The sequence below is a fragment of the Schistocerca serialis genome, chromosome 1 (assembly GCF_023864345.2).
Source record: "Schistocerca serialis cubense isolate TAMUIC-IGC-003099 chromosome 1, iqSchSeri2.2, whole genome shotgun sequence".
NCBI classification, from domain to species: domain Eukaryota; kingdom Metazoa; phylum Arthropoda; class Insecta; order Orthoptera; family Acrididae; genus Schistocerca; species Schistocerca serialis.
The window spans coordinates 429039578-429183756 of NC_064638.1; the positions used below are offsets into that span (position 1 = coordinate 429039578).

The window sequence follows — 144179 nt, forward strand, 5'->3', positions numbered from 1 at the left end:
TTCATCTGGATAATTACACAATTTATTTATAAATAATCGTCCATAAATGAATGGAATATGTTCCTGACATCATAACAACACAAAAAATCCACAAGACTTTGTGTCCGAAAATCTTTCTTAGGGAATGACACCGTTTTACTACATTGTCACATCAGATACATTTAACGATATACGTTTAGAAAAATTGCTGAAAGTGACCTACTCTATCTTCGATGCACACCCTGAGTCTACATTCCATACTTTGCCGTTCTTTGTTTAAAATTCCTGGAGAGTGTCATATTTGGTCAGATTCAGTATGGATGCACTCCCTCAGAACATCGATATTAGGTACAGAAGTCAAATACACCAAGGATTTTTAAATGTGACCACAGGCAAAAATCCATTGTATTCAAGTCTAAAATGAGAAGGGCATGCTATGCAATGGATCCCTTATACCAACCTATCGATTTGGAAATCGGTTGATACCAGAAAATGATTAAAATGAGGTAGACCACAAATGTACGTAAACCACATCCGTAATATGACGTCTAGACGTACATTATCAACTACTTGAAGAACTTCATTTCCGAGTAAGATGTATGTTAATCCAGAATGAGATTGTGGGAAGAAATTTGGACCAGAAATGTGATCATTACAGATTCGAACTCAAACCTTGATTCTGAACAAAATGCAACCAGTCGAATTTAAAGTAAAGGAAAAGGCCATCTGTAAAGGAGAATATAAGTAAACATACACGTTTGGGGTGTATTGTGCTACCAGAGTTCACTGGAGTGAAAGCGAATTCCTTCCATAATGCAATATTGAAGGAGTTTTGAACGATTGTTCATACTAACTTTGATTAATCTTTTACTATCAGTAACATACGGATACATTCGCTGACACCAATTAATAAACACGATGTACATTAATTATAATGAGGCTCACTAGCAGCAGTGGCCACAATGTTTTGTAATCGTTTTACAGTAAGGCGTGGGATACATATCATTCCCAGATTCATAGATTCATAGATTCGAGTTTCATGCACATTCCGTATTCCAATAACAACCGAAATTTTCTTTCCTATGTACCATACGCGACTGGAACAGGAAAGGGAGGTAATGACAGTGGCACGTAAAGTGCCCTCCGCCACACACCGTTGGGTGGCTTGCGGAGTATCAATGTAGATGTAGATGTAGATGTAGATGTAGATTCACCAATTTGCATTCTCATTAAGCAAATTGAGAAAACGGCCGTCATGTTTTCGTTTGGTATAGGGAAGGTCCTACTAACGATGTTTTAAGTACTCTGTCTGACGTTCAAAGCTCCGGCACATTTATAGAGGAAGACACACCAGTTTTACTTGGAAAGAAGAGAACTACAGGATGACGAAGTGAGAAAGACTGTCGGATCGGTTTCCTTGCATTCTATACAATACTACGAGACAGAATAAATATGTTACTTGCTGGAGAAGCTTTCTGGCTTACGGGCTGCGTAATATTACTCTGGGAAAGTGACGTATCGCTTAACGGGACATTCTATGCAATCTGCAATAAAAATATTGAGATAGAACAATGAGACTGCTGAATTCATAGATATCACGCATGAGACAGGAAGGTGCAACGTACCTCAGGTGTGACTTCTGTCACCATGAAGGAAACATGACGCAACTGTTCGCTGCACGTCTGACATCGCAGCAGTTTAATTTACACCAGAAAATGAACAGAACGTTCCTTTTCAGAACATATTTCTTTTATTACACATCTAAGATTGTGTTTACATTTCTTGGAACCACGGAGGATTTTGCTGCACTAGGACAACGTGGAAGTTCCTCTTTGCGTCTTATTTGTACTTTTCAGAATCTGTTTCTGAGTCGTGCAACAGGTATTTCGATCGATGCTTTTCACAGACTCTTTTAGTGTCGGTGACTTCCGGGATGACAGTCAAGATGTCTGTCACAACTTGTAGTAAAATATCTCTCAGTATTTTCTTCTTAACGATTACGCTCTAGGACAAAGATAATGACGAGACACAAAGGAATCAGACGGAACTTAGTACATATGATGTACATGTAGAGAAAAACAAATTGTTGCAATTTCAGAAAAACAGGATGATTTATTCAAAAGAAGATCTTCAGAAATTGAGCAAGTTAACAACGCGTTGGTCCACCTCTGGCCCTTAGGCAATCAGTTATTGGGCTGGGCATTAATTGACAGAGTTGTTAGATGTCCTCCTGAGTGATATCATGCCAAATTTCAGTCCAAATGGCGCGTTGAATCGTCAAAATTCCGAGCTGGTTGGAGGTCATGTCCATAATGCTCCAAACGTTCTTAATTGGGGAGAGATCCGGATATCTTGCAGGCAGACGTGGGGCTTAGCAAGCATGAAGTCAAACGGTACAAACTCTCGCTTGTTGTGGTTGAACATTATTTTGCTGAAATGTAAGGCAAGGATGGATTGCCATTAATGGCAGTGAAACAGGGCGTATAATATAGTCGATGTAGTTGTCCTGTAAATGTGTCGCGGATGACAAATAAAGGGGTTCTGCTATGAAATGAAAGGGCACCCCAGACCATCACTCCTGCTTGTTGGGCTGTATGGCGGGCGACAGTCAGGATGAAATCCCACTGCTGTTCGGGAGCCTCCAGACACGTCTTTCCTGGTTAATGGTGCTCTGTTCGACGCGGGGCCCTTCACTGAAGACAGTTCTACTGCAGCCAATGACATTCCAGGCAGAAGGCATGTCTGGAGACTCCCAGACAGCGGTGGAATACCAACCTGACTGGCGCTTGCTACACGCCCGAAAGTCAGGACTGATGGTCTGGGGTACCATTTCTTTTATGGCAGGACACTTTTGGTTGTGATCCGCGGCACTCTTACAGCACAGCGGCTCGTCGACGGTATTCTATGCATCATTTTGTTGTCTCTTTTGGCAAACCATCCTGGGTTTACATTTCAGCAAGGTAATGGCATGTACACGGCGAGAGCTACTACTGCTTGTCTTCATGGTTGCGAAAACCCTACCTTGACCAGCGCGATAACTGAGAACATTTAGAGCTTTATGGGCAGGCCCCGCCAACCAGCTCGGGATTTTCGCGATTTAATGCGCCAAATTAATAGAATTTGTCACAATATCCAATAACTGTATGAATCAATGCCAAGCCAAATAACTGCTTGCATAAGGGCCAGAAGTGGACCAACGCATTATTGACTTGCTCAGTTTGTGAAGCTCTTTCTCTTGAATAACTCATCCAATGTTTCTGAAATGATGTACATCACTATGTGGGCAAACGTGAACAAAAGTACGCCAGAAGTGGACTAAGAGTCTGGTATAACCACTCTCTTTAGTAGACCAGCTGCATTTTCTAAATGTTCTGCCAATAAACCGCAGTCTTTCATTCGCTTTCTCCATAAAATTATCTATGTGATCGTTCAAGTTTAACATGGTCGTAATAGCAATCCCTAAGTATTTAGCTGAATTTACAGCCTTCAGATTTGTGTGATTTATCGTCTAACTGAAATCTTTTGAAACTCATGTTGATGACTTGACACGTTTTATTATTTAGAGTCAATTCCCACTTTTTGCACACATAATTTGCCATTGGTTTTGAACGTCTGATGACTTTACAAGACACTATACAACAGCATCATCTGCAAGCAGTCTAATATTATTGTGACAAAGCAGGTTTGCTCCCGTCAGCCTACTTTGTCTCTTACATTCCTAATCACAATAGCTAGGATCTACACTACTTTTTTATCCTTTCTTATTGTTACTCTTCCCATAACTTCTGATGAAAGAATTCGCCATCTCAGCACATATTACACGAATTTACAAACTAATGTAAATCATTTTCCCATACGAAACCTATTTATCCAGATTACGCAATTCACAGCTCTGAACGTTTTGTATTAATTAGTTTTGCTGGAAATGATGTATTTCCAAAGTTATTGTTATTTTATTTCAAAGTTATGGATCTAGAAGCCATCCACAAAAATATAGTGAGTTAAAAACTAGTGTCAGAAAAATAGATTATCTCTAAACTGAAGACCTACTTTTGCTCATTCCCAAGACATGTTTATTTTAGTTCAAATAGAATTAATTCAGAAGCTACAATTAATTAAAGATTTCAATCAGCCATTACCTTCAGCTTATATAGTGACCAAACCACTACACATTTCTGGAACATATTAACATACTATTGATGGAGTATACCTTTTCTGAAGCCAACGACACGAGTAATATACAGGGTGTTACTAAAAGGTACGGCCAAACTTTCAGGAAACATTCCTCACACACAAAGAAAGAAAATATGTTATGTGGACATGTGTCCGGAAACGCTTACTTTCCATGTTAGAGCTCATTTTATTACTTCTCTTCAAATCACATTAATCATGGAATGGAAATACACAGCAACAGAACGTACCAGCGTGACTTCAAACACTTTGTTACAGGAAATGTTCAAAATGTTATCCGTTAGCGAGGATACATGCATCAACCCTCCGTCGCATGGAATCCCTGATGCGCTGATGCAGCCCTGGAGAATGGCGTATTCTATCACAGCCGTCCACAATACGAGCACGAAGAGTCTCTACGTTTGGTACCGGGGTTGCGTAGACAAGAGCTTTCAAATGCCCCCATAAATGAAAGTCAAGAGGGTTGAGGTGAGGAGAGCGTGGAGGCCATGGAATTGGTCCGCTGCGGCTGGTCCCGGCGGAGGTTCGAGTCCTCCCTCGGGCATGGGTGTGTGTATTTGTCCTTAGGATAATTTAGGTTAAGAAGTGTGTAAGCTTAGGGACTGATGACCTTAGCAGTTAAGTCCCATAAGATTTCACACAGACAATTGGTCCGCCTATACCAATCAATCGGTCACCGAATCTGTTGTTGAGAAGAAGCGTACGAACACTTCGACTGAAATGTGCAGGAGCTCCATCTTGCATGAACCACATGTTGTGTCGTACTTGTAAAGGCACATGTTCTAGCAGCACAGGTAGAGTATCACGTATGAAATCATGGCGGTGAATCGAGGAAGTACAGTACATACTGACGAAACTAAAATGAGCTCTAACATGGAAATTAAGCGTTTCCGGACACATGTCCACATAACATCTTTTCTTTATTTGTGTGTGAGGAATGTTTCCAGATAATTTGGGCGTACCTTTTTGTAACACCCTGTCTATGTAATTGCCATAAGTAAGAACTGCTTAATTTTTATATCCAAATTTTAATAATCAATATGGATGCCATACTTAAAAGTCAGACTGCGAGTTTTCTGTATTTTCTACACTTTGTCCACTAGTTCTGTTGTCTGATCTATCTTCGGGATTATTCGAGGATATAAGCAGTAACTGTTTGAATCAATGATAGATTTAACAAGTAACATTTGTCAGCATCCCACTGTGCCATTTTTTTTTCAGTTATCACTCTTCTGAGTGGTTTGATGTGGCCCGCCACGAATTCCTCTTCTATGCCAACTATTCACGACAGAGTAGCACTTGCAAACTACGTCCTCAATTATCTGCTGGATGTATTGCAGTCTCTGTCTTCCTCTACAGTTCTTGCCCTCTACAGCTCCCTCTTGTGAGGTAGCAGGCGAGTCATGGCGCCTTGTAAATATTCTAAGTTCGGAGTCGGCGTGGTCGAGCTGTGGCCTCTCGGCAGGTCGCGGCCCGGCGGCAACCACGTGGTGCCGAACGTTAGCTCAGCATCCGCGTGATGCACCACAATGGCCAGTCCAGCTGCGTGGCTGGGAATCCCATGGTGACGCTGTGTTGATGAAGGAGACAAGCCGGGAGTGCCAAAGATGGTGGTCTTTGTGAAACCTTAAGGCAGACATTTCACAGTTTGTATAGAAATTGATAGTAGCCAGGTGAATCATGATACCTCAAAAAGAAACATGTACATTACTATTATTTGCACGACGATTCTGATGGTGTAATCAGATTTTCAATATCTTTATTAGTTTAAAGTTTAGTATCTGACAGTAAAATATGCAAGCAACGAATTTCTAAAATCTAAGCGCTTCTTCCGATTTCGTCAATCCACATGTCTTTAGAGAGCTATTAGTGTAAACCTAAATTGGTATAAATTACAGGCATGTAATTTGAATAGTACTTGAGTTATCGGAGTTCAAGCTACACGAAAAAACGGTAGTGTCATGCTTATAAATATATTTATTCATCTATGTCTTTGTTTATATCCGATATATACTATTCATGAAGAAATTGGTTAAATATTTACTGTGTTTTCGAAAGCACAGAGACATTAGGCTACTGGCCTACCCTTTCTTCTATTCCTTTGATATATGTTTATTTAATTTGTTTATGTATCTAATAATGTGTGTTAGAGCCTGTTTATGGTCCAGTAGTAGGAACATTTAATTAATTTCAAGTTATTTAAATGTAAATCCAGTACTTCGAATGTGTTTCATTATGTTTGTGTGGGTGCGGTGGTTTGAAGACAAGGCGCGGGTGCTCTAGCCAATCACAGCACTCGTGAATGGGGAGACTGGATGGAAGTGAAGACAGAGGAGTACGCCATAGGGGACGGCAAGTGCTGGACGGTACGGCGCGACGGACGCAAGGTCGGTGGAAAGACTTGGATAGTGGAGCAGTTTGCGCGTGGTCGCGGTAGATAGAAATATTTCGGAGTGCCGACCTGTGCACTTGTGTGATTTCCGTAGCTTCTGCAGTGAAGACGTAGAATGCGTTCAGAAGTGAATATCTTGCGAGCTAAGTTGTTGCTCATAACTAATTATGTGAAGTAGGTATCTATTGTTTCCCTGTTATTCAACATATATTTTATTTAATTGCTGGACCATCGACACCAATAAGTGTTTTGCAGAAATATAACGCATTCTCAAAAGTACTTCTACTATCGTACTCATCATTTAAAGTCGTTAATATAGCACCTGCAGATTTTATTTATTTAAATCTTTCATTTATGAATCTATATGTTACATTCATAATTTTCAAATGCCGACCATTCGATTCATGTGTGTATTCTTATCGTATACCGTAGACTCAACAGTATATGGCCTGTAATGCGGCAACTACGTATCCCAGCCCCTAGACAACGAAACCAGCCAAAACTTTTAATATTTCAACGTTGGGTCAGTGGGTACGTAGTTTAGGGTCACCTCATTTCATCACACCACATCTATTTGAAATCCCGCACTCTTGTACCATGGAAGTCATTTCCTGATATCTTAACAGATGTCCTACCATCTTGTCCCTCCTCCTTGTCAGTGTTTTCCACATATTCCTTTCCTCTCGGATTCTGCGCTGAACCTCCTCATTCTTTAGCTTATCGATTCACCTAATTTTCTGCATTCGTCTGTATCACCACATCTCAAATGCTTCGATTCTCTTCTGTTTCGGTTTTCCCACAGTTCACGTTTCACCACGTTTAATCCGAGTACTTTGCTCTTGATCGTCCACTGTTATGATTCCCTCTTGGCTCTTGTACATGTTGTATATTAACCGTCTGTCCCTATAGCTTAACCCTGTTTTTCTCAGAATTTCGGTCATCTTGCACTATTTTCAGATGGACAAATCCTACGAACGTGTCTTGGCTTTTATTTTGCTTTCATGACCAAGCGGAAAGTCAGAATTACCTCTTCAGTGCCTTTACCTTTCCTAAAGCCAAACTGATCGCCATCTAACTCATCCTCAATTTTGTTTCTCATTCTTCTGTATGTTAGTCTTGTAAGCAACTTGCACTCTTTCCACCTATCCGCTCTCTTCTCTCCATTTATCAGTGGAATTTAGGTTGCACTCTTAATGTTATCACCCTTGCTTTTAATTTCACCAGAGGATGTTTTGACTTTTCTATATGCTGAGTCAGTCTTTCCGACAATCATTTCTTTATCGATTTCTTCACATTTTTGATGCACCCATTTCATTTCAGTTCTCTACACTTCCTGTTTATTTCAATCCTCAGTGACTTGTATTTCTACATTCCAGAATTTCACAACATTTTTTAACATCCTTCTTTCATAGATTAATTGAAGTATTTCTTCCATTACCCACTGCTTCTACCCAGTTAACTTCTTTGTACCTATGTTTTTCTGTCCAACTTCTATGATTGCCCGTTTTAGAGATGTCCATTCCTCTTCAACTATACTGCCTACTCAGCTATTCCTTATTGCTGTATCTATGGCCTTAGAGAACTTCAATCGTATCTCACCATTCCTTAATACTTCCATGTTAGCGAGCTACTGTCGTCATTTTGTGTGCCTTTTAGACAGTTTGTTGATCAGCTGTACTTTATTTTGTGTGACAATTAATTCATGATTGTCATCCTTTTGGCGGAATGTAACTGAAAGTTATCCGCCAAGTGTGAGTACAAGCAGACCTGCATAAACATTTTTGATCTGTAATGATGCGTGAAGGTTACACCTGTGGTGCAGGGGTAGCGTCTTTGATTAGTAATCGGAAGGTCCGCCCCTGGTAGCTGAGTGGTCAGCGCGACGGATTGTCATACCTAACGGCCCGAGTTCGATTCCCGGCTGGGTCGGAAAATTTCTCCGCGCAGGGACTGGGTGTTGTGTTGTCCTTATCATCATTTCATCCCCATCGAAACGCAAGTCACCGAAGAACTCGGAAGACTTGCACCAGGCGAACGGTGTACCCGACGGGAGGCCCTAGCCACACGGCATTTACATTTTAGTAATCAAAACGTCCTATGTCCCAGGTTCGAAACCAGCAATTGCTTAAATTGTGATTAGTAATCGGCACTGGCGGCTGAAGACTTCCTGCATAAGAAGTCACCCTAATTCTGCCAACGGCCTTATCAAGGAGGGTGGAGGAGCGGACAGAGGTTCACGACACACTCTTGTCCTTAGGATGGGTAACTGCGCCTAAAGACGGAAGAATCAGCAATGATCAACGGCATGAAGATACAGAAGGCAGTAGAAACCACCGCATTAAAGACACATAACGTGTATCCACAGAACATGTAACATGTAACTGAAAAGATGTCATGATGATCCCTCCGTTGGCAAAAGATTCCGGAATTGTCCTGCATTTGGATCTCGTGGAGAGGACCGTGAAGAAAGAGGTAACTACGAGAAAAAACTCAATAGTCAACGAAAGGAGTCGGAGCGTGGGATGTCAGAAGTTTGAACGTGGTAGGGAAGCTATAAAATCTGAGAAAGCAAATTCTGAGGCTCAGTCTAGATATAGTAGGCGTCAGTGAAGTGAAATGGAAAGAAGACAAAGATTTCTGGTCAGATGAATATACGGTAATATCAACAGGTGCAGAAAATGGTGTTACGGGAGTGCCGTTCGATACCGTCAAATAGGAAAGATTTTCGAAATTCTGAGAAAAATAGGGACGAGCTGTAAGGACAGACCGTTAATACACAGTATGTACAAGAGCCAAGAGGGAATCATGAGAGTGGACAACCAAGAACGAAGTGCCAGGTTAAAAGGGATGTAAGACAGGGATATAGTCTTTCACCCTTACTGTTCAATCTGTACATCGAAGAAGGAATGGTAGAAAAGATCAGGAATGGAATTAAAATTCAAGGTGAAAGGACATCAATGACACAATTCGCTGATGACATTGCTATCCTGAGCAAAAATGAAGACGAATTACATGATCTGCTGAATGGAAAGAACAGTCTAATGAGTTCAGAGTATGGATTGAGAGAAAAAGGAAGAAAGACGAAAGCAATGAGAAGTAGCAGAAATAAGAGCAGCGAGTAGCTTAACATCAGTCACGAAATAAATAGGCAGTACAATAACGAATGGCGGACGAAGCAAGGAGGACATCAAAAGCAGAGTAGAACTGGCAAAATGGGCATTCCTGTTCAAGAGAAGTCTACTAGTGTCAAACATAAGCCTTAATTTGAGGAAGAAATTTCTGAGGATATACGTTTAGAGCATAGAACTGTGTGGTAGTTAAACATGGACAGTGGGAAAACCGGAACAGAATAGAATCGAAGCACTTGAGATATGGTGCTCCAGAAGAATGTTGAAAATTTGGTGGACTGGTAAGCTAAGGAATGATGAGGTTTCTGCGCAGAATCCAAGAGGAAAAGAATATGTGCAAGACACTGGCAAGAAATGGCGACAGGATGATAATACATCTGTTAAGACATGATGGAATGACTTCCTTAGTACTAAAGGGAGCTATAGAGGGCAAAAACTGAAGAGGAAGACCGAGATTGGAATACATCCAACAAATAATTGAGGATGCTGTTGCGTGTGCTACTCTGAGATGACGAGTTTGGTACAGGAGGGGAATTCGTGGCGCTCCGCATCAAAACAGTTAGAAGACTAATAATTAAAAAAAAAAAAGAAGAAGGGGCTTGGCCTTTAGCGATAAGACTTAAATTCCGTAAATAAACATGTGAAGTGATTTCATGTGAACATTTGAAAAAAAAAACCACTGCACTTCATTTTTTATTTATTAATAGATACAATCCTGCCACGGAAATTTTCAGTTTAAGGACCACCGGCGCACCCACCGAGAGGCAACAAGAACCCACAGGCTGCCCAGACTGTCGCCTACGTCCCTTATGCAGATCAGGAACGGCAGAGGGCCTATAACATAACACTTCCTTTGGGAACGCCAGATATTATTTCTTTTTTATTCGATGAGTTCCCGTTAAGTATTACGAACTGGGATCTTTCTGGCATGAAATCATTAATTCAGTATAACAACTAAGGCAATACTACATAGCCACGCAACCTGATTAGAAGTCGCTTGTGAGGAACGGTCTCAAAAGCCATCTGGCAATCTAAAAATATGAAATCCATTTGGCGTCCCCTGTCGATAGCACTCATTACTTCGAGAGAAGAAAGAGCTATTTGTGTTTCACAAGAATGATATTTTGTTATTCTATGTTGTCTATTTGTCAGTAAATCTTTTTCTTCAGATAATTCATAATATTCGAACACAGTATACGTCCCAAAATTCTACTGCTAATCGGCTTTAGCGATATGGGTCTGTAATTTAGTGGATTACTCCTATTTCCGTCCTTAGGGTTTGTGTGCCTTGTTCAGTCTTTATGAATGTATTTTTGACGAGCGAGCGCTTGTACATAATTACTAGATGTAGAGCTACTGTACCAACATACTCTGAAACGAAACTGACTGGTATCCAATCTGACCCGGCAGACTTGCTATTATTAAGTGGTTTACGAAGGCTCACTACTTCGAGAACATCTACTTCTAAGTTGCTCATATTGTCAGTTCTTCTGTATTCGAGTTCTGGACTATTTACTTCCTCTTATTTGGTGAAGGAATTTCGGGGGGGGGGGGCTGTTTAATAACTACGATGATGACAGTGTCATCAATGACATGAACATTGTTATCTAGCAGTGGCCGCTTGCGTAATTGCGTCTTGCCGCTTGCGTAGTATACATTGGACCAGAATCTCTTATGGTTTTCTATCACATTTAGAGGCAAGGTTTCATTGTGAGAACCATTAAAAGCATCTCGCATTGAAGTTCGCGCTAAATTTCGAGCGTCTTTAAAATTTTGCCAATTTTGGGGATTTTGCGTCATTTTAAATTTGGAATGCTATTTTCGTTGATTCTGCAACAGTATTCTGAACTGCTTAGTGTGGTATGGGGGATCAGTGCCGTCTCTTATTAATTTGTTTCGTATATATTTCTCAGTTGCCGTCGATACTGTTTCTCTGAAATTAGACCGCATGTGTTCTACGCTTACATAGATTGGAAGGAGTGGAGACTTTCCCTTAGAAAGACATCAACCTATTTTTTATCTTCTTTTTTAAACAGATATACTTTTCGTTTATTTTTGGTGGGTTTGAATGTTGCAGTTTTCAGCCTCGCTACGGCAACCGCGTGGTTGGTGATCCCTGTAACCGTTATGATGCTCCCCATCTGTTCACGATTGTTTGTTATATTGGTCTGTTAACGACTATTTGTTGGTAAGAGCTCAAGTTTGTTTTTGCAGCCAATTACACTTAGAGTGAGCTACTGAACTAACTGTTGAAAATAATTTTCTATGAAAGCATGAATAATATTTTAGCCTGTGTGCCTATCGGAGCAGTAGCCTACCGTGTCTGCGGCGTCTGCAGTGCGTCGCGTGAGATTAACCCTTATGGCCGCTGTCTGGGGGAGTCCGGGGAGCTATTTATTGGTTTGGTGTCGGAATCGCGGGCGACGATGCGTGCGGTGCGTGTCAGCGGGCTGCGATCGTCGCTCATTTATAACGGAGCTCTGCGCCGCGGGCCGCCAGTGCGTGTGCAGAGCCCACAGCGCAGCCATGGCCAGACGAGGAGACCGCCTCGCCTACCGCGCGTGCGCCGTCGCCGTCTTGGCAGCTTTCGCGGCAGCAGCAGCAGTTGGCGCCCGTGAGTACACTGCCGCCGCCTTACTAAGGGTGGCGTGGTCTTCGTATTTCAGCTCGAAACTACGCCACTCTTGACCGATGCCCAGTGTGTTCCATCTGCTGTTTGTAAAGGCTATCTGTAGCTGTAATTTGATGTTAGCAAACCGTAGAAAAGCGCACGGGAACTGCCCAAGTTTCGTATCTAGTGTCCATGCCGTAAGAACGCAAACAAAAGCGTCTGTTATGCCTATGACTACGACGCATATACGATGTTTCAACTTTACCCTCTACAACAATGTGGCTATGGGGACTGAACCATTCGAATAATTGTTTTTTAATATCGTGAAACTGTTCTTTCTAGTTCAAATGCTCTGAGCACTATGGGACTTCACATCTGAGGTCATCAGTCCCCTAGAACTCAGAACTACTTAAACCTAACTAACCTAAGGACATCACACACATCCATGCCCTAGGCAGGATTCGAACCTGCGACCGTAGCGGTCGCGCGGTTCCAGACTGAAGCGCCTAGAACCGCTCAGTCACACAGGCCGGCGTTCTTTTTAGTTACTGCGGTTAATATTTTTGAGTCTTGTATTACCACTTGTAAACCTACGAATAATGATTTTAATTATTCCTTCCCACTCTTCTGCAAAACTGTTTCTTATTTACTTCAAATTCGTCGAGGCATGTTCCGTCTTTGCAGCTGAATGAAAGGCAGTTTGTCCTTTGACGTACGCGTTTCGCTTCTTTTATTTATTTAGCATATTCAGTGGCCTGTAATACATGTTTCTTTTAATATACGTAATAAACGTAGTATATAATAGTTACTATCTTAGATTTGTCATATTTTTCTCTTGTTTTTCAAATTGAAAACAACTTTTGTAGCACAAATTTCTTGAGGTTCAACTATCGTTCGGTGTAAAGATTTCCCAGTGTCGTTAGTCCTTGTATGTGGTCCTGGAGATGTGTTCATACGGTTCCCATGTTCCACCTGGCCCATTTCCCCCACATTTATCACAACACATCACTTGAACTTACCATTTTGTGATCAACATGTGTGTGTTTACAATGTTTAGTGTTACCAACAGCCACTATGTGTTTATCTTTCGCCTTTTTTGGAAAATTTGTGGAAATTTATGAGACCAAACTGCCGAGGTCATCGGTCCCTGAGCTTACACACTAGTTAATCTAACTTAAACTTACGCTAAGGAAAACACACACACACACGCACACACACACACACACACACACACACACACACACACGCATTCCAGAGAGGACTGACTACTCGAATCTCCGACGGGGGCAGCCGCACGACCCGTGACCCGTCTTTCATCTTTTGTTTGTGCTATGTGTGATCCGATCTTTTCCATTTGTTTGTGTGTGTGTGTGTGTGTGTGTGTGTGTGTGTGACAGAGAGAGAGAGAGAGAGAGAGAGAGAGAGAGAGAGAGAGAGAGAGACAAAGAAAGAGGGAGAGAGAGAGAGAGAGAGAGAGAGAGAGACAGACAGAGAAAGAGGGAGAGAGAGATAGAGAGAGTGGGGGAGGGGGGAGGGGGACAGGGAGAGAAGGGTAGGAAGATTCCTTAATTATTTACTCTGGTTATGTTTCAGATTTCCGAACATGATCAGTGAGTTATTTCTTTTATTAATTTGGCCACTGATTACTTTCGATTTCATTGGAAGGGTTCTTTGTAAGTGAAAGTATTCTTGTAATGTCAGGAGTCTTTTGTTGTGATCCTTCACTCTAATAATTTTCATGTCCCTGTTTCATCGGGTGTTCGGCAAACGTAGAATGCTTATTTTCATACTTCGAGCTTCTTATGTGTTCTTTATATCTACTTTAAAAGTTCTCTCTGTCATCCCAAGATATATTGATTCACATTCTTGGCATTCTAACTGGTATATACGTCCTCCTTGGTACTTATCTAGTTTCTCTGTTGTTTGTGTTTGTAAATTTGACTGGTGTGTGTTTCTTGTTCTGTAAGCAATGTGTAATCCCTGTTTCATTAATATACATCCTACAGTATGTGTTGATTTGTGTTTGTATAGGAACGTGCACCATTTCTTTCGGTTTGTGTTACTGTTTTATGTTTCCGTATGTGCTATAGCGTCTGTTGTTTTCTTTTCATTTTTTTTTTTTTTGTATTTGCGTCATCTGCTTGTTTTGGTTGAGTCTTTGTAATACATGGGTGTTGTAAGCATTGTTTGTGGCTATGACTTGTCTTGTTTGTTAAGCTTTGGGAGGGGGGGGGGGGGGTTTGATTGGACCTGAAGGTCCTGGTCCAAAGTGCAGCTCACTCGCAATGAATTTTATCTTTTAATAATATTGTTGGCGAAAGTCTAGATCAGGGCCAGTGGTATTCACGGCGGTACTCATCTACTGCTCATAAATTGGCAATGCGTCAGTTTCGCTTATGTAATGGGATAATACTTTCAAATAACAAGTGAGAGGCGAGGATAAAGCAATGTATTTCTAGCACCTAAATTGAAACCATTGTCCTGTTCGCTGTTTTTCTGTGCGTTAACGAGTTTAGAGTCGTATTCCGTGATTGTCAGCGAATGGTAAGAAGTGGAGTGGTTTAACAGATTTAATTATACATGGAGACGACGTTCGTTGGTGTATGGGTCACGGATTAATTGCAGAGACATGGAAGTGTATTAAATGTGGGAGTGAAATGATTCTTGAGGAGTGTAAGTTTTGTACTGATGGAGTCTGAAGTGTACCAAAAGCAGCCACTTGTCGAAGTGTTGTATTAGAAAGAATTCTGGCTTTTCATTTAGTGAGCTACAAATTGGCATGATTTTGCCATTCACGTACTTATGGGTTTATGAAAGCCAATATAAATTTATAACTGGAGAATTAGATTTAGCGAAGCAAACTCTGGTCGACTGGCGACAATTCTTTTGAGAAGTTTGCGTGCAGATTTGTCACAGACAAAATGACAAACTAGGTGGCGAAGGAGATATTGTCGAGATCGACGAATCACATTTCGGAAAGAAGTTTGACGGAGGAAACAAGAAAACACGTCGATGGATGTCTGGAGCTATACAGCGAAGTATGTACGAGGTTTTTTTTTTTCTCGAGTTGTGCCAAGACACTGAAAAGCAGTTATTTCGAAACTTATTAAAGAAAATATTTTGCCAGGACAGTAGTTACTTCCGACTGTTTTTCAAAGAACAGATGCTTGAAAAATGAAGGTTTCCTACACCTTCAGATAAATCATAAACTGTTTCAAGGATCCCGGGACAAGTGCCCATATAAATACGATAGAAGGTACATGGGTCTCCACTGAAGGGGCCCTCCATGGCGCGAGGTAGTGCAAAACTTTCTTTGACAGCTACTTCTTTGGGTATGTGTGGAGGAAGCAGAATCAACAAGATCCACAGTTGGTTTATGTCCTTGCGGGCTGATACATTAGTCTGCAATCCATACGAATAAAATTTGTTGCACTTACAGTTTTTTCTGTCTACTTATTCGCAGCATTCAAACAACATGCAATTACATTTCTTGATCGATTTCATGGCAATCCTCCCATGATTTTCTGAAAAAGTATTGATCCACATATCTCCTCCCATTATTTAATTCAAAACCATTGATCCACTTACTCAGTGCGCTTGCGCAGATCAATTGCGTAGCAGCAGAGGGCAGAGAAATATTTCAGTGTTTTTTGAACACATCATGGATTGCGACGCTGTCTCTCCATCGCATTGGTAATCACGTTTACACCAATATTTAAATTTCTCTTCCGAATGTATTCAAAATACATCGTCTGTTTGCTGCTCTTTCGTTTTCTGCGTAACACAAACAGCTTACACATTTTACTTTGTTCCCTCATACCGCACGGCACGCGGTGGCAACAGTCCTGAGCGGAACACGTAAGTACCCACTGGCCCTATTCTAGTCACTTACCAATACTGTTTTCAGTTTTTCATGCTTCAGGAGACATATCCGGGGATGGGGGGAGGGGTCATCTAAAGTTATCCCCCAAATTTAATAGTAGAATCTGCACATTACCTTGATCACTGTGCGTGAAGTATCTTATTCACAAGCCGTTGTAATGGTCACGAGAAACGCTGTACATACTAGGCACATAGCGATCTGCGCCCCAGCAAGGTCCAAACAGTCTTTGTGTATATCCATTTCGAATGGTGCGGACTAGCCATCGAAAGGATGAAATATCAGAAAAGAAGTTGCTCCAGGTAAGTTTCCTGAAAGAGCAAAAAAGAAAGGAAACGATAAATTTATCCGCAGCAGTCTTTACATTCATGTCGTTCAAAGCTAGAAGATGAAACTCTCTGCCACGTAGAATTATATTACAGGGAGCAATACGATACAGACACAGATTCTTTCAGCATCGTAAACGAAGAAAGAGATTCAGTTCATCCTACATGCACGTCTTGCCTCCAGTGAGTGAGCGCAGTTTCCTAGGTTAAATATCGTCGGAACACGCCAGGAATCCTTTACCTTTCACCTTTCAGGAGGTTGCTACTAAAATAAAATTGGTGGACAAGTTCGTATATGCTATCTAATGAAAGCCGAAAGATGATGAATTTGGCAAATCAACCAACGCGCACAAATAATTTCGGAACTGTTTCGTAAATGATGCTGCAGAGAAAACCCTTGTGGAAAACCTAGGAATTGGTAATCTTAAAATACTGAAATTAGTTCTCGTCTAATTGCATGATGTCTCTGTGTGGCAGCATCTCACAAAATGTTGTTTGACATCCACAAAATCTTTCCAGTCGTTCACGAATAGTGGAAAAATGCCGTCGCCACGTTTGTTAGTGTTAATATCAGAATTTTTTATACAGGGTGTATCATAATCAATGGCGTAAACGCATACAGTTGAAAGGACACGATACTAGAACCAAAAAAGTCTCAGTAAACGTAGGGTCGAAAATGCATATCTTGCGAGCTACGAGCAATTTTTCGTCTTCGATACTGTGATACAAATCTCTTCTACTGCAATTTCTTTGCTTTCCGTATTTTGGGAACTGGTAGCATGGACCAAAACAATAAAAGAAGTCCAGAAAACATGTGCTCTAAAATGCATTCCTTAGGAGCTATGAGCACTTGTTCATCTTTGCTACTTTGAAACACAACTCTTCTAATGATCAAGTGCTCGTAACTTTTAAGTTATGCGTTTTAGAGCACATGTTTCCTGGACATTTTTTCCTTATTTCGGTCAATACTACTACTTGCCAAAATATAGAAAGCAAAGTACTTGCAGTAGAAGAGATTTGTTTCACAGCATCGAAGATGAAAAATTGCTAGTAGCTCTTAAGGTATGCATTTTCGACCCTATGTTTACTGAGACTTTTTTGCTTCTAGTGTCGTGTACTTTCAACTGTATGCGTTTACGCCATTTATTATGATACACCCAGTATAAATGACGCTGCCACGGAGGCACCAGCAGTTTCCGTTTCCCGAAACAGCCAGGTACATGCTTGATGAGTTTTTAGAGCAACGTATTTATTCCTAGTGTTACCTTTTCAATATAGGGTGTCATGTGATAGCCCTCGACTGTTCATAAACGCTCTGCAAAGTTTTAAGTTATAATGAAGCAGATTATCCAACAACTGGAAACTGTCACAGGCGGATAATTCACTCTACAGGGTTAGGTAAGCGCATGTGAACTTTAAGTGGATCAGTGAGTTTTCCAGTCTGCTTTTCAAAACTGTATGTGAACCTAATATAACACGCACATTTTCTGGGCAACACACTCGAAATTGGCGACCTGCTATTTCCCCCTAAGTATCCTTGTCATGGCGGACTTACAAGCCTTTGAAAGAAGTGAAAGTAGCCACATATTACATAGATACACAAATTCATTGTATAAGTGCGTTAGCGACAATGATTAAAGCAGCAAGTACTTGTAAACTGGAGAACAGTGTGTTGGGACAGAAGATTTGTACGTAACTGAAAAGGCATAGGTTTCCAGATAACGGTAGACGTCACTGCAAGTGTAACGGTTTTCCCGCGGGAGATACGAAGACATCCACCTCGAAAACTAGCAGCAGTAAACCGTTACGGTACAGGGTGGCACAAGCGTCGTGCATTTCTCAAGAACTCTAAAGGACAGCCTGTGAGCGCACAGTGTTCATCCTATCTCTATGAATATTTTGCTAAATCGATGAGAACTTAATCTCTAGATGTAGCTATAGTATTTAATGTCATTAGTCAGGAGTTAAAAAAGCTCTTGTCGACATAAGTAAAGACTAGGAGACATTCCCTGCAATAATTTCGTATGTTTATCATGTCGGTGTAGTTCCTCCTGTCCTTACATCACTATAATATAAATAATAGATAAAAGTAATATGTTTTTGTATACATTTCAGGATGACAGAAGAAACCGGGCAAATTGGCAGTGAAAACATGCCGGTAGTGTCACTTTTACAGCGCCTTGTGCACGTAGCCTGCAACGGCACGTGTCATCAGTATGTTCCTTCACGTCAAGTTAAGACCACGCTGGGATTTTGGCGGCTCACCAGGACGATGTATTTACAGTTTTACCATATGAATTATTATTATTATTATTATTATTATTATTTATTAATTGCAGAGTGACCGTCCAAAAATGGCTCTGAGCACTATGGCACTTAACTTCTGAGGTCATCAGTCCCCTAGAACTCAGAACGACTTAAACCTAACTAACCTAAGGACATCATACACATCCATGCCCGAGGTAGGATTCGAACCTGCGACCGTAGCGGTCGCTCGGTTCCAGACTGTAGCGCCTAGAACCGCACGGCCACTCCGGCCGGGCGTACACGAATCTGGTGATATTGGAGTTTCATGTCATCTGTGTCTATACTTTCAATTGTTACCATACCAGTGTTTGGCTATCTGTTGTCCCACGCATCATGTTGCGGTGTAGGGTGTGTTTCGGGTAGTGATCTTGTATATGGTTGTTGCTGCCTATAAGTCGTGTGTAGCGCTTTCGGTATTTCATCAGTGATGCGGTTAAGCATGCTCTGGATCTCTTAAAGCTTGTCCTGTGTCTTCGATTTCTGAGGTCGGCAGCCTTATATGTGAGTGACACATTTCAGTTTTGTGTGTTCGGGGGATCCACGTTGCTCACATTCACACGTATCACTTTGACTAAGGCCACAGCGGTGCAGGTGTGTAGGGTAGAGGCCATGGCCATGGCCCGCCCGCGACTTGGGTCAACGTGTCTGAGCGTCAACCATTCCTGGATATTCAGGAAGGAGGAGAAAACCCGACGGTCCTTGTCAGATGATTCCCAGTCCTTTCGCCATGTTTCAGCCTTCCAAACATTTAATTGGCGTTTTTCTATAATATGCTTCCCTGGTATCTCACATACCTCATCCAGTCTTGGCTCTGAGCACTATGGGACTCAACTGCTGAGGTCATTAGTCCCCTAGAACTTAGAACTAGTTAAACCTAACTAACCTAAGGACATCACAAACATCCATGCCCGAGGCAGGATTCGAACCTGCGACCGTAGCGGTCTTGCGGTTCCAGACTGCAGCGCCTTTAACCGCACGGCCACTTCGGCCGGCTCCCTCCAGTCTTCCCCTTCAAGCCAGTATGCTGGTGCTCTGTGGCTAATGGTTATTCAGTAGGGTATGTTGCAAGTACAATGCGTAGGGCTTCCACAGACGTGGTGCCAAATGCCCCTGACATTCTGGCAATACACATCTTTGTCCTCGCCTCACAATGGTTTCTCAGGTCGTGAGTGACTGTCGATGTGTCCAGGAATTCGCTGCGAAACACATTATAGATTCAAAGACGGCTGTATGATACATTTGCAGTGTCAGCAATAGCAATCTGTAATGAGTTCAGTTTAGTCTGGCGAGTTTGTGCATTAGTCTTGTCACTTTCTCTTGCAAGTCTTACGTGCTCGTTGAATGTCAGTCGTCCGTCGAGGTGTATGCCTAGGTATCTTGTTATTTTCCTATGTGTGCTAATGTTGTTCAATCTAATGGTGGGGTTTCTATGCAGAGCACCTTTGATCAGTAAATATACTGTCGTGTTTGCCGCAGTTGTGAGCTTTTTATGGCTGAACCAGTCACTTATTTTTATAAGGAGTGCAGCCTTGCTTTAGAGTTTCGTTCTCGAGTTTGCAGTTACTACTACCAGCAAGTCATCAGCATAGGCTACTATACCCTTCACCCTATCAACTTCGTGCAGGTTGTTCAGGAGGGGTTAAATGGCAATATCCCAGAAAACTGACGCACAGATTGAGCCTTGTCGGCATTCTTTTGTTATTTTTTTGCCAACCTTTTGTGTTCCTGCTAGCCACACACCACCCTATCTTTGAAGAATCGAGTAATCTCTTGCACAAGACTGTTGGTGTCTGCATCTCTTGTAGCGGTACGAACAAGACAGGCCACAATAGATTGTCGAAGGCGCCTGCTATATCTATTGCTTTTACTACTGCGATTTTTTCTTATGTGTCCTGTATTATTTCCAGAATGCTGTTAACGGCATAGTCTACTGAGCCTTCTGGCCTAAAACTATTCTGATTGGACTAAGGCAGAAGAACGTCCTGTGTAACGGTCGTCGATTGCACAGGAGCCTCTACTGCTCCTTAGCCAAAGTGTTCAAGAGGCAGATAGACCTGTTAGTTTTTGGGTCGTTTGGGTCGCGATCTTCTGATATTTTGAGGAGATGGCAAGGACTCTACCTTGTAGCGGTGCTTCATTCAATAACTCTGTTAGAAAGAGGGTGACATGGCAACGGTATTTTTTAGTGTTTCTGAGTGTACGCCACGTCGGTCGGGATTTCTATTCTTTAATTGTTTTATTGCTAACGCTACCTCTTCTTGGGGGAATGGGACAGTAATGGGGCCATTTGTGTAGGTGTCCTTCATTTGTCTTCGTAAGTCTGTGTGATGTTGCTGGTCATTCGCCTTTTCGTCATCAGGGAGAAGCTTGTTCAGCAGGTACTGCGTTGGACATTTCCAGCCCCTTATAGTAGAGCCGTCTGTGGGCCTAAGAGTTGCCGGCGTCTTTACCTAATCTGTTAAAAGTTTAAATGGTTCCCCCATGTATTGTTTTGTAGCGGAGTTTTGTCAAAATTGTACCAGTGATCCTGTCAGGTCTTGTCTCATTTCTTTTTATGGTTTTGCTTTGCATCACGATATAGTTCCAATCTTACCACCCTCTTTCGTGCTGTTTTTGGTTTTTGGTAATGTTTCTTTTTGTCTCCAGCGTCATTCCTTAGATTTTATCTTAGTTGACCAGTGGAGTTTCGGTTTCGGTGCACAGTCGTTCATTGGGATAACTAATCGTTATGCTTTTTGAAGCAGGTCCGTCAGGATGTGACCCTTATAGTCCAAACAACCATTGACTGGATGGAGGGAAAATTCTTCAAATACGTCCCTTAATTTTTACCAGTCAGCCTTGTTTAGAAGAAGTCGTTGCTTTTGTTCTTGTGAAGATTGTGTCTCCATGTATGTGTTTGTGTGGGTGAGTATGGCGTTGCGGTCACTGCATGTGGCATTTTCTAGTCTTCCCATTTGTTACGTATTTTATGGACTTCGCATTTACTAGTGACATGTCAACATTGCTGGATCCTCCTCCATTAAGTAAGTAGGTGTTTGTCCTGCTATGTTTAAAACAAAGATGCTGCGTTCATTTATTGTATCAACTACTATTTGTCCCCTACTGTCTGTTCTACCTGCGTCCCATAGAGTCGACCGTACATTGATGTCAGTAAGTATGAGTAATATTTTGTTCGTAGAAATCTTGTTTATTGGAGCATAAATTCCTTTTGCAATTGGTAACTGTTTTTTATTGCACTCTGTCTTGAAATGCGAGCGAATGATGCATTCTACTCCTCACATCTGCATGTTTCCATATGATCTTAGATGTTGAAAACCATTTTAAAAGCAACTGGATCATTTTGCGGGAGAATGCGAAGTACCGAAGAGACATATCAGAGTAGGCTAGGTCCGCAGCTCGTGGTCGTGCGGTAGCGTTCTCGCTTCCCGCGCCAGGATTCCCGAGTTCGATTCCCGGGATGGTCAGGGATTTTCCCTGCCTCGTCATGACTGTGTGTTGTGTGCTGTCCTGAGGTTAGTTAGGTTTAAGTAGTTCTAAGTTCTAGGGGACTGATGACCATAGATGTTAAGTCCCATAGTGCTCAGAGCCATTTGAGCCATTTTTTACAGTAGGCTAGCTTACGTTTATCCGATAAGCAATAATAGGCCCAGAAGAGAAACCGTGTTAAGAATGTTAATTTTTAGAGCAGGACAGACTGTCTGCCATTTCATCTATGTTCATCAATATCAATAAAATTCTATTAAGCTTTTTAATATTTTTTTCGGTACACATGGTTTCCACGACTTCAAGTAATTGGTTCAACTGGGCGTTAACGTTGCCATAATTGTCCCGATCCCTAGTACAGATGAGTCACTTTGTCTGCCCATCTTATGTCTGCACTGTATACAAGAAATCTGTCCAGATAATTTATGCTGTTTACGTTTGTGTTCGAAGCGGCTACGCCAGATACCGAGAAGAAGATCAGCGTTGCTAAATCTCTGCACGCAACGTGATGATTGCTGTCTACTTATTCATTTTTTTTCGCTTGATACTAGTTTGCAGATGTAACTAAGTGTAAAATATGAGCAAGTTGTTGTTCGGCCAGTGATGCAGCGAGACCTAAATTACTATATCGTTGACTTCGGTAGGAATATAGTCGAAAGTAAAGCAGGCATTATAATATACGAATACATGGTTTTGCGTCCACAAGTACTGATAAAAATCTCTCGAACTTTCAGCCGCTTCAAGTGGTTTAAAATCCAGTGGATTTTAAACCGCTTAACGCGTCTGGAAGCTCGACAAAATTTTATAAGGCATACATCCTTTGTTAACAATTAACATCTTCGGGATGAGTTCACTACAGACAGGGAAATGAAATAACAAACAGAATAGGAAGAATTTATACTACATAAAAACAGGACTGCAACCAACTCCTTTATATGGCTTATGTTTCAGATTTTTTTAGGAAAAATCAACCGTTTTGAACGTAATCGCTTGAATCAAATTCCAACACTCGGTGTACAGACGTGAAAGACATAAAATCAATATTCGAATTTAACGGATATGCCTTAACATGTGCCTGTAGCCTAAGTGCACTTCCTTTCACTAGTAGTCAAAATGCTCTGGGTCCCGGGTTCGAAACTTCTGGCATAAGAACTCACCGTCGTTCTGCCAAAGGTCGTGTTAAAGAGGGCGGAGGAGCGGGCACAGGTTCTGCAGGTCTCTTCCCTTCGGGATGAGAAACTGCCACTAAAAGACGGAAGAACCGACGATAAGCAACGGTATTAGGATGCAGAAGGCAATGGAAACCACTGCATTAAAGACACATAATGTGTATCCATTGGGCATGTGACCTGTCACTGAAAAAGTGTTACGATGGTCTTTCCATTGGTAAGAGAATCCATTCGGATCTCCGGGAGGGCCTGCCAAGGAGAAGGTAACCATGACAAAAAGATTCAATAACGAACAGGAGTATAACGTTCTACGAGTTTGGGCGTCGAATGTCAGAAATTTGAAAGTGGTAGGGAAGCCAGAAAATCTAGGCTCAATCTAGATATATTGCGGGTCAATGAAGTTAAATGGAACGAATACAAGGACATCTGGTCAGATTATAGGGTAAAACAACAGCAGCATAAAATTACATAACGGGAGTAGGGTTCGTTATGAATTGGAAGGCAGGGCAGAGTGTCAGTTACTGTGAAGAGTTGAGTGATAGCGTTGTTCTCATCACAATCGAAACGAAACAGTATCGACAATAATAGTCCATATAATCCTCCCGACGTCGCAAACAGAAAATAGAGATGGGGAATGTATGTGAAGACATTGAACGGATAATTCAGTGCTTAAAGGGAAATGAAAACCTAACAGGCATGGCACAGTGGTTTGCGATTGTAGGATAAGGAATGGAAGAAAGAATTACGGGAGAATAAGGCTTGGTATTAGGAACGGGAGAGGAGAAAGACTAAATGACATCGGCAATAAATTTCAGCTAGTAACAACGAATATTCTGTTCAGGAATCACAAGATGAGGTGGTGTACTTAGAAAACGCCGATAGATATGGAAGGATTTCCGTCAGGTTACATCATGAGATCCCGAAATCAGATACTGGACTGTAAGGCGTATCTAATAATGATGAAGAGTATGGTGAATTTTAAGTGATTAGTCAGGAAGAATCAGTGCGCAAAGAAGTAGGACGCAGAAGTACTACGGAGGGAGGAGGTATACTTGAAGTTCTCTCAGGCTATAGATATTGTGATAATGAACAGATTGGTAGCAGTTCACTTGAACAGGAATGGACATCTCTAAAATGGACCACCATAGGATTTGGAAAGAAAACCATAGGTACAAGGAAAGTAACTGCAAAGAAACCATTAGCTACTGAAAAAAATGCTTCAGTTGATCGACGAAAGAAGAAGGAGACAAAATGTTCATCGAAACTACCACTGCTCGCCTAACACCGGTCGGCACCATCACTGCCCGGGAGCTGAGGCGAAATGCCTGCATGAAAAACGTGAAGAAATCGAAAAAGAAATGGTTGCTGGAAGGACGGACTCAGCGTACAGAAAAATCCAAACAACATTCGATGAAATTGAAATCAAAGGCAAGTTCAATGGGAATCCACTACTAAATGTAGACGTGAGAGCAGATAGTTGGAAGGAATACAGTGAAGGCATTTATAAGGGCGATGACTTGTCTGATGGCATGATAAAAGAAGAAATAGGAGTCAACAGAGAAGAGATATGGGATCCAGTATTAGAAGCATAATTTGAACAGCTCTGGAAGATTTAAAATCTAATAAGGCTAGAAGGATGTATACCGTTCCATCGGTGTTTCTAACATCACTGGGGGTAGCAACAAAAAGATTATTCACGATGGCGTGTAGAATGTATGAGACTGTGAGAATGGCGACATACCATCAGACTTTCGGAGGAACATCACCTACACAATTCCGAGGAGAGCAAGAGGCGACAAGTCGAGAACTATCACACAGTCAGCGTAACAGCTTATGCAACTAAATCGCTGTCAAGAGCAATATACAGAATAATAGAATAGAAAAGAAAATTGCGAAATGGTTAGACGATGATGAGTTTGACTTCAGGAAAGGTAAAGGCACAAGAGATGCAGTTTTGACATTGCGGTTGATAATGGAAGCAAGGCCTAAGAATAATCAGGACACGTTCATAGAAGTTGTCGGTCGGGAAAAAGCGGTTGACAATGTAAAATAGTACAAGATGTTCGAAATTGAGAGAAAAAAAAGGACCAAAGTACAGGGGAAAACGGTTAATACACAATGTGTACAAGGACCAAGACGGAACAATAAGACTGGAAGACCGAGAACGAAGTGCTCGGATTGAATCGAAGAAGTAACAACGGAATTAAAAGAAACGTTCAAGAGTGGGATTGAAATTCAAGATGAAAGGATAACAAAAATACAGTTCTCATCTGAAACTTGTATCCTCGGTGTATTTCGTTGCGTGGAATGAACAATATAATGAATACGGGGTATGGACTCAGAGTAAACCGGAAAAAGACATAGGTAATGAGAAGAAGCAGAAATGGGAATAGCGAGAAACTTAACATCAGAATTGGGAATTACGAAGTGGGCGAAATTAAGAAATTCTAGATAGCAGAATAAAACATGACGATCGGAAGCAGGCTAGTACGTGCAAATAGAACATTCCTGGACGAGAGAGCTATACTAGTACCATAGGCCTTAATGTGAGGACGACATTTCTGAGAATGTACGTTTGGAGCACACTATTTTGCGGTAGTGAAACATGGACTGTCGGAAAAACGGAACAGAAGAGAACCGAGGCACTTGAGATGTGGTGCTATAGAAGAATGTTGAAAATTAGATGGAATGATAAGATAAGGAGTGAGGAGGTTCTGCGCAGAATCGGCGAGGAAAGGAATGTATGGAAAACACTGACAAAAAGAAGAGATAGGATGATAGGACATGTGTTAAGGCGTAAGGGAATAACTTCCATGGTACTAGACGGAACTGTATAGGATAAAAACTGCACAGGTAGTTAGAGGTTTGAATATATCTAGCAAATAATTTAACTGAGGATGTAGAGAGGAACTCGTGGCGGGCCGCGTCAAAGCGGTCAGAATACTGAAGACGGAAAAATAAAATGATTTTTTGGCACGATGTGTGCATGCACAAAAAATTGTCGCCTAGTTCACCTTACAAAATAGTAGCCCAGTTAACAAATACTAAAAAAGTGGAGTCATCATGTAATTGCAAATTTTTGTACAGTGGTAGAAGAACATAGCATGAACCATATACTAAAAATCCTGCCCGGTGGAGTGTGAGCGATGGATTTGGGGGCGGGACGACGAGGACGGGGGGTGGGGGGGATAGGAGGGGATGTTTAAAGGCCACCTGTTACGTTTTTGTTGAACAAACCGATATCCGCAGCTTCTAGCAAAAACATTTTCCAATAAAAATTAAATTCTCCACTGCCGATTTTTTCCTCTAGCACTAATAGTTTTCATGTTTCAGAGGATGCAGAATCGCGTGTTGTCAAAAACAGTATTTTAATCGTATAAAATTGATGGTTATTGTTAAATCAAGTGGGTTAATAACATATTAAATGTGTGGATCACAAGTAAGTACACCAGAACCTTGTTAACGGCAGTGTGGAGGGGGCTCTACGGTAGATGTGCGAGGGAAGGTAGGTCGCGGGCCGGAGTGGCCGAGCGATTCTAGGCGCTACAGTCTGGAACTACGCGACCGCTACGGTCGCTGGTTCGAATCCTGCCTCGGGCATGGATGCGTGTGATGTCCTTAGGTTAGTTAGGTATAAGTAGTTCTAAGTTCTAGGGGACCGATGACCTCAGATGTTAAGTCCCATAGTGCTCAGAGCCATTTGAACCATTTTTTTTTTTTTTACTGTGTCACATTTTCACTAGAATGCGCTGCCTTCCAGTTATCAAGAAAAACACAGAAAGGTGCCATTCAAAAAACACCACGCATCCCACTCCCCACATGTCCCAAAGCTTACATCCCGCCGCTCAGGACTTTTTCATAGGTTCCTCATGGCACTCCTTTCTACCTTTGTAGAAGAATGTGTGACTACACGAATTTTTTACCCTCGTTGACTGGAATATAAAGGCACATCGGAAACTCTCAGCAGTGCACAAGGCGGGACTCGATATCAGTACCACAGCTTTAGCAGGCTGTTCGTTTCGTTATCAGCGACAGTTTGCTTCTCAGTTCCCGTTTGCAGCTGTCACATGTTTACAATCTGTAGCTTGTTCCAAGGTGGGTTTGGTATTTTTTTTCCATTATACAGAGCATTTCACAAAATGATTCAAAACTTTAGTGACCAAACAGTGAAACTCGAATCTGGAGATGAGCGTCTGTAAAGTGGCAGGTTTTAAGTGTAAATGAACAAGAGAGCCGTCAATAAATAAGCTGCTTGTTCTCGTGGATCAGCAGTTAGTACTTCTTCTAAGATACAGGATTTTGTTGTGGCGCCAGTAGTATCACTGATGGTGGCCACATGAACTCAAAACGACATTTTCAAGAATAACATGATGCTCGCCATTTTATCCATTCGTCAATATGTTACGTGCCTTGTATGAAATGTTTTTATATTACAATATTAGAAAGTATTTAGTGAGACATTAGCACTTCTTATGTCCATAGGGGCTTCCGGACTTAACCATGCTATCACCCCCACTGTAAAGTGCGCGTGGGGCACATGATACTCATTAAAGCCTGTACTATAGTAAGTGAGTGGGGTTCACCTTACAAGACAGGATTTTTGTATATATATTGACCGCGTGTACCTGAATGGTGGCAAATCAGACTTACACCCACTCTGTAATAACAATGATACGTCAAATAAGTCCGAAATGCAACTACACGTCAGGACGGACAAAAAGCAACACAGCAGATGCTATCAGTTGTTAATAATACGGTCGCCAGCCTAATTAGGCATTAACTGAGTTTCTTTCCTTTACTAGTTGGCAGATATTCGTGCAAAGCAACAAGTAGTAATACTGCATAATATAGTAGAATTTTAGAACCAGAAAATCTACTGAACTGATAGTTTCACGTTCTGTATTAATATGGAAAAACCATAAATACATAACACTACACTATAATGTATACTACAAAACTACGAACTGTCTATTGATCTGATTAAAATCGGGCATAGGTTACCCTAGAAATAGCACTTTCGAATCACACACACAATGTCAATTTTGATAAAGGTAAAACACTGACAAATTTTGACTTTTACATTGACTTTAACTTTTGCTGGTCAAATCAATTTAGAGCACTTCAGAATTCAAATGAATAAAAAAGGGGGGAGGGGGGCTTGAAACTGTTATGATCACTGTATTAAAAAAAATTAATTACTGACACCATTATGCGCTCAAGATTTCCAATATATGAGTTACTACTCTCTTTATCTTATTTCCTACTCATTTAAATACCTTTATATCTGTCTCGAAATAATTAAACTTCATTACTAAATCAATATTAAAGTTATCTTCCAACTTTATCAGACCTTCGTTATTCATTTACTGGTTCATTAACAAAACAGTTCTTTAAATACCATTCTAACATAGTTAGGTCTGCAAGTAATTATTATTAACACAAAATTAAATTTCTCATTTCGGGACACTCGGATTGCACAACATTTGGAAAGGACCCTATCTAGGTTAGTTGTGAGGATAATTAAATGATGGGAAAGTTCTGGTAAAATTTAAGTTGTTATTGAACAGTATGGAACAAAAGTAACACTGGCCCATACGAATACAGTACTAAAAGATTCAACCTTTTTGAATCGATGCGGCGGTTGGCAGGCGGCGAGATGGCGAGGCACAGAGCACACATACAAGCACAGCTATGGCTCTTGACGTACCGGCACTTTATTTCTTCATAGCGTAGCAATACTTTTCCGTTTAGTGCCTATGGAATTTTGCCATGCTGTATGGGCGTTGGAACGGCATACCCGAGGCTCAATAAAACTACGTCTTCCAGGAGAGCCTCCTCGATCCAGAACGTGTTGCTCAGACCAATGCCAAACTCCAACTACCACTGCTGAGCCCGTTGTGCCGTACAGCGCCCGCGTGCATTTTCCCGCGCTCGCCTGCCATCCACCTTTTACCGCTCCCTTACAGACAGGGTATTCACCCGAGGTTTTGCATTCTACATATCCTAATACACTGCCCACGTATGGACCAGACGCACAGTTACAATTTTAAACATCTTATAATAGTTTCAACATTTGTTACATTTCAATTCTATTACAATATTGCTTGACATTTGACATAAACATTAATATTCACATTGATATTTGTTTACAGTTTTCTTAACACAATGACATGAAACAAAAATGAAATGAAATCAGAACATCAATTACACTAATTTATCGAAAAATCAGATGGAAAAAAAATTTACTTGTATGTACTATAGTACAGCGTCGTTGTTGTTACATCACTACTTCTACTATCATCCTCAGACTGAAGCACTCTTGGAAAGATCAAAGTTTTTAAGTAGGAGATGCAGTGCACGGTGTTGTGCTTTCAGTGACAGACTATTCTTGCTTTACGTATCTTCTACTGTATTTATCTTTTAGAAATTAGTTTTAATGGTAGCCTACATATCTTTATCTTTGGTACTTCAGTGTTACCTTGAGCTACCTAAGTTACATAAATAGCCAATAACACTCACAGTTAATTTTACGTTTTCTGGTACGAAAGTGTCCTATCATCAGAAAAATCCATTTATGCGTAGGGATGCTTAAACTGTTGGAGATACCGGAGATTCTTTGCCGAGAAAATGGTTCTACTTTTCCAGTTTCACACTCATACAGAGTGTGGGTCATAGGCTGGATGCACCGTGATACTATAGTTCACTTTCGCTATTTACATCCGCTAACAGCTTGTATCCAAATTGTATGTGCCATCACATTTTGCTAAATTTGTTGACAATATGGCAATATTTTGTGAACTATTGGTATGAAAACTCGAAGCTTCCATGATTGTTGTTTTTGTAAGTAACATTTTAAGTTCTTTGTTCAACTCTGTTGACCTGCGCCGAAAAGCCATACTAGTTCTGCGGAAGGAACACAAGAGTCGATCTTTATCATACCTCACAATGTACAAGAGAAGATTGGTGGAATTGTTGAACTGGATGATTCAAATGGCTCTGAGCACTATGGGACTTAACATCTGAGGTAATCGGTCCCCTAGACTTAGAACTACTTAAACCTAACTAACCTAACGTCATCACACACATCCATGCCCGAGGCAGGATTTGAACCTGCGACCGTAGCAGCAGCGCGGTTTCGGACTGAAGCGCCTAGAACCCCTCGGCCACACCGGCCGGCTGGTTGTACTGGAGAGCTAGACGTATCTCTCCTCTCTCTCGCTCCCTCGTTTCTCTCCGCAACTAGATGTCCACTGAGTGGCGACAGATGGTATTTTAGGGTGGATCACGTTATATCTTCCATCAGACAGATGGCCGTTGATGAGTACGACGTGAAAATTCTGAAAGTAAACAACCTCAAACAATGGTCGCAAGGATCCAGGCTGGAGGTAGGAGCGCTAAGGTCTGGGGGATGTTTTCTCGCCATTCCTAGGAGCTATCTTTATTGTGGAAAGGACAAGGGTTTAACACATGTACGCATGTATCGTTGGGGATCGGGTCCACCCCTACATGCATTTAGTTTCTGCTCACCACATTGGCATCTACCAGCAGAACAATGCAATGTGTTACACAGCTCGCAGTGTACGTGAGTGGTTCAAAGTTCACCAGGATGAGTTTACAATACTTCCCTGGCCACTAAATGCCCCGGAGTTAGACCCAATCGAGGATCTGTCGGACCACTTCGATCGGGCTGTTCGCGCCATGGATCCTCAGCCGAGAAACAAAGTGCATCTGGCCACGGGATTGGAATTCACATCCCTCTACATCAACTCAGTACCTTCCAAAACCTCATGGGCTATCTTCCTGCACGTCCCGCAAGCAGTCAGCGCTGCAAGAGATGTTAGCCTTGTTTCTGACGGGTGGTCACATTAATGTGAATGGACAATGTAGAGTCTCTGTGTATTAGTTACCAGATGATTGTGTGCTCCCGTAGCAATGACAGTAACAGACCGTGACATACACAGGACACAGACAGGCGCTGCAAGAGTGTAAAGAGCGATGACAATTCGTGGAAAGTAAACAAGTGAATAAAGGATGCGAAATAGGAGTGCTCAAATGGCAACACTTAGTATCCCATTCTAGAAAACGTACGTTACAAGTAAGCAATAAACAGTACGCATGAATTCTACCACTGACCTCTCCTCGACACTGATGAAATCGATATTGGCGTAGTGTGAGAACAAATCACGTTACAACGGTAGACAACGAATTTCGGCGTCCATCGGTGTCAGTGCTGGAAAAATGCAAATATTCCACATGAAGATGCAGAAATTCATCAAAACACCAAACATTTTCAAAGCACAACACAAGAGACCAAAGGCTAACGAATAAATTATTTCTCAACGTTGTTTCTCAACTGTATGAAATTTGTTTATTGGAAAAGCGCTAACATGTCAATCACTGTGAGAAATTAAAGAAGCGATAAGTTGCAGAAACAGCCGCAGGACTCACTAAAGATTGAACCATATACCACCGAATTTCTAGTCAGAAACTTACACACTCGTTCACGGAAACGTACATAGGCATTATTACAGTTCCAAAATTCAGAAGAAAAATCGTCTTAATCTGAGTTCTCACAGCTACTTTCGTCTATTTTATTTGGACTGTTAACCGTGATGATGTATCTACGTTTCGTCTTCGCAAAATGTTCAACCTTAGATTATACGCCGGCCGGTGTGGCCGTGCGGTTAAAGGCGCTTCAGTCTGGAACCGCGTGACCGCTACGGTCGCAGGTTCGAATCCTGGCTCGGGCATGGATGTGTGTGCTGTCCTTAGGTTAGTTAGGTTTAATTAGTTCTAAGTTCTAGGCGACTGATGACCTCAGAAGTTAAGTCGCATAGTGCTCAGAGCCATTTGAACCATTTTTTAGATTATACCTCCATACTGTTTTGTAAATAATTAGTAAATGAGTCACAGTTGGCTTAAGAATCAGTCATTGTATAAAATGAAACGACAGGTAAGACCGAAATGCTGTCTTCATTGAGCCACAGTTGTTGATTTGTGTAAATTGGTTTTGCAATGTATCAGTAAATGTATATTTGGATACGATATTCAGTGGTGCAATGGGGAGAAAAATAACCAAAAGTGAGTTTTAGACAACGTTTTATTATTCACTGAGTATCCGTGTGCCAATACCGGGCAAGTGACTTTCAAGCGCAGCGTCTGATCTGTACGGGAGTATACATAATGGATGCACGAGTACAGGCCGCAGACGCATGGTTGACGACGTATGGAAATCTGGTCGTGAGTCGTGCACAGGTAGCCAAATGGTAAGGCGACCGCAAGCGATAAGTGGGAAATCCGGATTCGAGTCCCAGTACGGCACAAATTTTCATTCAACAGCTGATGGTTGTCCCCTTACGCAGATGCGAATTCATGTAGAGTATTATAAATGTCACATTACTTTCGTCGCTGTTTATTCGTACCATCACAACATTACTAGTAAAGTTAGCGCCGCTTAAATGCTGTTTCCTAAGCAAGTTAATAGATTTTAAACTCGTGCACATTCCATATACTGGGAATGGCAAATGACTCTATTGACATTAATCCTGGGCTCCATACACTATGCATATTCATTATTCATCTACGGAACAGTTAAGAAATATCGTACATGTCATTGGGAAAGTTAATTTAAAAAAAATTGTTTCCAAATTCACCATACAAAAGTATTACCTAACGTAGGTGTAGATTAACATCTTTTGTTGTTGATTTTGATACATTGCGTGCAGTGTTTTTATATACTGGGCGTTCCAAAAAGAATTATCTAATTTCAAAACTCGATATTTATAGATGAAACATACTACAAACATGGGATGAATTGCAAAGTACTCATAAAGTCTTAACGTTTTAGACGTACTATTTCAAATGCTCTGTGTGTCCACAAGAAACTGAACGACATCTAGACGATAGCTAAATAGGTCATAGACTTTACACAATTTATTTGCTTTTACAGACGTTATGGCGCTCTTATTCTGTTCTTCACTTCTTCTGGGTCACGACCTAGCGGGGAGATGAACAACCTTTCCTTCACATATACCCACAAAAAAATTCACATGGAGTCACACCTGGCGATCTTGGCGGCCAAGAATGCAGAGCGTGTCTCGGGTCCCGTGCACCATACCCGGCGTTGAGGCAGAGTGTATTTGAGAAACTGATGTGCGTTTTTATGCCAGTGTGACGGAACTCCATCCTGTCTGAAAATTAAGTCATCGGAGTCCTCTTGAAACCGTGGAATAAGCTCGTTCAGCAGCACTTCAAAATAGCTCATTCCCGAAAAAAGGACCAAACACCTTTTCACGACAAATGGCACTAAAACGTTCACTTTAGGTGTGTTTCTTTGGTGCTCAATAGTGTCATGAGAGTTCTGTAGCCTCCATATACTCCCGTTATGTCTGTTTACTTAACCGCGAACTTGAAATGTTGCTTCATCTCTGAAAATTAAGCATGGTAAACGTGTATCATCTTCCGTTTACTTTTACTACCAACCCGAATAGATTGCGCTAACTGTAGTCTCTATGGTTGACAGACCAAACGACGCCTTAACACTCAGCAGAGAATCGTGTGAGGAAATGCCAGTTCTGTGCTTACGCGGCGGGCAGCCTTCCGCGGACTCCGCTCAAGCGTTTGCCGAATACTTTCCACCATGTCATTGGAAGTGCGAGGTCGATCGGGCCTCTTACTTTTCCACAAACATCCTGTCACTCCAAACTGGCGATGCCAACGACGAATGTTTTTGGGTGCAGGCGATCAAAGCCAAAACGCCGACGAAAAGCACGCCGGACCGAGAGCACTGACTCACGCTATGCAAACTGTAAAATACTGTCGAACGTGCGCCATCTAATTGACTGACATCTAACGGCGATTTTCTGAAACTCTAGGTCACACCAATTCAAACAACACACATTTCCTTTCCAACATGTCCTATGGATCGTAATTATTACCATCCAAGCTCAGATCATTCATTTTGACAAACACTGTAGATTTGCAGAGACGTTTTGAACCTTGCTCGTGGGTACATCATTATATTGAATTCATGTTGTCTCATTGTTCCACCTGGAAAAGCTGAATCCGCATCTCAAGAAAATCGAAGAGATGTGCTCAATGCACGAAAAGACGTTAAAAGCGTCCATGACAAATTCTATGCAGAGAATTTTTACAATAATGTTATAGTACGACAGTTCACTGTAAGATGTTTATTATTAAATTTGTCTCTTCCTGCGCTACTCTTTGCAGAGCCGCATCCGCAACCAGAGGGTCCCATCTGGTCGCAGAGCCCGCTGCAGCACCCCAACCTGCGGCTCCTACCCACGTGAGTGGCGCCGTCTCTTTCCCATGTCTGCTTTATAGCATCACGTCTTCAACACCTGCACTATTTTTCTTTGTTCTTTAATTTCAAAAGTTGTGAAAGTTTTTGCTACGCGGAATGGCCGCGTGGTTAGAGGCACCATGTCACGGACTGCGCGGCCCCTCCCGCCGGAGGTTCGAGTCCTCCCTCGGGCATGGGTGTGTGTGTTGTTCTTACCAGAAAGTTTAAGTAGTGTGAAAGTCTAGAAACCGATGACCTTAGCAGAACATTTTTAACATTTTTAACTTAAACATTTTTAACTTGAAAATATTTAACTTGAACATTTTGTGAAATGTCATAGGTAGTTATTTGTCAATTTTTAAATTCATGAAAGGAAATAACATCATTACGCTATTCAGATATGGAAGAATGTGTGTTGCCAGTGCAAGCCTCGTTACTTGCCTCTAAGGAGAAGGCAAAGTTTTGTTCCTTAGGTGGTGTTCTCATTTTGCAGAGCCCCGCGGTGGGTGTATGTGAAGCCGTACCGGAACGATGGAATTTTCAAGACTGTCACAGATTCCTTAAGACTATATGTTGCACTTTAATTGTCCAACAGAATCGCCGTCCCAAAAATGCCGCTAACAAGGAATCTTAATGAGGGGAACTGCTACAAAATCCTACTGAACGATTATGTTTACGCACTCGAGTAATAGTGGTGGTGGTGGTGGTGGTGGTGGTGGTGGTGGTGAGTAGTGACACTGCATGAGACTCAGTGACTTGACTCTTAAAAGTGTTTCCAATCAAGGTATGAACCAACTGGGAAGGGCTGACTAGTACAAATGCAACCCACCAAACATTTTAATTACTCCGGTGGTTGATTGAATAATAAGTAAAAACGGTACTCTCACTGGAACCGGGATTAACGATACTGTGGCAACGGTACGTCCCATTTTCGAACATCAACGCCCTTCTGTTGCGGGTGGTGATGCATACTCTCAACAGTCTACTGTGGCGGCAAGTCGGCACTATGTGTTCGCATGTGAAAAACCACAATCTCGCTCGTCAGAACACGGATACCGTGAAGTCCCGTCCACCATCCGAACTCTGTCCTCGACGTCTGAAGCCAGCGACCTTTCACCTTCCACATACAAACTAAGAGTGTCTATCTTCACGTGTTCTGTGCCAACTGAGCGGTTCTCACGATTCCCTAAAATGGAACTACAAGCCTCGACCGACAACCACTGCAGGTTTATAAAATACATTCCCCAGCATTAAATAACGTTACAGGAGTTTAGCATGATGAAACTCAAGCGTCCTATCTACAGCTAGTCGTGACAATGGGCGCCGGCCGGGGTGGCCGAGCGGTTCTAGGCGCTACAGTCTGGAACCGCGCGACCGCTACGGTCGCAGGTTCGAATCCTGCCGCGGGCATGGATGTGTGTGTTGTCTTTAGGTTAGTTAGGTTTAAGTAGTTCTAAGTTCTAGGGGACTGATAACCTCAGATGTTAAGTCCCATAGTGCTCAGAGCCATTTGAACCATTTTTGACTATGGGCAGATGAATGTAGCGTATAAATGGAAGGAGGCTAGCCGGGTGGCTTGTGACGTTTCAGTCTTTTGCAGGGACAAATGTGGACAGGACTACTCTGATCGCATCACCGCCGGCGTGGCTCCCATCAACAAGTACCCGTGGACGGCGCTGCTCATCTACTCCTCAGGTAAGCTCTACGCCTCACTCTTACTCGCCACACATTTCTTGTTGACGACAATTGCCAGTACTTTTCTGCTTACCACTGAAAAGGTGAACGGATTCTGAGGTCCTGGAAACGTAGTTCATGTCGATGACATACGGGAGCAAAAATTCTCTCTGGTCAGTATTAAATAACAACGAAAGCTTCTGACAACGTCCTTCGTTCTTATCGTCAGGAGGTGGTTGACACTGGCAGCATGTATAAATTTATTTACACTCCACATAGGGTCATCACGACGTATTCGGTCAACTGTTGCACACTAAATACCTCAACAGCATCACTTAAAACAGCCAAGTCCTGCGATGACATCGGGGGAAATAGTCAGATGCTTCAGTTCAATCTTTAAGTGATCAAAAGCCTCTTGTTTTAAACTTGCAGATATCGCAAGGAATCGATGAGCTGACAGCAGCTGTTTGCTAGGACATCTTATTTACAGTCTAGTTTGGACTGGAAAATAGACCTTTCCCCTAAGACAGTGCTTTTCAACCTTTTTGTATAAGCGAATCTTTTCCACATAAAAACCTTACGGCGACCCTCCAGAACCGTAATGAAACTGCGCCAGTAATTGCAAAGACAACGAATTGAATTTTCTTTCTATTGATATTATAACGATCTAGAAATAAAGTGTACTGCACAAGGTAGCCGCAGAGCACTGCAGGTAATGGTATACGAAGGCCATTCGCAAAGTAAGGTCCGACAGATCGCGAAATGGAAACGACAGTGAAAATGCGATGACGCTTTGCACATGTGTGTTAGCCACTGTCCATAGTATGCCCGTCAATGGCGTCGCGTCGTTCTTTCCAGTCATGAGCACACTATATGGCGTAAATATGACTTGTCATGGGTGACTGGAATTCGAGAATAGGAAAAGGGAGAGAAGGAAACATAGTGGGTGAATATGGATTGGGGGAGAGAGATGAAAGAGGAAGCCGTCTGGTAGAATTTTGCACAGAGCATAACTTAATCATAGCTAACACTTGGTTCAAGAATCATAAAAGAAGGTTGTATACATGGAAGAATCCTGGAGATACTAGAAGGTATCAGATAGATTATATAATGGTAAGACAGAGATTTAGGAACCAGGTTTTAAATTGTAAGACATTTCCAGGGGCAGATGTGGACTCTGACCACAATCTATTGGTTATGAACTGTAGATTAAAACTGAAGAAACTGCAAAAAGGTGGGAATTTAAGGAGATGGCACCTGGATAAACTGACTAAACCAGAGGTTGTACAGAGTTTCAGGGAGAGCATAAGGGAACAATTGACAGAAATGGGGGAAACAAATACAGTAGAAGGAGAATGGGTAGCTCTGAGGGATGAAGTAGTGAAGGCAGCAGAGGATCAAGTAGGTAAAAAGACGAGGGCTAGTAGAAATCCTTGGGTAACAGAAGAAATATTGAATTTAATTGATGAAAGAGAAAATATACAAACGCTGTAAATGAAGCAGGCAAAAGGGAATACAAACGTCTCAAGAATGAGATCGACAGGAGGTGCAAAATTGCTAAGCAGGGATGGCTAGAGGACAAATGTAAGGATGTAGAGGCTTATCTCACTAGGAGTAAGATAGATACTACCTACAGGAAAATTAAAGAGACCTTTGTATGAATATCAAGAGCTCAGATGGAAACCCAGTTCTAAGCAAAGAAGGGAAAGCAGAAAGGTGGAAGGAGCATATAGAGGGTCTACACAAGGCCGATGTACTTGAGGACAATATTATGGAAATGGAAGAGGATGTAGATGAAGATGAAATGGGAGATAAGATACTGCGTGAAGAGTTTGACAGAGCACTGAAAGACCTAAGTCGAAACCAGGCCCCGGGAGTAGACAACATTCCATTTGAACTACTGACAGCCTCGGGAGAGCCAATCCTGACAAAACTGTACCATCTGGTGAGCAAGATGTATGAAACAGGCGAAATACCCTCAGACTTCAAGAAGAATATAATAATTCCAATCCCAAAGAAATCAGGTGTTGGCAGATGTGAAAATTAGCGAACAATCAGTTTAATAAGCCACAGATGCAAAATAATAACACGAATTCTTTACAGACGAATGGAAAATCTGGTTGAAGCCGACCTCGGGGAAGATCAGTTTGGATTTCGTAGAAATACTGGAACACGTGAGGCAATACTGACCTTACGACTTATCTTAGAAGAAAGATTAAGGAAAGGCAAACCTACGTTTCTAGCATTTGTAGACTTAGAGAAAGCTTTTGACAATGTTGACTGGAATACTCTCTTTCAAATTCTAAAGGTGGCAGGGGTAAAATACAGGGAGCGAAAGGCTATTTACAATTTGTACGGAAACCATATGGCAGTTATAAGAGTCGAGGGACATGAAAGGGAAGCAGTGGTTGGGAAGGGAGTAAGACAGGTTTGTAGCCTCTCCCCGATGTTATTCAATCTGTATATTGAGCAAGCAGTAAAGGAAACAAAAGAAAAATTCGCAGTGGGAATTAAAATCCATGGAGAAGAAATAAAAACTTAGAGGTTCGCTGATTACATTGTAATTCTGTCAGAGACAGCAAAGGACTTGGAAGAGCAGTTGAACGGAATGGACAGTGTCTTGAAGGGAGGATATAAGATGAACATCAACAAAAGCAAAACGAGGATAATGGAATGTAGTCGCATTAAGTCGGGTGATGCTGAGGGAATTAGATTAGGAAATGAGACACTTAAAGTAGTAAAGGAGTTTTGCTATTTGGGGAGCAAAATAACTGATGATGGTCGAAGTAGAGAGGATATAAAATGTAGACTGGCAATGGCAAGCAAAGCGTTTCTGAAGAAGAGAAATTTGTTAACATCGAGTATAGATTTAAGTGTCAGGAAGTCGTTTCTGAAAGCATTTGTATGGACTGTAGCCATGTATGGAAGTGAAACATGGACGATAAATAGTTTGGACAAGAAGAGAATAGAAGCTTTCGAAATGTGGTACTACAGAAGAATGCTGAAGATTAGATGGGTAGATCACATAACTAATGAGGAGGTATTGAATAGAATTGGGGAGAAGAGGAGTTTGTGGCACAATTTGACAAGAAGAAGGAACCAGTTGGTAGGACATGTTCTAAGGCATCAAGGGATCCCAAATTTAGCATTGGAGGGCAGCGTGGAGGGTAAAAATCGTAGAGGGAGACCAAGAGATGAATACACTAAGCAGATTCAGATGGATGTAGGTTGCAGTTGGTACTGGGCGATGAAGAAGCTTGCACAGGATAGAGTAGCATGGAGAGCTGCATCAAACCAGTCTCAGGACTGAAGACAACAACAACAACAACAACAACATGGCTAGAGCATGGTGTCTCCGCCAACTACGGGTGTCCGCTGCGAAGTTTGACCTGTCATTCATTTTCTATCTTCATGACAATTCTCGGCCGCACACTGCAGGGGTAATGAGACGCTCCTGCAGCGTTTGCGGTGGCAAGTATTTGAGCACCCACCATATAGCTCTCTCTGATACTCATCTCTGCTCACATGAATCACTGCCTTCTAGAAGAGTATATTGGAAAGTTGGTACAATGCTACGGCAGATGTCTAATGATAGGCACAAATTGAGACGTGTATAGCGCATACGATGCGCGCAGGACAGCGCGCATTTCTGTGACTTTACAGGTTCAAATGTGACGGGGTAAAATGGGACACGACACGATCGGGAACGCGGCGTTCTGGTTGTGACACAGTTTCTCGCTCCGCGCTAGCACTACGGGAGGGGTGAGGCAAAGCAGTCCTGCCATATGCTCACATCGGCATGGCGCCTGTGGACAGTGATAGTACTGGGCGTCCGAAAAATACTGCTTTACTGTATACTGAAATTTATTGACATTGAATAGTGTTTCGTTTTTCACCAATTAAGCGCTCCATCTTTTTTGTTAGTACATTGTACTTTTCAGTTATTTATATCTATTCAGTTTTTTTGTTTTGTTTTTTCTTTTCTTTTGTCACGCACAGTTAAATAACGACTGAGCCATTAGCGACTAGGATTATATCTTCTGCCGCCACAATGTTTTCAGACGGCAAGAAGGGGCAGCCGATTCACTACAGTGTGCACTCGCTACTGGTGTTCTGTCCTACATACATTTTCAGCCTCATGACTGATTGAAAACACCGGAGAAGTGACCATTAAAAAGCTGGCCGCGGCTGTGAAATTCCTGCACCAGAGGGCAAGCCTAAGTGCAACACAACCACCTCAAAAATACTGCCAGTTTTTGTTCAATTGCAAACGGATCCTTTCCACTGCATCCTATTTCAGCCAATTGTGTACTGTATGCTTCCATGTACTGCTTTCTAGTCATTCTGAACTAATTCGTAAAATCAGGACCACTCATGTTAGTCTTAGTTTGAAATTGTCGACCTCTTTTTGTTTCAAACAAAATATATTTATTTTATTTGAATTTTTATTCGTTAACGAATAAAGCAACACTTCGTCTTCAGCGTTAGTATTTGAATCTGCTTCGGAACTCAAGTCCAACAATAATAACTCTTTTAGTCGCGAATCACGCACTGTTAGTTTGGAAAGCAGTGGGTCAGTAACTGGCATCCGGCAAGTGCGCATCACCACGCCTGTGGCGTACTCGCCATGCGCGTCTCAATATGCGCAGGTCCGCATGTCGCGTATTGAAAGTGCGCGTCGCGCCGTGTCTCGTCACACGGACTATACGCGTTTCAATTTGCGCTGAGCCTAAATCGGAGCGGCGATTATGCAGACAAGTATCTAGAAAATGTAGGAAACTGTTGCAAATAAAAGATATTTTATTTTCTCTAGGGTCTCCATTTCGCGACCGATCGGACATTACTTTCCTAATGGTTCTGGTACTGTGTCGTCGAAGTCTTTCGCGAATGCGGCAGTATCTGTATAGGCCAGACAATTCGCTCAGTTGTAGAGTGTTGCACCGAGCACAAGCGATATATAAAACAAAGGGAGCTTGACAAGTCGCCCATAGCTGAGCATTACCTGAAAAACGGACACAAAACACAGTTTGAAAATGCGAGAATCTTGGGATACTGAAAGGTAGCAAAGGCTTGTAGGGAGGCGGGAGCGGCAGTTTCAAACGAGGCGCCGGCCCCTCGCGCCACCTGACGTCATTTGGACCCGTGCAGGGCCACCGAGATGTACGGAAACCGCAACGAACTTGTGACGTCACACTAGTCGGCTCGTCGGCAACACTTTGCGAATGGTCGGCTCCGTGCAGGGCCTACGGGAAATCAATGTTTCATTGAAAAGATACCTACAAAAGATCTTAATTTTGTTGTGTGCTATCGAGAAATAGCATGCATTTAAACACGCAGTCAGGTATTATTAAGCTCGTGTGCAATAGTTACTTGCTCCCCGCTGGAGACAGCTCTGGCCCTCGCAAGACCAGAAGTGCCACGCGCCATGGCCTGTCTTTCTCATGGGCCTCCGTCCCACGGCGGGCCGGAGCTGCTACGAGCTGCCCAACTCACCCCGCGTTTATACTTTAATTGTAATTTTAAATTCAAGAAATTTGAGTAGATACATAAATTTCTATCATCCCTATAGTTTTTCTACTTTGAAACTGATCTGTTTTGGTTACCTAATTTCTATTAAATGATGATGGATATGTATTGAAGTTGAGGAATCCTTCATTTGACCTTATCCTCCCTTATATATATATTTTTTTTCATATCAATTATAATTTATGCATGGAGAGCTGCATCAAACCAGTCTCAGGACTGAAGACCACAACAACAACAACAGTTTAACTTCTTGCAGTAAAACTTTATGATATATAACTCAACCAGTCCTATGACTTCACAGCCACAATCCTATATATCAACATATTTATATTCCCCAAAAATCTTAACTCTGTGCATTATAACTTTACAAAATTTTTCAGATTTGACTTTCACTTACTTATTACATTTCGAATCCTACTAATTACTTTACAGTATTTAAACTGACATCATGGAATAGCTAATCCCTTCATATTTATCTATCCTATATTTTAATGAATCTTAACCCTCCAAAAATGTTAATATTAGATTTTCTTAACTTAAACATGTTGAAAAATAGAAAATTCAAGGAAATATTATTGATATGTCAAGATAAAAAAACATTGTTAATAAAATCTGGTGCTAAATGACAAAAGCTTTCTAATTCAAATCATTTTTAAACAAAAATTTTAATTGTTTCCTTTTGTTCAGATAGTAGCCTGTCACAGACAGTTCTTTTCCTACATCTTCACCGTGGTTCATTACAACAGTCATTTTTTTCTTCATGTGTTTCGATGTGTCTCCGTCGCACGTGGAGTGATGGTCGGCTGTGTGCCACGTCGGGTCTATGTTGAGCATGGAACGACGCTTGATATGCGTCTCGCCGCGTTTCCGTTCTGTATCGAATGACGGTCGCAAGAGAGAAAGTTGCTGAAGGTCTGAGCATGTCGTGAGTGAGTGGTTGCCTTTGTTTCATGTTGGATATGCCCATATTGACGTTGTTTTGGAGATCCCTTTTTTGGGATCATCTTTTGTCGAGTTTTTATTCCGGTTCACCGTTGGTCACTTCGTCTCTAGGTTTCCATACGATTTGTTATCTCCCATTTTCCGGTATGACATCTGAAGGTGTTGCAATTTGCCATAAAGAATATCGGATGTTTATATCGCTAGAACAGTTAAATTGGATTCTCGGTGGTAGTTAAATGCAATAATGGTCTTGTATGGGGAGGGGTTTGAAAAGGTGTCTTAATATCTTTTGGTCCAGGCTCTTCCTTCTTCCAAATCTTCTGCGTTGCATCTTCTGTTCTTGGTGCATCTTGCTGTCTTCTCACTTGTATCTTCGCTCTTCTCTGGACTGGGAATTAGGATTGAAGACCTGTTTAACCTCGTTCTAGTTTAATCCGTTCTTCTGGCGTCTTCTTTGCAATTGTTGTGTATTTTTCATTGTAATCCGTTGTTCATCTAGATAAGTTGAACAGCCTTCCATCCGTTTCTTGTTCCGTCCCATGAGTGTTCAGGGATTGTTTCGCAGTTGTCGAATTTCGTATGATCTGATGACAGTTTCCGCTATTCGGCACATTGAGTTACAGAAATGCGTTTCTTCTTCTTCTTGTGGTGAGTCTAAGCCTCCGCTCGTCCCGCCATAATATGTCCGCCTCCGTTCCGATTCTGTGGATATCCATTATCTCTTCATATGCTGCTTTCAATAGTTCGCGATAAAAATGCCATGTATCGAACACTTCCGCAAAACCATTGTTATAACACTTGTGTGTGGCTTTCATATGAATAAATCTCATGTCATGGTACATGTTGATTGTATTCAAGATGCGTTATAGCTCTCCAAACTTTTCCGTAGAGGAGTTATCATCTAGGAACATTCTTCCACCAAGGCCTCTTCTTTCATCATCTCTTAGCTGACGCACCAGGCAGTCACACTCAGTGTCCCTTCCTCTCACGCCTAACTGCTCTCCTCAGTCTTGTCGTCGATCTGGCCGCAATGATGAACCACCTTATTCGATGACTTCATATCTAAAACAGAGTTTGTCGCTGATGTTATAATCTTACTTTCCTTACTTCCTTACGTACGTTCTGTTTCCTCAGTTATTTATCTTATATTATTCTAACCCTCACTCCCTTAGATTACGCTATCAACTTTACGACTTTACATCTAATAGAATGTTTCTCTCTTAAATTACGCTAAAACTTTACAAACATTAACCTTCTTTTCATGACTTTACGAAAAGTATTATAAAGAAAATGTATTTCTTATCACTGTCTTCCTCCTTTTTGCCCATTTACTTAATTCTTCCTTAAGATAAAAGTCATGGTTTCCTCATCTTCATCACGATGGATAGTAGGAGTGAGATTGAAGGTAATGACGGTTAATAAGTTAGTGACTGCCCATTACCTCTTATTTTTAGTTTTCTAACTACAAGTATAATATGTTATTTTGAAAACTTCGCACCTTGACTCCGACTCCAGCGTCTTTTTCTCTGCAAGCCCTTCTTTTTGTCCTTAGCTGTAACAGAACTTCAAAATACACTTTCTGTGCTATTTTTCTTTGGCCTTTCAAAAATCTTCTTTATACATCTATCGCATTATTTTAAGGCTTAAAATTTCTTTTCTCAGTTCTACTTATCCCTTTCTCCTTTTTTATCGATAGTAAACTTTTATATTCCTTTCTTCTCTCATCATACTCTTCCATATAGAAAATATTTTCTGGGTCAATCTTATTTCCCACTGTTTACCTTCTTCCACGAAATAACATGTTTTTTGCTTAACTGCATACTTCAATTCTCTTTCCTAATTATTACCTCCTAACGACTTCTAATATTTATTTCCTTCATGTCTCTCATTCAATATCAGATTTTGGTACTTTCCAAAAATCATGTAAGCTTCTCACATTCCCCCAAAATATCTCCTCAATTATTGGTTCCCCGTCCTCAAAGGAACAAATTAAAAATGCCTATTTCGTTCCTACTTCTTCACTGCCTTTCATCTACAAAAATCAACTTCCTCCTCCTTCACACTACGTCTTTAAGAGAGAATCTACTACTATTCCGTCAAACTATGCTGATGTTTATTTTCCTCCTTACTTTTTACTGCTTCCCAGGACACATTTCGTTTGTAGAAGAGTTACTTTCGTTCTTATTTTCCTGTCATTTTTTCATCAGTCTCCCTTTACTTTCCTAACAACCTTTATTTTATTTATTTAACTGATATGAGTACAAGTTAAAAGTTTTATATGTGTTCATTTTGCTATCTTTCATGCTCTTTGATTTCTGGACTTTAATACAACTAAATTCTTGTGTGGAGTTACTCTTTTTTTCTTTTGTCTAACCTTTATATACTCTTAAATGACTCACATGGTGCAAACCTAATGAGTTTCCTGTGTTTTGCTTCATCAATTCGACTACATTATTATGGACTACTTTACTTACTTCCATGGGGCCTTTGTATATCGAAAAGAATTTGTTTTCAACGCTGTAACCTTCCTATTGCTTCGTGCTAATTTTATAAAATGACGATGTTTTACTTCAGGTACTGGAAGGACTTCACTTCTAACTTGGGTATTCCTATTCGTCTTCCTACCCTTCATATCGTCAATTCTGTCTTTTATCTGGGTTTGGTACCCTCAACTCGACATCTTCTACCGGCTCATTTCGCGTGTTTTGTCCCACTGAAGCTTGATTTTCCCAACCTTTCTGCGTTCTGGCCATTTCATTATCACCTGAATAACCTTGATATTTGCTGCTGAAAACCTCTAAACCTTCCGCTTCGTTCGCACGGGGATTGTATCTCGGGTCATAGTTACCACCATAGTTTCTAGGACCAAATCCACCACTGTAATTCCGCGGCCCATCAAAACCATAATTGTTATTTGCCCTCTGTGCGTTTCCAAAACCATAATTATTATAGTAATCCCATGGGCGATTACCACTCCTTCCAAAACCATTACATATTCCTGCGTTATTATTGCCATTGGAATTATTATTATTAAAACCTGACAGGTTGCTGTTATTTCGCCTATTATTGTTTTCTCTCGCCGTTCGTTGTTTCTTCGCGTCTTCTTCACTGAAAATGAATTCAAGTTCCCTTAGCATCCCTTTAAATTCCTGTATATTGTCTCCTGTCCTACCAACCAATGACTGCTGATAACGTAACGGTAACTTCATTGTGCACATCCGTATCAGTTCCCCATTACTGTATGGATTATCTAAACACTGATTCTCTTTTGTCTTTCCTCGAAAAATCTAACGTTTATCATTTCTCCTGAATTTTCTAACAACTCTTTCTGTAATAACTGATACTTTATTCTATTTGGTGTTTCTATGGACCAGTATCGCTCCAAGAATGAGGATTTAAATTGCTCATACGATTGACAGTTTACAGCTACTCTTTGCATGGTTTCCGCAATTGCGCCGTCCATACGTCCACAAATGAAGTCAAGTTTATGGCTAAGTGACCAGGGCTCAAGTGAAACGATCTGAAATTGATTTATAAATGTGCGTGTATGTAAGCCTTTCCCGCTTTCTTTGTAATGTTGGAATTTTCTGACTCAACAAGTGATCATTGTCAAATTTTTCTCTTTCGCCATACGACGTTTGTGGTTTCATAACATTACTCGTTCCCTTCGTCTGTGTCATGTTCTCTTGTACTTGTTCTACCACATTTGGGTCTTGATATGACGTATTTATGTCCCATCTAGCATCGTATCTACGCAGTAGTGTGCATTTATTTCCGCCGTACCGTTCCTCGTGTATCGGACTGAAAGATTCGTTTACATTTCCCGTTAATGGAGCAGTGTTTTGCCTTTCTATTATATTCATATTGTCTTGGGGTATATAACCTGCTGTACTGTAACTTGGAAATCGCGAAATTGGTACATGTGTCGCCGCAACTTGCTCTGTTCTCGCTTTACTCACGCGCGTTCGGAGGGCTGGCTGCCGCTCTGTTGGAATGCGAGCTTTTACCGTTTCACGCTCTCTTGTCTGCTGTGACCGATCATCACCTGCTTCGCTCAGCTGTGTTAACTGCTCTCTTCCTGTTTACTTTTGTTTCGCTTCCTTTATTATGGACGCAACCTCTTGTGGATATACGACTGGAATTTCAGGACGTTTTTGTGTTTCCGCTGCTGCTATGAAAGATTGCACAACTGACTTTTTTATTTCTGGATTTCTATCCATCACTATGTTGGATGATACTACCGATTCCGTTGCTTCGCTACTGCTTTCTGTACGATTCCCAATACGCTGTTTCAATTCTGTATGAAGGTCTTCATACTGTTTCTGATTTTTCGACACTATGTTTTCAATTCGTGTATCGAATCGTTTTAATGCGGCTCGCTTGACAGGTTTTCTGACATTGAGCTCTTCCACGATTTACTGCGCCTTACCAGACGTCTTACGTGCTAACTTATCCATTCTTTGATTAACGTTAGACACTGCATCCTGCACTTGATCAACGTCAGAATGCATCTTTTTCTGGTCAGCCATTAACGATTGTATAGGCTCCCGCGAGTCTCTCGCCTCCCTCCGGATTTCAGTAAACTGTTCATTAACCTCCGTTCGTAATTTTTGCTGATCTACGCGGACTTTTTCGAACCCAGCGTAAGTTTCAAATTGGAAACTACTTAAGGTAGCATTGGATGCCACTAACACTGCATCTGTTGCTGTTTTCAAATTCGTTAACCCTGCATTTGTTTCGGTTTTAAAGTCTTCTAACCTTGCATTTGTTTCGGTTTTTAAATTTGCTGTTTCAGTTTTTAGTTCTGCTAACCCTGCATTTATCTGCTTTACGACCGTAGTGAGTTGCTTCAGTATTGCAAACACACTGTCTGACTCTTTGCCATCGTCACCTGTCACCATTTGATGAAATTTTTGCTGTTCGCGTCTTTCGCGTGGCGTCTCACCGACTTCCGTGCAAAGTGCGGATACAGTTAAACACATTATTTCTGTTAGAAACTGTCCTGTTTGGTTCAAAATTACTATATTCGGTTCAACGTACCGAAGTTTTTCATCCTCTGATTCTATTTCTGACCCACTACATCCATCATTATTTCGTTTTTGTGCATTCTCCAACTGTGATACAACTCGTGAAACTGCTGTCATTCCCTCTGCACTGTCACAACGTACCGTTCCGTGACTCGCACTCGATACTGTTTGTTCTACGTCTGTCTCTATGTTGCCAAGATCTTCAGTTTATCTGCGATACTCTCCATTCTTCCGCCATGCCTGATCGTCTCGCTAACCTCTGTCTTTGTCGACTTGCGCGAGCTTGAGCTCTCGTTAACATCAAGTTATATGATCTTACACGTTTCCAAAATATCATGGAAAGTTTCTTAGATTATGTACACGTCATGAGCAACATTGTTCACTGTTTGTGTATTTTCAAACCCAACCCAACAACGTCGTGAATAACTTCGCGCGCGCCATCATGGTCATGCACTAGCTACTTCTATACAATGACAAATGTTCTTCTACTTGCTAACATAACTTTTCTAAACTTTGGATCGCACATTTACAGTATTCAGTCCACTATACATTTACATACATTGGTTAACCTCGTCAGAAAACAAAACCAAAGCTATTTTTTTCTTTCAAAATTCAAAATCTTTTTATTTTTCTTACTAATTTGACTAATACCCATCCAGGTGGACCAATCGACTTCCAGGCAGACCACTTGCCATCCAGGCAGGGTCGCCATTTGTAAGGTGCAATATTTTGTGGTTTACTTATTCTGCGATTGAAGACAACTGCGTAAGTTGAAATGACATGTTTAATGTTGCAATATTAGCACAAAAATACACGCTTTTACACACTTTTCATTGTGACAACAAAAAATGTCTTATCAACATTAGCAAGTGAAATAATCCTAAACACAACAATATTAAATATTAACTCTCAGAAGGTTAAATTTTCCTAAACACGACAATATTAAAGTTTAACTACAAGTTTCTTTACAAAATTATTCCTACGTTTACATTATATTGTTGGTCGGTACTACAAAAATCGTCCGATTCCGTTTCAAAGTTCGTTACTATTCAGCCCATCATGTATTTCTTTTTCACTTTCACTGCGGATAGCAATTTCATCAACGAATCATTTCGTTGATATTCTTTCACCTTGAATTTTAATTCCACTCCTGAATCTTTTATTTCTATCGTTGCGTTTTCAACGTACAGATTGAATAGTAGGGGTTAAAGACTGCATCCGTGTTTTAAATCCTTTTTAATCTCGGCACTTCGTTCTTCGTTGGCCACTCTTATTATTCCATCTTGGCTCTTGTACATATTGTATACTACCTGTCTTGCCCTATAGCTTACCCATATTTTTCTCAGAATTTCGAATATCTTGCACTGTTTTACATTGTCAAACGCTTTCCCCAGGTCGTTACCCTTGCTTGCATTATCAACTGAACCGTTAGAATTGCCTCTCTGGTGCCTTTACCTTTCCTAAAGCCAAACTCATCGTCACCTAGCACATCCTCAATTTTCTTTTCCATTCTTCTGTATATTATTCTTGTAAGCATCTTGGATCAATGATCTCTTAAGTAGATTGTGCGATAATTTTCACACTTGTCAGCTCTTGCTGTCTTCGGAACTGTGGGGATGATGCTTTTCCTAAAGTATCTGGTATGTCGCCATACTCATAGTGAATAGTCGTTTCGTTGCCACTTCCCCAATGATTTTAGAAATTCTGATGGAATGTTATCAATCCCTTCTGCCTTATATGAACTTAAGTTCTTCAAAGCTCTTTTAAATTCTGATTCTAATAATGGATCCCTTATCTCTTCTAAATCGACTCTTGTTTCTTGTTCTATCACATCAGACAAATCTTTCCCCTCATAGAGGCTTTCTGTGTATTCTTTCCACCTATCCGCTCTCTCCTCTGCATTTAACAGTGGAATTCCCGCTGCATTTTCACTGTTATCACCCTTGCTTTTAATGTCACCTAAGGCTGTTTTGACTTTCCTGCGTATTGAGTCTGTCCTTCCGACAATCATATCCTTTCTTATAAGCTGCACGTTATTCACAAGTACTAAAATCCCGAATATTCTAGCTGTATAGAGATGTATATTTAATTTGGCACTATCGTCATATAGATACTGTACTATATTAATCGTAAAGGATGAAAGCATTTTTAAGGTTTATGCAGTTTTTTAAATGTTTGTGTTTAAAATCTATTTATAACAAAACAGTCCATCTTTTAATGTTGGGAAGAACGAACAATGCATTATGTCTAGGGAAAACACAACTACATTGCTCAACAATAAATTCTTACTTGTTGAAAATATATTGACGTTTATCTGCTTAATGTCATAGTCACGTCAATGTTTTTAACTTGTACTGTGTGTGGGTACTGAAACAAAAATATCTATGTTGTGCCAAACATAATGTCAGTTTGTGAAATATCGATATTTGTGTGTCGAAGTTTTTGACTCATTTTGGAAACTAATAGAAAAATCGAAGTGTACATTCTAGTTGTTTCAGCAAATGTTGAAAGATTTTCTAACTAGAAGCACGTATTGTCCGACAACACACTTTCTCTCACTTAGGAGAATCTCTACGTGCCGTCATATAGTGTAATAGCTCTAAGGTGGTTATACAACGGTTTTCGTATATCTTCAAGTAATGAAATTTTGAATTAATTATCGTCTTTATTTTTTCAGTTCCAACCTCCTAGTGCACTTGTAATAAGGAGATGTAATTCTAGCTTGAGCGAACAATTTTTCTTGTTTCACTACCCATACATATTGTGAAGAAGTTTCCCCAAATTCAGTGGGTTTTATTTATTACTTTATTATTACATACTGGTGTTCACAAGTCTGTTTGGTATCTGCAGCACAATTACAATTATTGCCTTCCAGTATGTCATTATTCTGTAGATCTCTCGTTTTCGTGCTTCTACAGGACATCGGCGTGGAACTGTTTCAATGTTTGTGTGATGTTCACTTCTTTGATGTATTTATCGATGTTAAAACAAGAACAACTATTTTCTCAAAGCAGAACCACATTTCCTTATTATGTATCAGGAGGCAAACGTGTCCAATGGTAGAGTTCGACCACAAAATGATTATCTCCTTGCTCATTTCACACAGAAGTGACCAAAGTCATGGGATAGCGTTAATTTTTTAAAAATGTTTTAATTTACTATTTTCAGAAAATTGATAATTTTAATGCTGACAGAGTTTACACAGACTTTTAATTATTCCACCATGTCCACATTCAGTAAACACGTTTCTGTCCACTACAGAGATACGAATATGACTCTGAGTGTATCCATACACAAATCTGGCAAAATCCCTTCAGTACACAAGCAACCAACAACTACATGCAACGGAAAGGCAAAGTATCATAGATGCTCAATTAGTATTATAATCTCCTCTGACGCTACTAGCACGATCACAGCAGGCTGCGACCTCTCATGTTGCATGGCTTCTCTCCACCACACCCTGCATCCAATAACTTCCGACTCCCCTCGACAACTGCTCACTTGCTACTACTCACGATAGTAATATCTCAGACTCAGAGTTTTTGTATGTACACAGCAGAATCATAGACGCCCAACTTGAAACATATCATTTTAGTTTCAGGAAAATAACATGCACTCACTTCAGGAGACTGAAAGAGCTGACAAGTGCGAGAATTATCGCACAATTAGCTTAACAGCTCATGCATACAAGTTGTTGACAAGAATAAAATGCAAAAGAATGGAAAAGAAAGTTAAGGATGCGCTAGATACCAATCAGATTGGCTTTAGGAAAGGCAAAGGCACCAGAGGGGGATTTCTAACGTTACAGTTGATAGTGGAAGCAAGGGCAAAGAAAAATAAACACACGTTCATAGGATTTGTCGATCTGGAAAAAGCATTTGACAATGTAAAATAGTGAAAGATATTCGAAATTCTGAGAAAAATAGGGGTAAGCTATAGGGCAAGATGGGTAGTATACAACATATTCAAAAGTCAAGAGGGAATAATAAGAGTGGACACCCAAGAATGAAGTGCTGAGATTAAAATGGGTGTAACACAGGGATGTAGTCTTTAGAACCCTACTGTTCAATCTGTAGTTTGAAAACGCAACAATGGAAATAAAATGATTCAGGAGTGGAATTAAAATTCAAGGTGAAAGGATATCAATGATACGATTTGCTGATGAAATTGGTATCCACAGTGAAAGTGAAGAAGAAATACATGATGGGCTGAATGGAATGAACGGTATAATGAGTACAGAATATGGAATGAGAGTAAATTGAAGAAAGACAAAAGTAATGAGAAGTAGCAGGAATGACAACACAAGAAACTTAACATCAGGACTGATGGAAATGAGGCAGATGAAGTTAACGAATTCTGAAAGCTAGTCTGCAAAATAACCAATGATGAACGGAGCAAGGAGGACATCAAAAGCAAGCTAGCGCTGGAAAAAAAGGGCACTCTTGGCCAAGAGAAGCCTACAAGTATCAAACATAGGCCTTAGGAAGAAATTTCGGAGAATGGAAGTTTTGACCACAGGATTAGTAGTAGGGCAACAGGTGCACCAGTGCGTTTTATTAGTGCCTACATCAGTGGAAGGTATGCACTCAGGGGCAAACCTATTGTTCTTCTATGATTGACAAGTGATTGACCTATTGTTTTCCTTTGACTGACAGGTCTTTCACCTACTGTTCTTCTAAGAGTATCCACTTTGCAGAATAACAGGTTAATGACCTGTCAATCAAAGGAGAACAATAGTTTAATGACCTGTCAATCAAAGGGGAACAATAGGTTCTTCCCCAAGTGCATACCTGCCCCTTATGTAGGCAACCCGCACTAAATTAATGCACTGGTGCTGCTGTTATCCTACTACTAGCGTTGTATGATAGTGAAACATGGACTGTGAGGAAAACCAGAGCAGAAGAGGATTGAAGCAGTTCAGATTTGGTGCTACTGACGAATGTTGAAAATGAAGCGGACTGATAAGGAAAGGAAAGAGGAGGCTCTTTACAGCATGGCTCATTATATCTACAGGAGACTTCAAACGATTAGTCCATGCCACATAGAGTTTCTGCACTACACTAGGCAAAAGGAGATCTGACACGATATTAGAAGGCTTCCCGTGACTTTTGTCACCTCACTGTATGTTGAACATTATAATGCAGGTTGTGTGTGTCCTGCTCAACATTTATGAGACATAATCGAGAGATCACTTTCCACGTAAATCGATTTTAAAATCGATGTTGAAACGTTGATAGTGGTTCAAACGAGTAAAACGTGGGGAACGAAATAAGTACGAAAAATTTTATGGTGGAAAAACAGTTACTTTCCCTGACCAAAAAAATGTAGCATCCAAAAGACATGGTGAGATATCTATGTAACTTCATACACGTACATACCATTGGCGAATAGTAATAAGAATAACAGAGGGACTAAGCAGTTACTGTCCTGCGCGTAGGCTGCCATTAGCAACACAATACAAAAGGCTGCATTTGGAGTGATGATGTGATCTAGAAGCATGGACTGCTGATGAAAAGCATCGCACTGTTTTCATCGATGAATCGCATTTCTGCATTATCCTGGATGACTCTTTGGCATATATGGCGGTGACTGCGGAGTGGTCTCAACCTTCCAACTTTTGGAGAGGCATAGCAGCTTTATTCCTGACATCATATATTAAGAGCAGTTGGGTATGAATGCACCTCATGGCTGATAGTGATTGAGGCACGTCTGATGGTACAATGGTATGTCAAGGGCCTGTCATGATGAGCAGACAACAATTTCCACAAAATTTCTAAACATATGAATGACGAAAATGTTTTGCCCTACTGATATGAAAACCTGCAGGCGCCTATCTTTGCATAGAAGAGAACGAGCGGTTGTGTCCCAGTAAACATTATTCAGTCTCATAACTATATTGTTAATACAGTTACTTGTGATATGCTTTCTACTTAAGACTGCAACCAAATACGACCCACTAATTTTAAAGAGAGAATGGGTGAGATGTAATCTCAATCCAATATTGTTTGTTACTATGGTATTTCGGTTTGGATGAATTGTGCTTATGGAAAGAAGAATAAAGCCATGCTGCTCTAACCGATTATCCCAAGCAGTGTATTTGTAATCTGTACGGTACTGGCTATAACTGATCAACTAAAGAAACATTACTAAAACAAAAACAATGTACTCCTAACAATGTGGCAACTCAGAAGATAAAGTAGTAATAAGGAACAGATAAAACTCTTAGTGAAATAATTTTTAGATGCTTTGCTGGGTTAGAACTGTAAGGCCTAACGTTTGCAGGTGGCAGTGACCTGGTTATCCAGTGTGGCGGCTCGCTCATCACCAAACGCTACGTGCTGACCGTCTCGCACTGCGTCAACGGCAGGAAGCTCGGCTCCTACAAGCTGTGAGTACACCTCTCCATACTGACTCCCAGCAACATGTAGTTATCGGAAGTACGTAGGTAGACAGAGAGAGAGAGAGAGAGAGAGAGAGAGAGAGAGAGAGAGAGAGAGAGAGTGCAATTTTCCATCCTATGCAGGGCTTGCACTGTTAGACATGATGACGTACGGCTAGTTTATGGTGTCTCGTATGCGATAGTTGGTTGACTAGCCATCATATGGATGATCTGCTTTACGGTAGCGCATCAGATAAGCACCATATGGATTCTCTGACTGCTTCAAACGATGGGTATTCTTCCAGTGGGAGGGTTGGACCTGAGGGAAGTACAATCAAGACAGTTCCAGGTGAAATAGCTGACTGTTTATCAATTTTATATAAATGGCCGACACAAATCCAGCAATAGTCGCTAACCAGTCGGATTCAAGATCAACAAGTTAATTTACGGGCAAGGAGCGGCCATACTTCCCCACAAGCGCGATGAAACCCTCTTTACATTAATGTAAAAACTTCTACGTAATGCTAAAGAGAATAAAGCTATACATGCAAAAATCTCTCAGTGATAGCCCACTATTTTGCATTTTTCGAATGCTCTTGTCATGTTCAACAATTCTGTAAGTGCCTGTGGTAGTGAAGACTGTGAGCTGAGGGTTTCAGAAAAGTTGCAAACGCTTGAAATGCCAATCCATGTCAAAATACTCACTTATGTATCCTGGGTGTAAGTATTGTAAGCTTACTGAATTAATAATTATTAAAAAAAATTGTGCTTGTGTCTTATTAAATACCCATAACGTCAATGACCTGTAAAAATTTGCCCACTGCCTGTGAGTTTTTTCTTGGAACCTTAGTGACGTTTCATCTGTTGGTGATAGCTCTTGAAGCCTCCATCACAGTCTGTCAGGACAAGTCTGGCCTGTCCATATCTAATTCTAACAGTATTAGACCTAGAGCTGCTTCAGACGATATTAAGATGCCAGTCTTGGGCCAGCCCTGGGCGTGTGCCTAGTAACAGTATGCAATCCATCTGTGTAATTTTGTTTGATAGCCGAGACATCATACAGACAAAAGGTGCATGTTAAATGGTCCAAAAAACACAACCAAAAAAAACTACTTACAAGACGTTTAATAATATATTGTAATCTCATTTATTACCTTTCATGTCCTGATGAGGCGATTCCTTAATATCATCTTGTAACACTTAAAAAAAACTTGCTGATTCATAAATCTGAAATTTGTGAGTATTATACATCAAAGTTAGTAAGTAAATCATTAAAAAAAGGAACTTTGTGCACCACCAATGACGGAGGTAGCTACAAAGATACTCTTAAAACAATTTCATGAGAATACACAAAGATATTTTTCAGCGATGTCAATAACAGGTTAACATGTAAATAAGGCCAAAACTTCAGAAATTCCTGTGCGGTACGACATGTTTTAAGGAATTCTGCAATCGCTGTGTTGCAACCTTTACACACACATTACTACTAGCATGTTGTTTGTGTCCGTTTGTAAACAGATGTTTTGTCTCTCATTTAACTTAAGAAACAAAAGCATTGTCGTGCATATTTCCCTAACAGAAATGTGTTTAAATATAGCGTAGGGAACGGAAACCAATATGGTCATCCAGATTTGAGTATCTACGTTCCTATAACCAAAGTAATCACAGAGGTATTACGTGGCATTGCTAAGAAATTCGTAGGTTATATAGCACTTGCCTACGAGCAAATCAGTCCACCATGACTAATAAATTTTTAACTAAAACACTATCCTTAAGAGACAAGAGAACATCGAAAAGAACTCAAAGATAATAAGTTTCTTTTGGGAAATAATGTACAGGCGTCACCATTAAACACTATCCTTAAGAGACAAGAGAACATCGAAAATAACTCAAAGATAATACATTTCTTTTGAGAAATAATGTACTGGCGTCACCATTAACAGCAAGCGAATTTGATATCTAGCAGGAAGATAATAGAACGGAGGACGTTCGTATCTGGTGTTTCGCTTTGAATGATGGCAGCGACTGATGTTTTCTTCTCCGCGCCAGACTGAGTGTACGCCTGGGCGACTGGGACCAGCGCACAGACGTGGACTGCGACGGCGACTTCTGCGCGCCGCCGGCCGAGGACTACGGCATCGAGGAGGTCATCCCCCACCCGCACTACGAGCCGCTGTCCTCCAGAAACGCCTCCAACGACATTGCGCTGCTCAGACTCGACCGCAACGTCCCCAATTCTCGTGAGTGTGCCGCTCTCTGCTGCTCTTTACCACAATTATGTAGCTGTATTGCCGAGCAGAAGAATACAACGTTTCGTATCACACGAGTACAGTGTGTCAGAGATAAAAGCTGCACCACGCCCATTGCCAGTAGTTTCTGCAAAAACAGATAAACCCTGAAGTGACTATCGTGACAAATTAGAATACTCAATCGACCGGCCTAATACACATACGTCTCAAACCACTGAATGTTTGCAATAATAACCAAAACAATGTATTGCTATTGTGTTATCACACTATTGACGATGAGTCACTGGGAACAGTATTGGCCAGACCTCAAAATGTGCAGAACATGCAATTGTATCAATACAATTTTACTTTTGCAGTGTCAGAACATACTAAAAAATAATGCAAGTGTCACTATATCTGCGGAACAAATACAGGGGGTGAAGAAAAATAAGAAAACACCAAAAACACATTATCATGACAAAACAGGGCAGGAAGACTGTTGGTTTTAAAAACAGCTTCCAGTTGTCTCCTAATGGGTAAGTACAGGTCTTGTATGGTTTTCAAGAGAACCTCATATCACTCTTCCTGCAAAACTGGCAAGCTGCGTGGAGGTGGACAGCGATGATGCAATCTTCTCTCCAAAGCAGACCATAAAGGCTGAATAGTATTGAGATCTGATGACTGTGGTGACCAGGAGGGATAAGACTTTTGTCCTTGTGCTCACAAAAAATTCTGCCTGAAGCGAGCTGTTCAAACAGGCGCCCTGTAGTCCTGGAAAACATCATCTCTGTTGGGAAACAAACACTATAACATAGCATTAAGCTGATCGCCGAAAACGGCCACATAATCCTTGACAGTGTGAACCTCCAGTGCCCGCTGGGCCATGGTATGGCTGCCCAGATCATCATCGAAGCCCCAGCATGTTTCACTCTTGGGGTGTAAACTGAGCCAGAAGCTGGAAACGATGTCCAACAAGACTCGTCCGACCAAATGACGTTCTTCCATACTCCAGGTTCTATGGATTTGGCACAGCGGTTTCGTGTTAACGGCATTTGCATAACTCATTCGCAGTTTTTGAATGGCAGCTCGACCTGTAATTTCCCGCTTATGCAACTACCTTCGTGTTTTTTTGGTGCTGACATGATTCGTGAGCGCAGCTTTCAGTTCTGCAGTGACTTTTTCAGCTGTCGCACTCTTATTTTTCGCCACAAACGTCTCCAACGGCCGTCCATCACGATCACTCGGCACACACTTTCGTCCGAGTTATAACTTAGCGGATGATTTTTTTAAGCTCTCCCTGTATGCGGTGTAAATCATCAGTTTCAAACTCAAGACACTTCCGCTCTCTTGGTAAAGGAAGCACTCACCGTACGAGAACCAGTAATTTGTCACGTTCTAATTCGCTTAGGTCAAACCTAATGCACTCAGAACTACACACAACACTATTCTGACGATGGTTGACACTTGCAGCTTATTGAGAAAAATGCGCAGGTCCAGATGTACACCCACGTCATGGTCAAATAGAACAAAGCAACAGCAGGCTTGGTCAGCATCTGCTCCTGTGTTCAAACATGCATTTCTCGTGGTGTTCCCCTATTATTGTCCAGCCCTTGTACATTTATATAGTTTCTATTGTTTCATATATTCAAATGAATAAACAAGGTTGCAGTAACGCCGTAAAATTCTTTCTTCGCAATTCATCACCAGTCCAAATCAGTCAACGTGAGTAAAGGATTTTAAAAAGTCTTCTTCCTTTATTACACCATTAAAGATGAGAGCAGATGAATTGAGGCATAACTATACCTGAAGGTTATTTGCGCGAAGGAAGTTCTAAAACTGTTCATTGTGACCAATTTTGTGTGTGCAAGGCTGCCTGTGCTTTAATTTTGTTTGTTTACGGTTGGAGCAATGATTATGATGTCGATAATCCACTGGGCCTCAGTAGCTTTCGTTTCTTCTTCTTTTTATTTTTTAATTTGTAAAAATTGGCAGTCATGTTAGTTCCTAACACTTTTCCTGTTTACTAAGCTGTATTGATAAATTTTAGAATTGTTGTATACATTAAGGATGTCATATTTGCTAATAATTTATTCTCAATCTTGTTATAATCGATTTTATAAGAGACCCGTTTCTTTAAATTCCAGCTTTCATTAGAACAATATGCTTGCCTATTACGCCTGAGATGAGGCAAGCAACATTCGTCGGGAAGAATCTTGTTTTGGCTGGATGGGGTAGAACCGAAAAAGGTAAGCCTCTCCGCGTGTGAACTGCTGTCAAAAATGTATTCTCAATATTGAAACAATATTATTGTGTAGAGTCTTCTTGGTGAACCTCGACGTTCTTATTTTCGGTTAGCTAAGATAATCATCACCCACAAACGTCATTTCTTGATTGAAAGAATAAAGAAACCCACATACTGTGTGTCGCCGATTTGAAGATCGGTAACAAATGTCACAAATTTTAAAACGATTCTCATTTTTCTCTTCTCTCTCTTTTCCCCATTAATACCGCCATTAAAAATAAAGTGGGCTTTTTATACATTCCTAAGCTATTATTGTCAACGTACAGCAAACAGCAAGCTACTTGTTAGTTTATTTTGTGTCAAAGATGTAAAGCTTCATCGTAGATTGCCGTGATGGTGGTTGGTTGTTCACTGACAGCCTTTTTCTTACTTTTATCCATTCAGCATAGTTCCTGATCAATTTTATTGATCCTGGTTTGAAAAATCAAACTGTGCAGCCATCTTAAAACGCTGTCTTATATTATGACGACCACTGTTTGACATAATAGACTTTATGGTGGTGAAATAGATGCAAATAATCTGTGATCGATCTTTTCAAGTGTTCCATACATATTAGCATCAAATGTCTGATAGCTCTCACTTCTTCAAAAGTTTAATAAATTACACTCCTGGAAATTGAAATAAGAACACCGTGAATTCATTGTCCCAGGAAGGGGAAACTTTATTGACACATTCCTGGGATCAGATACATCACATGATCACACTGACAGAACCACAGGCACATAGACACAGGCAACAGAGCATGCACAATGTCGGCACTAGTACAGTGTATATCCACCTTTCGCTGCAATGCAGGCTGCTATTCTCCCATGGAGACGATCGTAGAGATGCTGGATGTAGTCCTGTGGAACGGCTTGCCATGCCATTTCCACCTGGCGCCTCAGTTGGACCAGCGTTCGTGCTGGACGTGCAGACCGCGTGAGACGACGCTTCATCCAGTCCCAAACATGCTCAATGGGGGACAGATCCGGAGATCTTGCTGGCCAAGGTAGTTGACTTACACCTTCTAGAGCACGTTGGGTGGCACGGGATACATGCGGACGTGCATTGTCCTGTTGGAACAGCAAGTTCCCTTGCCGGTCTAGGAATGGTAGAACGATGGGTTCGATGACGGTTTGGATGTACCGTGCACTATTCAGTGTCCCCTCGACGATCACCAGTGGTGTACGGCCAGTGTAGGAGATCGCTCCCCACACCATGATGCCGGGTGTTGGCCCTGTGTGCCTCGGTCGTATGCAGTCCTGATTGTGGCGCTCACCTGCACGGCGCCAAACACGCATACGACCATCATTGGCACCAAGGCAGAAGCGACTCTCATCGCTGAAGACGACACGTCTCCATTCGTCCCTCCATTCACGCCTGTCGCGACACCTTGGCGGCGGGCTGCACGATGTTGGGGCGTGAGCGGAAGACGGCCTAACGGTGTGCGGGACCATAGCCCAGCTTCATGGAGACGGTTGCGAATGGTCCTCGCCGATACCCCAGGAGCAACAGTGTCCCTAATTTGCTGGGAAGTGGCGGTGCGGTCCCCTACGGCACTGCGTAGGATCCTACGGTCTTGGCGTGCATCCGTGCGTCGCTGCGGTCCGGTCCCAGGTCGACGGGCACGTGCACCTTCCGCCGACCACTGGCGACAACATCGATGTACTGTGGAGGCCTCACGCCCCACGTGTTGAGCAATTCGGCGGTGCGTCCACCCGGCCTCCCGCATGCCCACTATACGCCCTCGCTCAAAGTCTGTCAACTGCACATACGGTTCACGTCCACGCTGTCGCGGCATGCTACCAGTGTTAAAGACTGCGATGGAGCTCCGTATGCCACGGCAAACTGGCTGATACTGACGGCGGCGGTGCACAAATGCTGCGCAGCTAGCGCCATTCGACGGCCAACACCGCGGTTCCTGGTGTGTTTGCTGTGCCGTGCGTGTGATCATTGCTTGTACAGCCCTCTCGCAGTGTCCGGAGCAAGTATGGTGGGTCTGACACACCGGTGTCAATGTGTTCTTTTTTCCATTTCCAGGAGTGTATTTTAAAATAGTGCATGATTAAATTCTGCCTCTTTTCAGATAAGATATCTTTTCTCATAGGTAATATTACAGCTCTTAAGGAATTTATATGCTATAAAATGAGATACCTAGAAGATTTAATCGGCCTTTAAAAATATTTCGTTTCATATTTTCATGGGTTGAGGATCACAGATGTGTTCTGAATCATAATTCAGTTGTCTCGAAGTCGCTGAAGACCATTTTCCGAGCTACCGTTAAATTTCTTGTTTTTCATAACTTGAAAGACACAATTCAGTAACCTAGTCGGTCTTCCCTCTCGTATTATACGTAAATCTGACTTGTTACCTTTGTCAGGTCAAATAACATAACACACATCGGTACCCTACAAGAGAAAATAATGAAGGACCAGACTCTGGCCACAACATACAAGCTGTAGATTGTCTGCATCAGGACGCTGTTGTCTAGCAAGGCTGGATGGATCAAGTGCTTAGGAGATCTGCCTATGTGGTTTTGCAAATCTGAAGTCCAATTACACCTTCCACACCTGTCAGACTTACCTGATGTGCCCACAGGTCAGCCCAAAGCATGTTGCATACCAGCCTGCGAGTTCTGAGTACGAAAGAACTACGAAAATAATACTCCAGGGGAGTGGTTACCCTCGTAAACAAACCACAGGCAAATGTGTTAATACCCTGATGCATTGACGAGGCCCATTGTCCTCCAATTTCATGAATCTACATTCGTTACAGCGGGGGCACTAAGCTCCAGCTGCTTCGATTAGAAGTCGCAGTGCACTCACGAAAGTAACGTTTACTCTCGGGTCGACACTAATGATACGCAAGACAAGTTACTTCCACTAGAACGCACATTAAAAATCTGCCCTCATTCTAATGTTTGGAACTGTACCTGCCACGCGGGTCTTGCTAGCACCCACTGCCAGGGCGATTTTTTTATTATATAACTGCTGTTACGTAATATTTGTGGCAGGTCCCAAAAGATGTTGCTTGACGATATTTAGTCTAATTTTAAATCACCAAGAACACACGCCACTTGGCCTGCTTAAGACTCTTTTATTGACTTTACTTAGCAGCTGTCCCAGAATCATCACATCTTTGCTACCAAAGAATAAACAAGAAAATAAAATTTTAAAGATATTACATCATGTTATCAGTAATGAACTATAGCTATTAACGGTGTTGGTAACTTCATAAAATATAAAAATTCCATTTAGATTTCATCACTGTTGCCTTTACATACTCTTCCATTGTGGTTTCACATAGGGTACAATTATCTGCATCGTTGAGGCTCGGAAGATACCCTGTCGTGACAAGGTGTATGGCTCATGTGGGTGACAAATATTAAGATAAAAAAAGCCCTATATTAACGAAAGCTGAAACAAATCAAAGGAATACGGAAATTTCTAAATGGGGTACTTCAGTCAGTTGAGTAGTTAGCAGACTTAACTGGGACGCCGAAGTTTGTTTCTTGGTACCGTAAAGGATTTTTCTTCCTGACTGAAGTAGAAAAGATTGCACTCAACCTTTTAAGGACAACTGAAGAGGCGCCTTAATGGGATACTACAATGGGACAGGTGTTGTAAACGAAACAGTTTTCTCAAAGTGTAAGTAAAACCGCAGGTTGATGGATAACACAGCAGTCTGTTGCTTAAGTGTGTTCTGAACTTAATCACTTGCCCAGTCGGTTGATTAGCATTTGGGGTTACAAAACTGCTAAATTGAAATGCCAAGAAATTGAAGGATGTGCACAAGTCCTGACAAATTGGTTTCAAATTTTCCAGTTCGCTATACATCGTTTCAGGAGACTAATCTGATAACTGTGTAAGTGGAAACTATTCACAAACCACACGAAGTGTGGTAGTTGCATAAAACGTTCTCAGACTTCTTGCCTCATCAGTTCAGGATAAAATCTCGAGCTTTCGGCGATTTCCATCATCGTCTTCGTCAAAAGAAACTGACTGCAAAACCTGCTGCTGTGTTGGCCTAATACAGACGAAACACTGCTTCTGATTGGTCGGTAGTTACGTTATGCTGTCGCAGATGGTGTCGACGTCTGGAATCGTGGCACAACCGTTCCTGTCATTTCATAAACATTACGATGATATACCTGGCTCTTCTATGAATCAAGAAGTCGTTTTCATGCACTGCTAATTCTCGCACATGAAGAGTACCTAAAAGCAACAAATACAGAGAAAAGCTAACATATGTATTGATTGTGAAGAGACCAAAGTTCTCACTTCTAGTTGATGGGTCAGATGGCTCTGAGCACTATGGGACTTAACATCTGAGGTCATGAGTCCCCTAGACATAGAACTACTTAAACCTAACTAACCTAAGGACATCACACACATCCATGCCCCAGGCAGGATTCGAACCTGCGACCGTAGCAGCAGCGCGGTTCCGGACCGAAGCGCCTAGAACCGTTCGGCCACAACGGTCGGCCTTCTAGTTGAGGTGTGGGAATGGTGTCTACGTCCTCTGTCCATACTCCCAGTACTCCTCGTCCCAGTTTGGGCAAATTTGAATAATTAAAGAAGAATGGAGCTAGTATAAGGATATTTAACCGTGAAGAACATTTTATCAGAATACGGAAGATGAAACCCGCAACTTGATACGAGTAACGGATCACGAGTTTTACTTCAAGATGACTGATCGTAATTCATGAGTGACCGAAACAGACGGGCTCCGCCAGGGTCGCGGATTGGGGTGATGTTGACCGAGAAATGCAAGTCAATGGGGCGTGGGCGAAGCCACAGCTTCTAGAAAGTTCGATGACTGACGGATAGATACGTAAAGAGTCCTAAACAAACATACTGTGTAGTATGCAGCAGCGGTTACCCCTTCTTTTCTAGCATGTGGATCAGTCAATATTAACATAAAATGTCAGCGGCAAAATAGGTCTTGATAAAGTTACGGACTGTAATAAGAGGGGTAAAATTCTGGCAGATATCATTCTGTAAGGACCTCATGTGGAGCTATCGACGGAAGGTATTGTAATGTCAAAAACGTCTACAATTATGAGAAATGCTAGCACGATGTCATTATCGCCTTGGTGGGGCTGCAGGCAGGAGGACGCTCCAATGTTCCAGGAGAACGCAGCTGGGGTCAGAAGGGAGGGGACGTATCGAGAGGCGGCTCGGCAGTTACGGCAAAATACGCTTTTTCTTTATACATATTACATAATTGTCGTCGTTAGTCAAGTCGCGTAGAAAGAGATTTTTTTTCGTGATTATAAGTGTATTTGGATTTGTGAACGCTCGCAGACTTACAAAATGTCAGACAATGGGCAAAGCTTTTGCCGGCCGTGGCGCCATTGTTACAATCCAAGTAAGTAAGTTGGTTGTCTTTACTGTTCCGATGAGTGCTGCCCCAGTGTTGGGAATTTATCGTTGCTGATGACCATTTGGTTGCCAAACACCCCCCAGCTGTCGATCTGAGTCTGCGTTAGGCATCACTTTCTCCATTTTCTACATGGATTACTCTTCCTTACTAACCACTACGCTCTTCTTATATCGAAGACCAGTAGGCCATCCCAAAAATGGAACGTTATGCAGGCAGATTGGTCACGGTATGGAGCAATAATGGATGCCCAACTATCGTCATTCCTCACCATGGTGTCCCCGAAAGCAAGGTACATTAGCTTTAGGAATTATATCAACGTAGCATATCGCATTTTGCTCCACAGAAGAGGATGATGACTGGCACCAGCCAATGCCCGATTCCCTAGAGGGACCCAGAATGTTAGAGTCGGGTGGCGCACCGGAGATTGGCTTGTAGTCATCTTAAATGACATACCACTCGGAGAACAATGCTGCCTAGAAACGGATTGATGCGTCCACTTAAGCGCTTTCTCAAGCCCCGCAAAACAAAACACAAGAATAAGTTCTGCGAACAACTATTTGTGCACACTCCTGTTGAAAGTATTTGGTCGGTGGTGAACTCGCTCAAACGGAGACCGGTACCTCCCAAGAGGTTGCAGATCTGGATAGACGAGTTTGCCGCTATTGTGGCACCCACAACTACCATGCCAGAATCCATCGATCTCGCGGATACAGGTGCCGCTATCGATCTCCGAGATGGTATAACCGCGTCATTCTCTCTCGTGGAAATCAATAGGGCCCTGACACATCGTCCGGGTATGACCAGATAAACTACTGCATGGTTCTCAGTATGTCTGACGATGCAAAATGTGTTCTTCTGAACATCTTTAATGACGTCTGGAGGGGTGGGAACGTTCCTGATGACTGGAAGACTTACTTATTGGTGCCCATATTGAAGCCAGGGAAAGATCCTGGTCAAGGAACATCGTATCGCCAGACTACCCTACGTGTGTATCACTTTCGAACGTCTCCTCAAGTTTAGAATGGTCGTTGGAACATGAGAACTTACTCCTGCGGACGCAATACGGCTTCCGCAAGGGAAGAAATACTTATGCTAATATTACCTCGCTTGCGATGGGCACTGAAAACACGTTCTACGGTAGCGGGTATTTAACGGCCATTTTTCTTCACTTTTCGAGAGCGTACGACAATGTCCTTATACCTGAACTTATCAACAAATTGCAATTGTTGCATCCCCCGGCGGTGATTGTACGGGTTATATACAGTTGGCTTTGTTGCTGTACCGTACATATCAGCGATCAGGACAAAGTGTTGCATGGACCCCGTATGCGTCTTGTGGCCTCCAGCAGGGCGCGATACTGAATCCCTTACTATATGTCCTACATGTTGTCGACCTAGAGACTTTGTTCAGCCCCACCTTCAAAGTTCTGCAGTATGCGGATGACGTCTATATATACCCTCACTCGTCCTGCTTTTGGGTAACACGCCTATGGCTTACCGACGCATATGACATTCTGGTCGAATGGGAGTTAAAAAGTGGGCTCACTTTGTCACCTGATAAATCAGTTGTTGTGATATTGACGAGGAAATAGCGTAATAACTTCTCATCCCAACTTCGTCTTGGCCCGTAAACATTTCCTGTTCGGGCACAAGCTAAATTCTTTGTCATCTACTTCGACAGCGAACTCACAGGACAATGCGTCCACCTAATCGCTTTCTCGCTTTGTCTGTGCACACTCCTGTTGAAAGTTTGCTGCGGAGCTCATCGACAGGGTGGACAACGCTATGACTATCTTGCGTTTGCTTGCCCGACTGTGGTGGGGAGTGGAACCGTTTAAGCTCTTGAAAGGTTTTGATCCGTTCTGTCTTGGCTTATTGTAGAATTGTCTACGGCACAGCAACACAATTAGCTTTGCTCAAGCCTTGATGTGGTCCATTATAGAGCGATTCTTGTCCTCGGAGCCATGAAATCATCGCTCGTGGAAGCATCCGTCATGCCGTTGACCATAAGACGGTAGATGTTGTCTGACATTTTTCTCCTCAGACGAACTTCGATATCCGATTGGGCCTCTCTTAAGGCGTTGGTTCGATTCTAGAGACTCATACAGTCACCTCATGGACGACAAATGACAGGAACTCCTTTACTAGTTTGCAACTACGAGCGCGCGGAGTGGCCGCGCGGTTTGAGGCATCATGTCACGGATTGCGTGGCCCTTCCCGCCTGAGGTTCGAGTCCTCCCTCGGGCATGGGTATGTTTGTTGTTCTTAGCATAAGTTAGTTTAAGTAGTGTGTCAGTCTATGGATCGATGACCTCAGCAGTTTGGTCCCTCAGGAGTTCACAAACATTTGAACATTTTTTCAACTAAGAGAAATGGGGCCATCTCTTTCCACTCGTTTTGCAGGACACATAACTCCCCTGTTTTCATCCTTCGTTTAGTCTGTTCTTCACTCCATCCCCAGTGGCATACCAGCCGTCCGATTTCCGGACGGAGAACATCATCACTCGCGACGTGGAGCATATTCTCAGCATGCAATGGCGGCAGAGCGCTCATGTCTACACGGACGGTTCTAAATCTAAGGCCGGTGTGGGGTACGCCTTCCTTTGCCATTCTAGTGGCGCCTACCAAATGTTTGCGCTTCACCTGAATCTTCTATGCATACGGCGGAACTACTGAGCATCATGGAAGCTATTCATTATGGTACGTGGACATTCAAGTTCTTCCTGATAGTTACGGACTCTCAAAGTGTGTTGCAGAAATTGCAACATCCCCCGTTTCAAAAACAGACCAAGAGATATGATCTGGACGTCTTGGCGGTCGTAAGAGATGCACAGATCTCAGCACTGCCGTTCAGTTAATCTGGATTAAAGAACATCATGGTATTCTTCGCAATGAAACGGTTGACCGCCAAGAGGAGTATTACAGAAGGCCAGTTACACCCAACGCTGATCGCTTATACGGATCTCACATCGACGATACGGATGACTGCTTCTCACGCTTGGAACTGTAAGTGGCATGTCTCTCCTCAATCCAAGGGCGGCCACCTAGCGGTCATGGAACCGAACACCTCTTGTCGATCGTGGTTCGCCTCTGTGCAGCTTCGTAGACGTCATGTGACTTCTACCATTCTCATGAGGCTGGGACGCAGGTGTTACTACCCCACGCTCCTACATCGGTTTAAGATTATCACGTCTGGATACTGCGATAAGGACACAATGAGAGTAGCGAATCTTAACCGCATCATATTGGCGTGTTCCAAGTACAAGACTGCACCATCAGATTTTTATAAGGAACTGATTGCGAGAAGTTACCCCCTCCCCACGAAAGTGACAAACACAATACAAGCAACGGTACATATAATGCACAAGAGAGCAGTAATGAAGATTTAATGTACGAATAGAGGTCTGTCACATGGTATCAGCCTGGTTCGTAATATGGTGCGTAATTAAGTGTTTTAATTTGTGTACAGACCTCTATTTGTACATTAGATTTTCATTATTACTCTCTTGTGCATTTAATGTCATCGTTCTACCGGCAATATTGTACGTACGGTTGCCTGTATTGTGTTTGCCATCTTGAGTTTTTCTTTTATCTTAACTACGTCTGTGTGCATACTACACTCCTCACGTTGTTGTATGATGTTATCTGCATTATTGTTCTTCGGCTATTGTTGTGCTTATTGTGTGATGTACTGTGTTTGACCTTCCATGTTTTGTCTTTTATTATAAGAGCGTATGCATGTTCGTCATAATGATGCTCGGCTAGGCCCGGCGGTGGTTCGAGTCCTCCCTCGGGCATGGATGTGTGTGTTTGTCCTTAGGATAATTTAGGCCAAGTAGTATGTAAGATTAGGGACTGATGACCTTAGCAGTTACGTCCCACAAGATTTCACACACACATTTGAACATTTTTGAACAATAATGATGCTGTTTACTGCTGTTTGTAATTCCACTCCAGAGTCCACTGCCGCCGGCTGTGTAGTGTTTGTCTAACTTCGCTTTTATTTTACTTTAAGAGTGTGTTTGTTTACTAACTTCATAATTTTATGTTATTCTGCTTTTTTGCGTTTATGTTTCTTTGGCACTTTATAATCTTTGTTGACTGTGTGGTTCTTGTAACCCAAGATCAAAATAAAAAGGTGAATAGTAATTGTAAAGGCAACAGTGATGAAATCTAAATGAAATTTTTATATTTTATGAAGTTGCCAAGACCGTTAATATTTATAGTTCATTACTGATAACATGATGTAATATCTTTAAAATTTTATTTTTTTGTTTATTCTTTGGTAGCAAATGTGATGATTCTGGGATAGCTGCTAAGTAAAGTCAATAAAAGAATCCTAAGCAGGCCAAGTGGCGTGTGTTCTTGGTGATTTAAAATTAGACTAAATATCGTCAAGCAACATCTTTTGGGAACCGCCGCAAAAATTACGTTACAGCAATTACATTTGGTGACCCCGACGTGATAATAAGAAGATATGACGACCAACGGGAGCGTTTCCGAAGATCGCGTTGAAGCAAACAAGGTTAGCATCAAAATTCCGCCTTTTTGGAGTGAAAACCCCGAAATTTGGTTCTATCAAGGAGAAGCACAGTTCAGGATTTGCAAAATTGTCACAGAAGAAACTAAATTTAACCACCTAGTGTCACAATTAGAACCAAAATACAAGGAGATTATTTGGTACATTATTTGCGGCACAGATGCGAATAAATATTCGTTGGCTAAGGAACGTCTACTGAATATTTTCAATGAAAGTGAAGATAAGCTTATTACGGGATTAGTTACTGGAATTGATTTGGGAGACCAAAAACCTAGTCAGTTATTACTCAAAATGCAAGCCTTGGCAGGTGTAGATGTGTCAGAAAAACGTCCGGATTCAATAAGGAACATTTTAGTTGTCAATGACGAGGGATTCGAAAAGGTGACTATAATAGCTGATAGAATAACAGAAATAAATCCCCGTAACGAATTGTTCATCACAAAAAGTGGTACTTGTAGCCAACAGGATGTTTCGATAACAATGAGTGACTTGATGACAAGAATTTCGGGGCTAGAGCAACAAATGGCCGCGCTGTCAACTGGTTATCGAGGCAGGTCTCGTAACAGAAGCTGTAAGCGTCAATGTAAAAGAAGTCGTAGTAAGTCTCGAAATAAATAAAACCCCAAGGGCAGGTACTGTTATTACCACTTTCGCTTTGGGCAGAACTGCAAGCCGGAAAAATGCACACCTCCATGTAGCTGGACTGAAAAGGGAAACGCGACCCAGCAGCTGAGTTAGCGGCAAGTTCTGCTGCCCAAGTCCATTGCCACAAAACCCGCTTATTTGTAACCGACAAAAAACGGAATTGCAATTTTTAGTCGACTGTAGGGCGGATGTTTCTGTAATTCCCGCTCACGCAAATATTACGTTACAGCAGTTATAAGTATCTGCGGTGAGGCAAGACAAATATGTGGTTCCTGAAGTGGGACCCCACCCTTTTCAGTAGTTGGAGGGGCAACAGTCTGTATGACTGACTGATCTGGCTTTGTAACGTCCACGAACATGACCTTGCTGTACTAGTAGCACAGCGAATGGCTGAAAGCAAGGGCAAGCAGCTCTACTGTGTTTTTAAATGCTAGCATCCTTCCGAGTAAAATATTCTGGAGGTAAAACGGTCCCCTGTTCGGACCTATGGGCTGGGACTACCTAGAAGAATATCGCCAGGGAAACCAAAACAGAATGTTGTATCCTTTAATTTGGTAGGTAGGTAAGTTGTAAATTTAAAAAGGCGAATAGATAGGTTGATGTTACCTGTAGTGGTATATTAGCGAAGTTCGGTGGCAGGGTAGACTGGATGTCTGGCCAGGAGGGTACAGTGCTGTAAATACAAAACCAAGTAGGAGTAATGCAGGATTAGGTCTAATTATGATCAAAAAAATAGGAATGAGGGTACTCTGTCGTGAACAGCAGAGTTAACACGTTATCATGGGCAACATAGACATGAAGCCATAACCCACCACAGCAGTAAAAGTTTATATGCCAATTAACTACACAGATGATGAAGGGATGAAAAGAATGTGTGATGAGACAAAAGAAACTGTGTAGACGGCTGAGGGAGACGGAAATTTAATTTGGATTGGGGACTGGAAATCAGTAAGAGGAAGAGAAGGAAAAATAGTAGGTGAATATGGACTGAGGGATAAGTATGACAGGGGAAACTGCCTGGCAGAATTTTAAACAGAGCACAATTTCATCATCGCTAAGACTTGATTTAAGGATCATGAAAGAAGGTTATATACGTGGAAGAGACTTGCAGGCATCGGAAGATTTCAGACTGATTACACAATAATCAGAGAGAAATTTCTAAACCAGATTTTAAACTGTAAGATATTTCCCTGGGCATATGTGGTATCCGAGCACAATTTATTGGTTACGGATTGTAGAATGAAACTGAAGAAATTGCAGAAAAGTAGTAAATTAAGAAGATGGTCCCTGGATAAGTTGAAAGACTCAGAGGTTGTTGAGAATTTGAGTGTCAGGCAACGATTGCCTGAAACAGGGGAAAGGAATACAGACGACGACGTTGGGTAGTTTTGAGAGTGAAACAGTAAAGGCAGCCGAGCTTCAAATAGGTAAAAGACATAATCTAGTAGAACTCCTGAGATATTGCACGAGATGTTGAATTTAATTGACGAAAGTATAGATTATAACAATGCTGCAAATGAAACAGGTGAAAGGGAATGTCTAAAATATGAAATTGACGGGGGGTGCAAAATGGCTGAGCAGGGACGGCTAGAGCACAAATTTAAAGATTTTATAAATAGAGAAGCGCATATCACTAGGGGAAAGATGGATTTAGAGAAAAGGGGAGCAGCTGTATGAATTTCAAGAGCTCAGATGGAAAACTAGTACTAAGCAAAAAAGAGAAAGCTGAAAGTCTGAAGGAGTATATAGAGGGTCTATACGAGGGTAATGAGCCTGAAGGCAATGTTATAGAAAGGAAAAATGACGTAGATGAAGATAGAATGGGACATATGATACTGCGAGAAGCTGTTACAGAGAACTGGAAGACCTGAACCGCAAGAAGGAGCCTGGAGTGGACGACATACCGTCAGAACTACTGATAGCCTCGGGAGAGCTAGCCATGACATAACTCTCCCGTCTGTCGTGTAAAATGCATGAGACAGGTGACACATACTCAGACATCAAGGAGAATGTAATAATTCCAATTCCAGAGGTAGCAGGTGCTGTCAGTTTAATGAGGCATGGTTGCAATATTATTTACAGAATAATGGAAAACTGTTAGACGCAGACCTCGGGAAAGATCACTTCGGATTCTGAAGAAATATAGGAAGACATGAGGAGATACTGATCACATGATTTACCTTAAGGAAAGGAAAACCAATATTTACAGCATTAGCAGAGATGGCGAAAGCTTTGACTGTATCGACTGGAATAGAATGAAATTCTGAAACTAGTGAGGGTAAAATACAGGGAGCGAAAGACTATGTACAACTTGTACAGAAAGTATATGAGAGCATGAAAGGGAACAGTGTCTGAGTCGGGAGTGTGATATGCTTTTAGCCTACCTCCGATGTTATTCAGCTTGTACATTGAACAAACAGTGAAGGAAACAAAGGAGAAATTTGGAAAAAAAAATTACAGTTGAGAGAGAAGAGACATGAAGTTTCAAGTTAGCCAATGACTATGTAATTCAGTCAGAGCATAGGACTTTGAAGAGCAGCTGAATGGACTGGACAGTATCTTGAAAGCAGGATATAAGATTAATATTAGTAAAAGATAAAAAATGGTAATGGAGTGTAGAGATATTATCTAAGACGATGCTGAAGAAATTAGATTAGGAAAGGAGACACTAAAAGTAGTAGATGAGATCTGCTATTTGGAGAGTAAGGTAACTTGGGATCCTCTAAATAGAGGTCAAAAACTTTACCATATCAATGGCAAGAAAAGCGTTTGTGAAGAAGAATGAACATCAAACATAGATTTAAGTGTTAGCAAGTCTTTTCTGCATGTATTTGCCTGGAGGTTAGCCTCGTACTGAAGTGAAACGTGGAGGTTAAACAGGTCAACATGGAGAGAACAGAAGCTTTCTAAATATGGTGCTACAGAAGAACACTGACGACTAGATTGGTAGATCGTGTGACCACCGAGGAGGAACTGAAAGGAATTGGTGGGAAAGGAAATTTGCGGCATAACTTAAGGAGGGATTGTTTGATAGAATACATTCTAAGATGTCAAGGGATCACAAGGATAGTACCGGCCCGAAGTGTGTGCGGTGGAGGGGGTGGTAAAAAGGTAGTGAGGACAAAGAGATGAATACAGAAGCAGATTCAAAAGGATTTACGCTGCATTAATTATTCGGAGATGAGGCTTGCACGGGATAGAATACTATGGAGAGCTTTATCAAACCAGTCTTCGGACTGAACACCACAATAGTGATGTTTGGTAGACATTCTGATTACGTTACTTGTTTTCATTGGATGCGAAATTACTTGGATAGAAACAAATTTTATATTTTTCTTCAAGCGTAGCAGCTTGCACTCGCTCTTTTGTTATTGTTACCTTTAGGCAGTAGTTGCAACAGCGGCAAAGTTTAGTTCATCTTTATTACGTAACGTAACATGTTCTTCATTGTCTGCAGTAGATGAAAACAGTACTAAAACAGTGACACAGAACCACTACTCCCCATGTGAGCAGGAGGATTTGGGTGTAAAGCAGTGGTTACATGTACACATTGTTACCTAGAATCTCTTCTTCTAATGCTGGCAATGCCGCTAAAACGAATCCACGAATCGTAAAACCTTTCGTGATTCGTTTCATGCTCACTTAGAAACAATAACGCGGTAGTTTGATTGTGTAGACGCCCTTTAAATAATACAATAAAACGTCAACTCCAAAGCATCGTTTCTCCTAAGGAAACTAGCTATCTATCCAAGGCTGTTTCTGACAAAACCCTTATACGCGCTTTATTCTAATTACTTCGTAGCGTAAAAGTTTGCTAAATGCCGTCACTGTATGTTTTACAGACTGTCATAACTGCAGTTAAAGAGCAGATGTTCTTCGTACGTCCGAACGTTCACAAGAACGGGGGGTTAGTTCAGTAGTCAAAGCAAATCAATACGCTATCAGTATCACATTTTAATGTAGTACTACTGAAAATGATCATGATACATTAATCTACCAAAAGACTGATTTCAGCTGGAATTGATCTTCCACGAAATCCAGTTCCTTGCAGTTTTCTGCAGTTCTTGATGAGTTCTCTCTTTCTTCAAAGCTTTTGATATTTTTTGTAAGGACAGTTTTCCCTTGAAATATATCCGACCCATTTTGATTTCTTGCTTCCTCTCTTTTCTTTTTAGCATTTAATCTTTCGTTAGTCACTCTTCCTATCTATTTTATTTTCTCCATTCTTCTCCACAGCCAGATTTCAAAGCTTTCAAGATATTTCTTGTCTTGTTTTTGTGTTGTTCAATTTCCTTTGCCCTTTGTAACTACGTTCCATATAAATCATTTGCAAATATATTTCCTAAATCAATTCTTATTGGTCCTCTTGCCGGTAGTTCTAGTATCTTTTGTAAATGCTTCAGCTACACTCTCCGTTTAGTTTTTTACTGTTTAAAATATTATATAAAGTTATGCAGAGAGTGGAATATAACGACACCGACAAACTTCGAGGGATTGTTTAGTGTGTTTTGAAAACCAAACTGCGGACAGAATCCCATGTCTGAAACGTCATCTAAGGACGCTACAATGCATCCAAACTACAGTGGCCAATGGGTACTCCAAAGTCAACTTTTTACGACTAAAGAGAGTTTGCATGCTCCGCAGTGTGGTGACAGGCGTGGACACGTCAGCTGCTCTCTAACGATTTGAATACTGGCAGCCCATTTGCGAGGAGTTGCGATTATGTCTGTCAGCGAAAAAACCACGTTAGCTGCAGAATGGGTAGCCTGCAGCTTTGAAACTTCTGCTCTTACGTTCTGTGGCAGCATCAGACGTTCCGGGCTCGGGTTCTTATTCTTATTTCTCAAGACAACGTCTACAACCCGTCAAAGTCGGTTGGTGTCGTTTTGTTACACCCTTTATGTTCTTTTCTCAGATGACAACAGCAAATTTGAGATATTTATTACATATTTTGAATCACAATCTTGAGTGAAATGAAGATTTTCAATGACAAAATTAAAACTGTATCTGCGTCTTTGATGTACGTCTCACCTTTAGTGTCAGTAGCAAGACTGTAAAAGTAATCTCTCAGGTCCAGGATAACAAAGAGTTGTCTGAGGACTAAGTTATCTCTGGATAGTGTAGTAATGTCTCTTTCTACATCTATAGCCTGCAGAACACTTTAAAGTGTATGATAGAGCGTATATCCTATTGTGCCGCCTGTTAGTGTTTCTTGTCTCTCCATTCGCGTTTGGAGGGCAGAAAGATGACTCCTTACATGTCTATGTACACATTGTAATTCGTGTAACATTGTCTTTGCTGTTCCTAAGGGAGCACAAAGTAGGAATTTTCAGCATATTCCCGGTTTCCTCAGTTAATAGTAGTTCTTGAAACTACGTTAGTAAACTTTGACGGGATAGTTGTTTATGTTAAACTATCTGCCAGTTCTGATTTGTCAACATTTCCATTACACACGTATGCCAAATTTCCTACGCACGACTGAGCTTGCGCAATTCATTTCATGTCCCCACAAACTATCACACTCAAGCTTAAGTTGACTGATGGCACTTGTGACTCACTGATATTGTTGTAAAGAGCTAAAAACGTTTTGCATTTCCTCCACTGCACAATGTTACGTTTTTGTTGATTTAAAACAAGTTGCTAATCTTTGCACGACATTGAAATCTTATCAAGAAGCTGTAAGTGTGCATCAAAAGTAGTTGTACAGCACATGGGATGATTTAGTGGAAAAGGCACAATATTGCTACAAGACAGCTGGTAGTTACCATCAGGTATCGCGTCATAGAAATGTTGTGCAGTATCTACAACAGCAACTGATGCCTTTCCCGATAAGCTTCCAAGCCCTTACTAGGTTTGGAAAGTCTCAAGCAGAATATCTGCCTGATTAGTGATGTTTTTACAAACAATATTTCTTTATAGGTAACAGTGTCATCGACTAAATCTCTCTTAGGGTACTATCAGCATTGTCCGCCACGTCATTTAATATAATACACGTATAGTAAGTGTGCCAGCTCACTTGCCTTGGGAACTTCTGAACTTACGTCTAATCTATTGATGACTCATCATCCAAGATAACATTCTGGGTCGTCTTCACCAAGAAAACCTCAGTCCAGTCACAGATTTCGTTTGTACCTCATATCTAAATATACGTCTACGACATACTCCGGTACGCAGCAAGACTCTATGCGGTGCAGGGTGTCTTGTGTCATTAGTAAGTCATTCCCTTTCGTGTCCCAGTCGCAAATGGAGAGAGTGGAAAAGCTGTAGATATACCTTCGTACGTGCCCAGATTTTTCTTATTCTCCTTTCGCGGTCCTTATGCGAAATGTACGTTGATGGCGGTAGAATGGTACTGAAGTCATCTGCAAATACCGGTACTCTAAATTTTCTCAGTAGTGTTTTGTGAAAGGAACATCGACTTCCGTCCAGGGATTCAAGTTTCAGATGGCAGACTTTTTACGTAACAGTCGCGTGTTGATCGAACCTACCAGTAACAAACCTAGCAGCACGCTTCTGAATTACTGTAATGTCTTGCTTTAAACTGACCTGGTGTAGATCCCAAACACTACAGCAGATTTTAATAATGGGTGACACTAATGTGCTACATCCGGTCTCCTTTGTAGACGAATTAAACTTTCGTAGGATTCTCTGAATACATCAACTACCGACCTTACGTGCTGTTTCCATTTTATATCCCTTTGCAACGTTACGCCTCGACATTTAATCGACATAACTGTATCAAGCAGCACACCAAAATGTGGTGTCACCGCCAGACACCACACTTGCTAGGTGGTAGCCTATAAATCGGCCGCGATCCATTAGTATACGTCGGACCCGCGTGTCGCCACTGTCAGTGATTGCAGACCGAGCGCCACCACACGGCAGGTCTAGAGAGACGTCCTAGCACTCACCCCAGTTGTACAGCAGACTTTGCCAGAGATGGATCAATGACAAATACGCTCTCATTTGCCGAGACGATAGTTAGCATAGCCTTCAGCTACGTCATTTGCTACGACCTATCAAGGCGCCATTACCAGTTTATATTGAGATTGTAATTAATGTATCAACAAGAGCGATGTTCTCCAATTATGAATTAAAGTTCAGTATTCAAGCAACTACGTTCTTTTCTTGATAGGATAATTACTTTACCTTGTTCCAGACCTCACGCCAGCCTGCGTGAGCTTAAACGCGTGCCTTTCGGCTTCCTCCAAACTCCGTGAATTGGCTCCTGCCAATTCACAACACAAAAATACTGCGTTCGAACATCACAGGATTTTTTATTCGATTCATCCACATTTACATTTTTAAACATTTAGAACAAGTAGCCATTCAACACACCAAATAGAAATTTGTTTAAATCAAGCTGTATCCTCCCAGTCACTTGATGAAAACGCTTTTCCTTACTCTACTACATCCTCTGGGAACAGTCCCATATTGCAGCTCATCTCTCATTCAGACCTGTCCTATAATATTTCCCTGGTACACTCTTGACGGGCCAGCCGGTGTGGCCGAGCGGTTCTAGGAGCTTCAGTCTGGAACTGCGCGACCGCTACGGTCGCAGGTTCAAATCCTGCCTCGGGCGTGGATGTGTGTGATGTCCTTAGGTTAGTTAGGTTTAAGAAGTTCTAAGTTCTAGGGGACTGATGACCTCAGATGTTAAGTCCCATACTGCTCAGAGCCATTTGAACCTTTTTTTGAGCTCTTGACGGTGCCCTTGTCTCTGATGAACATTCGCATCCAGGACAACATGTTCGGTTGTATTACTTAAGTCTTAGAGCCACTCATATATCTGGGAACCTATTCATTTTGCTCAGATGCTCGTTAATAGTCAGCGGTGGGGCACTCTGCCAAATACTTTCCTGTATTCTAGGAACATGGAATCTGCCTGTTGCCCTCCATCCATAGTTCGCAGGATACCTTTCGAAAAGTGGCAGGCTGAGTTCTCCATGAGCAATGCTCACTAAATCCGTGCGGATATGTCAAAAGAAGTTTCTCTGTCTCAAGGAGATTTTGTACGTGCACTTGCTTTGGTTAACAAAATTCCTGTTTGGGGTTTGCAGGTGGTTCCACGCCAGTGAAGCTGTACATAGATGTGCCGGTGGTGGACGAGCAGACCTGCCAGCAGAGGTACTCGCGCTGGGACCGGCGCATCGTGCCGTCGCAGATCTGCGCCGGCGGCAGGGGCGGCGATGACTCCTGCGCCAGCAACAGCGGCAGCGCGCTCATGGCCTTAGAGGGCCAGCCCCCCAGGGCCTACCTCATCGGAGTCGACTCGTACGGTCGCCGCGATTGTGGCGTGGTGGGCCACCCTGACGTCTACACCCGTGTCTCCTCCTTCCTCACGTGGATACTCGACACCATTCGGCCATAACGTCATTTACTTGTCATACACCAAACCACATCCACAACACATCATTGTGGTCTATCGCCATATGCACCATTCGACTGGATGCATCCAGACGAAGCACATGAACTCTCAAACCCTAATGTTCACAGTAATACAATAAAAAATAGCGATATTACCCATTAAGAGATTTTAAGTCAAAGCAGGATCTGTTCTCGTGCCATTTCTCACCATCGTCTTTAAGATATTTTTAATTTAATTCTTTAGTTTTTCTTCGTCGTTGATTTCTGTCTAGAAATCACTTCATTTACAACAACGTATCATTAAAGGAGGAAAACTGAAATACATTTGACACGTGATCTACATGTTTGTAATGGGGCTGAATTATGATAGTAAGAATTTCGAGTAATTTTTAATAAGATCCATTCTGTGAACAGTAAACTCTCGTAAGGTTTTGATATCTGCAAAATAAGAATATCAATGGCAACCAAAACACCAAAAGTTGAAAGGAATTATCTTGATAAATAATAACAATTGCTATATCACCTGACGCAACATACTATTCTACACAGCATCATAACTAAGTTATCCTTCTTTCTCAAGCCTCTTAATGTTCTAGTTTCAACAACTGTGTTTCATCCAATTATGCAGACTCAGTTTTTAAATCACGGAAAACAGAATTGCTTTGATGTTGTTTTTGTAGCTTCTTCCATCAGAAAAGCTATTTATTTACGACAGTTATTAATAATTTACACAGTTTTTTTTACCTTACCAGAACGTAAATTCTCTTCTGGTTTCCTTTCTCATCGATTGGTGGTTGCATTTATGAACGTGTTTTCCATCAGGGAAAATGATTTTGAACATTGAAACCATTCTGAGTATTAAGAGAACTTTACAAACTGAAATTCATATTGTTGGCCTTCTGAATCATTGGAGTAAACTGTATCATCATTTATAGATTGTATTTCTAGTTCCTCATAGTTTATAAACAAACACGTCAAAGTATATCTTGTTTCACAGCTCAAGTCACATACCAAACAACGCCTGGTAATTGCTGATCTTAAAGATTTCTCGCCAGGTAGCTCTGTTGTCCCCCGTTGGAGGTTCGAGTTCTCTCTCGAGCATGTGTGTGTGTGTGTGTGTGTGTGTGTGTGTGTGTGTGTGTGTGTTGTCTTTAGTTTACGTTAGTTTACCATAGATTAAGTAGTGTGTAAACCTAGGGACCGATGACCTCAGCAGTTTGGTCCCATAGGAACTTCCCACAAATTTCCAAATTTTTTTCCGTTGTTCCCACTGCTCAAGGGAAAGTGATAACCTGAAAGCCAGTGCTGTGTAGACAGTGCACACGCTGCCACCTAAAATATCTACATTGTGGGTGTAGTTTATGAGTATTTGAGTAAAAATTACCACTGATCAATAGGCCATCTTCTCATTCAGGAGAAATCATAAGCACATTTGTAGCTGTAACAAAACTTGCCATCTATGCGAATGGCAAACGTTTATTATTCATTAATGAAACGCAAAATTTATTTTTTTGCTCACCGGACTCCCATATCTAAATGAAATAAAACAGAATTAGCTCAATGGTCAATTACAGAAATTATGATATACTCACAAAATTGCCCACGCCATTTCCAGCATTAAACAAGACATGCTTAGGACCATTATTACGGTAGGAATTAAAGTGAAGAAACTGTTTAGTGATGGTGCTTACATTGTTAAGGGAAGAGTTTCTTAATGACCCTCCGACGATGAGGCTAACAGACGTGGATCTCAAGGTAAAATGGGGAATGGAGAAAAATGGATACGGAAATCGTGGTGCTGTGGTGTGGCTGAGCCTTCGAGATACTCTTGCAGATGTTAGAATGACGTACTTCTGTTGGACTCATATACAGTTAATACCAGATAATAGACGGGACAGGTGTGGTCCAAGCAAACATGAGACACAGGTGCTGTGCCTTATAAGATAACAGAGTGTTTATATAACTATGAAACGAAACAGTGTTCCATATTGATCCCTGTTTATTACGAAATTCTCTCCTGACATGCACGAATTACAAATTATTACAGGATCATTTTGTTCAGAAGTAATGCAGAGAGTTAGACAGTTATCAGTTGTTAACAATACTAATCGAACACATGAATACCTCAGCATGGACTATCGACACAACAATTCTCGGAAAGTAACTACGCAGTAATCGCAATGTGACTGCCTGAATTTGACATATCAGTGAAAGAACTACACGCGCGGCTAACATTTCCGATAGTCGTAATGAATCTTCAGTCACTCGTGACAGTAGTGGAATCCGAAGTGAGCGCAATCGGACCTCCACATAAATTCTCTAAGTCAAGTGTTCTCTTCTGCCACCTCAATCAAAGTGTGCTTTCTGTCATACCTCGAACAAATGTCTTCCTTGCCAAATTTGAAACACAACTGCTGGCCAGTGATCCATTTGTTAGCTAGACAATAATCTTCCCTCGACCCAAAAGTTTTGCTAAATTTACTATCCTTTACTGGCCTGTGCTAGCTGCTCTTAAACTATTGTAAATTACTCTCTTGCTCTTCAACCAGCCCGATGTTTTAGCCAAAGCGATCACTTCCACACACGCATTTCACGGAAATTGGTGTCCAGATTTACCTTACTCGTTATCTGTTTATGTTAACCCATGACCATCTCTCTGCTGTGCTTCAGTCCGGTTCTAGGAGCTTCAGTCCGGAACCGCGCTACTGCTACGATCGCAGGTTCGAATCCTGCCTCGGGTATGGATGTGTGTGATGTCCTATGGTTAGTTAGGTTTGAGTAGTTCTAAGTGTAGGGGACGGATGACCTCAGCTGTTACGTCCCATAGTGCTTATAGCTATTTGTACCATTTATGACGATCTCTCTTACGAAGTTTTAGGCCAGTTATTATTCACCTCAGGCAAAGCAGTGACAAAGTCGGCTCAATGCTTCACAAAGCGAAACGAATTAATCTTCATAAAGAAGGCCAGCCACTTCTCACAAAACGCCGTTTATCTATTACTGACTGTCCCATGCCTAGCATTCCCAGAATGTAACTTCTTGGCGCTAAAGGGTACCTTTGAAGTTTGTTTTGCACGAATGTTCATGCTTGTAGGAACTGAGATTCCATGGGCGAAGATCTTTGCCACGCCACATTAACTATTTCTGCGAATGTAGCCACGGACCCATATTGAGAAAAGCGCATAGAACTATACAAAAGCTGCAGAAAGGCGATTGGGAAGTTCAGTACGTCCATAGTGGATGACGAGTTGCGACTGTGATTTAAATTGGCGATTTATCTGGTAATAAATATGCAACCAGTCACTTTTTTACGATTTATTCAACCATGAACATGTTTTCGAGCCATTGCAGGCTCATCATCAGATGGAGTCGTAACAAGAACATTATGCTGTGGACCAAATGTAGCTAGATACTGTGATGGTACTGCTGGCGGAAACAATGGAAATTTAGCAATCGGTGACGAAAGTTTTTTATGTTTTAGATACTTACAGTGCACTGCCTTGTCGTCTTCATATCAGATCGCGTCCTATAATGTGCATTATTTAGCTATGTTCACAAATATACACAGTACTTAGCTGCACTGGGTTTTACACTGATTCACAGAAAGTAAACACTACATGTCTTTGCAAAAAATGTGGATATGGTAGATATTACACTTTACTACATAATGGTCTTTGGCAAGAGATACGTTATACTATGGTACAAATATTACTGGTACAGATTTTACATTTCCATAAATGAACTGTGGATGAAGCCCGACCAACAGGCATTACATGCATTGATCAAAAATGATAGTGCATTGAGAATGGCTAATTTCTAGCTGAAATCTGTCTGACAATAAAACTTAAAAAGGACGACTGATAGCTGAAACCTGTGATTTACAAGTCAATATAACAGTCGCTAATTGCAACAGCCTTCTGAATGGAAGGTAACCTGATTGCCATAAGTGTTGCTAGCTGCAGGAGTGTCTTCATATTGGTAATAAAATTTTTAATATGTTCCATAACATGGTATTCTGTAACCTACACAAAGTTTTTACTTATGTATTAAATATTTCGCTCAATCTGTTTACCATCTGTTAAACTATTAATCCATATTAAAAATGTTGTTGTTAACATGAAGACACTCCTGCAGCTAGCAACATTTATTGAAATGTAAAATCTGTGCCAGTAATATTTGTACCATAATGCAACGTATCTCTGGCGAAAGACAATTATGTAGTTTAGTGGAAGATCTATCATATCCACATCCTTTGCTAAAACATAGAGTGTTTACTTTCTGTGAATCAGTGTAAAACCAAGTGTAGCTAAATATTGTGTATATCTATGCACATAGCTTGTAAGTAGGCTGTTTAGGTTTTTATATTGGTAACGCCACGTAGTGCTCTGTATGAAAATCGATGACTGCGCTGTGTGCAGTCTGTGGCTGGTTGGACTCATTGTTGGAATATTCGCTAGTGTACCGTTGGGCAGTTGGATGTGAACAGCGCATGGCGTTGAGCAGTTGGAGGTGAGCCGCCAGCATTGGTGGATGTGGCGCGAGATGCCAGAGTTTTGAGAGATTACTATGAGAGCACGATCTGGACGTGTGTCCGTCAGAAAAAGAAAATTTGTTTAATTGGATGTCACAAAATTATATATGTATTATGACTTTTGAACGCTATTAAGCTACATACGTTGTTTGTTCTCTATCAAAATCTTCATTTACTAACTATGCCTATCAGTAATTAGTGCCTTCAGTAGTTAGAATCTTTTATTTAGCTGCTAGTATTGGTGCTCGCTGTATTGCAGTAGTTCGAGTAATGAAGAATTTTGTGAGGTAAGTGATTCATGAAAAGTATAGGTTATCGTTAGTCAGGGCCATTATTTTGTAGGGATTATTGAAAGTCAGATTGCATTGCGCTAAAAAATTGTGTGTCAGTTTAGTGTTGATCAGAATAAGTAAAGAGAAAACTGTCTGAGTACGTTGAGTTTTGCTCAGCTGTTTGAAAATCAAATAATGTATAAGAGTTCTTCCAGCACTGTCATTCCTTACGTACAAAACGGGAAGTTTCATATGTCGACCCTTAGCCGAGGATACCTCACTGGAATCGTCAAATCTTTTTCTTATAGTTTGTGTAATTGGCGTAGTTATTGTTTATTGCTAGTGCGCAGTTGTAGAGACAATCTCCTCTGTAGTTGTTGTTCTTCACTGTTATACAGTAAAACAGTTGTGACATGCATGTAGATTTGCACCAAATATTTCGCAGCCGTGCTTGCAATTAATTGGATATTATTTTCAGGGCTATTTTAATGAGTTTTCTTATTTTGCTCTTCAAATTGTGCTTTTCTGTGTTATTGTGTGAAATATTTTGGCAGTTATGGCGTGTGTAAAACGTAACACTAGGCAGCAAAGTCAATTGAGAAATTACAATGAAGACGATAGTAGTGTGTTAGCACCACCATGTAATAGATTAACAAATATTCAGAATAGTAATTTAATGATTGTGCATAGGGAAATGGACCAGGCAATAAATAATGGTGTAGACAGTGAAACAGCTAGTGAACATGGTAGTATTGTCGATCGATCGGTTGGCAGCAGCTCGCACCAGGAATGCGAAATGACTGGACACAATCATGCAAATACTGTAGATTCAGGTTTTGTGTCATTACCCGTTTCTCAATCAAGTCAAGACCCATTTTCTGCTTTTCAAAATGCGAATGTTGCCGGTGCAAATGCACAGCCGAAAAGTAGAGAGGAACATGTTTCAGACATCAGTGCATTGTTATTACGTCCGCCCCCGGTAGCTGAATGGTCAGTGTGACGGATTGTCAGTTCTCTGAACCAGGGTTCGATTCCCGGCTGAGTCGGGGAATTTTCCACGCCCAGGGACTGGGTGTTGTACTGTCATCATCATCCTAACATGCTCATAGACTGCAGGTCGTGGAAGTAGTGTCACATTGTAAGACCGGCGAACGGCCAGCCTGACGGGCAACCTAGCTATACGATTAAATATAAAAATTATTATTAGAATTAATGCAACAAATGGAACGACAGCTTCAAACGTTAGACACAACGCTTCAACCAACACGTGAAGTTTTAACTACTGAGTTACATAACATCGAATCTAAATGTCAAAAAGTCTGTAATGACGTAAAAACACAAATTTGTGAGCATTTTCAACCTATTTCTTCGCATTATGAAAATGCAGTAGAGACTCACGAAGCAGCTATAAAAGAACTGCAAACTATTCTTCATGAAAATCACGACACTTTGGAAGCTAAAACTGACTCAGTTGCATCTACCGAGTCGGTTACGCAACTTGCAAAAACGCAGGAAAACTTAAAGGACATGGTAGATATGCTTTCAACACAAATGGACACTCTGAAACTTGGTTCAGAAAAACACACTGAGGAAATCAGTTCATTATCGGCGAAAGTAGCCGAACTTTCGGATCAGTTCATTAACTTATTTACAAATGTAGACGATGATCTGAATGACAAAAGACCAGTAGCCTTTACTGACACGGAAGAGTACGAACAAATTAGCAAATTCAAACAAAATTAGAATTAAATTATAATGCAACACAAAAGAGAAATCTTGGAAGTACATGATCAGTTGGCACAAGTAATACAAGAATTACATGTTTCAGAGGACACTCATGCTCCAATACGTGAAGAGGGACTTAGGAATACGGAAAAGCCACAAAATAATACCACAGGGCATTTCGGAAATTTTGAAAGAAATTGGCAAGGTGCGCCAAATTTTTAGATGGAACCGCCGACACGACGTAACAATGACCGATATGCGTCTCGCCGTCATAATGACTTTGACAATAAGCTGTTCATTATTACGCGTAAATTCAAAACATTTAAGAATTCTGGCAACGACATTCATCCACAAGCGTGGCTTCGTCAATTCCCTCATTGTTTTCCTCCCAACTGGAAATTAGAGCACAGATTAGAATTTATGTGTGGCTACTTAGAGAATGAACTAGCTATAAGAATGGGATCGGTCATTCGCGATTGTCACACTGAAGGAGAATTTTATCAAGACTTCCTCTCAGCACATTGGTCTCAAGCTACTCAAGACCAAATAAAACATTGCGTCATAATGATGAAACACTTTGAACAACCTGAATTTTCCAGTCTCGTCAAATATTTTGAAGACATGTTCCACAAGAATCAGTATCTGTCAAAACCATATAGCCCTCAGAACTTATTCGCATTTGCTTAATTAAGTTGCCGGAACATTTAAGACATATTATTTTGGCAGGACGTTGCAAAGACGACATCGAAGCTTTTCAGGGACTTTTACAAGAACTGGAAATTGACACTGACAATTGCGGGAAGCGAAACCAGGAAAACAATAAATACAGGTCATATCCATCACAATTCCGTGAAGACAGAAATAACTGGACACGACAAGGCCATTCTTACAACGTAAATCGTGACCAAAACAGACACCACCCATATGACAACCGTTGGCAAAGTAATAATAATTACAGGGAAAGATGACCTCTCTGTGGTAATGACTATCACAGAGACAATCATAGAAACAGACAATATGGGAACCAGACCTGTTATTATCAAGGGAGACAGAATAATTTCAGATGCAACAGCTCACCACGCAGTAACGACTCAGGGAGAAATTCTCCACGAAGTTACCGACAAGGGAAATTACAGGAACTACCAACATGACGACAGACGATATAATCTTAACAATAGACCAGAATTTAATCGGAACTGGCGGGATTCAAACAGAGCAGGGCTCTCTCGATAAGTTGAAATTGTAGAGGTTAGATCTCCAAATCCCAATAACGACGCCTGATAACAAAGAGACAGTAGACAATGACTCACAACGTTGGCTGCCACAAAACGTACTTATGAAGCTGACGACGTAGCTGCCGTGGCTATTAATTACGCAAAAATGGAAGACATTAGGGACATCTTACTCCAGGAACATGACGTTAAACATAACAACATTGCATATCCTGTAATTCAAATTACAGTAAATGATCTAAAATTTACAGCAGTACTTGACTCTGGCAGTCCCATTTCAGTAATTAATGAAACAGCTTTTAGAAAATTCAACAAGTCGAACAATTGCCCCACGCTTCCGTTACGTAAGATTTAATTACAAGGTGCAATCTTTGGAAAAAGTGTGGATGTACGCAAACAAACCAACTTTATATTCTTTTGTCAAAACCACAGATTCTCTATGAACTTTCTTATTGCTCCATTATTGTCGACAGAAATTATGTTGGGAGTAGACTTTTTGAATGAATGCAAAGCAATCTTAAACTTTCATGATGCTGAAATAAGCTTAGGGAATGAAAGTAAGTCAATAGCTTTAAAATTTGAAGATTGGCTCTCAAATCATGACGAGGAAATTAATCGGCTTTACCTCGTGTTAGACAACAGTTCGGAATTTCCGACGCAACTTGACACTAACAATCACTCTGCAAGTATTGACAGGGACGATATCGACGACGTATTTGATACTAATGACTTAATTCAGAATAAAATTCAAACAATTGAAAACTGTTATGACACTGATAGGCAGGACCTTTTTGACATTTCACAAGCACATTACACAGTTTTTACTCACAAAACAGGAACAATCAAGGGATTTCAATACCAGTTTCGTGTTCATGAGCATACTAAATTTTGTGTTAGACCGACACATTATATGGACCGTGTTAGAACAGAAATACAACCTTTGCTTGACGAGGGCATTATTGAACCTACAGCAAGCTCATACATTAATCCGTTACATGTTGCCGAGAAGAAAAATGGATTTGTCAGGCTTGTCTTAGGTTTGAGACAAATCAGTACTATCATCGTTCCTGAAACATAGGTCACCAATGTTGGAAGAATTTCTTCAAAATTTTAATGGTGTTAAACTTTTTTCCTCTATTGATCTCAGACCGAGCTTTTATCACATCGAACGCCATCCATAATGTAGAAAATACACAGATTTCGGCGTTTGTTATGTTTCGGAAACTTCCTTTTGGTTTGAACATTTCTTCGGCAGCATTTATTCGTGGGCTAAATTCCATGTTACCTGAGTTCTTAAAACGTCACATCACCTTATATGTGGCCGATATTTTAATAGGAGAAGCCTCATAGGAACAACATAATCGCATCCTCAACAGTCTGTTACGTATTTTTGCAGACTGTGGAATTACAGTTAACTTAGAAAAGTCTGAATTCGGTAGGACAAAGGTGAAGTTTTTGGGACACATTATTTCTTCTGAAGGCATTCAACCGGATCCTGAAAAGTTAGAAGCAATCAGAGCCATTCCAGTTCCATCCACAAAAACACAAGTTCGCAGTTTTCAAGGTCTCGTGAATTTTTACCGTCGTTTTCTGAATATGCAAATTCTAGTTACATCAAAACTTTGTTCTCTCACTGGAAACAATGCTATTTGGGACTGGGACGAACAGGCACAGTTGGAATTCAGTTCTTTGAAAGAAGCGCTACTTAACGCGCCAATACTAGCTCATCCAGATCTGTCACAAGATTTCTGCCTTAGCATGGATCCTTCTAAAGTCGGCCTTGGTGCCCACTTGTTTCAAGAAGCCATAGAAAATGACACTACTGTTCAGAAAACCATTTCTTTTGCTAGCCGCGTGCTAACAAAATCTGAAAAGAATTATTCTGTCACTGAATTAGAAGCTTTAGCTATCGTTTGGGCATTTAACAAATTCCGTTTGTTTCTTTCTGGTAAACACGTAAAAGTATACAGTGATCATCGTGCACTACAATTTCTTATGTCTTCAAAATTAAATCATGACAGGTTAAAACGTTGGGCATTGTTTCTGCAAGAATTCCACTTCACAATATCCTACATTCCCGGCAAGAAGAACATTGTTGCGGACGCACTGTCAGGTGCACCGGCTGGGCTTGACAAAAGCAACAGAGGAGCTAACCTCGAAAAAAATTTCAGTATTCTTTACTTTCAGAAAGCAGCCTTTGAAAACTTCATCACTAAATCCTTAAAAAACATTGCTTATGAACAAGGGAAGGATCCGATTTGGAAAGCTATCAAAAGTAAATGGCATGAAAGGGCAAATACGCAGATACGGCATTTTTTTCTGATTAGAAACAACATACTCTTCAAATGTTGCACTGTTGATGACAAGCTATGGGTACTTTGCAATCCTGACGATTTTATTAATAAGCTCATTTGGTACATTAATTTCAGCTACGCACATTTTGTTCCACGAAAATGTTGTCATATTCTTCGGACGACTTGTTACTTTAACAATATGGAAGAGAGAATTCGAAGAGTCTTGTCTATTTGTAAACTTTGTCAAAAAGCTAAACCATCTACCAACTCACATCGTGCTCCGTTGTTCCCTATCATTCCTTCTAAAATAAAGGAATTTGCTGCTGTTGATTTCTTGGGACCCCTTGTCAGAACATCAAATGGATTTTCGTACATTTTAGTCGCTGTTGAATTTACTTCAAAATTTGTTTGTTGAACTTACTTCAAAAATTGTTACTTTCACACATTTGCGTAAAGCCACTGGACGGTCTGTATCCAACGCCTTTGTTAAATATTTCTTATGTGAAGTTGGACATGTTGCTAACATCATTTCAGATAACGAACCCCAATTCAGATCTGCTGTTTGGTCACATATGCTTCGGAATCGTAAAATCATACCCGTTTTTATTTCATTGTACTCACTACATTGTAACCCGTCTGAATAGATTATGAAAGAAATCAATAAGCTTTCCAGACTTTGTCACAGAAAGCATCAATATTGGGATAGATATTTTCACTTATTTCAAAACGTGCTGAATGAAATACTTAATGACTCCATTGCTTTGCCACCTATTCCTCTACTGAAGAATGAAGAACCACCGAACAGAATCAGAGAGCTTGTACCTTTTCCAAATACACGTAAACTTCGACACAAAGACATAAATTGATTTGGCTATTAAAAATATAAATTCTGCTGCAGAAAAAAGGAGCAAACTACACAGTAAAGCAAATCCAAAGGAACTATATATTGGTCAGAAAGTTCTCGTTAAAGCTAACATAAGAAGAAACACTTGAGTCACAAATTCTTTCTGATTTACAATGGACCTTACAAAATCCGACGTATACCACATGATAATTGCGCTGAAGTTGCAACTCTGCATGCTAGGAAGAGTAAAGGATTACACCACATTTCACACTTAAAGCCGTTTATTGAGAGATAATCTGCTTTTTAACATAGTCTTTGCCAACAAATTTTTCACTTCACATTACCAGTATGCTTTGTCACACTTGGAAACTGTTAATATGCAACTTTGTTTTTAAGTTAACTAGGAAACTTATTTAGACAGTAATTACAAATGCATTGTTATAGAGAACAGATGACACAGTATTATTGTGTATACATTCTTGCGTGTTAGTTGCACGATTACATTACGACTATAAAGCTTACATACTTAGAACATATACTGTTCATGAAACATTAATGCAACATTTTGGTTTACTTGAAAAGACATTCTTTTTTTAAAGTACTTTCTGCGGGATTACAGATGACTTAGTATTTGGTTTGTTTGACAGCTACACAATTATATCACGATGCTATTAATGAGTGACGCAATTTATATTATTGCTTTTGTGCTATATGTGTTTTATATCTGCACAGTTTTTCTGTATTCTTCCGTAAAGTAAAACATGTTTCAGTAGTAACTTTTGTGGTATAGCTACAATGAGACAGCCTTTTCTGTACCACAACGCTACATTACACTACAGTACTTTCTTGATCATGGCAATGAGCGTAATAGCTACGATATTTATACGCATAGAATTTTCACTTTTGTTTGTGACGGGGTGAGCACATTGACCTTTGCAGAACTTTGCTTATGGACGACGACAGCTACGACACTTGGCACATTTTACCATTAAGTAATGACAGAAATTATCTTACAGCAAAACACACAGTTTAGCGCTACAGGACACGTATTGGAGTAATTAAATTTTGTACTTAAATCATTTTTTTGAAAGATTTTTGAATTACAAAGATACAAAGGTTTTTGGTGATACATTTCATTCCATTGCTGTAATCTGTAACACCTGAAGGTATAATTACATTAATCCTCAGGGGGTACACACCTACTTTGTGTACTAAGCGTGTGGCAAGCGCTAGGAGTCCTAGCTAATATGGTAATGTGCTTGTACAACTTTACACATCGGTACCATGCTTCTCTATCACAGAATTACACAGCTATCTGATCATTTAAGAGAGGGAGACAAACATTTTTTTTTATGTCAGTGACACACATTTACATAATTACACAGTTAAATTAATTCACACAAATGAAATTGTATTTTTTCTGTACTTTGTGAACTGTTAATATTGTTTTGGAACCATTGTGATACTGTGAGAGCTTTGAATGATGTATTTGGTATGGGACAATGATTTTTGAAGTATGTTTGAGGTAGATGACACTACTGAAACGAGCAGAGAAGTTTTTTTAAGTTTTGAAATTACTGAAAGAAACTATGACGATTTTGAGATGTGATTGATCTGTTATGATGATGTTACTACGACGACGATGTGTATTATGCTGTTGAGGTGTGCTTATGATCAATAAGATGATGCTGTATGAGTAATGTGATCATGTATTCATATGTATATGAATAATGAGTAGAGGTTAGGGACTCTGGTTTGTGAGAAGGGTGTTAGAAACCAAGAATCGTACTTTGAGTTATGAAATGTGTGTGCATGCATGAATGCGAGTACCACTATGCTAACAGAAATTTTGGACACTATTATATATGAGATTTTGTTTCTACATTCTTATAATGTAAATTTCCAACCTGTGAACTTTTTTTATTTTATGAGACTGTCACTGTAGTGGAAACTGCTGTCGTAAATGTTTCAATAAAGAAGGTAGGTGACCTTGATGTAATGCATTATGGGCGCTCAGCTGCACAACAGTCGCCTGAAAAAAAAAAGCCATTAGTGTGTGCCTTTCAGAGGCACAGGTGGAGAAAAAAAGACGCCATTAACCTCGCTATTGACATTTCTTTGTAGAAAGAATAGCATATACGACATGGTCAATCTTGAAGACATATGAGTACACTTTGGAGCTCGTCATTTCTGATATTTACTGAAATGCCTAATGAAATGATGAGAAATCTTTTACGTCTACACACCTGATTATGACTAGTTTCTTTCTAGTTGAGAGTTTTTTTTCCCCTTAGGAGATGACATATTAGTAGTGAATGGTGTTTCATCTGTTGCTTTACATATATACTTGCTCATTTTGTTCAATATCTAGTTTCTAGCTGTGCTGCAGCATTGGTTAAAGAAAAATTTAATTTATGTACTAATGTAAATATTTTCTGTTTACAGATGCACCAAATAATAATTTTATGATCTACTTTCTTAAAAAAGGGAGCACAAATAGACATTTCTCTTCACTGGAATTGCATACATAATCTTTTCAATGACTTCATAACCCTTTGGTGGAGTAAGGTATCGTGATGCATCACTCTAGTGTTAAGATGTGACATAGGTATTAGGCACGGCTATCTTTACTGTAATATTTTTTCTACTTGAGCTTTGTCATGTTGTTGCTGCTGTTTTCAAGGCATAGTTCTACTGAATTTCACTCTGTATTACCCTGCTAAGCCTGTTTTACTACTGATTTCTTTTCTGTACATTGGCTCATATTAGTTGTAATGTTGGATTTGCTTTGCTAATGTAGGTATACTGAGGCTTGCTGTGTCACATTGCATTTTTTCTCGTTCTTGTTTGTGTCAATGTTTGTGCTGTGGCATTGCCTTGGCCCTTAGTTTATGTGTCTGAGCTCAGTAGATTTAAGTTAGCTTAAAAGGGGGTAGGCTATATAAGAGAATGAGTTGTGATAAATGGGAAGAAATGCATTGAGAAGCTATAAGAAAAAGGTTTGGCCAAAAAAGTAGTGTACAATGAAGAATAATTATTTTGAAAGAGGATACGAACAAAGAAGTAGGGTTTAGGGACAACAGGTTTAGATAGGATTTTCTTGGAAACAAATTTTGAGATAAGCTAATGGAAAATAAACAATGAGGTAAGAAATGTGTGAACATATAAATACAGAAAGCGTACTTAGATAGGATCTTTCTTGCAGGAACAAATGTTGAAATAAGAGGAGAGATATATGAAATGAGGTTTTGGGTTCAACTGCAGTACCAAATATTACACTGAAAAAGAACCCTGTCCTTTCCTTTTGTGTTATTCTGCCATGTGTTTGTGTATCCTTATGTATTTGTGTTCTTCCTGTCTTTGTATGTTTAGATGATAAGAGTTATGTTGCAGAATTTTTTTAATACTAAGCTACATTCATTATGATGAAGAATATTGTTATCCTCAAATATAATTTGCATTGATACGATGTTCTTTACTTTGCAAAGATGTCTAGAGATTATTTATTATGTTATGTTTTTAATGCTATTGTGTGAAGTTAATCTTTCAGAAGATATTCTCATTTTTTATATTTATTTACTTATGTCATAATTCCTGTAACATGGATGTATATGTTTATTTCTATTCTTTTATAAAGCCTGTATTACTACAAATGTTATCTGTGTTATAATGTTCTTTAATTATGTTTTCTGTACCTTTATAAATCCATTCTTATGCCATAAATTTGTAATTGTATAGACACCAGTTCTTCAAATTAAGTATATAGTAGGGTTTCATTTCCCTGCACACATTTCTGTTGGTCACAGTATATTCACAATATGTGAGAAGTTAAAAAAAAAGACTGTTAGTGGTCACACGAGGGTTGATAATTTAGCAAGGGACTGGTTGACAGCATTTCTTGTTCTAAGGACATTCCAAAAGTTTGTGAGTGCACAAGTAGTGCTTCATAGACTTGCTATATTATCTGCAAGACTCTTCAATGGTGATTGTGCACTCGCACAGTCGCAACAGATGGCTGCTGCCCATCTCTACAAGGACTACAGTGGATCTGCACCTTTGGTGGCCCACCAGCATTATCATCTCTACAAGAAATACTGTGGGTCTGCTCTGTGATGACCTACTTGCTAATATTATCCAAAACTTCGACTGACTCTGCTGTGTTGTGGCCCCTTACCTGTCTGCCTGTCAAGAGTCAGCACTGTCCTTCCGTTGGAAGGACAACGCCACTTCTTCAAGAGTGCGTGGAAATCCACTGATTCCATGTGCATTTTCTTTTACTACTCAGACTTTTTGCAAAAACTGCAATTACTATCATGATAAATAATCAGGACTAACTTCATGGATTGTGAGAACAATTTTTGCTTTTGACATACATTGTGTCAATAAGTGTGTGCATTTGATATATTTGTTATCGTTAATACAAAAACATTTTAGCAAATAAGTATTGGCCACTGCCCAAAACAATTTGTAAAATTTTTTGTGGGGAGCATGGGGGCCATGTAAGAAGGCTGTTTAGGTTTTTATGTTGGTAGCATCACGTAATGCTCTGTATGAAAATCGCTGACTGCATTGTGTGCAGTCAGTGGCTGGTTGTACTCGTTGTTGGAATATTCGCTTGTGTACCGTTGGGCAGTTGGAAGTGAACAGCACGTACCATAGGGCAGTTGGAGGTGAGCCGCCAGCTGTGGTAGATGGGAGAGAGATGCCAGAGTTTTGAGAGGTTACTATGAGAGCACGATCTGGACGTGTGTCTGTCAGAAAAAGGAAATTTGTTTAATTGGATGACACAAAATTATATATGTATTGTGACTTTTGAACACTATTAAGGTAAATATGTTGTTTGTTCTTTATCAAAATCTTTCATTTGCTAACTATGCCCATCAGTAATTAGTGCCTTCAGTAGTTAGAATCTTTTATTTAGCTGCTAGTATTGGCGCTCGCTGTATTGCAGTAGTTCAAGTAACAAAGATTTTTGTGAGCTAAGTGATTCATGAAAGCTATAGATTTTTGTTAGTCAGGGCCATTCTTTTGTAGGGATTTTTGAAAGTCAGATTGCATTGCGCTAAAAATATTGTGTAAACTTAGTGATGATCAGAATAAGTATAGAGAAAACTGTCTGAGTACGTTGAGTTTTGCTCAGCTGTTTTAAAATCAAATAACGTAACAGTTCTTCCAGCACTGTCATTCCTTACATACAAAAGGGTAAGTTTCAGGCTTAATAATGTACATTTTAGGAAGCTCTCTGATATGAAGACCAGAAAAGCAGTGCACTTTAAGTATGTAAAACATAAAAAAAATTACGTAAATGTTTCGTCACCGATTACTTAGTTTCCATCATTTCCGCCAGCAACACCAACACTGCATCTAGCTACACTTGGTCCTCAACATAAGGTTCTTGTAACATGTCCATCTGATGATGAGCCTGCAGTGCCTCGAAAACATGTTCACGGGTGAATAAATCTTGAAGAATATTTATTACCAGATAAATCGCCAAAGACGATTGATAGTCGCCAGCTCCGACAAAAGCGAGGTTGGTGTCTGGTGCTCTTAGCGATCGCCTTGCCTTCCTCTGAAACATCAGGCCACAGACCCCAGGGGGATCTACTCGAACATCAGGTCACTGCTCTGGCCCATTGCGTCTACCTTGGATCATCACGTACTCACCTGTACTACAGAGGATATTATCTGCAGAACAGCCACAATTAATATAGAGGATTACTACTGGAAATCAGCGGATGTGTTTTCACCATCAGTCAGCCAGTGCCCCGCCGACAGCCTTATTTTCTGTGTAGTTTCGTAGACCTGAGCTGCTAGAGTTCTATGCACTGTGAGTAATGGAAGTAGTTACAAAAATGAAAAGAAATCTGTGTCTTCTCAAAGATCAGTCATTGCTGTCATCATGTGAACAGAAAATGTGATGGAGTATGTGAACTAGTTGTTCAGGAATTCCGAATGGAGGGAGTGCTGAGGTCATTTAAAAATTGCAAATAGCAGAATCATATCTCTACAACAAATTCTTACCCCCTAAGGAAGCAGGTGTACAGATTAATAGCAACTGCAGGAAGAGAGTCCATGAAGAAAAGACAGTGATGGTTTTCCGAATTTTTAAAGCTTTATGTACAACAAATGAGATTAGTTTATTGTTGATGTCACTAGCGTTGTAATCATTCTAATCATACATACAACAACAGAAAAGATAGTACACAAGGTTCTGGGTTTTTTCGAATGGTTGCACTTTCAATTTGAAAAGGGCACAACATATTTAGTCTTGCACATGAAAATGTACCACTCGACTGATAAGTGTGACACACAGAGAGGAAATAATAAATAGTGTAGCAACTTCCAAATCATTAGGTGTCACTACTGATGAGAGTTTAAATTGGGAAAAGGACGTTATGGAACTCCTAAAGCAACTTAATTCAACCAGATTTCCACATTAGCACAATAAGGAGAACACAATGCTGCAATCAAAAATTTTGGTGAGTTACCCAGTAATAGAAAACTTCTGAAAGACAGCAAAGTAAAATTTGAAAATAAAATGAAAAAGTTTCTTCTTGGCAGCTCCTACTACTCCATACAAGGATATCTATTATAGTATTTGTAAAAGGTGGTGGGTAGGAATTATTGACATTGGTATATCATTTAAAAAGAACTTGCATTAAATGATCAGCAAATATTTACAATATATTGTGTTATGTGAATATAAATTGATTCGTTCCACATCATAACAACTTCTCATACTTATCACCCATGACATAGGAAACTAACTAACGAGAAGTTTCAAGATGTGAAAGAGAAAGGCCTATACTTCTCTGTGTAAAGCATGAAGAGAAGCTATTGTGACGAACCAGAGACCTAGTGCTACTTCTGAGATTCAGCTGAGTGTAGACATGAAATCAGCTGATGATATGTTTTCTGAAACCTGACGATGTGCCTACACCTGACAAAAAAATTCTTGTGTATGGTTGTGAAGAAGTGGAGAAAATATAACTGTTCTTATGGATGGGACATTTGACAGTTATTCGAAACTGCATAGAATTTTATACGATACACATTGACATTGGAAGTGCAAAAGAAGAGACCAAGGTATTTGCTTTGCTTCCAGACTGAAAAAGTAGATATCTCGGCGGTCACCGAAAACAGTAGTGTGTAGTATTACTGGTATTTAAAAAATGTAATGTAAGGTTATATTTATTACTTGTGCTGGTGGAAAAGCTTCTGAAATGGTAAAATGATGGATAGAAAGTTTTTGCTTGTTGATAATGAAATTATATATTGCGCCAACCAGCATAATATTCCCATCAGACTGACGAGAATTTTGACCGACAGCATTGTTCAGAGGCCAGTGACGATCTCAAAATTACGCTGCCCATTTGGTGACCTCTTGTGATTCGAGGAACCCGCTGCCCCGCTAGATGCCCATCTGCCCCAATAAAATCAGCTGATGGGGGAAAAATTATAAAGTTTTCAAACTTTGGGAAAATACTCATATGGGGTATAGTAATAAAAAACAAAATAGTTCCTCTTCATGGGGGGGGAGGGTGGGCGGGCAGACGCGGTGCAGTGCCACCTCTATCCTTCCAGAAGTCAATTTGTACCATATTTTAAATTTATATCCCAAAAGGCTAATTTTTTGAACACAGCTCTTATTAGTAAATATATTCCTCGCAAAATTGTACACGAAAAAGCTTTTGTGCATGTTTTCATTTATACAAATGGTATTTGAGACATAAGAATTGGAACAGAATTCTGTTAATCTAATAGTTCACAGTTTTTGTTGCTTAGCAAAGTATTTAAATGAAAACTGTAATTAAGTGTATGGAAAAATTTCGTGGCCTATATATTCTACTTGTTGAAATTTCTTTTGCTATCAGTATTATTGAAATCAGGAGTACGTGCCAACAATGAAAACGTCAAGTTCCCCTTTCTGTTCACCCTATTGTCGCTGTCCAGTTCAGTTGAGATAATGTTGTGAAATGTCAAAGTAGTGCCAGAGAGTTCTGCTTTTGTGACAGTATCAGTTTCTGGTGTTATGAAGTGATTCGTCTCAATTTCATTTCATTGGTCAGGACTGAGCAAACAATAATGCTGCACTATACTACCTGTTTTATTTGTGATAAATATGTTTTGGAAAAAGAGATATCACAGTACATGAAGGGCTTGGAAACTCTGATATGGGTCTGCAAGGAACAGAAGGATGGAACTCATAATGTTATACAGAACGCTGGACTGATTAAAGTCCATAAGTTATGTTGACGCCAATATATTAAGGAACGTAATATAATCAAACTAATTGATCAGAATGCTGCACAAGCAGATAAGAATTTGAGATCCTGTTTCTCTTAGCCATTCAATTTTTTTAAAAAAAAGACTGTTTCATATGTGCTGAAAAGTGTGATATAGAGGCAGAAACGAAAAAAACCTCTCCACAAACGCTGTGGAGTGTTTAACTGTGAAACATACGCTGCTTGAGAAAGCTGAGAAACGCGATGATGATTTCGATAGAAAGGTTGCCGAACGCATCAAGAGTGTTCTGTGTTTAGTAGCTGCAGAAGCCCATTATCATCAAGACTGCTATGGTAAGTTATTGTCGAACCCCTCTTCTATTCGAAAAACAGGCCACCCTCAAGATACCAACTCTGATGCCGCTTTTCAAGAATTGTGCAAATTTTTAGATAGGTCAGAGGATTGTCAATTTTCACTGCTCGATTTATTCCAGAAAGTTTGTGAATGTCTCCCAGAAGGAGAGACAATGACTATAAAAACTATGAAAAATAAACTGACTTAACACTTCAGTGATGGGATCTTATTTGCTACAATGTCAAAAAATCTTGCAATTGAATGTTTTTGTGGCAATGGCCAAAAACTTTTGAATCAGTGATACAATGAACGAGCTGTTAATGAAAAAGATGAGAGAAGGAGAACAGTAGAAGCAGCAGCAGCTGTCACCCATGAAGATATAAGAATGGCTCCTAACAGTATTACCGATTATCCAGATACCAATGACTTGACAGAGATCGTTGAAGTTACGTGTTCTGCCACTTTACAAGAATTTGTGAAGGTGTGGTTTTGTCAAAAAAGAAAGGTACTGAACAGTCCCCTTTAAAAAAAATGTACAGCAATATTCCATGCGATTGTGTCAGCTACCAGGCCTTATTCATTTATGTCCCCATTGCAACTTGCTCTAGCAGTGTACTTGGTTCGTAAAGTGGGATCAAAGACCTTCGTTGAAATTGTGTCGAATATGGGTTTCTGCTCTTGAGATAGCATTGTGGCTTTATTTGAGACTTCTGCCATTCAGTTCTGAAAACCAAATACTTCACATGATTCATTCTCACAGTTTGTTTTCGATAATGCAGACTTCAGTATTGCAACAATGACAGGCAAAGATACATTCCATACTATGGGTGGAATCAGGTGTGTGACTCCATGGACAGCGATAGAACATCAGAAAGTAACGAAACACTCTGTCATGCCGAACTCTACTGAAACAGCAAGTGCCGAAAAAATTTGTCCGGTAACATTCCAAAGGCAGAATAGAGTTGGAATTGAAGAATTTGTTCTGCAAAATGTCTACTCCGAACAATCATTCTCTAAAGCAACAGTGCCTACCAATCACTATTTTACTTGGATGATTGGAAAGTTTTTACAGCTTTCTATTCCTGCATGGCAAGGTTTTATGCAGAAAATCACAACTGGAGAAGCTTATACGCAATCAAATGTAGTAGCGCTTCCTTTCGTCAACAGCTTACCCACAGATTATACCATTATTTTAACTGCTTTAACTTAAGCCACCACGGTATGTAGACCACACAGCAAACATCTATCATGATGTTTGATAAACTGCGCTGTATGAAAGCTAAAGGTATAGTTGCAGTGGAGGCTAATGGAGGGCATGAGCTATTCACTAATGCAGTTATTCGATTAGGAGGCTTCCACTTGATGATGTGTTTTCTAGGAGCAATAGGATTCTTAATGAGAGAGAGTATACTCTCTCAACTTTTGGAGACTGTATATGCTGCAGCTTCTGTTCCCTATATACTTTCTGGTCATGCATGTGCAAGGGCAATTCAAGCTCACTCTGCAGTCAAGTGTGCTCTTTCCACCATAATACTGGAGGAAATGGCAGTCATGGAGGAGAAAAGCGACATATTAAAGACTGTATTCCCGATATGATTGGAAATGTTGCATCTTTGGGCGATTTGGGAAAAGATCAAGTAATTTAAAAGCTGAAAAATAAATTTGTCAGCACAAATTTGTATTAAGCAAAGAGGGAAACGTCCCAGTTTTGGATACAACATATTCAGCTTGTTATCTTGGCATTGAATTTCATCCGAGCAGAGTGTATGGGGAATTGGGAACTCTGTGTAGAGTGTGTGAGAGCTATGCTCCCAATATTTCATGCAACTGGGCACTTTCCTTATGCTAAGGCATGTCATGTGTACCTCCAGGGCATGGAAACAGTGAAAGAAACCGTGAAACCCGCGGAGTTTGATAAATTAGCCAAGGACAGCTTCTTCACAGTTCCACTCTCTGATAAGTATTGGTGTGGAGTATGAACCAACATGACGATAGAAGAAACAGTAATGGAGAACCTTAAGAGTGCTGGAGGTGTTTCACACGGAAGTGGTTTCACCAATAGAGTGCTGAACCGATGGATTTGCTGAATATCAACAGCCGATCACATTCCCAGAACAGGTCTGCAATTTACATTCGGTTTCGAGTGATCAACATATTAAACTAAGGAGTGGGAGGATGGAAATTAGCGAGAAAATTCACAGAAGATTTCGGCTCTGGGTGCCCCAACACACTCAATTTACTTATATGGAGCAATTGTACTCATTAGGTTCTGGGTTAGTAGCTTCTCAGGAGGTAAACTGCCACAAAGCTGCGTCTGTTGGTGAAGAAACTCTTCGAACAATAGTTACTGTGTCAACAAAATTTTGTTCTCTGAAGCTTAAGCTATTCAACATGGTTAAGACAATATGCATGTCAACTGTTAGGCTTGCAAAAATGTAACTGAAGTAGATTCAGCTCAGTTATTTCAGAGAAGAACTGCACGTTACATTAACCAGATGATTTAAAGGATTGCTTCACGTACGAATTATCAAGTTTACCAATATCTCTGTTTGGTGAGGAAAACAAAAAAAAAATCGTCACTGTACAATCCTTTCAGTCAAGTATCTGAAAGAAATATTGACAATGATGAATCGAAGATCTTTGTTGTAGATAGAGCGTTTCTTATCCACCATTTCGTATGACCCAAGAATGGAACTTTTCGTGACATTTACAAAGTCTTAATAGCCTATATTCAGAGACATTATAAAAATGATCTTGCTGCTGTATTTGACTATACCCAAAAAGAGCTCTGAACATAAAAGCTATTGAACATCAAAGGTGAATGATGAAGCAGACCTCACGTGAAATTTTCTTTAATGATGAGACATTATGAGTTGAATCACAGTCTGCCTTTCTTACTACCCTCAGCAATAAGAAAATGTTCATTACACAGCTTGTGTAATAATCTAGAGAGTTTTGGAATTGAAACAAGGTTTGCGGGTGACGAGGCAGATGTTGAAATTGTTGCAAAAGCAATAAATGCCACAAAATTTAACCTTCAAGTGATTATAGTGGGTCAAGATGTAAATCTTCTTGTGCTACTTATTGCTCTTGCACAATACGACACAGAGATAATCCAGATGAAGGAAGAAAAAGGTATCATCAGAACAAGGTGTTACAGCCCTAAAGATAGACGTAACTCTTCACTCGTTCATGAATGCAAGAATTCAGTACGATTTCTTCGTGGGGTAAGTGGTTGCAACAGCACTTCAGCCTTGTTTAGGGAAGGAAAACTGCAACCAACTATCCCAAACTTCATAGCATTCCACAGGTATTCAACGACCCTGTTTCGTGTCCTGGTACCACTGCAAAAGCAGGAGAGAAAGTCATACTGTTTCTCTACCCAAAGTCAGTAGAGAATCCTGATGGTAACTAAAATGCCATTCGATTTAAATGTTGTAATCTACTTGTGGGTCAGACAGTGCTGTCATACTCTCTTGATTGCCACCCACTACTGATGCAGGACGCCTCCACTCTTACCAAATTTACTTACAAGTGCAGCCATGTCTGGGGAACAACTTGGATCCCAGAATCTGGGACTAGAGGGAATCAAACTCATCCGTCTCACCGATTCATGTGAAACGACAACCTACTCTAGAAATAATACTGTGACTGATTTCATGCAGCTGCACTCAAGGGTGTGGAAGAAAGTGCAGATATGTGAAGGCTAACCTACATTGCACAACAATGTGCAATAGGAACAGCTGCATTAATGTGCCTTGACAGAAGATTTGGATTATGGTTTTATGTAAAAGAGATATTTAAAGAAATTTATTTGTTTGATAGATATAATGGTATTTTCATTGTATACGTGCTGTATATATTATTGTAAGTATATTACAACAAAAGTAATTGTTCATTAGTTTTAAAGTAATTCTTGATTTTCATAAAAAATGATTTTCATTCCAATAATTGAAGTTGCATAAATCTAAAGGGCTATAAAAAATTGTTCTTTATAAATAGGAAGTGAAAATAAAATGATTTCTCCATTTGCAATTAAGAAACAGAAATTCATGAAAAAATAAAAATAACACATCAGAAAACATATTCAAAATGCATAGTATACATAGTACAAAAAGGAAACAAAAAGAACATAGAGAAAATAAATATGGTTATATAAAAGAACTAGTTAATAACTGGAATAAAAATGTCTATTAGTGAAAATTGTACAAAATTATTTAAAAACCCTTCTAAATATATTCATAACTGTGACTGAAATCATTCAAAAAAAGAGAAAATAATCCCTAGTTATCAAAAATGTAAGGAAAGGTGTTATCAAAAAGTTGAATGTTTTTGCGGAATATTTGTTTGTACAATGAACATGAAAACACAATAAAAATTGTCATATCATTAAAAATTGTAAGAATTGATTTATTTTTCATTTATAATTTTTTTTATTTGTTTATTTTTTGTAAATCTATTATACAACTGTTTAATTCACATAAGAAATCGTTGTTATTATCTATTATCATATGGCTTTAGTTTATAATGACTATATGTAATATAACAGGTTTATCATAATCAGAAATTATAACAATATTATTACATTCAACAGTATACAACTAATGTTTAAATTTTCTATTTATATTCATTTTTCTACAGTGTTTTATTTTGAAATGTAAAAATTTTTAAAATCATCAAAACAAATTACGTTTTTTGCAACAGATTTTATAACTCCTATAGGTTTTCCTGCTTTGTTATCACCAACTTTATAAGAATACATTTTCGATATTAAGCCATCATGCTCTAAAATATTTTTCCATAGCTTTCATCTTTCATTTTTCCTAAAACATTCTTTCTGAATGTAGAAATTCCATAAATATTATCTTTTAATAATCACTTGTGTCAAATTAGTTCATCATAGATTTCATATGTATGTAAAAGTCTTCAGTTCTTATCTCATAAATAAAGGTATCTCTATCCATATAAATCAATATTTTCACTATACTTTGATTTCATAATATTTTAATACAAATTATACAGTTTATTTTCGAAATATCTAGAATACTAATGCCAATATAAATCGGTTCATTAATTGGTATTATTGTTGTTTTCATATGAATTGCAACTAGATTTTCTGAAAATACAGAAGTATATTCATAATTTCGCTGTGAAATATATTTTCTGTTAAAATTTTAATATTCTGTCTGTTTCCAATGTTTACCATTTCCTTTTAAACACTGAATTATTCATCAATTTATAGAAATCTTTTTCAGAATCATTTTGACCATTACTTCTCATTTCTGTGTTAAAATCATTATATTTTTTCAACCAATCTTATTGTACAAACGATATGGTTCTATGAATTTTCGTTAAGTTGAGCCCAAGATTTAAATATTGGTTACCATTTCTGTAAAATGCAACATATATTTATTTATTATTTAATAACTATAATTAAATACCCGCTTCTAGTGCTAATGGGATATCTGTATTTAATCATGTTTTTTTTGGTATTCTAAATTCACTTCTAAAATGTAACTATATATATGTACAATTTGTTAATTTTTTTAGAATTAGAAGATTTTCAATGTAAGCAACTGAGATCACTAAATTGTAAAATCTGAGACGTTGCCCAAGCATACAAATTATTTGCATCTAAATATGTAGTGTAGTTTGTCATTTTTCAGGCTCAAACTTCTTCATGTATTTATTATTGCATTTACCTTTCATTTTAATACTTTCAGAAGTTTCATTTGAAATTCCTTTCTCGAGAAATAAATCTAATTGAATTTTTGTCGTTTTTAACATATATTCACAAGATAAACCAGGATCTGTAAAAGATCAAGAGTTACAAGACATAGTGGCTGTATTCCTACATTTTCAAAAATATCTGCTGTTGTTAAACCTTCAGATTTATTATATAATCATGTATATTTATCTACCTTTTTAATACTGAATTTTTTACAAAGTGTTTTTGCACAATTATGAACTTCTTCAGAAATATTGACTTTATTAAGTCTCAAATAAAAGTATTCGTTTTTAGGAAACTTAGTTTCTCATACATTTTCTTCAGAATTCATGTAATCATAAGGATAAACTATTTTTTAATTTTTAAATCTAACAGTCCACCTAAAAAATGTTTTACTGTTTCTCTAAATTGTTCTTTTGTAAGATTGGAAGATAATATACCAATGCTTGAAACCATAAATTCAAATGTATCTAAAAATCTTAATGTTAATTCACCTCCAACCCTATTACTAAAGGAAATATACTTTTGTTCATTATTTGGAATAGTGTCAATATCACAATTATCTATTGCTAATTCTTTAATAAACAAATGAACATTCTAAGTTATTAAATTATGAAAATTAACAGGAATAAAAGGGTTTTCATAATTAAGATTTCAACATTTGTGAACGCTTTCTCTGTATTTTCCTGTTAAATGACAATGAAGTCTTACTTTTCTTTTACCCACATTAAATTCTTTTTCAGAAATAAAACAAGTTTCTGACTTTTTTAAATTTATTTTATCTTCATTAGTCAGTAATATTGGAATATTTCAAGCATATATTTTAGCGATTCTCTAGATTCTTCTTTTAGGATATCAAGGAACTTTTTTGATACATTTTTACAAGTATTCATAATAGGTTTTTCATAATCACCTTTAGATATATGATACAATAACTAAACAAATGAAAGCTAATATTTTCCAAATTCAATTTCTTCACATTCTACAAGCATATCTACTTTTATACCTTTAAATTCTTTACAATACCTATCAAACTGAGAAATTCTTCCATTGCGTTCACTTGTTTGTGAAGTAATTAATCCAGATATATTTTTTTATCTAACAATAATGAGAATTATTTTATATCATATTAAAAGAAGATTAGTGTTTTAATTATTTATTTTTATTATGATAAAAGGGATATACAATACAGTTTTCTTTTTATACATAAACATTAATTACAGTATTTGTCTTCTTATCAAGTTCCTAGTGGAAGTGGTTTGCCATTACCTTCCTCTGACTATAATGGGGATGAATGATGATGATGAAGACAACACAACAACACCCAATCATCTTGTAGCTGGGAAAATCTCTGACCTTGCCGGGAATTGAACCCCGGACCCCATGCACGGGAAGCGAGAATGCTATCACAAGTCCAAGAGTTAAAATTAAATTCTTGTCTTTACTCTTTATTTTTAATATTACAGCAAAATTTCAAGTTAGTTATAATTGCTCTTCATTGTATAGAAATATTCTTTAATTTGGTGATTACTTCTTCTTTAATTTGATTAAAAAATTTAATTGTTCAAGAATATTATCGTTATTATTGATTACATAACTTACTGTTCTAGATTCAAAAAGGGGAGCTTGTCTATAAATGTGTTGAAGTAGTTCAAAAATAGATGTTGTCATCCAGAAAAATGAAACTTCACAAATTTTTCTGATAAATTTTTAATTTCTTGATATTTATTTACCAGAATCTTTTCAAAATAATTCTCATTATCGATATTACAAACATTGCCCATAGATCTATTGCTAAGATCGATTAATTGTCATTTATTAACACTGAATAATTTTTAATATTTTTTTGTCTTAAGGATTTGATGATGTTCTTTTAAAGATTTCTTATTCAATTTGTTACCATTATTATTAATTTTGTCCTACAATTTTTTGATTATATCGATTAATTGTTGGTTATTAAGTTTTGGATAAGTCTTTAAATTTTTTGTTTTACAGATTTTACGAAGTCTCCTTAAAAATATTTTACCAATGTCATTATCATTATCATTAAAATTGTCAACACGATTTAGAATATGATCTGTAAATATTTCTTTATTCAGTAGAGAATAACTTCCAAATTTTTTGTTTTACAAATTGTCCATAGTTCTTTTATATCCTTGTATCTTAATTCTCTCTTCTTCGTTTTGTTTCATATTAAAATAACAAATAATTCCTCTAAATCTAGTCTAGTTACTTTTGAGTAACCTTTCCCTATGTAATAATTTTCTAAGTCTTTATAACCCAACAATCGACGATTTTCTTTATAATAATTTTTAAGTGTTGAAATAGCTCAGCTTTCGATGACATTGTGTTTTTGCTTTTTATTTACACAAAAAAAATACATTTTAAATTTCTAAAAACCTTTACAGTTGAAATGTACCTTTGAAAATTTCAAGCAATGGTATGGATAGACAAGGTCTGACAGATCTTATTTATATAGAGAAAAATTTATTACATTTTTATTTTTAAATAAATGAAACTTTCATTCACTGACATAGATAAGTATGATCCTGGATAGCTTTTTATAAAGAAAAAATTTATTAGATTTTTCAGTTAAATGCAAATCTCGTTTGTTGATTGAGATAAACATAATCTCAGATAACTTATTTGCAAAGAAAAAAATTATTAGGTTTTATATTTTTTAAATAAATGGAAATTTCGTTCATGTGTAGATAAATTTTTAAGTGGGGGAAAAACAAAACTAAATTCTTGGTTTCCTACTGAGAAACTCTTAAATGGGTAAACAAGAAAATTAAAACCATGGTCTTTAATTTTTGAAAAATAACTAGATCGTGAATTTTATTATTGTCTCTTGCGCGACTTGTATGATGGTGCAGATCGCGCCCCGCTGTGGATAGCAGAATATTATGTTTTAAAAGCAAAGTTGTTGCAGTTTAAGCGACAACAGACGCTGACTAGAGCGGAGCGCTTGCTACTGGTGTTGCTACCGTCGCGTCGCTAGCTGTTGTACGTTCGAGATGCCGCCCAAGACTAGCGGAAAGGCCGCCAAGAAGGCTGGCAAGGCGCAGAAGAACATTTCGACGGGCGACAAGAAGAAGAAGCGCAAGAGGAAGGAGAGCTATGCCATCTACATCTACAAGGTGCTGAAACAGGTGCACCCTGACACGGGCATCTCGTCGAAGGCGATGAGCATCATGAACAGCTTCGTGAACGACATTTTCGAGCGCATTGTGGCCGAGGCTTCTCGCCTGGCGCACTACAACAAGCGCTCGACCATCACGTCCCGCGAGATCCAGACCGCTGTGCGGCTGTTGCTGCCTGGCGAGCTGGCCCAGCACGCCGTGAGCGAGGGCACGAAGGTGGTGACGAAGTACACGAGCTCCAAGTAAGGAGGTGGCTCTGGAATGGAAGGATGGAGAAGGCTCCTCCGTTGCGAGAGCGGCAAAAAGGGAAAGGACAAATGTTAAATGACGAACATAAATATAACTTCTATCCTAGAGTTAAAAAGATAACGGATATAGTATTTAATCAAGAAGAAAAGGCACTTTTGAATAAAGGTTTAAAGTACAACATACATAAACAATTAGATAGGAGGGCAATTAAGAATACACTAGTGCAGGTAAAATTTGGGATGGATAGTTGTAAAATAAATAAGGTAGAACAGAATAAAATGGCTGTAGCGGTAGAAAAGCTATTAAAGAACGAGGTAAAAAAAGAAAATAACCAAAACAGGAGGGACCATTTGACAGTGAAAAGTTTGGATAATAAATTACAAGAAAGTAATGCAATTGTCACAAAGGCAGACAAAGGGAATTCTGTTATTATTGTTACAAAAGAAATGTATGTAGAAAAAACCTTACAATTTTTTCAAGAAAACGGTATTACATCAATTGCGAGAGACCCAACGAATGAGATACAAAGAAAGTTAAATGAAAAACTTAAATCACTTTCAAATATAATAACCCCTTGTGAAATACAGTAACTCAAGATAATGAACCCAAAAATTCCTAAGTTACAATCACAATTCAAGGTTCATAAGCAATCTAATCCCGTTAGACCAATAGTTGATGGGAGAGGGGGCCCGTTGGTGAATATTGCGAAAAAATGTCTAACTATTTTGAATAAACATTATAAATTTGTGCAACAGTTCTCGATTAAAAATAGTACCCAATTAGTAGAGAAAATAAAAGATATACCTATTACAGACACTATGACGTTTCTTTTGCTGGACATTGTCAATTGATACACGAATATCCCGATTGATGAAACAATACAAATTATTGACGCTAATTTCAGAAACCACAGTAATATGTCCAGCGTGGAAATAAACGAGTTCATAGAATTATTATCATTCTGCTTAAAATATAACTACTTCACATTTAACGATAAAATTTATGTCCAAAAAGACAGACTCAGCATGGGAAACTCTGTCTCAGGGATTATGGCAGACATCTTTATTAACTATCTTGAATTGAAATTATTAAAAGATTTTCCAACAGCAGCTAAAAAGATCGTATACTACTATAGATATGTAGACGACACGCTATTTCTTATTAATGGTAGTCAATCTGATATTGACAAAGTCGTCAGTACATTTAATAGCGTACACAACAAAATTGCTTTCACAGTTGAAAAAGAACAGAATGAAGTCATTAATTTTTTAGACCTAACCATTGGAAGGGAAAATGAAAAACATACATTTGACATTTACAGAAAATCAATATTCACAGATATCATCTTAGATTATCGTTCACAACACCCAGACCAACACAAAAAAGCGTTTTTCCACTTTGCATTTCATCGTATGTTCCGATTACCATTATCTAATCAAAACCATGAGAAAGAGTTAAACATAGTTAAACAAATTGCAAGAAATAACAATTACCCGTTGAAATATGTCATGAACATTTATGAGATGACATCCAAAAAATATAGTAAAGACAATTTAAGGCAGAATGAGACAAGCGAAACTAAAAATCAAAAATTTATCACATTGCCTTTCTATGGTCCCATTAGCAATAAAATTGCCAGTGTATTGAAGAAGAGAAATACTAATGTAGGTTTCTCGACAGCGAACAGACTGGGTGTGCTTTTAAGGAATAACATTCATGAACGCAAAGTCTTACATGAATCAGGTGTTTACAAACTTATGTGTGCCACGTGTAATGCAGGTTACATAGGGCAAACAGGACGAAAATTAGATACAAGGTTCCGTGAGCATGTTGCTCTTGAGAGAAAAGATATTGCTGAAAAATCGAATTTCGCAGCCCATCTGGTAGCAACTGGTCATATAACTCCAGATTTGACATCGCAATTGAAGTTGTTGCACAAGGGTAAAAAAGGTCGCCTTCTCGACCTTATGGAAGAGATGGAGATCTATTGTCATAATATAGCTCCTGATATCGTGCTACTTAACGAGCAAACGATATCGAGAAGCACACATTTTTGGGAATGCTTCTCCGATTTACTATGAAATAAAGTCAACTTGTGGTCATTTATCACAATTTGCAATTCATAGTCAGCTGCTTGTTATCCCTTATATACAAGGCCTCAGTGATAGTCGCTACGAGAACACGTATAATGGCCGCTATTTCAACTATCTCAACACATTGACACACATGTTTTCAGTTTGTTTTAATAACATTACTAATTTCGGTTTTTTAAAAGATGCTTCTTTCTCTTTTGTTCTGTAATTTACAGAACTAATGGACGCCTACTGAACATAATTTTACGACAGTCGACATCTCGTAGGCGTTGACACAAAGTAATTCAAACCGGTTATCATTTTACGTAATTATTTTTAATGTATGTTAACAATTCCTTTGCTATTTGAATAAGTGCTGGATATCGTGCATAGTCTATGTTTAATTTCTCTAAAGTACGATGTACATTTTGGTATAAGTGACACTTCCTCATGATGGTTTCTCAATGATTGATGTATACTACTTGTTCACACCTAATATTTGCACGGTATTTTAATTATTAAGCAACGGCAGTTTCGTACTGTGATTTTTTATATATTTTTTTTATATATTTGACTCCTTGGTATTAACGTTATTTTTTATATATTTGACTCCTTGGTATTAACGTTTGTTACATAATTTACGAACGTTGTACTTTTGACTTCCCACGCCAGATGGTGGGTGTTATGTTTTTTAAGAAAGACCTGTGTTGCGCCTCTTTTTATGTTGCTCATTTATTATTCTTTGGCATTATCTTTTGCTTTTTATATGTTCTGCGCTCTAACAACTTATCATCGATCTATTTTATGTTTTATAGTTAAAAAACAATACGCCAATGTTTTTTAGATATTCTCCTACGTCTGCTATGTGTTGTACGTACATTTTAAATTTGAATTACTACACCATTCATAAAAGTACAAGAGTTATCTAGTGTTAATAATTCATAATACTATGTCTTCACGTGACACATGTCTCATAGAGGGCGTGTCAAGCCCCGTCACACCGAGGTCTGCTGAACAAGTGCAGGTAAACAGCGACCTCAGTCTATGTGATTGCCGTAAGCTTAGTGACAACAGTGCATCCCAATTTAAGTTATACAATATAGGTTTGTTTCTAACAAGTGTTATGTTCATATGCAGATGTAATTGTGATTTTCTATGTTGTACTCTCTGATCGTAATGTGAAAAAATTTTTTAACTTCTAGCACTGAAGATGGTCACTCAGTGACAGAAAATCGATTTTGCAATAGTAAAAAATATACGACCAATGCTGTCTCTTTTTTCAAACAGACGAAAGGGTTGCAGATGCGATTGGAACCACGATCACTAGTGTTGGAGGAATTGACATCATTATGCCATTGGCTTTGGTGTTAAGCTCAGCGTCGTCACTTTTTTCATCACTTCTCTTGGTGGCCAGGCGACACAGTCTGTGTCGCCTGGCCACCAAGAGCTGTTGCAGGACGATTGCTTCACAAAATCCAGTAATATGGCTACTTCCGTGTATAGCGATTTTACGACTATGACGAGTGGGGCGCGAAGATGGCATCAATGTAATGCCGAAACTGGTAGCACATAGAAGTTCATAAAATAAAATAAACTTCTACAGATCGTACGGCTGTTGGTAAATTATTGCATCGAGAAGTTCATGTGAGCCCTCATCCCACGATCCATAATTGATCAATGAAGAAGTGTTCTTTTGTCTGTTAGCTCTGACAACTCTCCGTAAACGCTGCTGCTCTCGGTTGCTATGTGAACGCCGTCGGCCACTGCGTTGCCCTTGGTGAGACCTAATACCTGAAATTCGATGTTCTTGGGACACTCTTAACAGCGTGGGTCTCGGAATACTGAATTCCCTAACGATTTCCGAAACGGAGTGTCTCATGCGTCTAGCTGCAACTACCATTCCGCGTTCAGATTATATTAATTCCCGTACTGGAGTCATAACCACGTCGGTAACCATTTCACATAAATCATCTGAGTACAAGTGACAGCTCAGCCAATGCATTGTCGTTTTGCTCCTTGAGTATGTGACACAGCCATCAACTGCATATGTGCATATCGCTATCTCAAGGATTTTGCCACCTCAGTTCATATGATCTTATTTCCTCTTCTCACAAATCGCTAGGTATGGATGGACCTACCAAGGAATTTTATGTGCGTTTTTGGCCCCTGTTGGGCGTCACATTTACGCCCAGGCTCAACGAGGCGATCAGGGGAGGGAGCCGTGCACGCTCCATTCAAGGTGGGGAAAATTGTGTTGATACCTAAACATTTTGGTCGTAATACTGTCGATCACCTTAGTTTTCTCACACCACTGAATTTGAATTATAAGACAGTGGAGAGGGGGTTTAGTCGTATGATGTTTGCCTCGCTGGGGCTACCGTCGGCGAGTATCAGAGCTGTCTTTCTAGTCGCCCTATTACCCCTGTGGCTAAATACCATGATGTGATTTCGGTTGCTTTTGTTATTCCTGTCCAGTATGCCTTTGTCTTTTTGGATTACACCTGGTTGTTTTGCACGACGCTGCGCGGACCAGCTGTGCACATTGTTTACGCCTGATGGACTAATAGCGTTAAGAATGAGGAGTTTCTCAGCAGAATCGAAAAGGAAAGAAATATATGGAAAACACTGATCTGTAAGTCCCATAGTGCTCAGAGCCAGTTTTGAACCATCTGGAAAGAGCTTATATGGTACTGGGGGGTGCTCCAGAGGGTAAAATCTATAGAGAAAGACCGAGGTTCAGATACATCGGTAACAATTTCCACAACAGGAGTCGCAGTAGGCTGGAAATCACGATCCCCATCGTCAAGGACAGGTGACGGGAGGGCATTGCTGTATAACCGATTGCACTTGTGGTAGAGACTGCAAAGGACACGACTCCGACATGCACTTTCTCCGGAACAGATCCCAAGGAGCCATCCCTGCAGCAGTAGAAACACCAGCGACTAGCTCCTCGATCTACCCCTCGCCAGGGCTGTGTTGCGACGCGCTAACTGTATGAATAAAAGACAAATACAGCTCAGGGAAGGAACTACTAAACCACCACCATCCTGAGGGCGGCGCCACTTATTATGAATCGCGTGCTCCGCTGTCCAAGCAGTAGCAGAAACGGGGTCACGGTTAATTTGCATTGGCGAATAATCACCTGCAGTGATTGTGGAAGACTGTCGGATCACCCGAAACAAGACAAAATGCCAACCTAAATTCATTGTCAGGGAGGACAAGGACAGCAACCGTTGACTTATGGTACTGATCCAAGAAAGACCATACAGCAAAAACTCTCTGCAGGCAGTTGGTTCGAAGATGGTGCACCTGTCCAATATACGTAGTATGAATATGACATCCACAAACCTGCAAACGAGATGGAATGTCATTTTTTAATTACATTTCCACTGAACGTATACCAGTATAACATTGGAGCCTGTATTGACTCGAACAGCATGCATGGCAAATGCGTCCCACGTCATCACATTGCTCCAAAACTTCCTTAAGATAAATATACTCTACGTCTTGAGGAAGACTGAATATTTGAACATTGGTACATCCAATGTCCGCATTGGGAATGAGCACCATACTGGTCGAACCATCTCTGCACCAGAAGGGAACCTGATTACCATCATTATATAGGAACTTGTCTATTTGCAGAGGATCGACGAACTTTACAAAGAACGCAAAGATCTCGTTGTCAGATTAGGCGGTATTCATTTGGTTCGAAGTAACACGAAAAGTATCAACTAACCAGTCATGGTTTTCCAGGGATCCAGAATGGCATACGCGTCGTCTTATCAAATGAAAAACTCACAGTAAGTTTACATGAAACAGCCTTGGACGCCTTGAGAAACAACAGGAGAGGACTAGGACGCTGTCAGACACACACCTAGCGAAGGACGAGACGAGACGACACAACGTCGATGTCACCCACACAAAGGCACAAAGACCACTGAAGTTATAAACTCCTGTACGCTTGCGACGCTGCTGTGAAAAGGATGAGTGAACAACTTGAAACGTCCCCTTAGAAAAATTTATGAATTACTGTGCTGATAAACCTCTTACATTATTTGATCTTCAAACAGCTGAGCGGAACTGAACGTACTAAGACATTTCTCTCTTTACTTATTCTGATCAATACTAAACTGACACACAATATTTTTAGCGCAACGCAATCTGACTTTCAATAATCTCTACAAAAGAATGGCCCTGACTAACAATAACCTATACCTCACAAAAATCTTTGTTACTCGAATTACTGCAACAAAGCGAGCGCCAATACTGCCAGCTAAATAAAAGATTCTAACTACTGAAGGCACTAACTACTGATAGGCATAGTTGGCAATTGAAAGATTTCGATAGAAATAAACAATGTATTTACCTTAACAGTGTTCAAAAGTCATAATAAATAAATATATATATATATATATATATATATCAGTTCATGACATCCAGTCTTGCAAATTTACTGTCTCTGATGGACACACGTCCAGATCCTCCGCTCTCAAAACTCCGCCATCTCTCTCCACACATCCACCACTGCTGGCGGCTCACCTCCAACTGCGCAACGCTACGCGCTGTTAACAGCCAACTGCCCAACACTACAATAGCAAATTCCAACAATACAAACCAACCACAGACTACACACAGCACAGTCAGTGATTTTCATATAGAGCGCTACATGGCGTTACCAACATAAAAACCTAAACAGCCTACTTACAAACTAACTGCTCGGCGGACATATCACTAGACCACAAGGCCCGAATACTGAAAAGAGAAGAATGGCTTACTGCAATAGTTCATGACAGCAACCGCAGAAAGTCTGTTGATCCAAATGAGCCTCAAGCAAGTAAATAGCACACGACAAGATGACTGTTTATTATGCATTTGTCTATAGTGAGAGCTGAAAAATCTTTAACTGGAGTTTTGTAAAAAGCCTAAATAAACTGAAACACCAAATCGATGTATTTCATTGTAAATAGTACAGTTCAGCGTATACAAAGGCTTATTCTATTTGTTATTGCTGGTTTATTTCGCAATTTCAAAACGACTTTAGATTACTGAATTCCAGAGGTTGAAGTCAAAGAGATTAGCTAACACTGATGGATTTGTGTTAACCATTTGGCTTAGCGCAGTCGTTCTGTATAACGTGGAAGAATTATATTATGACCGTAATAATGCTACTTATAATCCGGTCATGTGAATAAACATTTATGCAATCAAGACGGATTGTAAGTAACATTATATAACCAGTGATTGCGGTATCCCATCAGACATTATGTCTGTTTTTGCAAAGTATGACAGTAATTTCGGAAATAAATATGGGGATACGGAAGACACTGCGCTCTGTGAACTTCTACTCTGTTCTTTTATCACGAGTGACCCAAATGCTACTGAGAACAGCAATAAAACTGGTTATTGTACGTAACCTGTACTCTTACAAGTACGCTTCCTGAAACCGCATCATAAATGTTTCTCGGTTCCGAGAAGACGATTTTCAGTGCCTCTCAACTTGTTTGTGAACCTGTGGAACCAGCTACGCACTTGAGACGACAACGAGTCCGTTCTTCATCGTCGAATACGTAAGAACTGTGTCACAAAAATGCAATTATGCCATGCAAAAAAATTGCTTGTCTGTCTGCTTCATTTCAGCTATCCCATTTTTCCGTCAGATCAGAGTTTATCACTCAGACTGTTCATCCTAAGAATAACTATTTTTCTGGAGCACACCACATATTTCTTCTCACTCTGTTAGCTAGTTGTCCGCAGCTCGTGGTCGTGCGGGAGCGTTCTCGCTTCCCATGCCCGGGTTCCCGGGCTCGATTCCCGGCGGGGTCAGGGATTTTCTCTCTTCCTCGTGATGACTGGGTCTTGTGTGATGTCCTTAGGTTAGATAGTTTTAAGTAGTTCTATGTTCTATGGGACTGATGACCATAGATGTTAAGTTCCATAGTGCTCAGAGCCATTTGAACCATTTGTTAGCTAGTTGTTCTGCGTGTGAGATTGGGGATGGGAAAGTTTTTTCTTCCAAAACGTAGAACAACCTGTGCAACACTTGGAACTCGCTATCTTACTGAGTTACTGTTTGGTTAGCATTCTCGCACATAACCTACCAAGAGGTTAAAGTACTTGTTCATTTAATTACCATATTCTCGCACGAAGACGCACAGTAAATCGAAAGCTGACCTATGTGTAAAAACTAAAGACTATTTTTAACAACACAGTTTGAATATAAAAGAGGAACTACGTCGTGTTTCTAGATGAGACAGTGTAGCGTCATAACATATCGACAGCAAAATAGTCACTCATAAAAAAATATCCGTATCTCTCCAATTTTAGTACATGTACTGCTGAAGCAAGTACTCATCTAAAACATATAATCAAAGTTACTTCATTTTGATTTGAACTATCAGGATCAATAACAGAGTATGTGAGAAAACACAAAAAAGTGCCACTGAGGGATCGGAAGGATGGAAGGTCGGAATGACCTGGGAACAAGATACAGCAGGCTCAAATACAGGAAGAATTCTTAACACAGACACCGCTATAAATGTGACGCTGGGCAGCAGGGCCGCTGCGACAGATGGTAGAGAACATGAATAACAGTCGGCCAATGTAAATGACTCCAAAAGCACAACGCAAAGGACACGTGTAACTGATGTTAGGTTACACGATTAGGTTATGAGTGGTCGCGAAACGGAAGGTAAAAGTTTACACGTTGTTGAAAAGTCATTCCGTGACAACGATTCTGCGAAAAATGTTTCTGTCGTTCACAAGCCTGCGTTAAAGGAAAATGAATTTGTGCAAGTGACAGAAATCCACAAAGATTACAATACGTATGAGGCGCATCCTGATGATGTCTGGGAAGATGAGGAAGATAGTTCAGATGAAGACAGACTAAGACTTACGAAAATAGTCTGACTGCTAATGAAGATAATCAAGAGGGACTCGTTACTATCGAATGAAATCAGAAGTGCATGAACTATGAGACTAGTAATGACCTGTAATACAAATAAATTAAGAAGAGCTTTCACATTGGAACTCGACAGTGATACTGAAGATACCGACTTAATTGAAAACGAAGATATCATTCGATCAAGTGATTCCGAAATATAAGAAACGGATCTTACTGAAAACCTGTGTTTAATAGAAATAATAATGCCGTAAAATGATAACATACCATGTGAAAAGCTGCTGAAGCGATATATCAAACATGAAGAAGTTGTTCAAGAAGAAAGAAAAACACTAGAAGACCAACCATGAAAAGCAGGAATAATACCAATACAACAACCTGGCACAGAATTTAAAGAAATGAACGCCATTTCATGAGCAGATGCAACGTAGATAAAAAATTGCTGTGGGAAGATCAAGAGGATTGCGAGGTGAAAGCAACCAAACAAACCATAATTCCGATACGGGTTCTGGCTACAAAATTACAGCATTACTTGGCACTGGCTCTCAAATTAGTGCTTTATCTCAGTCTCGTTACGAACACATAAAACACAAACCTGGTATAGTCGTAATGTCTGAGCAAGGAATCAGAAATAGAAGTGTGGCTAGAAGAAACAGTAAACCAATAAAAGACAGAAGTTGTAATAGAATTTATAGCAAAAGGTTGTATTTCTACACATGAGTCCCTGGCGATCTCAGAACTCAGCACCGAAGTAATTATGGGCCCCTACCAAGAACTGTGGGAAATTTTACAGACATACTAGTAATTTTAGATGTATTTTTCGATATTTATTAAATGTAATCTTCTCAGAAAAGCTACAGCTGAAGAAGTATTCAACAAAATACTAGAATACTTTAATGAAATGGAAATACTAAAGAGAGCACTGCCTGGCAATAGTCCACAGTTTATTGCTAAATTATAGTTAGAAGGTATGGAAGAAAAGAGAGAACAAGTAACACATTTCAGCTTACCAGCCATCTAGTAATCCTGTGGCACACTATCTGTGAGGGTTAGGAAGACTATGTAGGACATATTGTCATCGAAATCACAGAACTTGGCACACATTCATTCCAAAATCTGAAGTAATCATGAATTGATTACAGCATGAAACCAATGTTTTCACTCCTGAAGAAATTATGCTAGATTAAAAAAGTAAGAGTTTAATACATGAAATATCAGAATACCCATCCACCAAAGAAGTAGACTTGGTTAGCCAAAAGGAGCTAAGTAGAAGAAAAGTAGAAGTAAGAGTCAAAAGGAATGCAGAAAAATTAAAATTCACAAAAATTAGTGTTGATTCCTTATGAAAGCTCACGAAAAATCCAGTGAGGTACACCATGAGATATCCAAATTTAAATGATTTACTACTGTCCCTAGAAATTCAAGGAATACCACACCTAAATGTATATATCTTGGTATATCCTAAATCCAGAAAACAATTAGGAATCAGAAATAAAGTTGATCTAAAGAAGTATATAGCTGGAAAAGTGCAAAAATTACAGCAACTCTTAATCATGGCAAATCTGTATGTTACATGTAGTATTGTTATACCTGCAGTAATACCTGTCAGGTTTCGGATTCTGAAGATGTGTTTATATAATATCGATGATGAAATAAATGAATCAAATGTGTCACTTGGAGGACTATTCAATGAAATAATGCAGCCTAAGGTGCATAGTAAACATATAATTGTGACACCAAAGGGCTGCCCAAATATGTTAAGGTAAAAAGGTAGTCAACAAACAAAGTTACACAGAGTGTAATTAAGTAAAGCAGATAATGGACTGCCAATAAACCTATAAAGAAGCAGCCAAAAAGTGAAATTTATGCAATATGCAGAGGAACCAAAAGAACAGCCATAGTATCCATACGGGTCAGCAACTTTTTGATACTATGATAAATATAGTATAATTTGTGTAAAAGTTTTCTAGGTAAAGTGTGATTTTATGATATATTTTATAATGGAATTTCGGCATATAATATATACACAGTTTGAATAAGAATTAGAAAATGTCATGGTGACAATGCTTGAAAGTAGATGAACTGATGAACAAAAATTTTCATGTATATTTCAGTCATGCTTAACTGTCAGGTCACTTAATTGAAACAGAACCATATATAATGGTACTATTGAATCAGTCATCTAATTTACAATTTTTTTCTTTAAAGTGTGTCATAATATAGTTGTGATATGCAAAGGCTATATGGTAAGTGTGATACATGTGATATTAGTGCTTTGCTAATGTAAATAAAAATGTCAAATGCATAATTTACTAAATAATATTTTGTCACAGATCATGAAATGAAAAATGTTTGTATATGTAATTTTATATGTTTGTTCAAGTTATTAGTGAAAGAGGCAACACTCAAGCAAGCCTAGCCTCAAAATTGTTGCACAGAGCCTCGGATGATGACTGCTGAATTTGAGGTACTTATCAAAGTGGCCTAATAAATTTAAATGTGTATTATGCTGTCAGAATATTTAAGTATTTAATTTATTGGTTACACAAAATGCAAACTTAAAAGACCCTCTTGTCAAATTTTTTAGCACATGGTGATGATTAAAAATTTGTCACCTTTCTAGATCTAAATTATATAAGTAAGTGGGTATAGTAGCTAAAAGATTGCTTTGGCTGTCTCAGAATCATATCCCCAAAAGTTATATTTATTTGTGAAGTTATGCTAGGGAACAGCAAGAAAATAGGCCAGATTTACTTCTTCTGCTTTTCTAAAAATGAACCATTTCTTTGCCTGGATAGGGCGGTGACCGTAAATCGAATAGACATACAATTTAATTAACTTGGCACAGTAAGGTCCTGCATTCAGTATTACCCGATTTTTACCGCATTTCATTCTAACAGCTAGAAAACTCTTAGGGAAAGAGTTTATAGTTGATGTCCATATCCAGTTTATGAAAAGACCTAAGAGTGGAAATCGCTGTGTGTGTCAGATCCGCATAACGAATTTATTTTACAATGGAGTCTAGCAGCATCGGCCAAGGGATTTAAATGAGGGGGGGGGGGGGGGGGAAGAAACCGTACCAGTCCCTTACATGTGTAAGGAATAAGCAGACTTTCAGAAACAGTAGACTTTCAGAAAAATAACTGCCTACTTCAACTAATAGAGTAATGGCGCAATGTCCATTGCTGCCAAATTGATTCAAGATGGCAGGACTCCCTATGTCACCCATCTTCTGATGACTTGCAAAGTATGCATATAGATGTAAACATAAATTTAGTGCACCCATTAGGATGTCAGTCAATCCATTTATAGACACACAAAACTTACAGAAGGATATTCTATTATTCATTTAGAAAACAAAATATGAAGTTTCTGCAGCTGATTGTCTCTCAGTAAAAATATTGTATTAGCCCTTAATTTTCTCATTGCAGTCACTTCGCAAGACGTATGTGACAGGTAGTTATACGTTCCTCAGAATATTTGGAAGAAGCGTTATAGAGCTCACCTCTCAACTCTCCTTTAATCAGAGTATCGCTTACCCACCACATTCTCACTAATCTTTCAGACCTCGAGATACATCATTTGAACTCATCTGATTTTTACCAGTAAGAGATGTCCACCGCCAAGTCACAGATCCTTGCTAATTATCTCGAAAACTCATCATGTTCCAACAGCGCTGTTCAATTAGATAGAACGCTGTCTAGTCCTCCACCTCTCACTGACTAGGTAGAGAGTTATCACGATGATAGGGGAAAGTCACAGTCATGCGAGTATATGTGGACTGCACAAAGAAATTCAGAAATATAACAGCTACAATTTATCCCACTATATACATCCTAGTCTCCTTTATTTGTTTTTCTATGATTGCTACGTTAGAAAAACGACAGCGTAATGGTATCAGAGACTTCGATGATGTCATTGTGTGTTGTGAGAAATATATCACCTTTTTTCAAACGGAACATGGCTCCATAATACGACTCTAACCATAGCACAGAGCTTCCAACACACTATCCATTGAGTTATTTACATTGGTGCAACAGACTCACACCTCCACACATAATTCAGAGCTACTGCAAACTACAACATAGCTCATTTTTTACCGCCACATGCTGTTCAATAGTTGACTAACCATTATACTGTACTCCTTTTAGAGCAGAATGTATCCACATAGATAGTGTACATAAGTGTAGTGCTAGTTATTTATTTAGAAGCAAGTCCAGTACATACTCGACTATTCAGATATTGTACATCGAGTGCCAATTAACCAAGTACAAACTAGACATAGTCAATGTCAATGTTTCCTCCAGCAACAGCTATCATCTTAGTATCTCTCACACCTCGATCCCAGTTGAAGTCGATATATCTATGGGATTTTCGATCATTCGCCACCTACACAGTTATTTCTTAGTGGGTGTGTCACACCATCACATCCTGTATGTTATGGGGTAGATGTAGTAAAGTGACACTGATGATCTCACCAGATAATATCATAGGCTATTTCTCTCTCCTCTCCAACACCTCCCCTGCCCTCTCTCACTTGGAAACTGGAGGGAAAAAGCACTCTGTCTGTACTGAGCTGTTGATGTGGAAGGACATAAGGTAGCTTGTTTTCTTTATTTTGGATATTATCCTGTAGGAAAATTTTCTTTATTTCATCATTTTCAGACATAATAATAATAATAATAATAATAATAATAATAATAATAATATAATAATTACTTGTAAAAATTTGAATATGCATCTCGCTGGTGTGGAAGGATGTAGAATATTCTCTTTATTTCATCACCTTCGAAATGTTGGCGCAGTCTAACTATGGCATCACAATCACATCACATTCGTACCCAAAATTAGCTTTCCTTTGAAGCCATTACCTACAAACAAATCCAATGTAGGGGTATGGGTACTCGCATGGTACCATCGTATTCATGGGTCATCAAGAGAAATCCTTCCTAAATACCCAGAATTCCAAACCACTAACCTGGTGCAGATTCATTGATGACATCTTCATCGAGGGTGAGGACATTGTATCGACACTCCTCCAGAATCCCAACACCTTCTCTGCCATTCGCTTCACCTAGTCCTACCTTAACCAACAAGCCACCTTCTTTGATGTTGACCACCACCTCGAAAATAACTACTTTAGAACTTCCATCCATATCAAACCTACCAACCACCAGCAATATCTCCTCTTTGACAGCTGCCACACATTCCATACCAAGAAGTCTCTTCCATACAGCCTAGCCACCTGTGGCCACTCATCATAGTGATGAGCAGTCCCTCTCGAAATACATTGAGGGTCCCACTGGGGCATCCACAGACTGTAATTACCCTCTCAAACCTGTACAAAAACTTATCTTCTGTGCCTTATTTCTCCATCACCCACCACCTCCCAAAGTCCCACTGTCTGGTCACAAAAGGGCATTCCCCTAGTGACTCAGTATCACCCAAGACTGAAGCAACTAAATCACATTCTCTGCCAAGATTTCGACTACCTCCTGTCGTACTCTGAAATGAGGATTGTGTATCCACTATCCTTCACATCCCTCCCGCAGTGGTATTCCACCACTTAAAAAACCTACACAATATCCTCATCTATCATTACACAACTCCTGCTCCCAATTCCTTGCCTCGTGACTCATATCCCTGCAATAGACCTAGATGCAAGACCTGTCCCATACATCCTGCCACCACCACCTACTTCCTTAAAGGCAGGGCTAGCTGTGAAACCATATATGTGATCTACAAGCAAAGCTGCAACCATTGTGTTGCATGCTATGTTGGCTTGACAACCAATAAGCTGTCTTCTCGGTTGAATAGCCAACGACAAAATGTGGCCAAGAAACAGCTGGACCCCCGCATCGCTGAGCATACTGCCTAACACAACATTCTTCATTTCAATGACTGATTCACAGCCTGAAACATCTGAATCCTTCCAACACCATCTTCTCTGAATTGTGTAGGTGGAAACTCTCCCCTCTATTCTACCAACACACCCACATGTTTTTAAATCTCTCCTTTTCCACTAACCCTCCTTTGTCCCCTGTCTATCCTCTCGAATGCACCTAGCTACCCTACCCTCTCTCCACCTCATCCCTGTATGCTCCCACAAGCAACACTTTACAATCCCCCACTCCTACCCTGCTGTCCCTCCACTTCCACACCCCAGCCTTTTCCTTTACCTCACCACCAGATTGAGACTCCTATCATGTGTTGCTGCTTGAAGTGTGGCCTCAGCCGCCAGAGACTGCAGTCATGTGTGTGTGAGCTGCATTTGTGTTTGTATGTATGTTCTATCTCCGATGAAAGTCTTGTTGGCTGAAAGTTCATTTTCTGACAGTCTTTTTGTTCTGCCTATCCGTTATATGGTTATTAGTAACTATCCTTTTCATAATATTGTTACATTCCAGCCTGGATTTCTCATTGTTGAACATCACAATCAAAGAAGGCCGACCTACAATTCTGGAGTACTCTAAACTCCCTCCTCTTACTGTCAAAAAATCCAGCAATTGGTCTGAATTAATTTTTTTTTCTGGCTGTGAAGCACGGGAGTTGGTAAGGCGTAGTTACGATTGATGAGCGCTGGCATGTACTTCTTTCCAATCTCATCTATAGCTATTGGTTGTAGAGAGGATATGTTCGCTATTAATCTAGCACTAGAGAATTCACCAGCCAATCTAGCTGATAACCATATGTGGAAAGGATGGGTATTAATATTACTAAGACAGAAAACTATCACTGAAGTACAGGCGAGTAGCCTACTACTGATCTACGAGAGAGTTACCCACTGTCCCATTGCGGCTACTAAACCTTACTTCTATATATAGGACTCCTGTAGCAACAGCGTTGGCGAATGAAACACACTTACGCCTATTCATGAATCGCAAGTCATAGCCTAGCCTACAGAAACATGGGAAATAAATCGTACGATATTTTCTGTGAGTGTAGTGTCTTTTATCTTACTTCAACACAGCATATCAAGACGAAAAAAATGACAGTCTAGCGCAGCGCCCTCGATTGAGTGTGTTGTGCACCTGAAGAACTGACAGTTTAGAGCCTTTCTTTGTATCTGCCAGTCTTTAGAGGTCAAGCCGTGGCTTCTGATCAGCCGCAGCCTCGTGACCACGCCCGCCTCTGGCCGTGGCAACCATGAGACAAGTGGGTGCGGGTTTGACATATAGCTCTATCGCAATTCCACCCCTGACATAGACTCCCCAGTTGAAAAAAATCCACTTTACCCAATCTAAAACGTCACACGAAATGCAGATTCCTCCCTTTTATACTAGCTATTTTCGAAGAGAGAAGAAATTGGATCATACACCCATTTTCACCTCACTAAAGTTCCGTTACTTGTTGCGAAAATCCTGTGCAATGGTACGGTGCTGGCTCTCATCAGATAAAAAACAATCCGTTCTTATCAGCTTAATGGTTTTTATGTCCTGTAACACAGGACTAGAATATTACACTCATTTTTGGCTCATGACAGAGAGCTAAAATCATGCTATACCTCTGTCACAGGATGTCTCCTCTCTTTAGAAATCTCTTAAGGTCACCAAGTAGTCGTCACATATGAAGTCTCTTAAGGTAGAGAAATAGCACCACAGAGGAGTTGTAAATGCGACGTTAATACTACTAATCACTTTATAAATTCGGAAACATAGCTGATTTCATAACGGTGAGCATCTCTCTCCGTGTAGGTGGAAGATTCAAATTTCGTTAAAAGAACCTGTTGCAAAATAAAAGCGCCTGATTACCGCTACAACTCGCGAATCATATCCGTGGTACTCACACGCTGGCTTCCACTCACCTGGCAGCACATCATTGCTGTCAAATTGACTTATTACTTAAATTAATCATGAGAGTCCATCTGCGAGGTCAGTAATTCTTTTTTTCTTGCAGTCGGATTACATTCGTCAGATAACCATTACAGATGCTGCATGATGTGGCCCCACCACACACTCCCCATTTCCACCATAGCCCTCAGGCCATTGCCAGCCGCTACCCCGAAATTAACATACATAGACCCGCTTGCGGTTATATGATAGGCTATGGTGAACCCCCGAGCCCACATCCGTTCGTGTTACATGACGGATCCGCTAAACGAAAGAACCATGTGGATGCTGCTAGGCTCATGTAGGGCGGCATACTCCAGTCGAATATGTGATGGAAAAATAAATCTCTCCAAGAGGCGACGTATTTCTCTCGGCAACGTAGGGTGGATTAGGGTGGTTAACGAAGTATATAATATTTTTTTACTCAATCAGCTTGTGAGATTGTTTCAGAAGAGTAATCGATAATACTGGTGTGATGTAGCCTCCATCATGCGCTGTACGGCCGCTTAAAGTGTATTTGTTTTAGATGTGGGATGTTTGTAGGTGACGGAATTGTCTGTAAGCATGCCGAAACACCTGTGCTGGAGTTGGTGGTTGTCTTGAACAGCCGGCCAGTGTGGCCGAGCGGTTCTAGGCGCTCAGTCTGGAACCGCGCGACCGCTATGGTCGCAGGTTCGAATTCTGCCTCGGGCATGGATGTATGTGATGTCCTTAGGGTAGTTAGGTTTAAGTAGTTCTAAGACCTCAGATGTTAAGTCCCATAGTGCTCACAGCCATTTCAACCATTTTTGTCTTGAACATAAGTAAATCCATTTGTCCTTAACAGGACCAGATATCCTATACACTTTCATCGAAAGCATTACCTGCCATGAAAAGCCTACCAGTAAGCATCTGGAGCGAGATGAAGTAGAACGCACTTGTTAGGTCAGATTAATTTGCTGGAATCTTAAGGGAAGCAATCCAAACACTAATAATTGACAAGTCGATGAGGTAAGCAGGAGAAAATATCTGGTTCAAATTCATCTGCCTGGATTTTTAAGGAGATGTTATCCGCACACTAAGAAATGACTGTGTAGGTGGCGAGTGACCGAAAATCACGAAGATATAGCGCTTTCATTTCGGATCAAGGTGTGGGAGGTATTAAAATGATTGCTGTTGCTGGAGGGAACGTTGACATTGACTTGGTCTAGCTTATACTTTGTTAATTGGCTATCGACGCACAATTGCTGAGTAAGTGAGTAAGTAGACCCCAGCACGAATCCGCCAGGCGGATTTGTGTCGAAGTCCGGTGTGCCGACCAGCCTGTAGAAGGTTTTTAGGGCGGTTTTCCATCTGCCTCGGCGAATGCGGACTGGTTACCTTCATTCCGCCTCTGTTACACTTTGTCCGCGATTGATGCGCAAACACTGTCTCCACGTACGTGTACACCATAAGTACTCTACCACGGCAACATTGGGATTACACTATTTATTTTCATCTGGTCTAAGACGTTACCGGGGTGCGGCGGGGAGGGGTGGGGGGCGATGAGGGACGGGGGGGGGGGGATGGGGGGAGGGTCCACTGAAGCGCCGAACTGCACAGTAACCCCGGGTTCGGTGTAGATCGGCGGTGAGGGTGTGGGTGGACTGCTGTAGTCTGTTGTGGGTTTGTGAACCACTGGGGACTACAGTGGGACGAAGCCTCTCCGTCGTTTCTAGGTCTCCAGTTCAACATAATACAATACATAAAATACAAGGGAGTATGTACTGAGCTTACATCCAAATAAATAACTCGCACAACCGGTACCTACTACCCATGTGGATACATTCTGCTCTAGAAGGAATACAGGAATACAGTATCATTGTTAGTCCACCATCAAACAGCAGGTGGTGATAAAAAAATGAGCTATGCTGTGTTTAAGTCTCAAATCTCCCCATACTCCTGCAGTAGTTCTGAATTATGTGTGGAGGTGAGAGCCTGTTGCACCAGTGTAAATGATTCAATCCTATCGTCTAAGTCTCTGACACTATTAAGCAGTCGTATTTCTAGCGTGTCAACCATAGGAATACGATAAAGGGGATTACAATGCATATAGGGGGATAAATTGTAGGTGTTATACTTCTGAACTTCATTGTGCGATCCATGCATACTCTGCATGGCTGTGACTTTCTTCCTGTACGTTAGTGTGCTATTTTTCTCGTTGTGATAGCTCTCTACCTAGTCAGGTGGAGGAATAGACAGCCTTCTAACTAATTGAACAGTGCAGTTGGAATGTGACGGGATTTTGAGAGAATTAGCAAGGGTGTGTGACTTGCCCGTGGACATCTCTTACTGGTCGAAATCAGGTGGATTCAGATAATATATTTCGAAGACTGGAAGATTCGTGAGAATATGGCAGGTAAGAGATAATCTGACGAAACCATACCGCTTCTTCTAAGATGAGAAAATTAGGGGCTAATACGAAGGATTTTACATAAAGACAATCACTAACAGAAGTTTCAACTTTTTAAGTAGAAGACAACCTACTTGTGGGAGTTTTGTGAGCCTATAAATGGATGGACTAACATCTTAAAATGTACTCTAAATTTAGATCTACATGTATGTGCATACTTCGCAAACCATCACACGTTGCGTGGCGGAGGGTACCCTGTACCACTACTAGTTATTTCCTTTCCTATTTCACTCACACATAGAGCGAGGAAAAAAACGACTATCTATAAGCATGCACATCAGTGCTAATTTCTCACATCTTATCTTCGTGAAATATGATAAAGGAGAAAATGTATGCTGAGTAGAATCCTTCTGCAGGCAGCTTCAAATGTCAGCTCTCTAAATTTTCTCAATAATGTTGCTTGAAAGAACCTCGTCTTCCCTCCATAGATTCCCATTTGAGTTGTCACTAATTTAGTGGAAGCCAATAGGAACGCTTCCACTGTTCTGTATTCTCAGGGAAACCCATGTCTGCAGGCTCGTACAGGTATGGAATGGGGTGATCAGCAGATACGTATTTCGCTATTTTTTCACTGTGTCATCGTTTCTGGCATATTTCGAAAACACATCCCAGAATGATTGAGTTCGCAGGTGGCAGGAGGATAAGCATATTGTTGAACACCTTGAACATTTAAGTGCCCACTCCTTCTGAGAGGGATAGGACAACTTTTGTGAGTCTAAAATCATTAACACGTTCCTAGCACTCTGAGCAATTGCTTCTAGCTGGGAGCAGTAAGACCCCAAAGTATGGATGGTGGTCCGCGACCTGGTGTTGTTGGTGGCAGCTGTTCGCGTGTGACAATGGCGGCAGTGGGAGAGGGGCAGAGGCGACGTTGGTGGGGAGAAGACCAAGTCTCGGCAGTATTAATTCGGGAGCAGTATACCGGTATTCAAAGTGACTTACTTCAACCTGCAAGACAAGGCGGCCAACAAACAAAACGTAATTAGCGTTCGATACATTCAGCTATCTGATGACACTTACCACCAATTTTGGAACTGGATGAAGTTACTACCTAGACTATGGGAAACCCCCAGTGGTGGCACAAAAACATCTGTAATGGATACCTGGTGAGTGTAGTCCAACTGCAGGAAAGAAGTTACTCACTTTGCAAGGAGACTCTCATGACCAGTTTCATTGATTAGTCAATCACTTTGCTAGCAATGACATGCTGCCAGGTAGGTGGAAGGGAGTGCGAGTATCATGGACGTGATTCACGAGTAGGAGCAGTAATCAAGCGCTTTTTCGTTGCAGTGAAATCTTTTAATGAAATTTCAATCTCCCACTTTCACAGAGAGAGATGGCCATCGTAACAAAATCAGCGGTATCACCGAATTTATAAAGTGATACATAGTATTAACATGATATTTACGTCTGCTGTACGTTGATGTTTGGTTACCTCGTGAAACTTCGTAGGTCACGAGACAATCAGCTTCCTTAAGAGAGTTCGAAAGTGATGAGGCATCCTGTGACACAGTTACAGCATGCTCGTAGCATTCCATCATGGGCCAAAATTGAGTTTAATATTCTAGTCCTGCGCTGCAGGCCATAACTGATGTTAAGCTGATAAGAACAGATTTTTTCACCAGATGAAAGAATACTTAGAGGAAATATACCCTATACCATACTGTTGCATAGGATTTTCACAACAAATAATAGTACTTTAACGCTGTAAAACGCATGTACGCTAAAATTTCTTCTGTATTCGAAAATAATTCGTATAAAAGGGTGGGATCTACATTTTGCGTGAGAAATTGGAGGTATACGAACAACAACATCTCCATTTCGGTTTGGGTAATGCGGATTTTTTTTAAACTGTGGAGTCTCTGTCAGGGATGGAATTGCAGTTAGAACTTTATGTTCAAATTGTGCCTGCTTGTCTCGCAGTGTGCCGTGGCCAGGGGCAGGAGTGGCCATTAGACTTCGGCGTACTAGAAGCCACAGCCGATCCTCTTGTAGGATACGGAGAAATGTTCAGACCCGTCGGCTCTTCAGGTACACAGTACGCTTGATGGATGGCATTGCACTAAACTGGAAGTGATTGGTCAACTTTTGCGTCTTGAGATGCTGTGTTCAAATAAGATAATGAACACTACACTCACAAAAAAAAATCGTACAAAACATTTCCCATATTTCTGTTGGCTAGGATGCGACATGCAACTCATAAATAGGTATAAGTGTGTTTCATTTCCCAATGCTATTGCTGCGGGAATCCTATATATAGTTGGTGCGTGGGTGGGGGCGGGGGGAGGGGGGGACAGGAGAGAGTGGGTAGCTGTCCTAATATGGGAAGAATTCTAAGAAAATGTGACTCATCGACGAAAGAAGTAGCTTACAAAACGCTTGGTCGTCCGATTCTTGAGTATTGCTCATCAGTATGGGACCCTTACCAGGTTGGATTAATAGAAGAGATAGACATGATCCAGCGAAAAGCAGCGCGATTCGTCATGGGGACATTTAGTCAGCGCGAGAGCGTTACGGAGATGCTGAACAAGCTCCAGTGGCGGACACTTCAAGAAAGGCGTTACGCAATACGGAGAGGTTTATTATCGAAATTACGAGAGATCACATTCCGGGAAGAGATGGGCAACATATTACTACCGCCCACATATACCTCGCGTAATGATCACAACGAAAAGATCCGAGAAATTAGAGCAAATACGGAGACTTACAAGCAGCCGTTCTTCCCACGCACAATTCGTGAATGGAACAGGGAAGGGGGGATCAGATAGTGGTACAATAAGTACCCTCCGCCACACACCGTAAGGTGGCTCGCGGAGTATAGATGTAGATGTAGATGTAGATATTATTACCCATACTTATGTCCCTCCCCGCAGCTGTTCACTTGTAGATCACTTCAGTGATAGTTTTATGTCCTATTAATATTATTACCCATCCTTCCCACATAAGGCTACTGACTAGACTGGCTGGTGTAGTTCTATAGTGCTAGACTAGTAGCGAAAATATCCCTCTACATCCAGCAGTTATTGATAAGACTGTCTAGAGCTACTCTCTAGCACTTGATCAGTGGTAATTATCCATCTCCAACTCCCATCTTTCACAGGGAGAAGAAAAAGTTTAATTTCCCCAATTTATGAATTTCCTGACAATAGGAGGAGGGAAGTTAGACTGTGCCAGTATTCTAGGTCGGTCATCTTGGATCGAGATGTCATAGTTAGACTGCTTCAGTATTCCAAAAATGACGACACTACACTACATCCTTCTACACCAGCGATATGCAAATTGAATTTTTATAAATAATGAGTATATTATTATTTTTATTATGTTCAAAAATGCTGAAATATAGAAAATTTTCCAACAGGATAACACACATAATTAAGAAAATAAATTGCCTTATGTCCTCCCACACCAACATCTCAGAACAGACTGAGCAATTTTTCCGACCAATTTTCAAGTACGCCGCACAGAGAGGTAGTGGGGGGGGGGGGGGGGGGGGAGGGGACTCTTAAGGAGAGATGATATCATGAAAAAAGTTGGCAACAAAGCGAACTGCATCAGCTTCACCCTTACTCCACAATTGCAAGTGTCCTCGTACCTAATTTACCCCAATACTAACCCACTTTTTTGTATCTGTGTCATATTATGGCAATGACTAAAACATCGCCATCTTGCTATTGGCGATGGCTGTAGTGCTTGGTGGTATCAATGGCGTTCTAAGGTGTTCTGCCATTGGCCACGCTGACTGGCCAGGCTCCAGTCTACAGAGCTCGGTTCCAGTGCCGCAACGTGTCTGTTGTGTCTGGACAAATGGAGACGTTGAGAGCACTGCCGCTTAAATTACTGGAAGGATTGTTGATGTTGGTGGAGTTGCCATGTCGTGCGGTAGAATTTGTTGATCCGACGTTGGAGACACTCGGAATGTAGGTGACCTTCCCTGTCGCATCTGGAACACGTTTTAGGTTGGCTGTCGTAAATAACTGTGACCCAGCAGCTTCCTATTAGGAGGTACAAAGGTCCTATTGAGGACTGGATACATCTTAAATTGGGCCTTCTTTTCGGTCACATGTTCATCTGCTGTACTGTATGTGCGGAGTGCCGCTACGGCGTCTACCACTGGGCGTTCGAAGAGTAGTTAAAATATGCATATAGCCGACAGTCCCAGTCTGACATGGTGAGGCTCAACGTTGCTTACATTTCTGTGTGCATGGCAGAAGCGGAGTCCTAGCTTAGTGTCTCGAAGAACCCTGTTGCATTTAGTGTCGTATATAAGTTTCACGTAGACCGTGCTACTTACGATCTAAAAGTGGATGATGATGATGATGTCGGCAGCCAGGATCTCGCTCTCTTCCTTGTAACCTCCCAACAGAAAAAAATTCATTTATAACATTCACATTCAGTGTAACCTACCAACAGTAAAATTTATTTATTTATTGTTCCGTGGGACCAAATTAAGGAGAAGTCTCCATGGTCATGGAACGAGTCAATACATAAAATTATAACACGATATTAGAAACAGATAAAATGAAATATAAAAAAACGTATTCAGGTGACAAGTCGTAAGTTTAAATAAAGAAAATCAACAATGTAACATTGGAATTTGCTTAATTTTTTAGCTCTTCCAGGAGCTCCTCGACAGAGTAGAAGGAGTGAGTCATGAGGAAACTCTTCAGTTTAGACTTAAAAGAGTTTGGGCTACTGCTAAGATTTTTGAGTTCTTGTGGTAGCTTATTGAAAATGGATGCAGCAGAATACTGCACTCCTTTCTGCACAAGAGTCAAGGAAGTGCATTCCACATGCAGATTTGATTTCTGCCTAGTATTAACTGAGTGAAAGCTGCCAACTCTTGGGAATAGGCTAATATTGCTAACAACAAACGACATTAATGAAAATATATACTGTGAGGGCAATGTCAGAATTCCCAGACTATTGAATAGGGGTCGACAAGAGGTACTTTAATCGGTCAGGAAACCGACCACCCCTAAAGGAAAAGTTACAGATATGGCTAAGTACTGGGCTAACATACATAGAACAATACTTCAGTATTCTGCTAATAAACCCCGTCATATCCATGAGAGTTCTTGGTCTTTAGTGATTTAATTATTAACCCAATCTCCCTCTTGTCAGTATCATGGAGTAGCATTTCAGGTAACAGTCTCGGAACACTTTTTTCTAAGAGCGCTATATGATTCCCTGTTGGGACTAGGTTTCTATTTAGTTCACCTGCTATATTCAGAAAGTGATTATTAAATACTGTACATATATGCGACTTAGCAGTAACACGGACATTCCCACTATGCACTGATTCTATATCCTCGACCTGTCTCTGCAGACCAGCCACTTCCTTTACGACTGACCATATGGTTTTAATTTTATCCTGAGACTTAGCTATTCTATCTGCATACCACATACTTTTTGCCTTCCTAATAACATTTTTAAGCACCTTACAATACTGTTTGTAATGGGCTGCTGCATTTATATTTTGACTGTTTCTAACGTTTTGATATAACTGCCACTTTGTTCTACAAGATATTCTTATCCCTCTAGTCAGCCACCCAGGCTGCCTGTTTGTGCTAGTACCCTGTTTTGAACGTTCTAACGGAACGTAACTTTCAAAGAGCACGAGAAAAGTCTTGAGAAACGCATTATATTTATCGTCTACTGTATCAGCGCTATAAACATCTTGCCACTCTTGTTCCTTGATAAGGTTTACAAAGGTCTCTACAGAAACTGGATCAGCTTTCCTATACAGCTGATTACTATATTTAACACGTGTTGCAGCACAAAAATCTTTTAGAGTTAAAATTTGTGCATCATGATCTGAAAGGCCATTCACCATTTTGCTAACAGAATGCCCTTCTAGTAATGAGGAATGAACAAAAATGTTGTCTATGGTTGTTCTACTGTTCCCTTGCACTTTCGTTGGAAAGAATACGGTTTGCATAAGATTATATGAATTAAGGAGGTCTACCAGCATTCTCTTCCTTGCACAATCACTTATACAATTAATATTGAAGTCACCACATATAACTAACTTTTTGTATTTCCTATAAAGTGAACCAAGAACCTTCTCTAGCTTTAGCAAAAATGTTGTGAAATCGGAGTCTGGGGATCTATAAATAACAACAGTTAGAAGTTTAGCTCCGTTAAATTTAACCATACCTGCACAACATTCAAACACCTTTTCAATGCAGTACTTTGAAACATCAATTGACTCAAATGGGATGCCGTTTTTCACATACATGGCTACTCCCCCACACCGCAAAGAGCTCCTCGAAAAGCTGCCAGCCAACCTGTATCCTGGTAAAGGAAGCCTCTGAATTATCTCCTTATTTAAGAAGTGTTCAGATATACCAATTATTTCAGAGTCAACATATATAAGCAGTTCACTAACTTTATCTCTAATACCTTGTATATTTTGATGAAATATACTAATTCCCTCATTACTCGGATACCTAAGCTTTGTCAAAAGTGGTTCCTTTGTTAGAGAGACTTTCCTTAAGCAGGAATACCTATCAGCTGACTTCAATCTAAAAAAGGTGCAGCTCTAACACCCACTACTGCATGAATTTTCCCATGAGTGATCCCACCCACCCCACCTATGCTATCACCTATAAGCTTTGTCAACCTCCCCTTCCCATACCTGTTGAGGTACAGGCCATTTAGTGTAACCTCGCAGCAGTATATCATTCCGTAATCTTGCAATAATAACGTGACTAACCTCTCAATAAAATTGTGACTCATATGTAACCTTTCAATAATTAACTGACTGTGAATCTAAACTGGTAAATTTGGACGTCAGCAGTGCTGCGTCATGGCACATTAAAAAGTGCTTGAGATCGAGTGCTTTTGGTCGAGTAAAGTGGTTCCTAAAAGCGTCGATTTTCGGTAAGGATTCACCACGATCTAGTCACGTTATGGCGTCACATTAGTGTCGCCCAAAAGGACGTAAACAAGGTGAGCACACTCACACTGCGAAACACACTAAAACATCCACCGGAATGGTATGAGTAGTAGAGGGGAATAGTAGCCTGCGCATTCATATCGTAACGTTCATTTGTGTATCAACACCTTCATCGTTCTAATACAAATACCAAAATGGTTCTCTAATCACTCGACAAAGAAACTAAATACTCTTAATATGTTAAATGCATCAGGCTAGAGCCAGCCTGCTAGCTTCATTCTCGTTAACATAGTATACCATCAATAATAAGAAACAGGGTAGAAAATTGTAAGTTCTTCAAAGTGCATACTTATGAAAACTTAAACTGGTTTCGCTACTTTTGCCGTAAGTATTTACAACTTTGGGGTTATAGAAGTTAGTAAGACAGCATTTGTTGCATATTTTCATTCCATGGGGACTTAAGGGATAATATTCTTGAGCAACTGCCCGCCTAGGGAAAAAGTATTCATAGCACAAAATAAAGTAATAAGAATTATGTCTGTAGTTCACTGTAACTCCTGCAGGTATCTCTTTAATCTCCTGATAATATGAACCACAGTCTCATAACCAAAGTCACATTTACAAAGTATGTGTGCAGAACAACTACGCGAACTATCAACACTTATTATAGACTGTACCTATAATAGTACATAAGAACCTGCTCCGAAACTTGAACCATCTGCAACCTGTGGAATACCTGAACATTTACATGTCGTCAAAAATCAGTCACTGGCAGTGTTAGGTCGCAGACTTCAGACAGCCTTCAGTTATTTCCTCTCCCCAAAACGAGTATTTAAAGTACTTTAGGACGTTCTCACCCTCCACCTACGTGATGGGGAGCTGTCACTGGTTAACGTCTGGGCACAGGCAGCTGCTCTTTGTATGAGAAATATGTGGAAATGACGGACGAGACGACATGCCTATCTTACAAGTCGTCTATTGAAGGTCCTGATGCCAGTCTCTCTTGTCCCGCAAGTGTCAGTGGAGCACGTCACGACAGTTTTCCCGTGTATAGACTTTTACTCTGGAATACAGTTATGTGACCTCGAATCTCCCAACAACCCGCCCGCCAAAGGCAAAGATTTTACACCACCCTTCTGCGGGCAATCATGCTTAATGTTGTAGAAACCAAGTATCCAACTGTCAATAGGCCACGACTGTGGAAAACCGTACACCATCACTTTCTGCCGGCCACCTAGTGGGTGAGTGGTATCCAGTCACCCAAAAAAATGTGCCACGAGACACTGACTCCTTACTGTCCGATTGACAGACTCCCCACTTTGCGCTGACTGTCGCCTTCTGGAGACACATTCCCCACGTGCACGTCGTTGTATGGCGTTCGGCGACTGACACAAATGATCATAGCTATTACCTCTGTGTAAAACCTCACATTATTGAATCTCAGACCTGACGTTATTGAATCTCAGATCCTTCTGTGTCCGGATGGTTGTCCCCTTTCCCTCGCAAAATATGCGCTTACATGGTTCAAGGAAATCAGCATCGACTACATCTTTGAAGATGGGGAGAAAGTGGAACTTTATTTCTGGTGGTACCTGCAAAACCCTCACAACGCTCTTGAAGCAAAACGAGGTGCTGTACGTTATTTGCGAATGATTTTTGCAATGTTTTCATAAACCCCCTCCTTGAGGAGTACCAGGCTCAGTGTGACGTTCCACACAGCATCAGATCGAATCCAAAGAGACCTAATTTGCAACTGTGAGGAAAGAAAGAGACTGGCTGATTCATGCAAAGCTGCAGTCATTGAGGCATTAGCAGTGTAGTATGCGTTTGCTGCAGATATTTTAGACGTTGTTGTTGGAGGTAGAAAACGCCAATGGCACTGGACAAGAAAACTCCAGTTGCACCATTTCGTGAAGAAAGATTCTTTTAGCCGAAGTAGCGTCAGGTAATATACAAACTTATTTTAGTTTACCATTTCCACATTTTTATAACATTCTACTTTATAGAATTTTCATTTTTTACATTTACTAATTATAACCATCTATAAACTACTAAATAACTAAACAAATGGTCTGAGGCGTCTTGTCACGGTGCGCGCGGCTCCCCCCGTCAGAGGTTCGAGTCCTCTCTCGGGCGTGGGTTATCCTTAGCGTAAATTAGTTTAAGTTAGCTTAAGTAGTGTGTAAGCTTAGGGACCGATGACCTCAGTAGTTTGTACCCACAAGACCTTACCACAAATTTCCAATTAAACAAAAAATTATATACCTATGGAGTCTATTGCCTTGGGAGTGTATTTGGGAACACTTAAGGGCAACGCCTGACTAGCGATAGCTCTTTGTTTTTTATTGTAGGGTAAAAGTAGAGTCTTTGGTTAGTAATTAAAACGATCTCGGTAACGGGTTCGACCCCTGCCACTACTTAAATTTAGAATAAAAATCATCAGCGATGGCAGCTGAACACTTCCTGCATAAGAAATCGGCCTCACGCAGCCAACGGCCATGTCAAAGAGGGCGGAGAAGCGGACAGAGTTTCAGAGCACTCTCTTGCCCTTGGGAAGGGAAACTGCCCCTAAAACGCGGAAGAATCAGCAATGATAAACGGCCTGGGGATGCAGAAGGCAATGGAAACCACTGCATTGAAGGCATATAATGTGTATCAACAGGACTTGTGGTCTGTAATTCAGAAAGTGTCATGATCTTTCCATTGCAAAAGATTTCTGATTGGTCTTCCATTAGAATCTCTGGGAGAGGACTGCCAAGAGGGAGGTAACCATGATAAAAATATTGAATAACCAATGAAAGGATAACGTTGTGCGAGTCAGGCATGGAATATCAGAAATTTGAACGTTTTAAAGAAACTAGAAAATCTGAAAAGGTAAATGCTAATGCTCAGTCTCGATATAATAGGGATCAGTAAGTGAAATGAAAAGAAGACAGGGATTTCTGGTCAGACGACAGTAGGGTAATAGCAACAGCAGCAGATAATCGTATAACGAGAGCAGGATTCGTTATGAATAAGAAGATACGACAGAGAGTGAGTTACTGTTCAGTGATAGGGTTGTTCTCATCAAAATCAACAGCAAATCAACACCTACATCGACAGTTCAGATGTACATGCCGATGCCGCAAGGTGAAGACAAAGTGATAGAGAAAGTATATGAGGATATTGAACGGGTAATTCAATACGTTAAGGGAGACGAAAATCTAATAGTTAAGTGGGACTGGAATGCGGTTATACGCGGAGTAGAAGACGGGTTATAGGAGAAAAGAGCTTGGTACTAGGAAGGAGAGAGGGGAAAGACTAATTCAGCTCTGTAATAAATTTCGGCTTATGATAGTGAATACTCCTTTCAAGAATCAAAGGGGGAGGAAGTATACTTGGGAAAAGCAGGACAGTCGCGCGGGATTAGCCGAGCGGTTTAACGCACTGCAGTCATGGACTGTGCGGCTGGTCCCGGCGGAGATTCGATTCCTCCCTCGGGCATGGGTGTGTGTGTTTGTCCTTAGGATAATTTAGGTTAAGCAGTATGTAAGCTTAGGGACTGATGACCTTGGCAGTTAAGTTCCATAGGATCTCACACACACACACAAAAGCAGGGCAATAGGGGAAAAATTCAGTTAGATTACAGCAATATCAGGTAGAGATTGTGAAATCAGATACTGGATTGTGAGACGTACCCAAGAGTATATATAGACTCAAATCATAATTTGGTAGTCATGAAGAGTAGGCTGAAGGTTATAAGACTAGTCAGGAAGTATCAGTGAGTAAAGAAGTGGGGTATGGAAGCACAAAGAAATGAAGAGGTACGCTTGGAATTCTCTATCGCGATAAGGAATAGCTCAGTAGGTAGTTCAGTTAAAGAGGAATGGTCATCTCTAAAAACAGCGCTCACAGACGTTGGAAAGAAAAATACAAGTAGAAAGAAAGTAAATGCGAAGAAGCCATAGGTAACAGAAGAAATACTTCAGTTGATCGATGGAAGAAAGTACAGAAATGTTCAGGAAAATTCAGGAATACAGAGATGCAAGCCATTTAGGAATGAAATAAATAGGAAGTACATGGAAGTTAAGGTGAAAATGCCACAAAAAATGTGAAGAAATCGAAAAAGAAATGATTGTCGGAAGCACTGTCTCAGCATATAGCAAAGTGAAATCAACCTTCGGTGAAACTGATAGCAAGGATGTTAACATTAAGAGTGCAATTGGAAGTCTACTGTTAAATGCTCAAGAGAGTGCAGATAAGTGGAAAGAGTACATTAAACGTCTTTATGAGGGGGAAGAGTTGTTTCGTGACGTGACAGAAGAAGAAATGGGAGTTGATAATAGAAAAGATAGGGGATCTAGTGTTATAATCAGTGGAGTTGAAAAGATAGGGGATCTAGTGCTAGATTCAGTATTTAAAAGAGCTTTGGAAGACCTGAGACCAAAAAGACAGAAAGAATAGATAACATTCCCTCAGAATTTCTAAGATACTTGGGAAAGTGTCAACAAAACGACTATTCACTGAGGTGTGTAGAATGTATGAGTCTGGCGATATACTATCTGACTTTCGGAAAAACATCATCCACACAATTCCGAAAATAGCAAGAGCCGTCAGGTGTGAGAATTATCGCACAATCAGCTTAACAGTTCACTCGTCGAGTTTGAATAATATTCAAAAGGACGATAAATCAAATTTAGGATCTATTAGATAACGACCAGTAAAGCTTTAGGAAAGATAACGGCACCGGAGAAGCAATTCTGACGTTGCGGTTGCTAATGGAAGCAAGACTAAAGAAAAATCGAGTCACGTTCATAGGATTTGTTGACCTGGAAAAGGCGTTCGACAACGTCAAATGACGCAAGATGTTTCAAATTCTGAGGAAAATAGAGACAAGCTACAGGGAAAGTGGGTAATACAAAATACGTATAAGAAGCAAGAGGAAACAATAGGAGTGGAAACCAAGAACGAAGTGCTCGGATTAAAAAGGGTGTAAGAAAGGGATGCAGTCTTTTACCCCTACTGTTCAGTCTATACGTCGAAGAAGCAACCACGGAAATAAAAGAAAGATTCAAGATGAAAGGATATCAATGATAAGAGTCGCTGATGACATTGCTATCCTCAGTGAAAGTGAAGAAAAATTATACGACCTGCAATGAGGACATAAAAAGCAGACTAACACAGGCAAAGAAGGAATTCCTGTCCAAAAGAACTCTACTACTATCAGACATAGGCCTTAATTTGAGGACAAAATTTCTGAGCAAAGCGTTGTGTGGTAGTGAAATATAGACTGTAAGAAAACCAAAAGGAAATCGAAGCATTAGAGATGTGGTGCCACAGAAGAATGTTGAAAATTAGGTGGACTGGAAAACACTGACAAGAAGAAGCGACAGGATGATAACACATCTGCTAAGAAATCAGAAAATAACTTCCATGGTATTAGCGGGAGCTGTAGAGGAAAAAAACTGTAGGGGCAGAAAGAGCTTGAAATACATCTAGTACATAATTCAGGACGTAGGGTGCAATTGCTACGCTGAGAAGAAAAGATTGGCACAGGAGAAGAATTCGTGGCGGACCGCATCAAACCAGTCAGAAGACTGATGACTCAAAAGGATTAAGGACGGGTTCTGTTTCACGTCAGCTATGGCATCCGCAGTGTTTTTTATCTTTTCTTTTATTTTTGCGAAATACACACTTACAGATTTTGTTGAGGCTAGAAAAACGTTACCTTATATTTTGTTGTTAAATTATGTAAACACTTTACCATTTTTTTACTCTGGACATGTCCTGCAGCTGCCAACCGAAATCACCCACAGGTTTAAATTAGTACTCCATGTCATCTTCAAATATGAGAGTTGTTAGGCTATCGTCTGCATTGAATTTTTGTTTACAATGCAACATTTAAAACCCACGTTCCGCAAAAATCATGGCATATGCCCGTTTTTGTCCTTACCATTGCAATATGTGGCTTGTCCTCAGCTGTGGCTTTTTTTTTTTTTTTGCTGAATGACGTTTTGTTGTTTCTGTGTAGTTGAGCTGACCTGTGGACATCTGTAAAAGTTTAGATATGGAGAAGTATTTGATGTAGTTCGTTATTCGTGGCTTATTATTTGTATTTTGCCAGTGTTTACTCACCTTTTCTCCTGGTCATTTGCGAACACTGTTTCTTGTATGTTGTTGTCGACAGGACACATTTTTCTCTGCACAGACTTATATTTCTGCTGCGCTTTCGACTGTCGTTTCTTTACTGTTTTGTTTTGGTTTGACGTCCGGGAACCTTGAATCTGTTCCGTCTGTTTTAATTCTGCGAGCGTGTGTGTGTGTGTGTGTGTTTTATTTGGTATTGTCTGATATTTCGTTTAGAGTATTGAATAGTGCTTTGTTGCACAGGCTGTTTGGTCATTGATGACTTTTTTGCCCTGTATGTTAAAACAAAACAATAACTTGTGTGCTGAAAAAGTTCATTGTTATTGTCTGCAAGCAAGGGAACTGAGCTCAAAATTTCAGTACTTTTAGTGCTGGAGTTCTGCAGGAGCGAGTCCACAAATGCAGTGCATAGGAAATTGAGGATCACAGTTAACGAGTCCGCACCTATCATACAATCCATATACGATTAGGTATTGAAAAACAAGATAAAAAGGCGTATCATGGCAGCTGTGACTGATATCGATGTGAATGCTTTGTAACGAGTGTGTGTCGAACTGGGCTACGGACTGAATGTGTGCTGTGTGTGTTGCTGATTCTGTACATGTAATCATACAATACCTTACCTCATTCCGAATATTTTTACTAGCATTTGAAAGTATCTTTAGATCTTTTTGAATAACCCCGTACAAGAAATCTTTTCCAAAATTTTTTCAATCAAAATACACATACCTATTAAAGGAGTCGTATTTTATACCGTTGGGACAGAAACTAATATTTTAGCAGACGAGACATTCAGTGCGACTTTCATGGGTAACTATTTCCTGCCCTTTGCCGGAGTAAGTTAAACGACAGAAGTTTTCGTTAAATTATCAGGATTGAACTAGTAGTGAATTTGTAGTTTCTTTTTAAATACAATTGTGTGTAAAATTCATCTTTTAAGTACATTAATCGGTGATTTACGGATTTGTTGATTTTCGTAATTGTTTCAGTCTCGTCTGTTAATAGCTGCCTGTGTTCGCTCAGATGTTCTCATTCTCAAATAATTGATGATTGAGTCCATGCATGTACCTTGGGACGCTTTTCAGCTGCTGACTGATTAAAAACTGGTTATCTTCTTGATTTTAAGCAATGATGCTTGCTGTGTCGTCATGATTTCTTTTCTTTTTTTTTTGAGAAAAGTCTTGTTTCTTTTCACTTCTTGGAGTTTCGACTATCTCCCAGCATATTTATGTAGTTGTCGCCGTTGCTGACACAAACCTTGTAATCTTAGTACGCAGTTCGTGTGTCGCAAGTCGTTAATTTTCCAAATAAATCTTCACTTCCTATGCAGTCCCACACTTTGATCCGTAGTTAATGTACAAAAAAGTATTAATATTGGTGTGACATGTGACAGTTTAGTTCCAGTTATTTCATGCTAGTAATGTCCATACAAACATGAACATTTTTCTGCTCTGTAAACTGACTGAAAACCAAAACACTGTACTTGCTACGACTAAGAGCTTCCCTCGAAAGTGAATGACGATTAGGGTTGTTCGTGCTGGGCCGTGAACAGGTTAACCGTAATTCGTAATTTCGTTCATTTTGTCCTGGGCTCTCTCCGCCTATCTTTCGTTCACTGACCCAACACGTGTCCTAACTAATGTGATGCTCTCTGAAAACATTCAATTAAGGACAACTAAGTAAACACTCTGTCTACATTAGGTAATCTACGAATTTACCGTGCAGAAGTAATATGTGTACGTACTTGACATTTTTTCGGGAAATTAATCTAAAACCCATATAGCACACAATTAGATAAAAATGGAACGGTGAACGAGTAAAAATGAACGTTTCGCAAAAAGGAACTATTGCCAGTGAAGTAGTTCCCAAAGTTGAACGAGTTTTCTCGTCTCAGCTGGCCATCGCGCCACAGAACTTCCTCAAAACCCACATCTGCGTCCTCAGTATCTGCTTGTATTTGTCCAGGTCACAAAAGACACCGTATTTTTCGTTTTTAGCTGTGCCGTTCTCCGCTACCCTCTTTCTGTTAACAGCTAATGTAGGTTTTTTGTGAATAGAATACCTATAAACCTTGTGTTAAAACCAGTAGCGTATGAGACGTGCTGACATTTGCCACTATGTTTTACTGAAGTCCTCAGAGTCAGCGACCCGGTCATAACAGCAATTTTAATGCAACTGTGACATGTTCAGGAAACTTCCCATCGTGGCATGTCGACCCTTGCGTACAGGGGACAACCTAGATATAAGCAGAGATGCTAACGCCTTTCTGCGCAAGCAACGTTCCCTTATACAGTGTATAGAAAGAAAAATTGGAGGGTCGTTAGATTCTTACGTCTGTGCCATAGCCTCTTCTTCTTGCAAATGGCCGTCAATCTACCAGAATCAGGCATGTCTCTTGCATTAATTATCAGCCATAAACAATTATGAATAAGTTTCAACGTACCCTGCACATTTCGTTAAAACCCGTCACTATTTAAAGAAATTTTCGGACAAACGCTGACAGCTTGGTGTTAATGTATGTTCGCAGTCTCAAGTGATCGTAATTAGTTTCCACAAAGATCTTCTGAATTGTAGACTGTGTCTCATTCTAAAATGCTGAATCACCATTGCAGCCAACAATGCACGTGACCTTCACCAAGATAATTATACAACGTGTTTATAAATGGATGTCCATAAATATATCGGACGCGTTTCTGAAGCCATAACAGTACAAAAGTCCGTATGAGTTTAAGTCCGAAAATCATTCCTTAGGCAACGCCAAAGTTTACGGTTAACGTTACAAGTTTTGCATTTAACGAATACGTTTACACAAATGGTTCGATACACTCTCTGACCATGCGTTCCATGCTTTGCCGTACTCTGTTGAAAATTCCTGGAGTGCATCGTATTTGGTCAAATCCATTTTGGGTTCATTTTCTCGGAACATCGATATTAGGTACAAAAGTTGAATACATCAAGGACTTCAAATGTCCCGATAGGTTAAAATCCGTCGTATTTAAAACTGACGTTTTTCGTGCAGGCCATACAATGGATCCCTCTCCACCAATCCCTTGCCCGCATCTCGTGGTCGTGCGGTAGCGTTCTCGCTTCCCACGCCCGGGTTCCCGGGTTCGATTCCCGGCGGGGTCAGGGATTTTCTCTGCCTCGTGATGGCTGGGTGTTGTGTGCTGTCCTTAGGTTAGTTAGGTTTAAGTAGTTCTAAGTTCTAGGGGACTGATGACCATAGATGTTAAGTCCCATAGTGCTCAGAGCCATTTGAACCATTCCACCAATCCATTGATTGTGGGAATGATTATCGAAACATCGGCCACTGCTTAAAATGAGGTGGGGCACTAGTGTGCATGAACCACACCGTTGGGTGACTTCTACAAGTAAATTATCTAGTAAATAAAGCATCTCATTTATAAGAAACTGTGGGTACGTTTTTCCCAATAAAATTTCGGAGATAAATAAGGACAAAAGACAATCAAACAGACCTGAAATTAATGCCCATACCACCTGTATAGAAAAATGTAAGTAAAAATAGAGGCTCTTGATGCGTTACGCAATCAGGGTCACTACAGGGAATTCCTTCCGTAATTCACAAACGAAGACGAAGGTTTTTTTTCGGATGTTCGTATTGGCTTTTAGCAACGTTTTGCTCTCAGGAACACATAACTACATTTCTGGACACCAATTTATTAACACCCTATATATTCTGATGAAGCAACTTACAAATAGTGGCCATAATGTTGCGTAATCACGTTACCTTTTGACGTGATCTACATATAATTCCTAGTTAGGTAACAGATTCGTCCTTTATACATCTACCGCATTCCAATAATAACCGGAATTTCCGCTGCGATACTCTGAATCACCCTCTTTCATTTTTTTTCATGAAAGGAAACTAAGGAAACGGTCGTCGAGTTCAAATACTGATGTTTTAAGTACTCTGTGTTATCATCGTGTATGACGTCCATACTTACAGTACATTCAAAGAGGAAGAAACGTGAAATTTGACGCGAACTGCAAGATGACGAACTGCGAGAAACTAGTTGATCGCTTTCCTTGCATTCTACATAATACTGCGAGGCTGAATAAATGGAATGCTTACTGCAGAAACTATTTAGCACTTCAGGCTGTGCAACTTTACGAAAGCGACGTATAGGTGAGCGACAAGTCCATGTCGATCAGCACTGACAGTATTAAGAAAAGAACTACCAGACTGTTTCTTTCGCAGACTCGCTGCATGACAAAAAAACGTAACGTACCTTAGATGTGAAGGAAACATGAAGCAACTGTTCGCTGGACGTTCGATATTAATGCATTTAGAGGAAGGCTTCTACAGCGTTAATTTACACCAGAAGATATATAGAACCTTCTTTTGCGGAACACACGTCATTTATTAAACTTCTTTTGAGTAAGTTTACACGTCTTGGAATTACGGAGGATCTGGTGACACTAAGTCTGCGTAGAAGTTGTTATTTGCTTGAGGTTTAGTTGTGATTACCAAGACCTGTTTTTGAGTTATGCAACAGATATTTGAAATGGCTCTGAGCACTATGGGACTTAACTTCTGAGGTCATCAGTCCCCTAGAACTTGGAACTACTTAAACCTAACAAACCTAAGGACATCACACACATCCATGCCCGAGACAGGATTCGAACCTGCGAGCGTAACGGTCGCTCGGTTCCAGACTGTAGCGCGTAGAACCGCTCGGTCACCCGCCCAGCGCACAGATATTTCAATCGGTGCTTTTCACAGACTTACTGTTTTATCATCGGTGACTTCTCAGAGGCAGTCGAGATGTCTATCGCCTGACTAACTTAGACCTTGAAAGAGCTTGCAGAAAAACATTTCTCAATTTTTCTTCTTTGCAATTATTTCCGTGTCAGACACCCGTCGACGTCAGAGATGAGCGAAACGTGTTTCTTCGAGTCGGATGAGCAGCGGTTTCAGAGAATTGTTCTTTTCCCTTTAGTACGTGGGCGAAAACTACGCCGCTAAATACCAGTAACGTGATTACGGGTAGTTCCTTTCCTTTCACAGAAGTTCAGCGCTCCATCAATGTGCGAGTTATCAGCTCAGCAATTCCATAACTCATACGAAAACATTTAGTGGTTCCGTTCAATGATGGGTGTAGTTAGTATACGGCAGCTGGTTCCATAATTAAATACATTTCACCGAAGCGTTAAATGCCCATAAATAAGTAGATTAGGCGAAGTGAAATGTGTGGAGCATTCCCCTGTTCCTCAATCTAATGGCGTACAACAGATTGAAATGTTCCAAAGTGGAATAGTTCGACTTCCTACATTCCACGCCATAAGTAAACTTTTTGTTTCTTGGCCTATATATTTTCTATGCATAATGCATATGCTATTATTGCACAAAATTACTAAATTCTTATTATGCTCGATTTTGCTACCGCTTTATTGCACATGGTATAGCCTTCGGAGTACTGAAGCTAATGGTATAATTGGTTTATATTGGAACGTTTCACTTAAAGAAAAATTCATAATTTTAGAATCATGTAAAACAGGTGCATTTCAAAATTCTATCACAATAATAACTGTTTTAACGTTGACT

The 144179-nt window shown here is 40.1% G+C and overlaps 1 protein-coding gene and 1 pseudogene across 1 annotated transcript; one reads left to right on the top strand and one right to left on the bottom strand.

Annotated features, from left to right (window-relative positions):
- The first annotated feature begins 12202 nt into the window (after positions 1 to 12202).
- Positions 12203 to 78061, top strand: LOC126472343 (CLIP domain-containing serine protease HP8-like). Its single transcript, XM_050099930.1, has 7 exons — positions 12203 to 12304; positions 34696 to 34771; positions 36369 to 36463; positions 54220 to 54325; positions 56366 to 56556; positions 58689 to 58790; positions 77455 to 78061. The coding sequence occupies exons 1-7, from the start codon at positions 12217 to 12219 to the stop codon at positions 77763 to 77765; spliced, it is 969 nt and encodes a 322-aa protein (XP_049955887.1). The 5' UTR covers positions 12203 to 12216; the 3' UTR covers positions 77766 to 78061.
- A 49005-nt stretch (positions 78062 to 127066) lies between these two features.
- Positions 127067 to 127237, bottom strand: LOC126424175 (U2 spliceosomal RNA; annotated as a pseudogene).
- Between the last annotated feature and the right edge of the window lie 16942 nt (positions 127238 to 144179).

Coding starts and splice junctions, on each gene's coding strand:
- LOC126472343 (XM_050099930.1), top strand. CDS start 12,217: ATGGCCAGACGAGGAGACCGCCTCGCCTACCGCGCGTGCGCCGTCGCC. Junction 34,772..36,368: donor AACCTGCGGCTCCTACCCAC/GTGAGTGGCGCC, acceptor AGTCTTTTGCAG/GGACAAATGTGGACAGGACT. Junction 36,464..54,219: donor GCTGCTCATCTACTCCTCAG/GTAAGCTCTACG, acceptor TAACGTTTGCAG/GTGGCAGTGACCTGGTTATC.